The sequence below is a fragment of the Leopardus geoffroyi genome, chromosome B1 (assembly GCF_018350155.1).
Source record: "Leopardus geoffroyi isolate Oge1 chromosome B1, O.geoffroyi_Oge1_pat1.0, whole genome shotgun sequence".
NCBI lineage: Eukaryota > Metazoa > Chordata > Mammalia > Carnivora > Felidae > Leopardus > Leopardus geoffroyi.
The window spans coordinates 71,939,025-72,083,203 of NC_059327.1; the positions used below are offsets into that span (position 1 = coordinate 71,939,025).

The window sequence follows — 144,179 nt, forward strand, 5'->3', positions numbered from 1 at the left end:
TACACGGGTTGTTTTGGAAAGAAATAATAGTAGAGGCTTTTCCCTTATTTGCATAACACCATCACAGGAAGGTCTCCAGACCAAGCCTTTGCAAATCTGAGATGCCTGAGAACAACCCACAGAAGAAACCCTTGGGAATCAGTATCCTGGGAAACCTCAACCACCTAAATCCCCCATGTCTTACTGCTTTAACCACACTTTGCCTAATATATGAATCCTTTAAGGCATATGCCAGTCCTGCTTCAGGCTTTAATATCTTTGATCCATCCCACCTTCTTTCCCAACGGGGGCGCCTTTTCTTGGCAGGCTTCTGAAATCCCATCAGAAATGTCCCTTCTTCAATGGAACCTCTCTCATCTCACTACCTAAATTAGGTCTCCTCTCGTTATTTTTGGTCTAACCACCTGCACCCCTCTCTGTTCCTTTCCTAGCAAAAATGACAGTCTGTAAACATCTTGTTCATTTCCTATTTACTCATGTATTGTCATCACATCTATTAGACTGTAAGCTGCATGGGGGCAGTGATTATGTTCACCTTCATTACTGAATCCCTAATTCCTGGCATAATTTATAGAACATCTAAGAGACACTCTGTAACTATTATTTGAATTTAAAAAAAAAATGAATCAATTAACTGGCTGACTACCATCACCTTCCTTTGGCAGAGAGTTTCCCAGAAGTTCTCTCTGGAATGTTGGCAAAACTTTGGTTCGTCCCTCTTGAAGCACATTGCGAACCGACCTCTGTATATGAGTGATTGTCTCCATGCAAAGACTATCTTAAGTGCTGCCTTCCTGAGCTGCGTACTGTGAGTGGGACGGGTCCATTTAAAAGATTTGGGCATGTGACAGAAATGTAATATTCAATTTTCAAGCAAACTCAAAGAGGTTAATTATCTTTTCCAAGGTCAATGTTCGAATCTGGATTTGTCTGACTTTAAAGCCTGGGCTGCGTCCATGCCAAACAAAAGCCCTGGCTGATGTAATGAGATTGAATTTCTTATCTGCCGACTTCAATCCCAAATGGTATTGTATTCCGCACCTCTGGAAGAGAAAAAAAAAAAAAAAAAAAATGGGAGGAGAATTGTTGCTAGGCAACCAAGGTACCAGGATGTCCTGGTTGCAGCATAATCAGTTGGAATCTGGCAAATCTCCCAGATTAGAATAGCAGGAATAATTCTTTATCTGGCCTCTAATATCCTCTCAGGGTTGCCTTGAATTCCAGTCTCTCATACGAAAATTGTAAACATTGTTTTCAATTTCACATCATCCAAAATGCAATTATGTTCCTCGGGATAATGTAAAACTCTATTGGCTAATGATTTAACCTATTGATGAGTTTCTCCCAAATTATAGTATTATAGCCCTGGGAGAGTTTCTGCGTGAGCCATGATTTTCAAAAAGGAAGTTTTCTTCGTTTTAAGATGATTTTATGTCACTTGAATGAAATCACACATCCAGACAATTCCATGACTATTAAATTCTGTAAATATAACGAGTAATTCTGATTCGTTTCAGCAGTAGATGTAAACTGATAGTCGTTAATCAGTTTCACATTCCCAAGGAAGATACTAGGCCAGCCGTGCAGAACATCCAAAGAGAGGTTCCAAAACTATTGTGTGACACTTAGGCACTCCCTGCAAATACAAAAGGTTTGAAATCAAAGTGGCGAGGAGAGTTCAAGATGGTTAAGCCTCTCCTCGAACCAAGCTGCCCTGCTGCGTGCCCACCCCTCCACACCCCACAGTCACAGTGAAGGGGTGAGAGCCATTTATTCACCTTAAGACTAGTGAGGGGAACTTCAACCGCCCACCAGAACAAGTTGCTGTGGGCCCCCTGCATTTGAAGGACAAAGTGAACCAATAATGGCTTTTACCTGAAAAATCTCAGTTGTTTGGGTGCCTGGGTGGCTCAGTCAGTTAAGTGTCCAACTCTTGACTTTGGCTCAGGTCATGATCTCACGGTTCATGGGATAGAGCCCCACATCGGGCTCCATGCTGACAGTGCAGAGCCTGCTTGGGATTCTCCGTCTCCCTCTCTCTCTGCCCCCTGCCTACTCATGCTGTCTCTCTGTCTCTCTCTCAAAATAAATGAATAAACTTGAAAAGAAAGAAAAATCTCGGTGGTCATAAACTGCCCTAAGCAACCTTAAATCAGAGCTGGGAGTAAATTTTGAAAAGCAACCACACAGGCACTGATTACAGTTCTAAGGTTATGTGTGTCCCATGGATCCGTGGGCCAGACCTGAGAAGGATGAGAAGGGTGCCCGATGCCTCTCGTCAGAGGGCCCCCTGGAGGGGCAGAAAGACCTCCTGAGAAAGATGCTGGAGGTGTTCAAAATTGTGTAGCTGGGGACTAAGAAAGGAGTCATGAATGGCCAGCCGGAAATAGCAGTTCCCAGTCATGGGAGATAGGGCCAATGTCTGTAAGCGCTCTAAGAGGGAAAATGCCAGTATCTGGCTGAGTCAAGAGAGGAGAAGGTACTCTCAGCCCTTTCTACTGTAGGCCTCCAGCTGGAGCAGGGCCAAGCTGGGAGACAGAAGGCCTTTAACTGTTAATCAACACTCCGGCTGAGATTGTTACACTAAACTAGACGTTTTAATTACTAAACAGACTCTGTTTGGGAGTACAAAGTAGCTGAAGGTCTCTTCACTATGACAGTGTCCAGAAGAGGTATGGAGCCTGTCTTAGAGTGCGTGGAGAAGAACCAGCTCCAGAGTGGCATTCCTGAACAATGAGGGGAAATGACATAATGGTTTTCTTTGTTTCTTTCGATCCTACTCCTTCGTGCCCCTGTTTCCCATATCTTCCTAATTGGGAAAGCTCCACTTGGCGTTCCTGGACTTTTTGACATAATTTCAGACACTTGATAAATGAATCCCCTAGTCCACAGAAAATAAACAGTGAGTGGTAGGGAGGGTGATAAAGAGTCACGGTAGAATGAAACACAGTGACAAAAATTAGACATGGTAGACACCACTCAAACTCCGTAGTATTTGTGAGTTTTCATCAAATACAGCAAAGTCTCATTAATGTGAGGTAGCCAAGCAGAACTGACAGGCTGTCTTCCATGTGCCAGGCATCCACTGACACTGACACTGCTTGTGATTCCCTGGACCAGAGCTTCTCCGTGGGGTGCTGCCAATGGGGTACAGCTGGGTCAAGCCAGAGAGGACAGAGGTTGACACACCCTTGCCTCTTCCCCCCTGTAAGCTGCTCGGATATGATCATTTCTACACTTGCCCTGATTTGCAAAATGTTGAGAAGGAGTCCTCTAGGCAATTCTGTGAGCTGGATATGAATATTCCTATTTTATAAAGTAGGAAGTGAAAGCTCATAGAGATGCCCAGTAAATTAGCGCTAAAGAACTCACATTCAATCTAACTTAAACCCTCCACCATATATATTTTTCCAAATTAGCTGCAGATTATGAGGCTGCTTCTTTTCCCTATGATTACAAAGCATGACTTGGAGAATGATATTTCCAGAGTGCAGTATAACACCTTGATTAGAGCTTTTGAGCAATCTAATATTATTTATTTGTATATAACTGATAGGTATATTCACTGTAAATAAGAACTAACACTGTATGTAAGGCATTATTCTAGGTATCTTATATGTGTTCCTTTATTTAATCATAAAAAATCAACGGGAGACACCATTTTTACCTTCATATTACAGAGGAGGAAACTGATACAAGGTGAGTATAAGGAACTCATACGACACAGTAAAGTAAGCAGAATCAGGATGCAGGCTTAGCTGGTCTGACCTCAGAACCGGGGCACCTAACAACAACTGAACACTGCCTTTTTTTACTGGATAAATATTGAATTAATATATAAGTGACAAAAGCCATGGAGAAAAGAGGGTAATTAAAGTTAAAGTCAATGACATATCCGTTATTTTAAGGTTAGTTGGTCACAAATTAGAATTCATATAAAGTAATTTGGGTAAGAAAAACTCTCTAAGGTGGGACAGAGCAGAGCAAGCACCAGGTGGTAGGAAAGCAATATGGACATACTAATGACACTCTTAGACTGTAGAATGAGAGCCACATTTCAAATCCATGCTTACCACTATGTGGTCTTGGACAAATTCTTTCTCAGATTTAAGCTTCACTTCCTTCCTTATAAATCTGGGTGATTGTAATACCCTGGGATCATTGGATGACGTTATGTAGGTAAAGAGCTTAGCACAACATTGCCACATAACAAGCAGTCAATGGTAGTTAACATTATCATATGTCCCAAATAAAAACATGCTATAAATAATAACGGCAGTAGCAATACTTTACTTTTCAAAATATTGAGAAAAGTTGTCACAAAGATTAAGATTATCATCTTAAATTTAACACGGTAAAGCAAAAATATCCAGATCCGAATAACTTTTGCCCTTCCATCCATGGACAATACAGAGCAGAAACCAATTCACTAACCTCTGTAACTTTGAGAAACTGATCATCTTTCTAAGCTGTAGTTTATTTATACATTAAATAAAATAAATACTGTTACCCAGGAATATGAAAATAAAATAATAAGACTGTAAAGCTTATTTTGTAAACTGTAATATATATATATATATATATTATATATACACACATATACAATATACATACATATATACACACAGGTGTAAAGAATTCTTGTTATAGGAAAATGTAGGTCATAATAAGGAGTTTTAGAGGGTCAGTCTTCAACAAGAATACCAGTGCTCAAATTTGAATTTCCAATGTTGTTTACTTTTGTCTCAAAATGACATTTATTTATTTGAGATGATACACTTACCAGACAAACACATGTATGTTTACCACATTTCCAAAATATCAGTACTTGTTATACAGAGATCATATTTTGTTACTCTAGAATCTTAGGTTGAAATGGTGTGGGCTTTAAGAATGATGAGGTTTTTAAATTTATAATTAAGATGATCTCACTGCGTGATTTTAGCATATGATTTCATCTTTCTATGCTTTCTATGTGATGGGGGTTATAAAACTTACTCTTTCCACATTATAAGTATGTTTCAGTGAAATAGTTTGCCTGATCGTATGTTGAACCCTTCAAACTGTTGGTGCTTTTCAATCGTATTGGGCCGTTTTGAGTATTTCCTATGTGTTTGAGAGGAGGGCATTGACCAAATCAGATGGGGAAAGATAGTTATTTCAACTCGACTTATATTCACTCAGCCCTTACAATATGCCTATCAGTGACTCTCCACTCTATTAGTATTTGCTGCTTGTAATTTCTATCTAATACCAGTTTCCTTATCCAACTCTTTTCACTGTAATTATAATATTGGAACTATTTTAGCAAGGCGCCAGGGGTGTGGTTAGAATCTGGAAGATTCCAGATTAATGGTTTATTCACTATGTATGCAGCATCACTTGGGAGATGGGATCTCTGTGGGAAGATGGAAGGAGTAGCAGTAGATGGGTGTCCAAGTTTACAGGCCCAGGGCAAGGGTGAGCTGGTCAATCTCTAATCATGGACTCTGGAAGGGAGGGCAGATTTGAGTGTTTGCCAATTTCTGTTGTGTAAATGCTCCCCCACTTTGGCTGATTTCAAGCTACTAACATAATCTAATTGAACAGGAAGTTGGGAGTCTATGAGCATAAGTAACTCTCTTGAGTCAGTGTGGTCCAGGCTCCCATACAACACTGGATCTGGGGCATGACATGTAGAAGGAAAAAGCACTGTGCTTGTCCTGCCCCCCCCAAAAAAAACACTCGCAAGATTTGCTTTTTAGAAAGAAATGATGAGAACCAAAACCACATTTGTTATCTTTCCATCCCAAAACTAGAGAATTTCTGAGAACAATAATTTGAAGCTTTATTTTCATGGTTTCACCATCTTATTTAGGAAAATCACAGTTATACAAAGTCTCCCATCCCTCTTACAAGATATGTCCTCCTTTATATTCTGGCAATAATGAACTTAATTGCCTTTTTTTTTTTAGCTAGGAATTTCTTTTCTATTTTTCATTTTTTTAATAAGGGTGCAATTGGGCTGTTGCATTTACTTCTTTTTCTGGATGAATGTAATTATTTTGCTCCATATAACATAATATTTCTTTGGTTTTTTAAGTATGAAAAGAGTCAAGAAATTTAAAGCGGCGGCTGAGGTTATTTTTTCTAAATATAAGATTGTTATTCCTTTTTCAAAAATGTTTATTTATTTTGAGAAAGAGAGAGGGAGTATGTGATTAAGAAAGGGCAGAGAGAAAGAGAAAGAGAGACAATCCCAAGCAGGCTCTGCATTGCCAGCACAAAGTCCAATGTGGCTCCAATCTCATGAACCATGAGATCATGACCTGAGCCTAAATCAAGAGTTGGATGCTTAACCGATGGAGCCACCCAGGTGCCCCTAAGAATGTTATTCTTGAATTGTGGTTTATATATACAATGGAATACTACTTGGCAATGAGAAAGAATGAAATATGGCCTTTTGTAGCAATGTGGATGGAACTGGAGAATGTTATGCTAAGTGATATAAGTCACACAGAGAAAGACAGATACCATATGATTTCACTCATATGTGGATCCTGAGAAACTCAACAGAAGACCAGGAGGGGAGGAGAAGGGGGGAAAAAGAAGTTACAGAGCGTGAAAGAGGCAAACCATAAGAGACTCTTAAATACTGAGAATAAACTGAGGGTTGATGGGGGGGAGGGGTGATGGGCATTGAGGAGGGCACCTGTTGGGATGAGCACTGGGTGTTGTATGGAAACCAATCTGACAATAAATTTCATATTAAAAAAAAAAAGAATGTTATTGTTGGATAGTACGGTTCTTACACAGCCAATGAGTTTAGTCACTGTAACATTGTGATGCATATGTTCATAGAACATCCTAGCTGCACTTGTGAGTTTTGGCAGTGAAAAGCAGACACAAATCTCTGAATGGTCATTCCAATCTAGGAGGAAAGATCCAAAGATTAATACCATATGATACCAACGATACGACATATGAAAGACATGGTGGATAAACTGGACTTTTTGAAAATCAAAAACTTCCACTCTGTAAAAGATAATATCAAGAGAACGAGAACAAATCAGAGACTGGGAGAAAATATTTGCAAAAGACCCATCTGATAAAGGGCTGTTTTCTGAAATACACAAAGAACTCTTAAAAGCAACAATGAGAAAACAAGCAACCTAATTTAAAAATGGGCCAAAGATTTGAACAGACACCTTGCCCAACAACAGATACAGATGGCAAATGTGCACATGAAAAGATGCTCCACATCATGTCATCAGGGAAATGGAAGTTAAAACAAAAATGAGATACCATTATATACCTGTTAAAATGGTCAAAATGCAACATGAACTGAACGTACTCCACATGTGACCCAGCAACTGCACTTGTTGTTGTCCGTCCAAAGGAATTGAAAATTGATGTCCACATAAAAACCTGCAGTATAAGCATTAAAAATGTTTCTAGAAGAAACATTTATTCATACTTGCCAAAAGTTGTAAGCACTCAAGATGACCTTTTCTTTCTTTTTTTTTTTTTTTTCAACGTTTATTTATTTTTGGGACAGAGAGAGACAGAGCATGAACAGGGGAGGGGCAGAGAGAGAGGGAGACACAGAATCAGAAACAGGCTCCAGGCTCTGAGCCATCAGCCCAGAGCCTGACACGGGCTCGAACTCAAGGACCGCGAGATCGTGACTTGGCTGAAGTCGGACGCTTAACCGACTGCGCCACCCAGGCGTCCCTGACCTTTTCTTTCTTGATTAACTTCTTTGTTTCAAATTTTTATTTAAATTCTAGTTAGTTAACATATAGTGTAATATTGGCTTCAGGAGTAGAACTTAGTGATTCATCACTTACATATAACACCCAGTGATCATCATAACAAGAGCCCTCCTTAATGCCCATCACCCATTTAGCCCATCCCCTGCCCTCCACTCTCCGTCAACCCTCAGTGTGTTCTCTATAGTTAAGAGTTTTTCATGGTTTGCCTCTCTCTCTCTCTCTGTTTTTTTTTTTTTTTTCCTTCCTATATGTTCATCTGTTCTGTTTTTGTTTTTTTGTTTTTTTCAAGTGGTCCTTTAGTAGGAAAATGGATAAATAAACTGGTGCAGCCAGGCAATGGAATATTATTCAGCATTAAAAAGATCTAAGCTAAAAGCCATGAAAATACATGAAGGAACCCTAAATGCACATTACAAAGGGAAACAAGTCAATCTGAGAAGGCTACATACTGAATGATTTCACTGATACAACATTCTGGAAACAACCAAACTGTAGAGACAAAAATCAATGGTTGCCAGGGAAAGGGGAGAGAAGGAATAAATAGGCAGAATACGGAGGATTTTTAGGGCAGTAAAAATACCCTGTATGATATTTTAATAATGAATACATGGCATTATACATTTGTCCAAACCCATAGAATGTAGAACATCATGAGCAAACCATAAAGTAGACTATGGATTTTAGGTGATTATTATGTGTCAGTGTAGTTTCATCCTTGGTAAAAAATGTACCATTTGATGAGTGATGTTGATAATGTGGGAGGCTGTGCATGAGCGGGGTATCGGAGAAGTCCTGCACCTCCCTCTCAATTTTGTGGTAAACCTGAAAAAATGTTATAAATATTTCTTTTTTTTTCCAAAAAGAGAAAGGAGGGGCTCCTGGGTGACTCAGTCAGTTGAGTGACCGATTTCAGCTCAGGTCATGATCTCATGGTTTGTGGGTTCGAACCCCGTGTCAGGCTCTGTGCTGACAGCTCAGAGCCTGGAGCCTGCTTCAGATTCTGTGTCTCCCCCTCTCTCTGCCCCTCCCCTGCTCATGCTCTCTCACTGTCTCTCAATAATAAATAAAGCATTAAAAAGAATTCAAAAAGAGAAAGGAAAAATAACTAATGCCACAGAAGATCCTAGAACAATGTATTCCCTTCATAATATTATCTTTATCCAGTCAGGTTGCCACTGATAAATCCAATGGAATCATACAATAGCACCAAATTGATACAAACAGCATTCTCCTCCAATGATAAGTTGTTTTGGCAGTTGGTGACAGAGTTGGGGGTCTCCTGACCCATAGTCCAGTGTCGTTATTCTATGGCACAGCCTGTCACCTCAGGCACAGATGTGGATTCTCTCTATAAAAGCTGTGCCAACTAAGATATAACTAGACCTATTCAAGAAGTTGCCACCAGGATCTCAAAAATAGACTGAGTTAGCGGGCTGTTTATCTCTTGCTGTAAACAATGAGTGATTTAGAAGGGCCTGACACCTGAACAAGACACAGTGTGGTTTCCCTTGTTGGCCTGTGTGTTTCTTATGGCCTCCAACTATTATATTTCAGATGCTTGGAACTGACAGAGCCGTGGATGTGCAGTAGGCATTGGAGATGCACAGCATTTTGTGTGAGGGAGAATAATGCCACACTCAGAAGTAGAGATGAGGGGCGCCTGGGTGGCTCAGTCGGTTAAGCGTCCGACTTCAGCTCAGGTCATGATCTCGCGGTCCGTGAGTTCGAGCCCCACGTCGGGCTCTGGGCTGATGGCTCAGAGCCTGGAGCCTGCTTCCGATTCTGTGTCTCCCTCTCTCTCTGCCCCTCCCCCGTTCATGCTCTGTCTCTCTCTGTCTCAAAAATAAATAAAACGTTAAAAAAAAATAATAAAAAAAAAGAAGTAGAGATGACAGATGGTTTTGACTGAGGTAAAAGAAAATAGCTTTATTTTCCATGCTGATACCTATATGACTTCATACACATAAAATGAATTTTAATAACTAGCACAGGTTAAAATAAACAAACAATCCTTCTTTGAATTATTTGGGAATGATCCCCATGGTTCTCAAAAGAAGCACGATGCATCGTCTTCACGAAGAACCAAGTAAAAACTGTTATACAGAGAACGCTGCAAAACAGAAAGAGATAACTTTATATTCACTGAAGCCTGGAAGATTCTTCTATTTCTCCCTTACCCAGTCAGGTTTTTTTCCAGTCCCTGGAGCCCCTAAGAAAAAGAGACCCAGTTTCTCGCCACTTGATCAGTCAATTAATCCATCGGCATTTATTTATGTATTTTAAATAAGTATTTCAAATATTCCACCATTTATGAGGCTGTCAAATAAAATCTTTACCGACTGAAAAACTTTTGTTGCAGAATTATCTTTTTGACAAGAACCCAAAAGGATAAAAAAGCTCACATTCTGCATTCAAGCAATTATGTAACAATACCCTCTGTGACACACACACGCATAAGGAATTAGAGGGAGGTAGACTCTTGGATTGTTAAAAGAAAAGAAAGTGACAATAAAATCAAGGCCTCACCTCAGATCCTGAATCACAATGGGCCACATCTGCAGAAATGACAGAATCTTGACATCTGAAGGAACCGTAAGCGATTTTCTCATGACAGCAGTATAAAATTCTTCTTGAAGACAGCCTGGCAAGATTGCAGGAAAGAATAAAAAAAAAAAAAAAAAAATCACAAATTTGGAAATCCCAAGGTCAAAAGAGCAGAATTTCAATTAATGAAATCATTAAATGTCACTTCATCTTTGGTGGATGGAAATTAGATAAGTTAACAGCATCACGGCATAGCTGTCCTCTCAAAGGTCAGAGGTCCATGGCCGTGCATGGTTACCCAAGACCCTCTCCTAGAGACCCCTCTTCCCAAGATTCACTGTGCTAACATTGTGGGAAACACGTTAACGAAGCTTTCATGTACATGCAGTTTCGCTCTGTGCAATTCAATAGAATGGACACACTTTGAGCAAACAAAAACCTATTAAGAGTTTAAAAATACAGTGTTTTCCTGCATTATCATTTTCTGTCCGACAGGAGCATTATGCTTATCTCCTCTCATATCCCAGACAAATCTGTCAGAAATTCCTGTCCAGAACACATCGGAGTCCAAACCACTCCCGACCACCCTCACTGTTACAATGCTCATTGAAGCCACCAGAATCTCTCATCTGGACAATGACCCCCTAACCCGCCTCTCTGCTTTTACCCCTGGTCTTCCCAACGCAGCAGACAAGCTGATCCTGTGATCCTTTTAAAATCTAAAATGCATTTTTAAAAAGCCAGCAAGTTACATCATGTTACTCCTGTGTTTAAATACTGCGTTGCGCTCTGAGACAAAGCCCATGTCCTCCCGGTGACCTACAATCTGGCTCCTCTCTACCACAGTAGCCCGGTGCAAGCCTCCTCCAGCCTTTGGTCTCTGCTTGGAAGGCTCCGCCCCAGGGAAGGGCGTGGCTAAGTCCCTCCATCAAGAGTCAACTGTCACTTCCTCAACGAGAACTACCCTTCCCACTCCAAATCTCCCCACCCTGCTCTACTTTTTTTCCCTCTCATTTTTAGAGACAAAGTGCACACATGCACAAGTGGAGGTGGGGGGCGGAGAGGGAGAGAGAGAGAGCAGGAAAAAGGAGGGGCAAAGGGAGAGGGAGAGAGAGAATCTCAAGCGGCCCACCACCCTGGGATCACGACCTAAGCTGAATTCAAGAATCAGAGGCTTGGGTGCCTGGATGGTTCAGTTGGTCAGGCGTCTGACCCCTGATTTCGGCTCAGGTCATGGTTTCGTGAGTTTGAGCCCCACATCGGGCTCTGTGCTGACAGTGCAGACCATGCTTGGGATTCCCTCTCTCTCCCTTTCCCTCTGGTCCTCCCCCGTTTGTGCTCTCTCTCCCTCTCTCAAAATAAATAAATTGACTTAAAAAAAGATAAAAAAGAGCCAGAGGCTTAACCAGTTGCTTCTTTTTTTTTTTTTTTTTTTTTTCTTATAGCACTTAGCACCTAGTACTATACTAAACGGCTTGGTTTTTAGTTACTATTAATCGTGTCTCATTGTTATAAGTTCCCTGACGAATGAGGAATGAGGGTCTTTGAGTCGACCACTGCAGTATAACATTCTGCGCACCTAGTTATTTCTCAAAAAAATACCTATTTGTTGAATGAATAAATTCTAGACAGTGGCATAAAAGCTCCAATCACCGGAGTGCTGGGTTGAAATTTACTTGTAAAAAGACTGTGCTTGCTTGGAAGACATAAGAAAGTAGGGCCACACCATAACGACATATGAAATAGTTTGCACATTGAAATAAGTGATTATAAACCATGGCATCAACGTTTTGAACAGATCATCCAAATTAGGATGTGATGAAGAAATCTCACGTTAGGAAATAAGAAATAATTCGTGAATAAGAGTTAAAATGACCAATCTGCTTAGAACGATTTCTTAATGCATTTACATAAAACAAGGATAATGACATTTGAACAGCCAATCTGTTTTGCAAAAAAAAAAAAAAAAAAAAAATGTTCTGCGTATTCCATAGTGCTCCTGTTCCTGGTAGTGTTGTTAGTTTATGGGAAGGCTCTCTTCCAGGCTCATTATATATGTTCTCTAATCTTAAAAAAAAAAAAAAAAAAAAGGTTAGGGGTGCCTGGGTGACTGAGTTGGTTAAGTCTGACTCTTGCTTTCGGCTCAGGTCATGATCCCAGTGTTGTGGGATCAAGCCCCACATCAGGCTCCTCGCTGAGTGTGGAACCTGCTTAAGATTCTCTCTCTCTCCCTCTGCCCTTCCCCTGCTTACACACTCTCTCTGTCTCAAAATAAATAAACAAACAAAAAACAACACTTACTCTTAAAACAAATAAACAAAACAAGGTTAGTATAAGGTCCCTGTTCAACAGAAAGAAAGTTGAGGCTCAGGGACTATTTAAAGTCTTGTTCAAGCTTACTCAGTTCATTTAAGATTCTAGTCATGTGACATCTTTCAAGATGATGCCAAAGTCTAGTTGATGAGTCTATCTTCCATGTTCAAAGAGCTCAACATGCTGGCACAACAGTTTACTCAATGCTTCTGTGACAATTTCCTTATGTTTACCTTTCCCACTCCTTGAAGACATGTCTTTGATTCATATTTGTTTCAGCTTTGTCTACAGCAGTTTGGGCATACTAAGTTAACAAACTAAAGCCATCCTGCAGATATTTTGGTAATAGCATCTGTCATTTTGATGTTCCATGATATGATTCTTTCATTTGCATTTCATAATTTCACGCTGGAAAGGAAAAATTATGAGTCCTAAGATTATGGCAAACCTACTTACATGAGCCATCCTAAGTTCAGAGACATTTAAATATGATTGGTTGGAATCTGTCCTAATTAATTGCCAACATGATCTGGGTACAAGCATTCTTTCAGTGTTTGTGGTATCTTTTCTCCAACTTCTTAGCTCATATCTAAGAAAGTTGTGTTAATACACCCCCAAACCACTCTGGCTTTACAATGATAAAAATAGAGTAAACTAAGCATGTAAAATGAATGGGTTTTAAAAAAAAAAAAACAGTAAATAAAATGCATTTTTTTTATTGGCTTTAACAAAAATTATCTTTAAGGAAACATTGGGCTGCAAACAGAACAGAAACTTAATTTCCAGAAAATCTGGAAGAATATTAACATGACTACCATTGTATGAAACTTGTAGCACATAAGTGTAGAGCTCACTGAATTTTTACAACCTGAACACCTATGTAACTGACAACCAAATAAAGAAACAGAACTGACAGGATGCCAGAAGCCGCCCTTGCTCACCACTCCCTTCCCTTCCAGCCACTACAATACCGCCCCCTCCCCTGATACAAGGGTCATCGTTAGGCTTGGTGAAGTTCTTGATTCTTCATTTCTTTTCAAATTATTATTATTTGTTCAGCTCTATTGAGGTATAATTGACATCTAAAAATTGCATATACTTAGGCTGTCCAAAGTGATGTTTTTTAAGTACATGTCACAACGACTTAACAAATGCATCCATTGTGAAGTGATTACCACAATCAAATTAATGAACACATCTATCAACCTAACACAGTTACCTTTGGTGCCTGTACATATGGTGAGGATACTTAAGATCTCTTGGCAAATTTTAAGCGTACGATACAGTATTGTTTCCTATACTCACCACGCTGTTCATGGTGACTCTGAGCAATATTTTCCCATTGCCCCCAACCCCTGGCAACCACCCTTATACACTCTGGTTTCATGAGCTTGACTGTTTTAAATTGCACGTGTAAGTGAGATCATGCAGTATTTGCCTTTCTGTGTCTGGCTTATTTCACTTAGCATAATGTTCTCCAGGTTCATCCACGTTGTCGCAAATGGATTCTTCACTTTTTTTATGACATTTCTAAACATTTGGAGATGAAATTCATCTTGGAGATTGCCACTCTACAAATGGACAAAAGTTGTCGAGCTGGCACGTCATGGGTTGTCTTGAAAGCAAGACAAAGCAACACACTTTTTTCTTCATTGTCTTCTTGTCTCAACAAGTAGATTCAAGTCCGATAGTTTATGTCTTCATGTTCATCTGAATTTTCTGGAATGCATAGGTTATTTAAAAAGAAGTGAAGGAGAACATGAAGAACTCTCCCTTGATAGTCCCAACGTTTCCAAAAAATAATAATTATTTTAGACATGTAAACATGGCCTTAATCTAGAGAAAGCTTTGCAAGAGAATCTTAAGAACCTTAATCTTAAATATTCAGGGTTCTCATTCTTTCATATTAAATGTCTTATCATTAACAATATTGTGGTTTTATTTTTATATCTAATGGACTGACCTTTTACACAATTTCTTTGGTAATGTTAGTATGAGTAATGTTAAAAATGTCCAAATGAGGTTAATATTTTGGTCAAGGAGGGACATAGTGGTGCATATGCCATGGTCAGAGTTTTCTTAAGGGAAAATCATGCTGGGAAAGCAGTTATGTTGAAACTAATCTGCTTAGTGTCATGAAGAGGAATTTTGTAAGTAGCGACATCTGTTTGACCTATCACATGGAAAATGCAAACATTCTGCCTGTGTAAATTTACAGCAGATTCTGTTTGCTACCAAAACCTCAGTGGCTTTCTCTTAGGCTTACTCAGGAAATAAAGGATATTTATTTTGTATGCTTTTATTTTTCTAAATATAAAATAAGACACATTAATTATAAAACTTTGTAAAGTTGAAAAACAAAAAGAAGAAAAAAATCATCTATAATCCCCCCTTTCACAAATAACTCTTAAAATGTTACTCTATATATTTTATCTTATTCTTGCATGTATGTGTACACGTTTTTTTTTTTTAATTTTTTTTAAATGTTTATTTATTTTTGAGACAGAGAGAGACAGAGCATGAATGGGGGAGGGTCAGAGAGAGAGAGAGAGAGAGGGAGACACAGAATCCGAAACAGGCTCCAGGCTCTGAGCTGTCAGCACAGAGCCCGACGTGGGGCTCCAACCCACGGACCGCGAGATCATGACCTGAGCCGAAGCCGGCCGCTTAACCGACTGAGTCACCCAGGCGCCCCTGTGTACACGTTTTTAACAAGATAGGATAATATTTTGTGTTGTTTTGTAATATGATTTTTATCATTTATTAATGCACTTTAAACATATTATCACATTATTAATTATTTATTTGCAAAATGTGTTTTATTTCCAAGCTGTATTTCAATAAACATACAGGTGAAATTGCTTTTATAAGTTTTTTTGTCTGTTTTATACACAAATATAGACACATATATGTATAAAACATATATATGCACATGTATATATGAGTGTATACGTGAGTAAGCAGATTATTTGTATTATTTGCCTATGTTTCCATTGGTGTGTTTGGTATTTCCATTGGTATATTATTTTCTAAGGAATCAATGTATTAAGAATTTAGTTGTTAGACTTTAATGACTCAAATAATTCCCATTTTAAAATTTCTTTCAGAGTTTGTCCATTTTTTTAAATTTACATTTAGAATTCTTTTCTTTACAGATTCTTTCTTTAGTGTGAGCTTTGGTAATAGATTGCCCATAACGCAATTATGTAAATATTCACCCATATTTTCCTTTACTCCATGCATGATTTAATTTTTTAATAGTCTTTAATCTTTTTCTGCAATAATATAACTTCGGAAGACCTGCAGAAATAACACTTTACCTCAAGATTATTACCTAGTTATAAACATACTTGTTGGATAATTCATTCTTTATCCACTGATTTAGAATGAATTATCATCTACTAAATTCTTTTTTTTTTAATGTTTATTTTAGTTTTGAGAGCGATAGAGTGTGAACGGCAGAAGGACAGAGAGAGGGAGACACAGACTCCGAAGCAGGCTCCAGGCTCTGAGCTGTCAGCACAGAGCCCGACGCAGGGCTCGAACGCACAAACCATAAGATCATGACCTGAGCTGAAGTCTGATGGTTAACCCACTGAGCCACCCAGGTGCCCCTCATCTATTAAATTCTTATAGTTATTTTGATCTATTTCTCAACTTTCTACTCTGGTTCCATTTATGTAATATTTTATCATTGTTATACAAGTTTGTTTAAGCTTTTTGATCTTGATAATGCATTTTAATTTCAAATAAGGCGTATCTCTTTGCTTAATTCATAATAATAACAATAATAATCCACTACATTAATAGTAAAGGAATATTATATCACTATGCATCCATTTATTCCCTCCAAGACTTTGGCTTTTGTTATCATGCATTTTACTTCTACATACGTTATAAAAAAAAACCTTGCAATATATTGTTATTTTTGCTCTAAGCAAGTACCTCTACAGACATATTTACACACACATTTACCATTTCTTCAACTCTTCATCCCTTTGCGTAAATCTAATTCCATCTGGTGTTGTTTTCCTTCTGCCTGAAGGACTTCCTAAATACATCTCAAAAGTCCGCCAGATGGGGCGCCTGGGTGGCGCAGTCGGTTAAGCGTCCGACTTCAGCCAGGTCACGATCTCGCGGTCCGTGAGTTCGAGCCCCGCGTCAGGCTCTGGGCTGATGGCTCAGAGCCTGGAGCCTGTTTCCGATTCTGTGTCTCCCTCTCTCTCTGCCCCTCCCCCGTTCATGCTCTGTCTCACTCTGTCCCAAAAATAAATAAACGTTGAAAAAAAAAAAAATTTAAAAAAAAAAAAGTCCGCCAGTTAAAATTTGTTGAGCTTTTTTTAATATACTAAAAAGTCTTTATTTCACCTTCAATAATGAGAAGGATTTTTTTTCTGTGCATAGAATTCTAAACTGACAATTTTTTTCTTCATCAGCTTTCAGTACTTTAAATGCCGCTCCATTATTTTCCAATTGCATTGCTTTCAACACAAAATGTCCTGTCATTCTTTATTTTTCTGTACTTCTTTTTTTTTTAAGTTTATTTATTTATTCGAGAGAGAGAAAGAGAGAGAGAGAGAGTGTGTGTGTGTGCATATGAGAGCAGGGGAGGGGCAGAGAGAGCGGGAGAGAGAATCCCAAGCAGGCTCTACACTGTCAGCATGGAACCCAATGAAGGGCTCCCATTCACAAACCATAACATCATGACCTGAGCTGAAATCAAGAGTCAGGTGTTTGAGCCACCTAAGCTCCCCACGTTTTTCTGTACTTCTACGTCTTTCTTTCTATGACTTCTCTCAAGGATTTTCTCTTCATCTCTGTTTTCATCATTTTGATTATGATCCTTGCTTTATTTTTCTTATTTTATTAGATCAACTGGAATTTCCATATCAAAATTAATGCATAGTTTTAGTAGAAGGCATTATCACCTTCTTGAGTTTAGTGAGTATGCCAAGGATAATGGCAAGGATTATAATAGTTATCATTATGGTGAAGGCAATGTTACCTCACAACATTGCACTAATCAAACCAAACATAGTATAGCATAGTAAAAAGAACAGGGTTTCAAAGTGAGAATAACATAAGCCTTTATCTTAGTTTTGCTAATATTTTGGAGAGTAAATGAGATGTAATTCTTCACTGCTTTAACCCCAGCGGTGTTGTGTGACTTATTTCTATGAGCTGATACAATCATCACCTTGCAAAGTGCCTTTGTAATGGGCTTAATGTCATGGGCCTCTGTCACTATCATAGAACATATCTCAGTAGCCCCTTCTTTTAAGGAGGCTGAGAGATATATGGAACAGATCTGGACCCACAGACCCTTGGTGTGAGTAGAGCTGCCCCAGTCACTGCATTCTGAAACAAAGCTGCACCAGCCAACTTAGATTTGTGAGAACAGACGCTTGCTGTTTTCTACCACTGAGTTTTGGGATCATTTGTTATATATAGCGTGATAGTAGAAATAGCTAGTAAATACAAGTCACTCCTTCTAATACTTTGTCACTCAGTGTTCCATTTATTCATTAAAAAGAAATTTACTAAGCACCTATTGTATGCTGAAATGATGATAGGTACTAAAGCTGCAATAGCAAACAAGATAGAAACAATACTACTCCCATGATACTTATATTATCTGAGGATGCGAAGAGAAACAAAATCAAACAGAACAAAATAATTTCAAATGATAAGTTTCAACAAGAAAACAAACAGCAAGCTATAATGAGTCACAACATGCAGTTGTTTACTTTCCATAGGGTAGGAAGGAAAGTATTCTGTGAGCCGTAAAAGATGACAAGGAGTTTGCTATATGCTATCATATACTAATTTAGAATTTATTCTGAGTGTAATGAAGAATCATGGGAAGATTTTAACCAGGGAAGTGACATGATATACCTTTCATTTGGAGAAACTTAATTTCTCTCGAAAGAATAGATTAAAAAGGGCAAGAGAGACCAAACAGGACTCTGGACTTGAGGAAAATTGCAGGAACCCTACCTTGGAATTTTCTTTATCTCATCTCTTCCGGAAAAGTGAATCCCTATAGAGCTTCTTGGGTTTGTGTCACAAAGTAGCAAGAGAGATGTCAAGAAGAGAAATGTGGCCCAACATACATTCACCACCCTGTCCAGGGATCAGTAGTCAGTCCATGAAGGGTAGCCCAGGTAGATGACAAGAGGCCTAGCCAAACAACGTCTATAGAAGTTAGAAGGTGCAGGGAGATGCCAAGTAGATAACTCAGGGGAGAAGTTACCACACTTTTCTTTCCCCACCCACCCCAAAAATTATTTCACCACCATATATGAGATAGGAAAAATTGGCCTTGAATGGGAAGTGTCTATTGCTTGGTGTTACAGGCAAAATGAGGAAAGGGAAGTGTAAATGGGGTGTCCAACATCTGCCTACCTCATTTTACATCACCGTTCCACTGAGGCATCTCAGCACACCCCAAAGGTGCCACAGAAGGTGATTTAAACATAACTGTCCTAAGGAATTAGTCCTTGGTAAGGTGCATTTAATGATTTGATGTCTGCACTCTCCGGTCTACTGCTCAGTGAATTCCCGCTTTTCCTCTACGCCTACGTCCAGCCATGTCGGACTGTCTCCAGTCCCTGCAGTGCACTTAGTTACTTGTGTGTCTGTTTCTCTGTCTGTCTCTCTCTCTGCCTCCAAAACAATGCTGTCTTTGGATCTGCTAGCCAAACATTGACTGATTTTGAGAATCTGCCTGACGGTCTTGGATTAGACTGAGTACATGTGTGTAGCATGAATGTTTCTGTGCATAGATGTCCACAAACCAGTTTTATTGTGAACCGACTGAGATCAAGGAGTAAATCTGGGTGTACCTTTTGTCTTTACATCCTGTTGACTAGCACATGATCATTGACATATACTCATAATAGATCACATAGGGGAGTATTAGTTAGCCATTGCTTTATAATTAGCTATCCCATAATATAGCAACTTAAAACAACAAACTACAATTGCGTAAGTGGACTGGGCAGTTGTGCCGATCTGGGTTGGGTTTGGTTCATCGCGGAGGCCTTGCTTATGTGTCAGCCTGTGGTCAGATGTTGGTCCAAGGTAGCTTGAGCTGGAATGACTCATCGCTATTCCTTTAGGCTCTCCTCTAAGAGCAGGATGGGTTGGGCATGCTCGAAAGGTAGCAGTAGTCTTCTGAGAGACTGAGCAGAAGTATGCAGGAAAGCCTTCTGAGCTCGAGGCCCTGAATTGCCACAATGGCCATTCTGCCATATTCTATTGGCCAAAAATCTTTTCAAAGTCCTGATTCATGGAGGAGGAAAATAGACCTCACTTCCCAAAGGGAAGAGTAGCAAAGCCACATAGCAAAGGGAATGGGTATAGGGAGGAATGAAGAATTGTGGCCATTTTTACTATTAATTTATAACAGCTGGGGTTTCATAAATAAAAATGTTGATTGCATTTGACAATTACGTTGATGTACTGTAGAACTACTTGTGCAAGACCTAAGATTGTCCTGAGGAGTGGGTGGGATGCAAATAGGATCCAAGATTTTTTTAATGGGATTTATTTATTTCTAAAGTTTTTTTATCTCTTTTATTTAAGTTGACTCTACACCCAACATGGGACTCAAACTCATGACCCCGAGATGAAGTCATGTGCTCTTCTGACTAAGCCAGCCAGGCACCCCTAAAAATGTAATTCAACCTTAAAGGAAAACAGCAAAGTTTATTGAACAATATCACCCTGGCAGGGTTGTTGGGCTTCACAATGGGATTGGGCATTTTTATAATTTAAAGATGTAATAAATTTAAATGAAAATACTCAGAGAGAGAGGAAAATGGTTGAAAAGGATTAGAAATCAATTCCCCAAGAAAATTTGAATGTTTTTTTGACTTAAGTAGCATTAATTTTAATTAGAGAGAGATACAAACAGATAATATTTATAGGTGGTAGTTCCTACAGGGGCCTTGTGTAGATATCTACAAATGTATATAAATATATATAACATATAAAACACATGTACATGCAGAAATGTATATCCTGTATCATTTTACAAATATAATAGAAAAATAATACATATTTAAGGAAAACATATAGAGAAAATGGGCTCAATGAAAATGTGTTGCTTTCCACAGAATGTCTATTCCCTTGTAATTTCTTACAAAATCTTTTGCACTGTCCTGCAATGTTCTATTTATTTATAATTGTCTTCAGAACAATAGAAGTTTGCCAAACTAAGAACTAGGTATAATTAAAGAGAGATATATCTCTCCTGTGATGTGAATCTCCTGTAGAACCCTACTGATTGTTGCATAACAATTGTTAACATTCTTAATTCCATGAAGAGTATCAAACCATGAGAAACCTCTAGATATGTAGGACAAACTGGCCTTGCCATTCGCCTTGCTGGAATACCAGACAACAATTTTGATGGCTTATGTTCATGCTCCATCAAAATGACACTTCCTGCAAGTGATCTTTTCCTGTGGCTTGAAACCATGTTCCAGCTGCCCAGAACCATCAGTGCAAAGTGCAGATGTTGGGCCCCTTGTTCAAAAAGCAGGAAGAAAGCTTTTGTCTTATTCTGTGGTCCATAGGTCCCTCTCCACCTGCTTTGGTATTTTTGATTTGCTATATGATGTCAAGCTCCCCTGGGCACAGGGATACTCACATGGTAAGTGCAGGCTATTACAGATTCCTGGGGCCCTTGCACACCTGACCTTTGCTGTGTTCAGACTCAGTCCCCTGCCGAGGTGGAAAGCAATAGCAGTTACTGGGGAGTAGGTAGCCAAACACCCTCCCAAGGTGGCAGGAATGCAGCAAGGGGCTAGGGGTGATGGTGACAGTAGGGGCTGGAACCATGCGTACACTGAGGTTTTATGTCTCTGGTAAATGATTCACTCCCATCAGCTGTCACGTAGAAACACAAATTCAAAGAAAATTGTTAAGAATTTCAAGAACATGATAGTAGGGCATTAAACTAAGAGAAACCCTACTTCTGAGTGTGGGGCCTTGCAGTAGAGGTCCTATCACAAGCTCTGTGAAGCTGGCCCTGTTGCTGCAATTGTCCCACTGTAAAGACAAACCTGGACCTTCTGTCTCTGTCCAAGCCCCAGACATTGGTGTCTCGGCCCTGCAGTTTGACAATGCACTCTAACTAACCTTTGATTCTTGGCTACCGCTGCTAGGAATGAGGATGCTCCAGTCCTCCTCCCAACCTCCCCAGGCTGGTATTCTCTAATGTTGGGTTCCTGAGCCCCATCTGTCTGCTGATGGAGGAGACTGGATCTCTGTGTCCTGAATTTCCAGGCATCCTGACCTTGTTCTCAGCTGCTCCTCCATCACTGAACAAAATAAAATTCAGAGACCAGCTGGCTCCGATGTCATGCTTTCTCCTTCAGAGTAACTATACCTAAAATTTCCATGCTCAATGGGACACATCTCCTCTCTGCAGCTGCATTGAGTGAATTACATGGAACAAATAATACGTACTTCTCAAGCAAGCTGATTCCAGCAGAGATCAACTTCCCCATTTTTCATTGAAAGCTTCCCATCATTAAGGCCACCTATGTAGCTTATTCCGTCTCTCTAGGGAAGAAAAACATGACTCTCCAAAACAGTCACATTCTGGAACAGCTGAGACAGTCCTGGAAACTTAGTTCAGCCTGGGCTGGGTGGGCTGCTTTATCTGAGCGGATTTATTCTGCCATTTCCCATGAGATCAGCCATAGTGCTGGGTCCACTCATAATAGCAGAGTTCCAGGGGACAGAACATTGTCATGAACACTGAGTGTTCATGAACACCGAGACCATCCAGCTCTGGAGAGGCCAACTGTAGGGAGCTGTGGGCAGATGCCGGGGCTGAGATTCAGCCAAAGTCACATAGTCCTAGAGACACAGATTACAGAAGAAGTCCTGTCTGCAGCAAGAGATTAGTAGAAATTTATCTCTGTTGCAGGGTCTTTCAACTTCAAGGGATTTTGACATGTCCAACCTTCCATCGTAGCCAGTCACTCTTCCCCTTTAAAACATTGAATCACCTCATGGAGATTTTTGATAATGGCATTCCAAGTTTTACGCCTTGGTTTTGAAGTATAGCACCATTTTTTAATCTTAGAATACAAATAGAAAGAGCTGAATAACGTAAGGGATTGCCACAACTTTTCTTCAGGAAACCATGTCTTTGATTTACTTTTCCACATAGTAAGAACATTATTTTATTATTCATGACATTCACATAAAGGCTACATTTTATTCACTACATAGCATTGTCCCTAATTCTTATCAACAATACACACTCTTTATCAACAACATGTTTGTCTTTCATAGATTATCAAACTACCTCATAGCAAAATGCAATCCAACATTTTCACCCCGGGCTTTTCTAGAGCTTTTGGTTTCACGTCTATCACCCACTTTCCAAAGACCGAAGGCCCCTGGCTCAAAGATACAAGTTTGTGATGAATTCTAACTCCCTTCTAGACATAAAATCTTACATGACCTTGACTGGGGCCATATTATTATTTGAGGTTCCTCAAGGTGACAAAATTGATGCACTTCAGGTGAACATTTTTTATGCAAAATTCTATTTCCCATAATTTCCTAGGGGTTCCATATGCCTTTTGTTTCCAAGTAACACTGCTTGCTTAGTGTTTGGGAAGATGCACAAGCTCCAGTCTTCCAGCAGAATACTGCTCTGTCCCTTTAGGGATCACTGGGGACACTCCTAGCAATGAGAGAGGAAGTAATGATTTTTTTTAATTAATTTGCTCAGGAGAGCAATTATTAGTGTGGGTGAAACCCAATTACAAGTTCATTTTTTTTGGAGATATAAACAGATATGTTTCTGTCATAAGTATAGACACACTAATATAAAAAGGATAAGAAACCCGAAGATCTGAAGGTAGAGAGTGTAGGCATGATAGTGTTGAATGTCACTCATTTGTTCTGAAGATCTATATACTTTTTACCTTTCAGGAAAGTTTAGAACCATCTCTAACAGACTTTTCTTGAGAAAAGCGATCATAATTACATCAGTGTGTAGGGCTGCTGTAACAGAATACCACAAACTCGGTTCCTTAAACAGAAGAGATGTATTGTCTCATAGTTCTGGACGGTTGGTCCTTCCAAGGGTTGTGAAGGAGAATCTGTTCTTTGCCTCTCTCTTGCTTCTGGTGGTTTGCTGGCAATCTCTGACTTTTCTTTGCTTCTGCTGCATCATCTTGATTTCTGCTTTCACCTTTCATGATGTTCTCTCTATGTGCATGTCTGTGTTCCAATTTTCGCCTTTTATAAGGACTGCATTCATATTGGATTGGGGCCCACCCTACTTTGTATAACCTCATCTAGACTAAAACGTCTGCAACAACTCTGTTTCTAAATAAGAGCATATTCCTAGGTACTGGACACTAAGTTTTCAACATATGACTTTGTGAGGGATACAATTCAATCCAAACAATAACCTGTTTGACTCCTCTGCATCCAGGAGAAGATGAATCATTAAAACAGCGGTGTCAGTGGTTTCAGATTCCATTTAGTGGATTTTCCCAGGTTTGCTTATGAATCTACTTTAAATATTTCTCAAGGGACATTAAAACCTTTTGTTCTGTAAAGCCAGGAAACCTCAAAGTGCTCCATCCACAGGGTCATAGTGGTCTCCAGCAAGAGTTGGTGATTGCACTTTTGGGACCAACCCAAGGGGCACTGTTCCGCCAAACAATCTTTGTTTCTTTCTTTTTTGTAATATTGTAAACTTCTCAACCTAGGCACCCAGGGAAATCCAATGTTTTAAATTTACAAGCTTTATATCTTAAGCCTTGCAAATAGAACTGTTCAATTAGAATTTTGTGTGTGCAAACTCTATACCCAATGTGGGACTTGAACTCATGATCCCAAGATCAAGAGTTGTATGCTTCACTGACTGAGCCAGGTGACTCTTCATCTCAACATTGTAAGTTTGAGCTTCACATTGGGTACAGAGGTTACTTTAAAGAATTAAAGATCTTTAAAAAAAAGAACTATTCAACTATTATAAGTGGAATACATGGTGTTCCCCTATTTGTTCTAACAAGATTTCATTTACATAAAATGATAAAAAATTTCTATGCATAATACTGTTCTATTATACCATGTAAATGAAATATTTCCCCAATATGTATTCTTTTATAATCTGAAAATCAAATTGAAAATGGACCTTGCAGGGCTTTGGAACAAAATAAATCATTTGGCAAAATGAAATGGAGAAAGTTTACTTTTAAAGTTAAATACACTCTTTAAAAAAGGATATAAAGAACAAAATACTTTAATCACAGACATTACAACAGCAAAAAAGAGGCATAAAGCTCAGAAGTAAAGAATATCTTGCAATTTTTAAATGTTGCACATTAGGAGAAATGTATTTCATGAGTAAGAATGTCATTAAGTATCACATGCCAATCAATTTCTGTTCACCTTGCTCCTGAAATGACTGTCGACTAGACTTATTTAGTTCCACACTCACTTCTGAAAAGCAAGGTTGATGGGTCAGTTACTGAAATATGTGAGAAGTGGAGCTGGAAGAAGCAAGAGATTGATAAACTGTCAGAATTTTGGCAGTTATATAGCAAGAATGACAAGTCAGGACAGTTGTGAGGCAATGACTGGAAAATGCCCAAAGAAGTAGGTATAGACCTCACCCAAGGAAAGGGTTGTCAGGCTAAATGTCAAGTTTGTGTGTAGTGAGGCAAATTCAGATACCCTCTGGAAAGCTGTTAATATTCAACTAATGTTTCTGGGAGTCTCAGAACCCATATGTTCTCCCTTTTATGTGAAGACCAGTTTTCCAATAGAGAATATTCTTTGAGAAAATGTAGGGGACATCAAGAGCAGCATCCAGGCCCCTGGGTTTTGGGAAGTGGCAGACATGAGTCAATGCCTTTGATCCTCCAAATCAAGGGTTAGACAGTCCTGGATTCCCAGATCTCAGTGAAAGGCGAAGTAGAGACTGGAAAGTCTTGGGAATCACTAATAGGAGTCAGAAATGAGAAAATCATCCATCAGTGACTCAGATAGAAGGAGCACTTCAATGTTTTACAATAGCTTCTTGATGGGACCCCATTCAGGATACGTGGGGCCTAAAGTTTATACAGTCTGGAGAGGTGGTTCTCTTGAAAAAAAAAATCATAAATACAAAACCAGGTATGAATGTAAATACTAATTTTAGAATGACAAAGGAAAAGACAACCAAGTTCCGGAGTCTGGAGAGGTGGCTCTCTTGAAAAAAAATATCATAAATACAAAACCAGGTATGAATGTAAATACTAATTTTAGAATGACAAAGGAAAAGACAACCAAGTTCTGGAGTCTGAGAGATTCATCTTTCTGAAATATTTTAAGCCAATTTACCAAAAAATGTTTTCCTAGTTACACTCCCTGATTGCAGCCTGGGACTTCCTCCCATCTGGAATATGTTTACACCTCACAGCAACTCCCAGATCTCAAGGGTTCCATACAAGGAAGGAAACCTGAAGCTTAATCTTCCTTATCTTCACTAGAAATCCATCTTGTTCTGATTCAACATAATACAGATCTTGAATGATCAGACTTGTATTTAAAAATGGCAGTCAGTGTAGTTCTGAGTCCTATTAACATTGTGGGATTCTAAATCTCAGAAACCAGAAACTTATGGATCATCTGGTCTAAACCGAGTATTTGTCATATAAATGTATTTGTAAACTGAAGCCCAGAGAGTTAGAGAAATACTAAGGATGCCAAGCCAGGCTCCTCGCCTGATGCCCTTTCTATTACAGGCCACTCATTGTCCACTGCTAACCTGCCTTCTTTCGTATCAGAACCAGAGCGTTAGCTTGAAGAATATGTGATTTATTCCATTTTTACTAAACAGCATTCGCTGAGGGTTACCTCAACCTATATTCACAGCTGAATGAAAAGGTTTTGCACTTCCTTCTTCCTAAGCACAATAGTTCAGCTGAGCAGGACAATAAGCTGAGATGACAAATGATTCTAGGTCTGTAAGTCTAGCACCCCAAAATGGAATAATATCTGTTAGTCACTCATAGACCAAATAGTGTTGGATACATTCTTATAAAGTGCTAAAAATGTTGCTTCTATTAATACGAATCCCTACAAATATAAGTATATTGGAGTTATTTGCATGCTATTATTGATATAAGTGTCATCTAAAAGATGTGACCACTGTCACCGTTCTGTGTCTCACTAGACAGCCCGAGTCAGCTTTATGCCGTTACCGTATTATCTTTCTGTTACGGTTTGATTTTCAACGAGGCTCACACTACTGAGTCCCATCTTCAGGTTTAGTAAACAGGATTTATTTTCGAAGCTCTTCAAGTCAAGTGGTTTCACTTCACGCTTGGTTCTGGAAGACCTGTGCCTCATCACTGTCTTCACATCTGCCTTCTATTGACTGTAACAAAGTTGTTTGCTGAGGTCATTTCTCATTTGGCTCATGAATCCTGACCTCTGAAGCAACTTCCTTATACATATTGTCTCAGAAAGAAAGAATTTGACTCAAGTATCTTAATTTGTGGTACTCTGTGCATTTGGAGTATGACTAAGAAACACTACTGCTTTCTAGGCGGGATCACTGGGTCCATGGTGGGTGTCAGCAGAACTGTCTCCCTTCATTATTATTATTATTATTTTTTACTTTGCCCTCTCCAGTCCCTATGAATATGAACCTCAAATGGGCACCTTCTGTAGATCTGAGCCTTTATTCCCAAGTCCATTATCCAGGGTTCAGGAATGAGTCTCCACATCCCAGCACTTCTTACCCTGACACAGGGATTGCTAATTCTTGGATCCTACTCTGAACTTCAGTCCCACATTGATGCCATAATCTGCCTACTTACCTGGTTTGCTAGTGCTGATGAATTTCAATAGGGAGTTAGTGGTGGTCTTATTCTGTGTGTGTGTGTGTGTGTGTGTGTGTGTGTGTGGCTTTGATTTTTTTTTTAAATTTTAATTTATTTTTTTGAGAGAGAGAGTGCAAGCAGGGTAGGTGCAGAGAGAGAAGGGGAAAGAGGCTCTGAAGGGGGCTCCAAGGCACTGACAGCAGTGAGCCTGACGCAGGACTAGAAATCACCAACCATGAACCATGAGATCATGACATGAGCTGAAGTTGGATGCTCAACCGACTGAGCCACCCACGTGCCTCTCTGTGTGTACTGTTCTATTATATGTCTATTATACATTTTTGTGTGTTCTAGTATATGTCTAAATTATCCACCTATATTCGTTCAACAAATATTAAATACTTATTATATGTTAGGCACTTACTAAATATTAGGCAGAAATGATGATATACAAAACATACATCGTATATATGAGACTGAAGTCTAGGCTTTCTTCCTATCTGTCGACTATCAGTATGAACTGTGAATTAACAAACACTTGAAGAAGCATGATATGTCTATATTTCCTATTTTCATAGACACTATGTATTTTGATTGTTTTATGTTCTGATTGGTTTAGGGTTGACAGATGACCTCTTTCATTTAGACTTTCATACTCAAATATTTTAGATCTCTGTAAATTAATTTAAAAAACGTACTGTACATCTGCTCTTGTTTCCATGTGAATTAAAGTGGATCATGGTTCCATGATCTGAAGAATGATTACTTTAGGTGATTTCAAAGACAGAACAGAGTTTACTCAAGTGAAACATTTTTCTAGGGGAGTAGTTACAAATCCTTTTACAGTTTTGAGATTGAGTTTGATAATGGCAGTCTAGAGAAAAATTAATACGGGTAGACTAGTTTATAACAGAAATCAGTTTTCTAAAGGGACTAAGTTGAATTTTCTCAAGAAATGTAAAGTAACCTGTGAATCTTTCACTTTTCTAGAAATAAGACTAGGAAAATTCTATACCAGAAGAATCCTAATACTCAAGCGTCATGGGAATTTTTTAATCTATTTTAATGGAGAAAATGTTACCTATCAGCTTATCACTGCTAACTACCAAGTAAAATAATGCAAAACAAAACAAAACAAAACAAAACAAAAACAAACAAAAAAAAGCAACAACAAAAAAACCAACAACTGTATTCTACTCACTGATATATAAATCAGTACATTCTATAATTTTTTCCAGGTATTAGAAAGTGTTGTCAGGGGCGCCTGGGTGGCTCAACTGGTTAAGTGTCTGACTTCGGCTCAGGTTATGATCTCAAGGTTGGTGAGTTTGAGCCCCACATCGGGCTGGCTGCTGTCAGCACAGAAACTGCTTCAGATCCTCTATCCCCCTCCCCTCCCCCTCATGCTCTCTCTCTCTCAAAAATGAATAAATATTTCAAAAAAAAAGAAAAAAATGTTGTCAGAATTGTGCAGCAATTTTTGAATAAACTCAATGGTATGATTAAAACAATGTGCAGCTTATATTTACAACAGTTTGCAACCAGAAAGGATTATTTTTGTTATATACCTTTGGAGCCCTTTTGAAGTTTGTTTCAGGTGCCTACTCTGCTCTCAGTTTGCTTCTTCACAGGTCAAGTATAGCACTGGGCCTCAGCTGTCCTTTTAGCCTGTTTGGACAATGTGGATAGTCATCGGTGCCTAAAGCTGAGTTATTCAGAATGACTCTCTCAGGAACTGGATTAAGACACAGAGAAGCTTAGCATTAGTCAGTGGTGGTCCTTGGAAATAGGAAAGTCCAGAGACTGGAGAACAGGGGAGGTCACTTGGGGCTGTACTGGTGAAAGAACCCAGAAGGATAGTCTGCAGAGAAATGCATAGTGACAGGGATGAGGGGCAGAAAAAGGATGTGCTTTGGCTCTTAATGAATTATCTCCATACCTTGCCCTTGAGTTCTGGGAGTTTCAGCCAGCACCATCCCACAACCTATTGACTCTTGATGGTAAGTAAATCCCCCTTTGTATAACAGGAGTGAGTGTGTTTCTGTTTCTTGCAAATACGCCTCAGTTAGCTTTTTTGATAAATGATCACATCCTCTTTAGCTCATCAAAGAGCTTAACAAAAAATTCAAAGTTAGGGTGATTGGAATATGAAAATTGCTATTAAATTTTCCTTAGTACCGGCATATTTTGGAGGGATTATTAGAGTACTATTAAATGAATAGGTACTTACGTACATTTTATGATGTATGAGGGTACTCGAAAAAAATCTTCAAAGTTCTCGTGCTGTGTGTGGTGTATGAGAGCATCAGGGGCGATATATGGTTCTTCTTCCTCTCAACTGCCTGTCTCAAGTGCACCCTCATCAATGTCTTTTTCAGAGCAGCTGGACGAGCAACTGGGACACAAGGAGATTAGTGAATATTCGTGCATTTTAGCTGCTGCCAAGGTGAATCTTTCCAAATCCTGATTATGTTTATTTAAGTGAAACATCTGCCAGTAAAAACGAGACATGTTTATGGGTAACAGCAGTCCTATGGCTTCTGTTTTCTGAATAATGATAATACTGACACTGGCTGGACAGCCTCGTCCTTGGGGATTTTCTTTTGTTTTTATTATTATTACTAAGTAATACACTCTTTAGAGTGAACTTCTTGTGCCACTGCGATTGCTAGCAGCTACCGCAATAAAAGAGTTGTTTGTGGCCTTTCCTGTTGAAAAATGGCTGACGGGGGAAGGGAAGCACTCAGGAAGCAACTGAGTTTGTGAACATAAACAAAGGGGGACGTTTCTTTCCAGAGTTTAGACACTAACCAGTGATGAACCAGCTGAGAACTGTGAGAACACAGTACATTCTCACAGATACGAGTGGCCCAAGTGTGAATTGTTCTGGGTTCCCCCCTGCCAGGATTCTGGGAATAGGAATAAATACGAAGTTGTCTACTATCTGGGGATAAAATTACAGAAGATAATGTAGTCTATGTAAATAATAGTAGAAGTAATAATAGAATTACAGAAGATGATAAAGTCTATGTAAATAAATAGACTTAAATTGCATTTCCTGAGTATAAATATTTCCATTATCCTACCCGTGACTTTATTTGAAAACAAAACAAAAAAATGGACTATTAGAAAACCATCAAACTTGAGACCACATTGAACAAATCCTTCAGGGTGAAGTGAAGAATGGTTTCTCTAGGGCTAAGACGGACCAGGCATAGTCCCTGGACTCATGGATGTTCAGACTAGTAGAAGTGGCAGGAAGGCAGGCATATATGTACTTGCTTGTACCATGTACTGACTGGATGGGGATCATAAGGCTGGCAGTGAGGTTACAGTAGCAAATGTAGCAACATATCCCTGCTTTTGTGGACTGCATTCATTTCCTAGGGCTGCCCTAACCAAGTACCACAAATCACATGACATAAAACAACAGATGTTCCTTCTCTCACAGTATGGAGGCTAGGAGCTGGAAGTCGAGATGTGGGCAAGGTCATGCTGTCTCCAAAGCATCCAGTGGGGAATTCTTGTCTAAGTAGGTTCTGGTGGCCCTCGGGCATTCCTTGACTGTAGTAGTTAACAACTCCAATCTCTGTTTCTGTCTTCAATGGCTGTCTTCCCTCTGTGTCTGTCTTCACTTCATCTTTTTGTTGTTGTTGTTTATTTATTTATTTTAAGAGTGAGAGAGAGAGAGAGAGAGAGAGAGAGAGCACGTGAGCACAGGTGAGGGAGGGGCAGAGAGAGAGGGAGAGAGAAAATTCCAAGCAGACTCTGCAAGATCAGTACAGAGCCCGATGCAGGGCTCAAACTCAGGAACCGTGAGATCATGACCTGAGCTTATCTGACTGAGCCACTCAGGCCCCCCCCCCTCTTTATCTCATCCTCTTATAAGGATCCTGTCATGTTGAATGAGGGGCCCACCCTACTCCAATATAACCTCATCTTAACTAATTATATCAGCAATATAACCTATTTCCAAATAAGGTTACATTCTGAGATACTGAGGATTAAGTCTTAAATATGTCTTTTTTGGAGACAAGATTTAATCCATAACATGGAGCATCCTAGGGAATCATAAAAGTGAAACAATCACTACTCTAGAAAATCATGAGATATAAAGATAAAGGAAGAACTGATAAAGAATTGCTGACCCATTTGAGCCTGAGACAGACGAAGATGATGAAGAGGTTTATTATCCTAGTTCTCTGGTTCATTACCATCTTCAAACCAACCTTGTTCTAAACTGAGAATACTACTCTCATCTCCCTCACCAAACACTTCTGCAAACTAAACACTGTAGGTGCAGTTTTTCACCTGGAATCTACTGTGACAGGACCTGGATTCCCTGCCACCTACTATCAGACATCCCACATCAGAGAATTCACCTTGGCGACCCCTTGGCAAATCTCTGTCACCAGGATTCCCTAGTTGGCTACTTTAATAAGGACAGAACTAAAATCCAAGTCATAACTATGCTCAGACCTCATTTTAAAGTGCTGAAATCACATTACTCCAAAATTCATTTCTTGGTCCTCTGTCCCTATGTGAAAATCTTTCAAAAATCTTCCTCTGATGGTGCCCCCATGTTCCTTCTGCAGCCTTTCCCCATATGTGTGGGTCAGCCAATGCTTGGCCTCGCCTTCTACCATTGAGTCCCAATTACGACATAGTGATGAATGGAAGAAAACAAGCATGGGGCGCCTGGGTGACTCAGTCACTTTAAGCGTCTGACTCCTGATCTCAGCTCAGGTCATAATCTCCCAGTTTGTGAGTTTGAACCCCGCATTGGGCTCTACACTGGTGGTGCAGAGCCTGTTTGGGATTCTGTCTCTCCTTTTCTTGTTCCTTCCCCACTTGTGCTCTTTCTCTAAAATAAATAAATAAATAAACTTAAAAAAATAATACAAGGAGGTTGGCAAGAGTAGCAAGAGGATATATGCTACTATTACCTGGGGAACAATGGATAGCGTCTAGAATACATGAGGAATAGTGAGCCTGCAGTATGATTATTATACTAAACACAGACTGGACTGAAGGAAGTCGGCTCCATAAAGAATCTGGGGCTTGAAGGTGTTGCAAGCCATTCATATTATCAAAATGAATCAATCTAAGGTTACTTATGAAGGTTTCAAGTATATAGAAGCCAAACCAAGAAAATTGTTTGCAGAGTATACAAGCATAGTTTTATCTTTCCCATTGTTAAAGGAAAATACCCTAACACAAAATAGATTATTTGCAGTTTTTCAGAACAACAAGCGAGTTTATTTTGAAAATGGAACACACTATTGATTTTCCAGCACTTTATCTAGACAGCATTTTCAGGGAAAGGAGTATACATTGACATTCACAATGGCCCATTCAATACAAACCTTGTCCCAGAACAGGTATTTCCAGTGGTGCACTTGCATGAATAAATACAATAACTACTGCTTGAAAGAATGACACATTGTGTGAGCAGAGATTTCAATAGCACCAAAGGAGTTCAAAGTCACTATGACATTACTAGGCACAAAGAATAGGCTTGGCCAAAGGCACCTCTGTGGTTTGGTCAAGGAGCTTGTGATTATTTCCTGAGGTGTTTACCCATCAAACTTCTGGTTCTTATTTTGAAAGACTGAAAAACACACACCCTGGGGCACCTGGGTGGCTCAGTTGGTTAGGGGTCAGACTCTTGATGTTTTGGCTAGGTCATTGTCTCACTGTTCATTGAGTTCAAGCCCCAAGTCAGGCTCTGCACTGGTGGCACAGAGCCTGTTTGGGATTCTCTCTCTCCTCTCTCTCTGCCCCTACCCCACTCATGTTCTCTCTCTCTCTCTCTCTGTCTCTCAAAATAAATGAACACACACACCTCTGTCTCTCAAAATAAATGAACACACACACACACACACACACACACACACACCCCTTATCCTGTTACATTCTTCTAAAAAGTTCTAACCTTTTTTGTTTGTGAAAACAGTACAATCTCCCCACTCCAGAACATCTATTATTTTCCTAAATAAAGGAAAGTACTCAATAGAACTAGTTCTCTTTGATTCAGCTTGTTTATAAGGTTTTTCTTTCCTGCTTTAATTTTGAAACATTAAATTACTGTACAAAATGACAGATAGAATCTGGTCTGTTGTTTTATGTGGATATCTTCCAGATTAGAGAATATTTATAGAAGTTTTTGTAATAAAACGTGTCTTCTGGAATTGTACTTCCTAGTAAGAGCTGCATTTTACCCAACCACTTCCCTATTCTTTTACTACTAATAAAAATATACTGACTATGATCAGAGAATTTTTTCCTGCAAATTGACCAAAAATTGCAAAAGTTCTCTTAATTTGGGTGTTCAAAAAGTCTTTCTGGAAAAAATAAATTTCAAGAACTATGAGAGATATAATGAACACACACACACACACAAAAAAAAAAACTTTGGAGAGTAGTTAGGAAAAATTATTCCAGGTATAAGGAAAAGCTTGGAGGTCTGCATGATTCATGAAGGCAACAATAAATAAATCCACCTAAGATACAGGCAGAATGCTAAGAAGAATCTCAAAAGTAAGGACATTCTTATTAGAGCCTAAAATTAGTAGCTGACATTTACTGAGGGGTCACTATATGCCAAGTCCTGTGCATGAATTATTTGATGTAACTTCCCTCCAGTTTTATAAAGTAGACACTATGATTGTGCTTATTTCATAGCTATTAAATTGAGGAATAGAGTAATTTGCCTCAATGACCACAGCTTATAAACCAAGGCTCTATGGCCGCCCACAGGGCAGCTGTGCCACAAGGCCAGCTGGCAAAAGGAGGTCCAGACCCAGATTAGAAGAACTGTGATACTGTTGAAAATGTTTGCAGTTTTCGGTTTGTGGGGAAACTGACCAGTTCACACAGATATTAATAGTTTATTTTCCCTTGGAGAAAATCAGAGGTAACACAATTAGATACAATGGTCATTACTTTGGTTTCTTTCTAAACGTAACTTGTCCCTATAAGACGTATAAGAAAGCTTGTAAATAGAATTCTTTTTTTTTTTTCTATGTTTTTCCCTTTCTCACCTGCCCCTAAGGTGCAGAAAGTGGATGGAGTTAATGGTACTTTACCACTCAGGGCGCTTTGGCATCATTGGTCTTCGTAAAGCCCTTCTGTTTTTCTCTTCATCCCATCCTCACTCTCATTGTACTACAAATGTGTTCAATGACCACCCCAGGTTCTAGACATATCCTGATGAGTTGTGTGGAATTTTTTCTGACTGAATCCGTCACTGGGTAGACGGATAATAATAAATAATAATAAAGCTGAGTAAGGCTGAATGGAGCTCCAGAATGAACTCACACTGTCTTCTCACCAAGCCTGCATGAGGATTCCCATTTTTTTCTGTCCTCGTCAAATTTTGCTGTTTTTGTACTTTCCACATTGGTCTCATTTGAAGAGCCCTAAAGAATCTTGTCACTGTTCTCATTACTAGTGTGAGCATTTTTCTTGTCATACACTTGGCCATTCAAGCTTCCCTTTTGGAACTGTCTACATAGTGAACTTACTTATTTTCCTAGGGGGTGTCTTCTTTTACTCAGTGAGATATTTCCCAACTCTGACATCATAAATATATTCTCCTTTATTTTCGTCTAGTATCTGTTCATTTTAACTGCCAAATTGAGGACTTAAATTCATCTGGAGATTATTTTTTGTTTACATGTTCCACAATTTTATTTTACTCCATATAATGAAGCCTCATGAAATTACCTACCAAATATTCTTTCATTGTTATTGTTGATGATGACAATAGAGATTGAATCCACCTTTATTATGTACCAAATTTCCAAACAAACTAGACTCTGGTGTTTGTATTGCATTTCACTGGTCATTTTGCTCGTAGGCTAGAAACATGCTATATTATTTTATTTTAACTTCATTACAATGGAATTATGGAAAGTCTTCATACATGTTAGGGTGAGTCTCCTTTGCTCTTCTTATTCTTAATCTTTATTATTCATACAGTCTTGTATTTCCATATAATTTTTAAATTTAATTTTGGTCAATCCTTTAAAAAATTCTGCTGACATACTTCCAAAAAATGCACTGAATTTATAACCTGATTTGAGAAGAATGGCATCTTTACAATGTTAGATTATGCCAAGCATGAACAACGTTTAGGTTTATTTAGGATTTTTTTGTGTGTGTCTTTTGATAAAGTTTTTCATATAGATTTTGCTATTTGCTTATTATATATTGTAACATACAACAGAGAAGAGTGCACATGCTGTGGGAATAGCTCCATGAATTATCAAAGTGATCCCATCCATGTAATTGCCACCTACATAAAAAATAGGAAAATTTATCAGCACCCCAGGAGTTTCCCTTATTCCTGTTCCCAAGAAAATTTCCTTCTCCTCAAAGTAAATGCTATTTTGATATCTAATATTCTGGTTTAGCTTTTCTAATTTTTAGGTTCTATATAAGTGGAATCGTACAGAATAGTGTTTTCTGTGTCTTATCACTTACCATTAAGTTGGTGAAATTCATCTATGGTGTTTTATACAATAGTAGTTAACGGCTATAATTTTGCCCAATTTTTTTGCCTTTCTCTCTCTCTTTTTTTTTTTTTTTTTTTTTTTTTTTTTTTTTTAGTTTTTAATATTAATTCCAGTATAGTTTACCTAGAGTGTTCTATTAGTTTCAGGTATACAATATAGTGATTCAACAATTCTATACATTATTCAGTGCTCATCATAAGTGTACTCTTCACCCCCTATACCTATTTCACCCACCCTGCTACCCACCTCCCCTCTGATATGCTTCATTTTAAACTTTTTTTTTTTTTTAGAGAAAAAGATCATGCAAGTGGGGGAGAGGTGTAGAGGGAGAGAGAGAGAATCTTAAGCAGGCTTCATGCTCAGTGCAGAACCTAACATGGAGCTCGATCTCACGAGCATGAGATCATGACCTGAACTGAAATCAAGATTTGGATGCTCAGTGGACTGAGCCAGCTAGGCATCCCATGATAATGCTTCATTTTAAACAAGTACCCTGTGTTAAAATAATTTTTTTCAACAAAACATTTTTACTTGACTTAGAATACATGGCTCTAAAAGATATATATAAAACATTTCATCCAAGAAATATAGATTACACATTGTCTTCAAGTACATGCAGAAGAATTCCCTGGTTAAATTGCATTAAAAAAAAAGACATGACAAATATCACAAATTTATGAGGACTGAAATCATATCAAGTATATTTTCCAACCACAATGCTACAAAACTAAAGATCAACAATATAACAAAGCTGGAAAACATATAATGTAAATATTAAATATTTAATATGTAAATATTAAACACACTACTGCACAAGCAATGGGCCAAAAAGAAATCAAATGGCAAGTCAAATTATGTCTCAAAAGAAAAGAAAAAGAAAACACGATATTCCAAAACCTATGGGATGCAGAGCAAAAGCAAATGTTAGAATGAATTTGTGCTATAAATGCTTGTATTAAGAAAAAAAATTCAAATACACAACTTGATATTATACCACAAGGAATTAGAAAAAGAAGAAACTTAGCTGTAATTTAGTAGAAGCAGGAGATGACAAAGACAAATCAGAAATAAACTAGAGACCAGAATAAACAATAACATAACACTGAAAGTAATGACCAGTTTTTGCAAAAAAATAAACAAAATTGGCAATGCTTTAGCTACATTAACTAAGAAAAAAAGAGAGAGAGACAACTCAAAAGCCAAAATGAGAAATGAAAGAGACAACAATACAACAGATAACCACAGAAATATATAGTGTGATAACAGAGTACTATAAAGAATTATATATTAACAAATCAGATAACCTATTTAAAAAAAACAGATAATTCCTAACAATGCTTGTAACCAAGATTGAATCATGAATCCTGAGTCCAAGAAATAGGAAGTCTTCTTATGCCAATAATAAGAGTGAAAGTTGAATTAGGAATCAAAACAGTTTTGCCCATATTTATTTATGCACTTGGAAATTTGGGTTATTTCCAGTGTGGGCTGTTATAAAAAAAAAAAAAATCTACTATGAACATACATTTTGGCAGATACCTACCAAGGAGTGAAATTGCTGGGATGTAAGTATTCATATGTTCAGCTTTAGTCAATAGTGCCATGAGATTTTCCCAAGTAATTGTAACAATTTACTTTCCTACCACCGGCAAAAAATTCCATTTACTCCATCTTCTCAACTCAGGGTACAGCCTGCCTTTCTTTTTTGTTGTGTCCTTAGTGCATCACAATGGGAGGAACATGGTGTTGTTTTGTCCCCTTAATTAAGCATGTTAACTTTGTTGACTTGATTAATGTGGTATCTGCCACTTTACATTTAAGAGTTTTCCTTTGTAATTAATAAGTAACTTGGGGGAGATAATCTGAACCTGTGTAAATACTTTGTTCCTCTTCTGCCTTTCACCCACTGATGATATTCTAACTATATTTTTCTCCTTCCTCTCTCTCTACCGATACGGATATAGATGATATAGATTTAGATAGAGATGATATAGATATAGATATAGATATAGATATAGATATAGATAGAGAGACATAGATATATCAGGCTTTGTGTTGTAAAGTAGCCTCTGTCCTTTTAGAACATACCTTAAAAAGTTCAGTCATCTGAAATATGCTATAACTTGTTTCATGGCTCAGCATGTGATCTATCTTGGTGAACACTCTATGTGTGCTTGAACTTTATACAATGAATATTTATGTTTTGATAGAGTAGTATTTTGAAGATTTTATTCATAATTTTTAAATTGGAATGAAAGAAGGCCCAAATTCAAACCTGAAAGGTAATTTAGACTCCTGGAAATATATAATTTAATTATTGGAAATGTGCTCTATTATTTTTAATAAATTAAAATGAAATTCTCCTCAAGGTCTAAGTGAGTAAAGTACTTTTCTTTTATCTTCTAGCACGTTAAGAACTTAGAGGCACCTGGGTGGCTCAGTCTGTTGAGTGTCCGACTTTGACTCAGGTCATCATGATTTCACGGTTTGGTTTGTGAGTTTGAGTCCCGCGACCAGCTCTACATTGACAGCATGGAGTCTGCTTTGGATTCTCTGTCTCCCTCACTCTCTGACTCTCTCTCTCTCATAAAAAATATAAATAAATAAATAAATAAATAAATAAATAAATAAATAAATAAACAAACCCTTATAATAGAACCACAACACAGGAGCTGCTGGGTCCATTTTGTGATCCTTCACTCACCAGAAACATCTTCTATCTCGGTGTGTGTCATGAAAGGTCATCTACAATTATGGAGTCTCTCCTCACTTGCCTTTCTGCCTTTTCACCATACTGTGGTATTCCTCACTTTTTATGTTTATAGTATTCCTACAATGTTTTTGTTAAAACTACATATTCTTGGTACCTGCTTTCATATATTCTGATTCTTCAGATTTGGGGTAGGGCCCAGGAATTAGCATTAAAAACAAAAAAAATCCAAGCATATTTGAATACAGGTGGTTGGGGTCTACATTTGAGAATACTGCCTGTATAATGTCTTCACTCATCCTGATGTTTAGGCAGATATTGATGAATCTACCCTTTTTCAATCCTTTGTCTTTTGGCACCAAAGGGCATAAGAAGTGGGCTCCTGGAATATAAATAAGTACATTGACTCACAATAGCAACAACAGGTGTTTTATTGTAGCCCCAAATCTTTTTATTTTAAGTTTATTCATTGTCACAAAAACACACATAGACCAATGCGATAGAATAGAGACTCCAGAATTGGACCCACAAACGTATGGCCAACTAATCTTTGACAAAGCAGGAAAGAATATCTAAGGGAAAAAAAGACAGTCTCTTTAACAAATGGTGCTAGAAGAACTGGACAGTGACATGCATAAAAATGAAACTAGACCGGGGCGCCTGGGTGGCGCAGTCGGTTAAGCGTCCGACTTCAGCCAGGTCACGATCTCGCGGTCCGGGAGTTCGAGCCCCGTGTCAGGCTCTGGGCTGATGGCTCAGAGCCTGGAGCCTGTTTCCGATTCTGTGTCTCCCTCTCTCTCTGCCCCTCCCCCGTTCATGCTCTGTCTCTCTCTGTCCCAAAAATAAATAAACGTTGAAAAAAAAATTAAAAAAAAAAAAAAAGAAAAGAAACTAGACCACTTTCTTACACCATTCACAAAAATAAACTCAAAATGGATGAAGTACCTGAATGTGAGACAGGAAACCATCAAAACCCTAGAGGAGAAAGCAGGAAAAAACCTCTCTGACTTCAGCTGCAGCAATTTCTTACTTGACACATATCCAAAGGCAAGGGAATTAAAAGCAAAAATGAACTATTGGGACCTCATAAAGATAAAAAGTTCCTGCACTGCAAAGGAAACAATCAACAAAACTAAAAGGCAACCAACAGAATGGGGAAAGATATTTGCAAATGACATATCAGGCAAAAGGCTAGTATCCAACATCTATAAAGAACTCACCAAACTCCACACCCAAAAAACAAATAATCCAGTGAAGAAATGGGCAGAAAACATGAATAGACACTTTTCTAAAGAAGACATCTAGATGCCCAACAGGCACATGAAAAGATGCTCAACGTCACTCCTCATCAGGGAAATACAAATCATAACCACACTGAGATACCACCTCATGTTGGTCTGAGTGGCTAAAATGAACAAATGAGGAGACTATAGATGCTGGAGAGGATGTGGAGAAACAGGAACCCTCTTGCACTGTTGGGAATGCAAACTGCTGCATCAGCCCTGGAAAACATGTAGAGGTTCCTCAGAAAATTAAAAATAGATCTACCTTATGAACCAGCAATAACACTGCTAGGAATTTACTCAAGGGATAGAGGAGTGCTGATGCATAAGGGCACTTGTACCCCAATGTTTATAGCAGCACTTTCAACAATAGCCAAATTATGGAAAGAGCCTAAATGTCCATCAACTGATGAATGGCTAAAGAAATTGTGGTTTATATACACAATGGAATACTATGGCAGTGAGAAAGAATGAAATCTGGCCATTTGTAGCAACATGGATGGAACTGGAGGGTATCATGCTAAATGAAATAAGTCAGGCAGAGAAAGACAGATACCATATGTTTTCACTCATATGTGGATCCTGAGGAACTTAGCACAAGACCATGGAGGAGGGGAAGGGGGAGAATAAAAGTTACAGAGAGGGAAGGAGGCAAAACATAAGAGACTCTTAAATACTGAGAACAAACTGAGGGTTGATGGAGAGTGAGGGAGAGAGGAAAGTGGGTGATGGACATTGAGGAGGGCACCTGTTGGGATGAGCACTGGGTGTTGTATGGAAACCAATTTGACAATCAACTGTATAAAAATAAATTTTAAAAAAAGTTTATTTATCTTGAAAGAGGATGAGAGCATGTGCAAATGGGGGAGGGCAGAGAGAGGGAGAAAGAAAGAATCCTAAGCAGCCCCACACCGTGAGTGCAAAGCCAGACACGGGGCTCAATCTCACAAACTGAGATATCATGACCTAAGCCAAAACCAAGAGTCGGACGCTTAACTGACTGAGCCACCCAGGCACTCTTGTAATCCCTAAACTTAAGTTTTGAATATAAATTCACAAAGGCATTTTTCTTGATTTAAGCTTAAATACAATAAAAGGCTAGACTATCTAACAATCAGAAATTGCAAAGCATATCATTCACAAAGTAATAAATTATCTACACAGAAGGAAGATCTACTAGATAAAAATATAGAGTATTCTCAACCTAGATACCCTATTACATGGTGCTAATCATTCCTATTGCTGAGTATATAGTATAAACAATAGAAAGCCAGGACTCTGTGTTTCCCCTATGAAGCATCCTCTCTGTGGTGGAAAGTTAGTAGAGCCAATGTGAAGGCATCTACTCTCTGCCAGGGATGTTAATATTCTCATATATGCCAACTAAGGAAAGTTAAATCACTGCTTTTTAGTTCTTCATAAAGTTTTTAATTCTTCACCCATCTCTTTCAGTTGCTGTGAAAATGTGCATTTCTGTGATAAATTGCACAGGTCTTTGAAGAGCTCTACTTTCCAGCACAGCATAGTATTAATAGCTCTATTTTAATTGGATAGAACTTTCATTTTCATGTTTTTTTTTTTTTTTTGAGAAAACCAATCTGTGCTAGTTGTGGAAACAATTATCCAACATTCAGCTTAAAACATCTATTAGAACAATCTCTTGGGAAAGTCAAAAGCCAGGCAGGATTAGTTCTCCAAGAGGGAGGACAGTTGTTTACTCTCAAATGTCATGCAATCCAGCAAATCTGTAAGGTTTATTTTTAGCATAAATTTAGCTATTTCATTTTCCCCTACAACTGAGTGAGAACATTAAAATGATTAACATGGTCCTAAATCACTGAACAACCTCATGTTAGAAAGACAGGAATTAGACAATGTACATAAGGAAATTGAGAAGGGCTGTGAAATTCTAATTTTCACCTCATTTTTCTTGTAATATTTTTCAAAAATTTTTTCTCTAATATTTTATGTGATCCAATAGTAAAAAATAGAATAGACAGTTTCAAAGAAGAGTAAAATTGACACTGTCTTTAGAGAAATCATTCTGAAGACTTTGGTGTCTTTTTAAATTCCTTATTATAAAATAATAACTGCAAATTTAACAACAATAATAATTATACTAATAAGCTCCTGCTTAAGTTCCAAGATCACTGAAACAGGAAGGCAAAATAGTTAAAGAGACTCTCTTTGAAAATACGTCTTCTTAGGTAACTGACGTACAGAAGGCCAGTTAACCTCTGGGGATATGGTTTTCTTAACTTTATTGAATTTAATGTCATTATAGATGTATTCATAAATAAAGAAACAGAAATAATATTCAAACATATTTTTAAAATGACAAAACACAATCTATTACAGTAAGGAAATTAGTGTTCTGTTAATAGATAGCTTGATTTCTAGGCCTAAATAATTAGATTCTCAAGTAAATCGGTAGTTTCTATGAGCTTCATCAAAAATGAAAAGAATTGGACTGAATCAAGTGTTCTTTACCTGGGTTATGATTTGTGACCTCAGAGGAAGAAAGCAAGCCTAACACAATATGAAAATATTTGAAGAGGGCCCACAGCTTTCTGTTTGAATTCTCAAAACAGTCCAAGGCTAGGAACACACTAGAAAATCCCCATGTCCCAGTTGCTCTGAAATCCTAAGCTTTGTATGACTTTCAATTCCATTTGGGTTCTGATTAAGGAAGATTCCCTTTTTTGGTGAACTTATAGTCCAAGTGATTATATATTATAAAATCTAAATTGCCCTTTGTCCATCAGAAATATTTTCTTATAAATAAAAATATAGAATGATTAGCCTTCATCAGCATAATATTCTGCAAATTAATTGTCATGAAGTTCCTGAAACATTTTTGTTGTGTACAAAGATGGCCCAAGTTAATTACAAATTCCATTTACAAGGAGAAATAATGTCCATAAAAAGAAAAAGAAAAGTTGTTTTTATATGTAATAGGATTTGTCTTGAAGAACAGATGGAAAGTAACCCAGAAGCAGGTGGGTTATGTACACATTAGTTATGTAAGAAGATGCAAAAGCTTTGGCTTAATGAGAAAGTCATCTTCAGTTAAGAGCGTGGGAAGACATTTTTCCATTGAAACAAAGGCATAATGATGAAATACTAAAGCTGTCAAAATAGAAGTTGCTTTAGCAACTGTGTTGAGTTTTTGTCTTGGTGTCTAAAGAAGGGAAAACTGCAGAGATGGAGCAGGTACAAAATAAGGTGAACCTGAGCTGGGTATTGACAGAATGGGGTAATGCGTTGACATCTGGTGGAACATGTTTCTGGCTTAGTCAGTTTTATTCTCCTAAATCTCTCTTCTCCTTGTGAATTGTCTCATGTGACAACATGCAGACCTTAGACATATAATAAACTCAGCCACTGATTTTTAATTCCCAGAATATAAAGACTTTTGTTTGGACATCCTGGGGCTAATCTGTGGTGAGATTCCTAGGAAATTGCTTGAGTTCTTTAGACTCTTAAAAGCATACATTACTTATGTGAGTTTTTTTTTTTCTTTTCCTAGTCTGTTTTAATACTTTTGACTTTGGAACTGCATGCATGTTAAGTAGAGATGGTATAGGAGAAAACAATGGAAGGATATTCCTTCTGGCTGGATTTGAATTATGAATGAACTAGAGGTGTGTTGTAAGTGTCTCACATCAAACAGGATGAAACACAGTCTATTGACTATTGATAAGAATGCATATGCTTTAATATGAATTCAAGTGTTTTCCAGAAAAAGGAAAAAAAATCCCTAAAGTGATGTTGGAAGAAGATGCTAACACTAGAAGGTACAGAGGCTGGGCTAGAAGTGATTGAGAGCTTTTAGAAGTGCATTCATTCACTTTCTCCCTGTGCTATGCATTGGAAATTCAGATAAGAAAGCAAAGTTGCTGCCCCAAGGAGCTATCAGTTTTGGGATTAAGAAAGGTATAAAGATTTCATTCTTTTTCATTGACGAGAAAGAAGATGTGGTTTATATATACGATGGAATACTACTCGGCAATGAGAAAGAATGAAATATTGCCATTTGCAACAATGTGGATGGAACTGGAGGGTATTATGCTAAGTGAAATAGGCCTGTCAGAAAAAGACAGAAATTATGTTTTCACTCATATGTGGAATTTGAGAAACTTAACAGAAGACCATAGGAGAAGGGAAGGAAAAATAAGTTACAAACAGAGAGGGAGGCAAACCATGAAAGATTCTTATAATACAGAAAACAAACTGGGGGTTGATAAGGGTGGAAAGTTGGGGGGTGGGGAAAATGGCACAGGGGCACTGAGGAGGGCACTTGGTGGGATGAGCCCTAGGTGTTGTATGTAAGTGATGAATCACGGGAATCTACTCCTGAAGCCAAGACCACATTGTAAACACTATATGTTAGCTAATGGGACAGTAATTTAAAAAGAAGAAGAAGGAGAGGGAGAAGGAGAAGGAGAAGAAAGAAGAAGAAGAAGAAGAAGAAGAAGAAGAAGAAGAAGAAGAAGAAAGAAAGAAAGAAAGAAAGGTGGAAAGAACAGAAATAAAATTGGGATGGCAAATTTTCAGAATGCAATGACTGAGAGTAGAAGTAGCCTACAGAAGACTGGTTAGAATGTTATGTTTTTTAAAAAAAAACAGAGAAAAGTAATAGTAAAATTATTGGTGGAAAGATCTCAGGACTCTCTCTTAGACTCTCTCCTTAGTGACTACTGAAGTGACTGTGGAGAGTGGTTTTGCTGTGAACTTAAGGGGCTGCCCTGGGTTTCAAGACACTGATAGAACTTTATTCTTCTGGAGCCTTGAAGAAAACAGAAAGAAAAATTGAGTCTTGCACCATAGGGTGAAAAGTTCAAATGAACTAGCTAAAAAAAATGAAGTCAAGGAGTCAACAATTGGAAGTAGAGGGAAAGGGAGCCTAGAAGAGCTTCTTTAACATATGTAAACCTTTTAAGCTGAGGCAGTAACCGGAGTCTTTGTACCTATCATTCAACTCTTGCGTATGAATTATATCCTGAGAATCCCTGCCTCTGAGGTAAAAATAGTCACGCAGGTGAACAGGCAGGACCTGCACCATACCTCATAGTGCCTAGTGAGGGAGGGATACCATCAGAGAAGAGAAAGGAGACAGACTACTGACATCTGGGCCCTCATACCGAAGGGACAAATATACTGTAACCCTGACATGTTAGCACTCAATAAATGTCACAGTAATGGAATAAGGAAAGAGAGGTACAGATGTCCAGTTTTCCAAAGGAAAAGTATTCAAGAGCTAAGTTGCAAGAACTCAGAGGAAATTTCTTTGGGAATTTATATAGGGACATTGGTTGGAGACAACTGAAGATCAAGGTTATAAGGCTCCAAACTCTAGAAAACAGAAAAGTTAAGCTGTGATTTATTTTCTGTGTAAGAGAGTAGGTTTGGAGGATACCACAGATTACCTTCAGGAAGATTTAAAGTTCTTTGTTTTCCACTTCACCCTTCGACAATTTTTGGAACAGTTTCCCCTTTCAGAGGTAGTAGTCTTTGTTGTTGTTGTTGTTGTTGTTATTTTTTTAAAAATCATTTTTTATTTCATATTTTTGAAAGAGTGAGTGGGGAAGAGGCAGAGAGAAGGGAGGGGATAGAGGATCTGAAGCAGGCTCTGTGCTGACAGCAGAGAGCCCAATGCGAGGCTGGAACTCATGAACCATGAGATCACGACCTGGGCTGAAGTTGGACACTTAACTTATTAGCCACTCAGGCACTGCGATAGGTAGCAGTCTTATTTATTCCTGGATTCTCAGTGGAAAATAAATGTCACTAGTAGACAGGGTGAAGGAAGACACATATGGCTTCTTGATCACTACACTATGACATTACTGATCTTGCAGTAGTCGCTTGTTGTTGATTATCTAGCTTTATCCCTTACCTCCTCAAATCCATGTCTTTATCCCCTGATGATCTTATCCTCATTATGAATTTATCCCCTTCATACTTAACCAGATAGCCAGCATGTGGAAAGGAATTTATTCTATGTAATTTAAAATGGGGAATCAGAACCATTCTGTGGAGGTTTCCAGGGAACAATTTAAGATAAATAAAAGTAAGAAGTCTCTAGGAAGTCTTCAAGTTTTATGGAGTTGTAACGACTTGGCTGGTGAAATAGTGAATTCGGTACCACCAATGTTATTCACAATGAGGCTGGATGGCCCCTTAGCAGGAAGTAAGGGAGAAATTTCTTGCATTGAATAGGAAAGTTGTTAGATGACATCTTTGGCTTTACTTCCTTAATAGGAGCTAGATGGTGGAGCCCCGGGGGAACAGAGAGAAAGAGGCAAAGCTCTTTAAGCTGTGGTGTAAACTCATTGCTCACACCAAGTATGTAAACAAACCCACACAATGTTTATAAACAAAGTAATTTGGAATTCAAGAAAGTTGTCCAAATTTCATGAACCGGACAGTTAAGCTCAAGAGCTCAATTTACAAAGCCAAGAAAGATTTAAAAAAAAAAAAATCAAACAAGTCCAAACACAGGAGGGAATAAAAAAAAAAAAGAAAAGCTGGCATTGTCATTTGCAGAATTCTAAGAAAGGGACAGTCCACACACACACACACACACACACACACACACATACATACATAAATAAATAAATAAATAAATAAATAAATAAATAAACATAAAAATATTTTTCTTAAAGCAAGTCTCTGGCTTGCCTCTGATTTATGTGAGAAAGGAAGAATAGGGATCAGGGCCAGGATTGGTGATTACTGTACCTATAGTGGTGAGTGAAAACAAAAGCTGGGGTCTGAATGTTGAGAAGAGGTGGCCACGTGAAAGTCTAAAAATGGAGCATTTCCAGAAGAAGACATGGTGAGAGTAGAGTCCTAAAGTTGAGAACAAGCTTGATGGGTTCTGGCAACCAAAAAGAAGGTCAGAGGGGCTGGAGTGTAGTGAATAGGGGGAAAATGGAGGCAGATAGTTTGAAGAGATAGGCAGGGACCTCGTCGTGTAGGGTTTTGTAGAGTTTATTTAAAAATTTGGAGTTTATCTTGTTCCTAAAGAACACCACAAACTTTTTGGCCTAAGTAACTAGCAGTGAGGGGAAAACAATATTCATGGTATGAGACACATACTCTTTACCTCAGACCATCATGGAAGACAGACAGAGAAAGTTGAAACAAGGGCCTTAATCATATTTCTAGGAATGAATGCCATTAGGGTTTTGAAATGCAGGACCTGCATTCATCTTGGTTATGGGAAAGAGCTCCAGTCTTCAGGAAGGCCTAGCCATGAATATAAGGCAGCAATGAAATCTTCGGTCTGAGGGAAGTTGGAGAAGTACTTCAGATCCAGAGTGGTTAATGGGAGGTTGTAAATTTTAGGAATAGGGGATATTGGTGGCATATAATACCATGAGTAAGTCAATGTGAGAAGATAGAATGAGCCCAAATGCAAAAAAAAAAAAAAAAAAAAAAAAAAAAAAAAAATGGCCCCTTGGTGGCTAACTTTGAAATCCAGGATCCTGGGTCAGATCTATCATGAAAGAGAAGAAACTGAGGAGAGGACAGCTGACTAGCCAATGATATTTTGAAGTCCTCACAAGTTTGCGGTGCTCATGGTTCTTTATGGAGCTGCCTATGTCCGCCAGTAAGTGTGACAAGTGAAGGCTCCAGGTAGGAAAATCTTTGAGGCTTGGGAAGCTATAAACAGAGACATTCAACAGGGCAGATAAGAAAGTTGCACTATAACGTTTTGTTTTAAGGAAATGGAACCTACTCAAACCACTATATTCATAAGTCATACAACCAAATGAATGTTTCTCCAAAAGAATCTTGGGAGCCAGACACCAATTCCAAAAATGCTTTTATTTCTTATGGAAACTTCAGAGCTCTTTTACAAAACATGTCCATCTGCATACCTGCATGAATATACATTTCTTTCTTTAGTAACATTTCTCTTTCTCTGATCTATGACTGAAGGCTGGTTCTCAAGCCAAACCTACTTAAAAGAATAAATATGTGACATCATTTGTGATTTTTCAAAAAAAAAATGTTCTTTTAAGTTTTAAGGCATTTTCAAAATTGTTTTGAGCATGACACTGTCATAAAACATGGGATTCCAAAGTAACTACAGGATTATTTTGCCTTTATCCATAATGAGTTCTTAAAAGTTCATCTGAAAAATTCAGTATGCAAAAGTCAAACCATAAACAGTCTCATATAAGCTGGCTTGAAGATGATGTTTTAAAATGTATTTAAGTACTGCATAGTTATACATATTTCTTTCTTTCATAATTAATGGCATGGATCTAATGGGTAGACAAAGCAAAGGATTTGCTCCTGTCTAGAATTGTCTCAATTGTATTAAGTTTTATCGCTTGTATCACGCTTTTGTTTATTCATGTTTTAGTCTTTTTTGAATAAAGAAGGCAAAAAGCAATCAAATGTTTAAATAATTGCATAAACACTGCTGTACAGGTAAAGATAGCAGATATTAATTAGCACAGTAAGTTTGGAAAGAAAATGTCCAGAGCTAGTCCATTAATACCAATTATTGTTCCCACCCTCATGGTCCAGAATAACTGCTGACACTGAACTACCATGTCTGAGTTATAGACCTGACAGAAAAGATAAGAGAAATAAAGAGGTGTCCGTTCTAGAAGTAGACCCTCTATACGCAGATTTTCCAGAAATCTGGAATCCTGTATGTCTACTTATATCTCACCGGCTGGAATTTAGTCATATTATCACAAGCTAGCAAGGAGCCCAGTTAAAACTTGATTTCTAATACTATGGAGATAAATGCGGGGCTGTGGATATCAGAAAGCCATCGAGGAGTCTCTGCCAAGATTGATTTAATTTCCTTAAAGTACTGCTTATGCTGAACTGTCCACCTTCAGTTTCCTTCCATCATCTAGATGGGACCAATCATTTTCTCCATTACGTGGCTACTCATTCTCTCACTTTTGAATGAAACCTGAGTACAGTTTAGGACACCAACATTTAATTTGCAAAATTATTATATTTGAAGCCTGATTCTTAAGTAACTATCAATTATTTGAATGAACAGATTCTAGCTGTTTTCTTACTAAAGAACTTCTTTGTATAATATAACCAAACATCTAGCTCACTAGAGAGAACACCATAGGGAATGTAATTGAAAATGATATTTTAAAGCTAAAATTGGTTAAATCTCAATCAGACTAGTTTGTTGTTTTAGTTCTGTTTAACATATGCTTGCATTGGAGAAATTAAAATATATATATATTTATACGAGTAAAAATTGGTTAAAATGACTTGAGAAACACAAACTCTCTTTCTTTGTGGCTTTATCCAGCAAAGATGCTTTTTGGAGAATTTGTCTGACTAATAGTATTCCAAATGCACATCTTGGCTATTGTGAATAATGCTGTAAGGAACGTGGACTGCACATATCTCTCCCAGATCCTGATTTTGGATAAATACAAATACATAGAATTGCTCAATCATATGGTGGTTTTATATTCTAGTATTTTTTTTTTTTTTTTGAGAAAGCTCTATACTACTTTCAATAGCACTGCACTGTTTTACATTCCCACCAACAGTGTTCCGATTTCCTCACATCCTTACCAATACTTGTTAACTTTTCTTTTTTGTTTGTTTGGTAATGATCTTTCTAACAGGTGCAAAATGGTATCTCATTGCGGTTTTAAGTGCATTTTCTCGATGATTAATGATGTTGAGCATCTTTCATATACCTATTGGCCATTTGTATATCTTCTTGGAAGAAATATTTATTCAAGTTCTTCGTGCAATTTTAAAATGGGGTCATTTGGTTTCCTATTTGTTAGTTTGTTTATTACTATTGGGTGGTAGAAGTTCCTTAAATATTTTGGAGATTAACCTCTTATCAAATATATTGTTTGGGCATATTTTCTCCCATTTTGTAGATTTCCTTTGTTGTGTGGAAGCTTTTTAATTCGGTATAGTCCCACTGATCTATTTTTGCTATGTTATTTTTACCTATTCTCTTGGTGTCATATGCATAGAAACATTGCCAAGACCAATGTCATAAAGCTTTCCCCCTATGTTTTATTCTATGAGTTTTATAATTTCAGGTATTAATATTAAATCTTTAATGTATTTAGAGTTGATTTTTGTGTATGAGTTAAGATAAAGTTCCAGTTCTACTTTTTTGGCATGTGGATATCTTGCCTTCTTAACACTATCGGTTGAAGAGATCATCCTATTTCCACTGAGTACTTTTGTCAAAGATCAATTGACCATATACGCATGGGTTTATTTCCAGGACCGTCCATTCTTCCGCAGAGTTATTCACAATAGCTGTGATGTGGACATAATCTAAATGTTCATCAACAGATGAAAAGATAAAGAAAATATGATACACACACACACAGGAATATTATTTGGCCATAGAAAAGAAGGAAATCCTGCCATATGCAACAACATACAAAAACTTGAGGGCATTATGCAAAGTGCAATAAGCCATTCACAGAAGGACACATACTGCATAATTCCACTTATATGAGCTATCTAAAATAGTCGAAGTCCTAGAAGTAGAAGGTAAAATGGTGGTTGCCAAGCCCTGGGGAAAGAGGAAAATGAGGAGTTGCTTTTCAATGGGTATAAAGTTTTAGTCATATAAGATATAAATAAGTTTTAGAGATCTGCTGTACAACATTGTGATTATGTTAACTATACTGTACCTTTGGGGCACCTGGGTGGCTCAGTCGGTTGAGCGTCTGACTTCGGCTCAGGTCATGATCTCCCGGTCTGTGAGTTCGAGCCCCGCGTCGGGGTCTGTGCTGACAGCTCGGAGCCTGGAGCCTGCTTCACATTCTGTGTCTCCCTTCTCTCTGCCCCTTCCCCCACTCATGCTCGCTTGCTCGCTCTCTCTCTCTCTGTTAAAAATAAAAGACATTAAAAAAATTTAAAAAACAATACTGTACTGTGTACTTAAAAATTTGTTAGGGGAGTAGATTTCACAGTAAAAAATAAAAAGGAAATAGATGGGGCACCTGAGTGACTCAGTTGGTTTAGCGGCCAGCTTCCGTTCAGGTCATGATCTCGTGGTTCACACGAGAACCACGCTCAAGCCCCACATCAGGCTCTGTGCTGATAGCTCAGAGCCTGGAGGCTGCTTCAGATTCTTTGTCTCCCTCTCTCTCTGCTCCTTTCCCGCTCACACTTTGTCTCTCTTTCTCTCAAGAATAAACATTAAAAAGAACTTAAAACAATAAACATTAAAAAAATTAAAAAATTAAAAAAGAAATAAATAAAAAAGAAATAGAAAATGCACGTTAGTATTTGAATTCAGAACTTACTGAGATTAATTTCTAATCATTGTATGTTACTTCCAAAGAGCCAACTACCTATAAATATGAGAAATATTTACATTTAAATATGTGTTGTGAATTTAAGTTCCCTTCAGAAGTCACACCTTCAAAAGTGTCTTTCTAAATTTTTTTTTTCAACGTTTATTTATTTATTTTTGGGACAGAGAGAGACAGAGCATGAACGGGGGAGGGGCAGAGAGAGAAGGAGGCACAGAATCGGAAACAGGCTCCAGGCTCTGAGCCATCAGCCCAGAGCCTGACGCGGGGCTCGAACTCACGGACCGCGAGATCGTGACCTGGCTGAAGTCGGACGCTTAACCGACTGCCCCACCCAGGCGCCCCAAAAGTGTCTTTCTAAATAGGCAATCATAATAACTTAATATGATAATGGAAAACATCAAACAAAACAGATATTAGAGCAATTAGAAAATAATGAAATAATCTTGTTTTTTAAGTTAATAAAATTTAGGCAAAATAAAATATAAACGTACATTAAAGTTTATATACACTTTCTGATTGTAAAAATAATGCTGTTTGCTAAAACTATGCAAACTATGACAGGGTAAAGGAAGCTTTATCTAAAATTTTAGCTGCTTGAAACCGGGACATAGGTTTCTATCCCTAAAATTTTCCCTTTGGTTCAGGTTTTAAGTCTCCTTGTACCTAAAGAAAATTAGCAAAAGGAAAGTATTTGGGATTGAGTACTGAATTGTGTTTTCTGTAGACTTCTAATGCCAATGTGAATACAAAATGCTAATGTGTAATGTCTGGCAATAAATGAAATTAGCGAAGCTCCCATGGGAAAAATAACCTCACTCACATAATATCATGCATTGTAAGGAATCATTAGAAAAGAATTGGTATTTGTCTCAAGAATTTTTCCTTAATCACATAAAAAAAGTACTGAAATATAAAAGTGCTATGTCACATGCAAAATTTAACAGCAAATTACATCTAGCAGAAATAAATTACATTTCTAATCATCAAAAAATGATAAAAGAAAAATAACAGAATAGAAGTATGATTTGAATGATTTCTCATTTAATATCCTCTTTAACGTTTCTAGCTGTGTTCTTGGGCAAGTTGTTGAGCCTGTCTGCTTCCTCACCTACAAAGTGGGGAAAATATAAGCCTTGCTGACAGGACCGTTGGGTAGACTAAGTTTACACATTAAAAGAACCTAGAGTGATAAATGACTCACGGTAAGTGCTCAGTGAATATTAATTATAGTTATTATTATTTTTTAAATCTTATTTTCCAAAGAATTTTCCCTGACTGTGTAGTAATTGCCTCACAGCCCTTCTCTATACAACTACCTTTTGCCGAAAATAGATTATTTACAAGAATCCAGCTTTCGTGGTAGCAATTATCATTAGTATGCAAACAAGACATCTCTGTACCAGGCCATTCTCCACCACTGTGTGTGTGTGTGTGTGTGTGTGTGTTCAGAATTTTTTAATGTTTAGTTTTGAGACAGAGAGAGAGGGAGGGAGGTGAGGAGGAGAAGAAGAGACAGAGGGAAACAGAACCTGAAGCAGGCTCAGTGCTGACATCAGAGATTCTGATGCAGGGCTCGAACTCATGAACCACGAGATCATGACCTGAGCGGGTGTCTGATGCTTAACTAACTGAGCCACCCAGACGCGTCTGATTTTTTCTGTTTATTGATTGAAGTGTAATTAACATTCAATGTTATATTAGTTTCAAGTAGACAACATAGGGACTCAGCAAGTCTATACATTATTCAATACTCACCTCACAGTAGTTGCCATCTGACACCATACAACGTTCTTACAATATTATTGACTATATTTGCTAAGTTATAATTTTCATCTCCATAACTTATTTATTTTATGACTCAAAGTTTACGCCTCTTAATCCCCTCTATTTCACCCATTCCGCCACCCACCTCCCCTCTGGCAACCACAAGTTTGTTCTCCGTATTTAAGGGTGTTTGCTTTGTGTGTGTGCTGTTGTAACAGTAAGTCCTACTGCTATTCGATCACTAGGACAGAGCTCTGGTGAAGAGGGAGCTGAGGCAAAACGAAACACAACAAGACACTGCATTCCCTCATAGGATTGCATGATTTCTCCACAGTGAGTGGGGAGTAAATCTCTGGATTAAGTGAACAACAAAAAAAATACTGACGTTTTCTTTTTTCGATTAGCCTTTTCTGTAGCATTGTTTTTCACTCTCTTACATAAATTGTGCCAGTATTTAACTTGTGTATGGTATGTTGGAGTCAAAGTTGTTCATTTTTTGTTCGTACAGAAAGCACTTCATAAGATCATAGTCTCTGAACCAGACTGTCTAACTTCAAATCTCTGCCACTCACCAGCTGTTTAACTCCAGGTAAAATACTTATAATCTGTGGGTGTTGGTTTTCTCATCTGTAAAATGAAGATGAGAACAGTCCCTGCTCCACAAGGCTGTAGCGAGGATTAGATAAGTTCCTATATGTAAGGCACTTAAAATAGTGCCCAGGCCTCATAATGCTCAACAAACATTATTACTACTGTCAGTGCTATAGCTGTTCTACCACCTAGCTTGTCTATATAAAATAGCTTGCGAATTTTGGAATATTTTACTTTATTTTCAAGCCAACGCAATTTTTGTTATTGTCTTCACAGCACTTAAATTTATCACTTACATGAGCAACCACTTAATATCAGTCTCTAGAAGTTTCTTTACACTAAGGAGGCTATTGTTCGATTCTAGGAAGCTGCTAACTCTGTGCCCTCTCCAGCTTGCAAGGAAGGTGAGCAGACCTCTGCTCCCTTCCCAGAGCCCCACACCCCATTCAGAATCCAGAGTAAAACAGAGAATGGCCTGACACTTAACTGCAGAGAACAAGCTGTAATGGTTGGTGGTACTAGGTAGGGAAATAATTACACGCGATTTTGATGCTAATATTATCCCCACAGAAAAATCGTGTTAAATTGTGATTATTATCTTCCTTAGGGGGATCACGTAAGTTCATTCTTTGAGGGCTGACTAGACCATTCTTCTAAGTTTTACATTTATATATTTAACTTTCAACTGGTCATCTCCATTTAGGTATCCAACAGACATTTCACTTTCAATGTGTTGCAAATTACCTCATCATCATCATCTCTGAAAATACCTTATGGGCGCTCAGCCGAGTTTGTAGACTATGAATTTGCAACAAGCTATTAAGCAGAGCCATGGGCTTTTTAAAAAATTTGTTCTGTTCAAAAAATATAGATTCTGATATTTGGCCATGGGTTTTATGTGTTTTATGATACGATGCAGAAATTGATCCATTAATGAACAGAAAAATACAGTGTGGAAATCTAAGTGGTAAGAAACCTAGCACCCAGAAATCAATAGTTCATAGTTAAAGTGAAGTCAGATTTACATGTTAATGACACCTGGTAAAACTTTTATTGGTTTATCTGTTCAATAAGGAAGGTCATGTGAAAAAGACAGTTGCCAGAATACTGAGTTTATACTTCATAAACTTTTTTGTATATCCTTTGGTCTTTCCTTTGTTCTTTGATGGTGTAAATTACCAAGAAGCTAAAACAAAACAAAACAAAACAAAACAAAACAAAAACTTTAAATAACACTTTAAAATTTCAATTAATTACCATGTAAAAGACCAAAAAGTCTGATATTTTCTAGTAACACAAGGGCAGTTAAGTTAAAAAAAAAATAGTAATGCCGAAAGTCCATGTTGTAGATGAGAAATTTGGGCCAACCGTAGCTTTTCATTTACTGGGACGAAGACAAAACTTACTGTGATAGTTAATTTTACGTGTCCAACTTGATAGGGCTAAGAGATGCCCAGATAGGTGGTAAAACATTGTTTCTGGGTATGTCTGTGAGGATGTGTCCAGAAGAAATCTCCATCACCAATATAAGTGGGCATCATTTGATCCACTGAAGGCTTAAATAGAAGAAGAAGGGCAAATTTGTTCTCTCTGTTTGAGCTGAGATATATATGTTCCTCTGCCCTTGGACATTGGTGTCCCTGGTTTCCAGGCCTTTGGACTTTGGACTGAATTGTACCACTGTTTTACCTGCTACTCCAACTTTTAGACAGCAAATCTTGGGGCTTTTCTGCCTCCATAATCACACAGGCTAATTCTTATAATAAATCTCATATTATCTCTTTCTCTCTCTCTCTCTCTCTGTATGTATGTATGTGTCTGTGTATGTATTTCCTATTGGTTCTGTTTCTCTGGAGAACTCTAATACATATAGTGAGCCCGATTTATTATTGTTATTGCTTTCATATTAACCATTTATAACTAGAGACAAAGCAATATTTTAACATGTTATCTTTGCCATTTTAAAGTTAGTAAATGAGCTTTATTATGCATTTAAGAAGTTGACAACAGTAATAGACCAAGTCCCTCTTTTCTTTCTTTCTTTTTTTTTTTTTTTTAAGTATCAGCAGTGGGTGTAAGGTGCAGCTTTGATGGGTGGGCAGAGTTGCTCCCCCTGGTCTTATCTTATATGGGAGGACATAAGGAAACTCAAGTGCTCCATATTTCTAATCATATTCTCATATTTACAAAAGAGTAGCTTTTGTAAAAATACAATAAAATAAATGTAAGATACATGTAAAAATAAATTAAAATAAATTTAATTTTAAAATGAATGTAGATGTGCTTAGTGGCAAGAAGAGTTTTGTCTGTTATGTGTGGTGTGTGTTTAACCTCTCTACTAATGTGAGAGCTGGACAGTCAATCCAGCTCTCCTGTACCATTTCCTTTACAGATGGGAAAAAAAATTCATGTTAATTTAAGAGAATTTAGCATTATTGTTTAGAGTGAAATAGAACCCTCAAAGTTTTTAGTAGCTTTTTTTTTTTTTATCATGACTCCTTCTATGAGGCAATCAAATCATCATCAACAACATGTCTCCAATGAGGAAACCAGATCAAAGAGGTCAGATAATTCCTCCTCAGTCACATAACTCTGAAGCAGAGCATTGGATCAAGATCAGAAAACCTGGCTCCAAGTCTTTCCATATCTTCCACACAAGCGTCTTGTGTTTTGGAAGCAACAACATTTGACCTCATATGAATCACCACCAAAATGCTTAAAACCTGGAGGAAGATAAGGGCTAGCAAAATTTACATAAATCATAGCCCAGAAAAATAGCCATAGTTTTGTCAAGCTATCAAATACTTGACCGCTCTTTCTTTCCTGCTGGAGTTTACTTTTGGGTTACGAGTAAAGATTCTAAAGTGATTATTTAGATTTTGCCTGCTGGAGTTTGCTTTTGGGTTAAGAGTAAAGATTCTAAAGTGATTATACGCATAAAACCTTGTTCTTACTCAGAACTAGTGTCAATAGAATCATTCCAAAAATTCTAGTCAGTGCAATTCTAGTTGAGAACCAAGGATACCTAAAGGTGTGAAGTATTCTAGTTGGGTTCAGTGCTACAGGCTTGAGGTAAATTCACATCCTAGCTCCACCAGAAGATGACCCTCGTTTAGAATTAGTTATGCTCCCCACTGCAATTTCAAGGTCTACTGCAATTCCTGACATGATCATTCTAAGTGAATACTCTGCTCCTGAAGCAGGCCAAGCCTGGGAATGCAGTTCTTGGGGAAATATTCCCTACTTTCCATATCACATCCTGACATCAAGACTTATGGGGGAGGTAAGTCCACTTTAAGACCCTCTTGGTGTTTAGGTCCATATCCAACTAGCCTGGATGTCTGAGTAATCTAATTGTGTAATGATCCTGCAGAGCAAGCAGCCAGCCAGTACACCTCAGGGGTATGCCACAGCAAACATTTGTTTTGGTTATGTGTCTATAGGTTGTCTGGATAGTTCTAAGGATTTAAACTAGATTCCACAAAGTTCACTCATTTATCTGTGGTTGGTTGCAGGGCGTTCTTACCTAATGAGGGTCTGAGATATCTGACCAGTTCTCATCTTCCAGCAAGCTAGTCTGAGGATATTTTTTCTGGCAGGAACCGAAAAGAGAGAGAATGAGAGAAGGAGGAAGTGGAGTGATGTCTGGAGGCTTAACCTCGACACTGGCGCACTGTCACTTCTGCCACATTCAACTGGCCAAAGCAAATCGTAAGTTCGGGCCAGATTTAAGATGTATAGAAATATTTTTCTTTTATGATTGGAAAAGCTGAAAAATCACATTGCAAAGAATATGGATGCAGCAGGGAGTGGGGGTGGAGTGGGGAACTGAGGCCATTTTTACGATCAGTATAGGACGTCTGGGAACCTGAAACCTAGCATGTAACACACGTTTCTTCTAAGAGTGAGTCCTGGCTGCAAAGCTGGCTTTCCGTGCTATTCCCCAGTAGACCAAGAGTAGTGATACGCTCTCTAATTTCCTTTCCATCTCATGGTGCCCACCACATTCTCTCATCCTTGGCCTTTCTCCCTGGCATATTTACCTAGAGATGTTTCCTGCTTACAAGGGCAAAATTAACACCCATAATAAGAAAGAGGCACAGGCACTGTTTTATCTGAATGGGTACTTAGCAGCCAAAACAGGCACTGATGCTGACAGCCAGCGCGGCTTTGTGGTTGAACAAAGCTCTCCATTTCCCATGAGAGAAACTTGCCGGAACTTCTGTCTTAGACCCAAATTCACCACGCCTCTGAAATATCTCAGGTAGAGTTTCTTCTAATTCTAAGATATACTCTAGGTAGTCCATTGGTAATGTGAAATTCAGCACAAAACTCTCTATCTGTGTATGTGCATTCTTCTGAAGAGAAGATCTATAATTTCCTCCAGATCCTTAAAAAAAAGAGTCCATGACTCAGAAAAGTTAAGAACTGCTACTTATTTGGGTTAAACTAATAAATAAATCAGCACACAAGAATGCCACAGAACAGAGCAGATGTCACTGTCCAACAGAGCACTTTTATATCCCCAACAGGATATATAATTGATGTAGTTTAGGGGCATTTTAAGGACTGAAGGGAGCAGCCTCAAGGCAGGTAAATTTGTAAGACTGGATCTCGCACTTCTGAAGGGCTGCTTAACCCGGAGAGTTCCAGAATCCTGAAAAGTATCCCCAACCAGAATATGTTTCAAATGATTTCAATCTAACAGAAATTTGATGATATATAACGGCAATGCCACCCTCCCATCCCAGAGTTTTATTTGTCACTGAGCAGGAGGGCACTGAGAACATCATAGAGAAAAGAAAGAACCCTGAAAAAACTGGAATCTGCTAATCAGGTAACCACCATCACTTCTGTTCCATATGGAGAACTTCAACAATGATTACGATCGCTGTCACCGCAATCACGTGCATCCATGGTCCTCCTGTCTTCTATTAATCATATAATAACAAAGGAAATGATTGGGATTTTTGTGAAGAATGTTATTTACTTCTTAGTCAAGAATGACTCCTTTCTTCTGGAAACCTGGAGTAGACAAGTCTGTTTGGGCTGAGATCAGAGCATATACACTGCTGCCTGGTCCTGCTTTTGGAATAAAGACAGAAAACACAGTGAGGGAAGAAGCATTTTTTGGTGATGAAAAACATTAGCAGAAGGATAGAAGTGCCTTGAAAATTAGTCTGAGGGGGCGCCTGGGTGGCGCAGTCGGTTAAGCGTCCGACTTCAGCCAGGTCACGATCTCGCGGTCCGTGAGTTCGAGCCCCGCGTCAGGCTCTGGGCTGAAGGCTCAGAGCCTGGAACCTGTTTCCGATTCTGTGTCTCCCTCTCTGTCTGCCTCTCCCCCGTTCATGCTCTGTCTCTCTCTGTCCCCCCAAAAAATAAATAAACGTTGAAAAAAAAAATTTAAAAAAAAAAAAAAAAAGAAAATTAGTCTGAGAACTTACAGTCATAAGTAAGTAGAGTTTACAAAACGTCACTTGGCACCAGCGTCTAACTTATCTCTCAAGACTCAGAAAGAAGGGACTTTTAGCATATTCTTGACCTTTTCTTAGAAACCTCACTGAGGGGCAATCGTGGGCTCTGCCATTTCAGGACATTAACTAAACAGTATAAACATCCCGGTGGGCAACTCTTCTCTCTTCTTCACCCCCACAAACGGTACCAGAAAGAGCCAGGGTCATTTCTATTTCCCAAGGAGGGTTGCATCAATGACTGGTTCATGCCCACTGTCATCACACACAGCCACTGTCCTTACTAATAACCCCTTTGATAAATCTTATTGTTTTCCTCCCTCCACGTAGAGGGTCTTTTATTTCTATGAAATACTTTAAAAGAGTCTCCAAGTCATTTCAATATTAGTAGACCTCTAGGTCAGATGGAATCTCTTTTTAATTTTTAAAGGAATTGATTTCTTTTTTTTTTTTTTTAATTTTTTTTTCAACGTTTATTTATTTTTGGGACAGAGAGAGACAAGCATGAACGGGGGAGGGGCTGAGAGAGAGGGAGACACAGAATCAGAAACAGGCTCCAGGCTCTGAGCCATCAGCCCAGAGCCCGACGCGGGGCTCGAACTCACGGACCGCGAGATCGTGACCTGGCTGTTAACTGACTGCACCACCCAGGCGCCCCTAAAGGAATTGATTTCTTAATTTTCTTCACGTCACCAGAAGCAAAATCCAATGAACAAGTGACAATAACAAAACGGATATAAACTTCTAACAAAAGTGGACCAGATGCTATTGCGACCTTAAACTGAGTGTTCACTAACATTATCGTAAGACTGCAAACATTTTTCTACAAGTAAACAAATCTGGTTCATCTATCTGTCTGAGTGGGTGGGAGGTGGGGAATAGCAGGAGAGAGTACTGGGAAAATGCTTGAACCTAGAAAGGAAAGATGAAAATTTGCAAATACTGCAATGCACACAGGACACCGTCAGGTGCTTTCTATGTGTGATTTTATTTTCTGCTCACAGAAAAGCCATTTTACAGAGAGAAAATGTAAGTTCCGAGAACTTAAAACAACCTGCCCAGAGTCTCCCCTGATGGGTTTTGAAGTAACGATTTAAACCCAGGGATGGTTGAATACACAAACAGCACAAAACCTCTGCTTTCACACAGTAGCTTTTGAATCCTCAGGCAAAAGCAGAGGAAACTAACTAAATCAAGACTACAGGTAAGATTCTTTAATTAACGTCACTAAAATACATACAACCTTTCAAAAATGCTGAAAGCGGGATCTGAAAAACAAAAACGAGACTTTTCCCTGGGGTCTGCCTGAATCCCAGAGGATTTGGGTTTTTTTTCTGTACTTTTTCCTCTGTGAAGGACAAATTGCCAGGAAGCCAGCATTTACATCTTATTTTGAATCCATCCACAACAGCTTGTCTTTTTACACTTCTGTCCTTGAGAATGTTCTTCAAGCCCCAGCATCTTTTTCAAAGTCTGTCTCTTAATTTGTAGCTCAAATGCAGAAGCAGAATTTACCCTTGAGAAAACATTTGGAGCCATCTCTTAATATAGGGCATGAGTCAGAATCCAGCAGAGCCAACCCATGATTCTATAGTATACAATTCACTTTTTGGCATCAGACCAGCAAGACAGATGCATAAAAATAATAAGAAATAATAATTCTTCTAAAATCCTGTAACACTGAAAGAGGAAAGACCACTTAAAAATTCATATTATGTTTATAGGCATCAATGGATTCAACTCACCACTGTACTGGGAACCTTTAGTATTTCTCCAAACATTTTCAATAATTAAATCATATTTTTTTTCATGTTGCCTAACATTTGCTGGCACCAACAGCGCGCTAATCTCCATGGAGGGCCAAAGAAATCAAGATAATGATCTCCTACTGCCAATCCACAGGAAGGTTTGCAAGTTTTACTGTAGCGTATTGTACGATGTCAATTGCAGATTCGCCATTACCAAACAGACAGCTTGAAGTGATAACTGTAACAAAGAAGATGAATTTAGGAAGAAACGTGTGGATGAATACATAGCCCTGAATCTAGCCCACGACAACTTCGGCACAAACACAGAGTGGGGAAAAGTAGTCTAAGAGTAGGGCTTGTGACAAAGAATTGAAGGCATTTTATTGTAGGTTTAAATTAAGTTACTGTAAGGAGGAAGCTCTCAGACAAGCAAATGCTATTTTGAGTTTTATCAATAAATGGATAGACTTAAAATAAGTGACAGTTCTACCTATTGTTGAGCGACTCACCTGCTAAACGGGCTGTTCTCTGGAAGGAGACAGTGACAGTTTGGAAAATTCCCAAATGGGGAATGAAGAAAGGAAATAAGAATGCTTTCATTTAATTTATGTGAGTGGATTTCACATGAAAATAGAGGATCACTGTCTTCAAACGTTTCACAGGAGGTCATCCAGAAAGGGGACTAAAATGATATTCCTTGGCTTTGGCAAGCAAAACAAGGCCCTGAACACAGAAATTATAGCCAGGGTCATTTTGACTTAAAATAAGGAAAAGTTTCTAACATCAGTCATACAAGTGATCAAATTGTCCCCAAAGTACTGAGTAGTGTCTTTGGTGTCTGGGGCTAAAGAGGGAGATATGGTAAGAAAGGGTAAGGATGCCATGTCCAGTGAGAAGTTGCTTCCAAATGACTTCTGTGTTCCTACACTGTGTAGAGAACTGACCTAGGTATCTTTATAAAAATAAGCTAAAGGGAGAAAATGATAAATTTTTTTTTTTTTTACAAATGTAACTTAATCTGTATGGGAATTGACCCTCAGTCAAAATACAAATATCCTATGACAGATGTCTTCGCGGTATTCTGAAAGCTCTCTTTGGTTCCGTGTTTATTTGCTTATCGCTTAATGTATTTTGATGTTCTTTTTGAAGATAATTCTGAAACTACAAAGTGAAGTTCTGCCTCACTCTTTCCTTTGCCTTGGTAAAATTCTCTAGTGGTGGTGGGTAGGGTTAGTTGAACAACCATGATCTCTCTTTGGATACATACACACCCAACCCTTTGTAAATTAGTAATCCCAAATCACTCTGGACTTTTCTCTTTGTCTAGTCTTCTATAATATCTACAAGTTAACGCTATCAAATCCACACAAGTCTAGGTAATGGGGCTGATTCTCTGGGGATAGAGATTATGGGTATCCTTTCCTCTTCCCTCAAAAGCTAATTAATACCAACACAGTGCCATCAAAATGTAGTTCTAAAGTAAATCATGCAATTCTGGATTACTTAAAGTTTAATATGGGTGTATCCACTCTGTGAGCTACAAATAATAAAAAACCTCTATGTTACAGAGCATAGGTACCTTCATGAAAAGAGGCATGATTATAAACAACATCAGTTGAAAAATATACCTGAGTATGTTCTGAGACATTTAGAGACAACGACAGAGGAAATGGTGGTTTTCCACAATTCCCTTTTGCACTTCCCTAAGATTGAAGAATGTAAGTATATGCCTGCCCATTATTGAGACTTCCAGAATGCATTTATTTTCCTAGGACTACAGCCTCCTTGTGCCATTCTTACTATATATTCTTAAGTATTATCAGTCTTCCCTTTCTTTCCTCTTTTCCTTTCTTCTCCTTTTCCCTCTACCTGTCCTTCCTTCACCCGCCGTTTCCTTCAGTGATAATCAAAAGCTATTTCTCTGGCTTTTTAGGCAATCTGTGTAGAAAAATAAGAGAGCTAGGGCCACTTATTTCTCCAAAACAAGTGACATTCAAAGGTCTTAGAGAAGTTGTTGAAATATATATATATATATATATACACACACATATATATACATATGTATACATATATATACATATATATATATTCCAATTATTCCAATAATTCACATACACATATTTTAACTAAAACTGGTATGAAAATTAATGAATACTGTTTGTGCAAAACAGTATGTGCTTTCACCAGGCTAGGAAGCATTGTTTATTTATTTATCTATTTTTTTATCATGAAAATGGAGCCCGGGGCTCCTGGGTGGCTCTGTCTGTTAAGCCACCAACTTCAGCTCAGGTCCTGATCTCACTGTTCCTGGGTTTGAGCCCCATATTGGGGCTCTGCATTAACAGCATGGAGCCTGCTTGGGATTCTTTCTCTCTCTCTCTCTCTCTCGGCCCCTCCCCAACACGCACTTTCTCTCTCTCAAAATAAATAAATAAACTTAAAAAAGAAAGAAGAAAGAAAGAGAAAGAAAGAAAGAAAGAAAGAAAGAAAGAAAGAAAGAAAGAGCAGTTCCCAGCTCTCCAAACCCTCCAGCCCCAGGGGTACACGGCACCGCTTATCACAATGCTAGCTGTAGACATTAGATTACCAGCTGAGGCAGCATGGCCTGTGGATCATAGCCTTCTCCCTGTCAATTCGAGTATTGAAATAACCTCTGAGGACAGTAAGTTTCAAAAATGAAGTCAGTGACAAAGGAAAGGAACTGTACTCAGAAAAGCTACCATCTGAAAAATTAAATTCTCCTGGGAACAAGTTAGAGAAACCTTCCCCGAGATTAAAAATAATAATAATAAACAAGGAACCAACAAATTAGTTTCAAGACAACTGACACTTAATCATTCTTATAGGTTTCACAAATGCTAGGCTGAGAGTAAAAGCTTATAATTTTGGTACCAGCTCTCCACAGGAGAGACTAAACACAATTACAAATGATAAAAACTATATACACGGAATCCATTTCTTTGTTTAAAAATATGTGTATTCAAAGTAGTGGGAAAGCTAGCAAGAGAGAAATAGTCTGTCTAGAAAGCCTCCCAGAAGAATGTAAGCAGTGCAGAAAGAGAGCTACTTACAAATCAAATTTAGAACTTAAAGGTATCTTAAAATTATTTAATCCACACTTTTATTTTTCAGATATGGAATTAAAGAGAGGTTTAAAAAAAAAAAGGTTGCAAAATTCACTCAGGGAAACACCACACCGACACTCGGATTTCTTGAGGACTTATTCAGAGTTGTCTCTATCCAACAAACATTCTATTCTGTAAGCACTTACTCAGGCCCTAACACATAGATGATGGTTGTTGACTTTGGGTACCACATAAAGATAAATATTCATCCAAACTGCTTATGATATAGGAGGAGGTATACAATATAAAGAGATTTTTCTAACACAGAATATAAAGAGCTATGTGCCATAAAGGAAAAACAATTTGAGTTCTACTTTATTAAACACGGCCTTTGAGAACTAGCAAATACTCAGCAAGTTTATAAACAAAGACCATGACCCGACAAATTTGTTGTTGTTGATGATGATACTATTAAAATATAAAGAAATGGGGGCGCCTGGGTGGCTTGGTCGGTTAAGCGTCCGATTTCGGCTCAGGTCATGATCTCACAGCCCGTGAGTGCTGACCGCTCAGAGCCTGGAGCCTGTTTCGGATTCTGTGTCTCCCTCTCTCTCTGCCCCTCCCCTGTTCATGCTTTGTCTCTCTCTGTCTCAAAAATAAATAAACGTTTTAAAAAAATTAAAAAAAATAAAAATAAAAAAATAAAATATAAAGAAATCAATATTCTATGGTTCTGTGAAAGCTACTTTTGAATACAATTATTGGGCCATAGTGTTTCCTTAACCTTTAAAAATTATTTGTTTTTCTTTTATCTTACTTATTGACCTCTCGATACATTAATGTTCTGATTATGAACAAATTTACAGAATGATTTTTATTTTTCTAGATATTGTTCTGATACAGCCCCATTGAAAAGTGATTCTGATACAACAATTATGAGACTCCTAAAATGATGCAGTGCTATTGAAGGCCAAGCACAGTGCAGTATATTACTTTCAACTAAAAATTAGTTAAGTTAGTCATATACATTAAGGATATATTGCCTTTGAAATGAATCTATGCATGTTTTATTTGCATATAAGTTTTACTCGGATTTGGCTCTTACATTGTCCATGAAAGTCTTTTCTGGGGGAGGAAAATCAAACTGTGACCTTGATAAAGACAATGAAGACAGTTGAGTGTATGGCAAGAAGTTTAGGAATTATTTGGAATGATCACTTAATTGTTTTCCTTTGTTATCGAAAAGAAACAATGGAGATAGGAAATCTCCATAGTTTCATTACAATATAAATTCCTTTGACAATAAATAAATCCCATATTTCATTTTGTGAACATTTCAAAAAATATAAGAGAAAATTAGTTCCTCATTTCTTTCTCTTCCTGTTATCAACAACATGTTTCTTCCTCTTTTTCTTCCTGATTGTCACAAATTATCACCGTCAAGTTTTCCTAAAAGCTCAAGCCCCTAGAAAATCCTGGAAGCTGTTTGTTGCAAAGCGTTTTCCTAAAATAAATCCTTTTCACAAATGAGCTTTATAGATGAAAACAATTCTTGATTACATAAGTGAAGACAACCGTTATGTCCCCTATTATATGGAATGGCAAGCCATTCCAGGATATTTATAAAATCCTACTAATGCAAAATCTGAAAACCACACAAAACAACAACAACAATAAAGAAATAAGAAACAACAACAAAAAATAACTAAAAGCAACTTAAAAATAAATACCGATATAAGATCTTTCTTTCAGTTTTTTAATTATTTTTTTTAAATTACTTTTATTTTTCAGAGATAGAGATATAGAATGTGAGCCAGGGAGGGGCAGGGAGAGAGGGAGACACAGAACTTAAAGCAGACTCCGGGCTCTGAGCTGTCAGCACAGAGCAAGGTGTGGTGCTTCAACTCGGGAATCGTGAGATCATGACCTGAACTGAAGTCAGATGCTTAACCCACTGAGCCACCCTGGCGCCCCAAAATATCTTTCTTTTAAATTGAGTTTTCTCTTGTCCTTCCCACAAACCGTAACTGATTTAGGGAAAAAAACCACCAATCTAATTTTTCAAAGTAGGGTAGAAGCCACCAGAAACTTTCTGGTTGCTGTCTGTAGGTTAAGGGCCAAAAGCCTATTTTAAGACTCTACGTTTTGCAGTTTCTGTGAAACTATCTGGGATTCTGCAGCCTGAATTAATAAGACTAGATAAATAGCAAATATAAAACAGATGCTTCCAAAATATGTCTGAGAGAAGCTTAATGGTATTTTTTTCCAGTTTTAATGAGAAATGATTGACATACAACACTGTGTAACTTTAAGATGTGTAGTGGGATCGTGTGATTTACATATATTGTAAAATGATTACCACAATAGGTTCAGCTAACATCCATCACCTCTGCATGTATCATTACTATGTTGACATCACTCCCTAATGGCGCTTTTTTAATGGTACCAATGATGGTACTTGACCTTTTCCAGTTTAGTATACTGAGTGTTATTATACTCTATGAATCATAAACATGGAGAAACAATTTCATCTCCCTTAATTCCCGGGTTAGTATTCTAGGGCTGCCAGAACAAAGTACCACAAACTGGGTAGCTTAAGCAACAGAAATTTATGGCCACAGAGTTCTAGAGGCTAGAAGTTCAAGATCAGATGTCAGCAGGGCTGGTCCCTTGTAAGGAAAAATTTGTTCTGTGTCTCTTGCCTAACTTGTGGTGGTGTGCTGGCAATCTTTGACTTTCTTTGGCTTGTACAAGCATCATCCAGATTTCTGCCTTCATATTCACATGAACTTCTTGTGTGCGTGTCTCGGTCCAAATTTATCTATTTAATAAGGACGCAGTCATATTGGATTAGGGGTCCTTGCTACTCAAGTAGGACTTCATTTTTACTTTACGAATTACATTTTTAAAAGACCTAGCTATTTCCAAATCAGGTTACATTTAAGCTACTGAGGTTTGGGACTTCAATACATAAATGTGGGGCAGGGGGGCACAGTTCAATCCATAATAATTCCCAATAGACAAGGAGAGAAACATGAAAACTAATACTGTAACATAAAAATAATAGTTTGCAATTTAATTTCAGCTGAAATTCCAGTCGGGTGATCATGTTTGCAATGTAGAAGACAAAATAATGAGATGTACTCTTTCATCTAAAGAAACTTAGGTTTTGATATTGATTGTATGCAATTGATTAGATGGTTAAATAAATGGTTAATAAATCTGTTTGCAGATTTCTCTATATTTTGGGAGGTGCTTAGGTGGTTTGGTTGATTGAGCATCTGACTCTTGATTTTGGCTCAGGTCATGATCCCAGGGTTGTGGGATGGAACCCTGTCGGGGGCTCCACACTGGGCATAGAGCCTGCTTAAGTCTCTCTGTCTCTCTGTCTCTCTGTCTCTCTGTCTCTCTCTCTCTCTCTCTCTCTCTCTCTCTCTCTCGGCGCCTGGGTGGCTCAGTCAGTTAAGTGTCCGACTTTGGCTCAGGTCATGATCTCGTGATTCCTGAGTTAAAGCCCCACATCAGGTTTTGTGCTGACAACTCAGAGCCTTGAGTCTGCTTGGGATTCTCTCTCTCCCTCTCTCTCCCTCTCTCTGTGTCCCTTCCCCCCCGCCTCTCTGTCTCTCTCAAAGTAAGTAAATAAGAATGTATAAATAAATAAATAAATAGATAGATAAATAAATAAATAAACATTAAATAAAGATTCTCTATCTCCCTCTGACCTTCCTCTGCTCACACACACTCTGTCTCTCAAAAATTCAATTAATTTAAAAAATTAAAAAATATATTTTTTAAATTTGCAGATAAATTTTTTTCAAAAACTTTTTCTCTTCTTTCAATCTTATTCTTTTCTCTCTTTTTTAAAATTAGATATTATTTAGCTAATTATAATACAGTTTTAATGCCAGTGATATTCATAATGCGTTCGGTGCAGTTAGGTCTCGATTTGTTATTGTGTTCTTAGTAAAAGCAGAAATTCATTTTTTTGTAACATGTATGTTTTGCCAAAGTTTACTTATCAAATTAAAAATCAGCACCCAGTACAATTTAAAAATATGCATATGAACTAAATATACTTTGGGAAATCCCTTCTTAAAGGATCCAATTGCTTATAAGGAGTTTACTGCAGTATTATTTATAATAGCAAAAATCTGGAAGATGTGAATTGCCACTTAAAAACGACTTCTTAGATAAAGGTATATTCACTCTATGTAATATTACAGTTATTACAGATAAAGATTTATATCCACATTTGTTGATGGAGGAGTGATGCTCAATGTATATTTTAAAGTTAAAAAAGAAAAAACAAGAAAATTTCCAAGAAATGTGTATCATATGATGCTACTTTTACTTTAAAATGTATGTATGCATATGCTCTCAGATTCTTACTTTATTTAGTGGGCTAAAATTCATTCTTCTCAATAAGGTCAAGATGGTTACTAGGGTTTTTCACATCTCCTATATCCTTAGCGATTTCCTACTGATATATTTTTAGTTCAATTTTCTTTTAATTAGTGAGGAAGGAGCATAAAATATTCAAAAAATGTTTGCAGGTTTCTCTATTTCTCTCTTTGTTTGGTCTACTTTGCTTTTGTGTTTTGAAGTTCTTTTATTAGGAGCATACGTATCTATAACAGTTATGTCTTCTTGACAAACTACACTTTTATCACTGAAATTTTCTTATTTATCTCTTATAAGTCTTTGTCTTGATTTTTCTGATATTAATAATAAGATTCCGCTTTCTTATGCTTACTGTTCCATGGCATATATTTTCCATTCCTTTCTTTTAAACTGTTTTTTTAATATACAAAGTTTATCATTTGTGATAACATAAAGTTGAGTGTTGCTTTGTATCCAGTCCAATAATCTTGCTTTTTAATTGTCAGATTTATTCTATGTACATTTAATGTACTTATTCATTAGTTAGAATTCAGTTTACCATTTTGCTATTTGTGGCCTAGGTGTTCTATTTGGTTTTTGTTCCTGTGTTCTTCCTTTCTTGCTGGTTTTGAGTTAACCAAATATTTTTGTATTCTAATTTAATTCTTTGACTGGCCTTTAGCAAAAATTAATAGTAGTTTTTACAGTTAACATCATACTACTTCATAAAAAATATAAAAATATTGAACCAGTGTAACTCCATTTACATGTTTCCAATTTGCATGCTATTATTGTCATATATGACTCACCTGCATATTATAAATCCCACCAGTGTTGTACATTTTTATTTTTATTTTTATAGTAAGTTAATTTTTTTAAAAAGTTATAAAGTATAAGAGATATTTGTGTATGCATATATTTTTACCATTGCAGTGCTCTTAATTTCTTCTTGTCGATTTAAATATCCTGTGAGTATCATATTTTCTTTTGAGACTGAAAAACTTGCTGCAGCATTTCTTGTGCTTTTACTTCTATGAAAATGACCATTGGTGGGGCGCCTGGGTGGCGCAGTCGGTTAAGCGCCCGACTTCAGCCAGGTCACGATCTCGCGGTCCGTGAGTTCGAGCCCCGTGTCAGGCTCTGGGCTGATGGCTCAGAGCCTGGAGCCTGTTTCCGATTCTGTGTCTCCCTCTCTCTCTGCCCCTCCCCCGTTCATGCTCTGTCTCTCTCTGTCCCAAAAATAAATAAACGTTGGGAAAAAAAAATTTAAAAAAAAAAATGACCATTGGTCACACTCTGTTCATAATTTTAGTATTTTTCCTTTCTTTTCTTCAGCTTGGATTAATCTCTATTCATTTATCTTAAGTTCATTGGTCCTTTTTTATGCTCTCTTCCATCCTATCCAGAAAATGTTTTATTTGAACATTGCAATATTCAGTTCTAGAATTTCGATTAGGTCATTCTTTATATTTTCCATTTTTCGGATGATATTTTATACCTGTTAATTCATTACAATTATAATCATATTCTTCTTTTTTGTGCTTGATCATATTTACAATAGTCATAGTAGTCTTTTCTGCTAAGTCAACATCTAAATTGCCTCAATGTTAAATTCTATTTACTATTTCTCTTGAATATGGTTATCATTTTCCTGTTCCTTTGTACGTCTGGTAATACTTTATTTTATACTGAATATTTTGGATGACATGCAATAGAGAATCTAGGTTCAATTTTCCTCTGATGAATGTTGATTTTTGTTATAGGAGGCAGTTAACTCTGCTGTATTCAAGGAAATATTTGAGTGCAGTTTATACATTGCTATCTCCTTTCTCAGATTTCCTCTCTCTATTTTCAGCTATTTTGACATTCCTGCACTCAGCCCTCTGGATCCTAAAACCAGTAGGAGTATAGCTTTCTAATTGAGCTGTAGCCACCCAATGCCATAGGAACTAAAGTATCATTAAATAAAAAAGCAAATAAATGAAAAACTCACCTAGTCTTTCCTTTTTCAAGGCTTGAATCATTTTGTCCAGTTTCTATCTGCTTTTAGTTTCCCTCCAGTGCTTAAAAGATAATTGTTGTTTTTTAAAAATATCTTGTTGATAGTTTATAATTATGAATTTTTGGAGATTAATCTTATATAATCTATCATTAAGAGAACTTGGATTTCATGTATTCATTTTAAATTAAAAAGAAACAGATAAATAATGATGTTTAACAAAATTTGAAAATACATAGTTTAAAAATATTTGATTGCATTGAGCCTGTCTTGCTTTTTGTGTTTTTTATTTTTTGCCTTTTGGTTTTTTGTTTTTGTTTTTGAAGTATAATTGACATATAAAATTGTATTAGTTTTAGGCCATATTTATGGCCTAAAACTAATATATATATTATATATATATATATATATATATATATATATATATATATATAATATATATATATGTAAGGCATACACACACACACACACACACACACACACACACACACACACATGTATCTTGTCTCTGGTGAAGCAGGGGCTTAAATCACTCTAAGCATTTAAATTAATCTTACTGAGCTAGAATTCCTTGAGTAACAACAAATCTTTTTCTTCACTTTATATGGGGAACAAATTCAATATAAATGTTATTCTTTATTCCTCTAAACAAAATCATAAACCAACAGCATATCAAAACATATCCCACTGGGAAACCGGAACTTCTCAGGCATTGTGTGTGAGTTCAAAACTGGTGAAAATCTTCCGAAAGGCAATCTGGCAGTGCTTGGTCAAATTAAGAATGCATGTACCCAGTGATCTAGCCTACTGATTCACAGATGTATAAATCCGTAGAAATTCTCAAAAAGACTCATGACTGTTGTGGTCACTGACCTGGTAGTTGAGAGATAAAGCATTGCTGAGAATACACAAGCACTGTTCATGGTGGTAGAGTTTTAGATGTAAACAAAGTGCTCATTACTAAATGAAGTAAGGTAAATGTGGTAGACATACATTATGATTTACAGATATTGGTTAGAACCAGTAAATCTGATGTACATACATAAAAATGCATAGATATTTTAAACATAGAGTTGAATGAAGAACAGATGAAAGTGAGATAGATACCTCTTGGGCAATAATATTTATATAAAATAAATACTTGATAAATCAAATTAAATTAATAAAATATATTGCCAGATAGGCACAAAACAAAGATTATTTTTAAACAATACATATGTATTTAAAGGCATGTATATCGGACCAGAAGAGTATGTATCTATGGAGAATGGAAATGGAACTGAGACCTTGGATGAAGAATGGACCAAGAGGAATGAATTGGCTTCACAAGGACCAATGATAACAATAGTGTAACAAACAGAAGAGTAGGTTCACTTACCTCTGCCATTAAATGTATTCAAAGGGATCCTTTTTTTTTTAAGTTTATTTATTTGTTTTGAGAGAGAGAGAGTTCAAGCATGGGAGGGACAGAGAGAGGGGGAGAAAGAAAGAATCCCAAGCAGGCTCCACACTGTCACTTTGGAGCTCAATGTGGGGCTAAAATTCACAAACTGTGAGATCATGACCTGAGCCGAAATCAAGAGTCAGATGCTTAACTGACTGAACCACCCAGGTTCCCCTGCCACTAAATATATTTTAGAAAAGAAAATAACTCCCATTTGAGCAAAAACAAACAAAAAAGGATAATTTCTTGTACATTTTAGCTTTTAAATTTTTTCTGATGTGCAATTTGCAATGCACTACTGAAAGTAAATTGAATGCTGAGTAATAGGAAATGGTTAAATAAATTATAAGAATATTTAGTCATTAAAATCACATGACATTAAAGATTTAATTAAAGAGACAGTTATTACATTGAATAAAGAAATTCATGCAAAACAGTAGGAATATTACAATTCTAATTTTGTTGGAAATGTACATATAAATAAAAAGAGAATGAAAAGATTCCCCCCAAAATATTTACAGTAGTATTACTTTTTTCTTTGTGGTTTTCTGTATTTCAATGCATAGTGAAATTTCTCTAAAAATCTTTTTCAAATTATTCTTATTAATCATTTGTATTATATCTTCTTTGAGATGTTCTTATCTTCTTTCAATTTTTTTACAGAGATATTTGTCCTTTTCTAATAACTTTACAGCTGTTCTTTATGAATTCTTGGGACTAATGTTTTGTGGATTATGTGTGGCAAATATTTCCTCTTAGCCCTTGATTCCTCCATTGTACGCATTTTCATAGTGTTTTCTACTATATATAAAATTTTTTTAGTTTATTTATTTATTTTTAAGGCAGAGGGATGGAGACAGAGAAAGAGAGAGAATCCCAAGCAGACTCTACACTCAGCATGGAGCCTAACACAGGGCTCAATGCCATGAACTATGAGATCATGACCTGAGCTGAGATCAAGAATCAGATGCTCAACCGACTGAGCCAGCCAGACTCCTCTGCTTATTAGTTGTACTTCATTCTCTTTTGCTTCCTGGTTAAGTAATTTACTTACAACTACAGGGGCACAAGGATACAATTTATTTTGGGTGTATAGATAGCTTTTTCACATTTAGGTACAATTGACTTATTTTGGTTTGCTTGTTTTTTAATGGTCTGAATTCATGGTCTAATATTATTTTCTGCATGAACAACCAGTGGTCCCAGCATGCAACAGTCCATTCGTTACACAGTTGGTAATGTCACTTTTTTCATGTATGAAATTTTTATAAATGCCTATGTGGTCTGTTTTTAGAAGGCTTATCCTTTCTATTGATTTATCCTTATACTAATAACACATTATTTCAATCACTAGAGCCTTTGTAACAGGTCTTACTATCTTTTGGAGCAAGCACCTCCATTCATCTTTTTAAATTTTTTTTTCAACGTTTATTTATTTATTTTTGGGACAGAGAGAGACAGAGCATGAACGGGGGAGGGGCAGAGAGAGAGGGAGACACAGAATCGGAAACAGGCTCCAGGCTCTGAGCCATCAGCCCAGAGCCTGACGCGGGGCTCGAACTCACGGACCGCGAGATCGTGACCTGGCTGAAGTCGGACGCTTAACCGACTGCGCCACCCAGGCGCCCCCTCCATTCATCTTTTAAAGAATTGTGTCATGTATTTTTAGGTATTTTTGTCTAATATACATTTTAGCTTAAACAGTATTTTTTAATGAAAAACCACTTATTTAGAGGTTTTATTGAAACTTCATTCAGTGTTTAAATTAATTTGAGATGGGGGTGCCTGGGTGGCTCAGTTGGTTGAGCATCGGACTTCCGCTCAGGTCATGATCTCTCTGTGAGTTCAAGCCCCGTGTCAGCCTCTGTGCTGACAGCTCGGAGCCTGGGCCCTGCTTCAGATTCTGTGTCTCCCTCCCTCTCTGCCCCTCACCCACTCATGCTCTGTCTCTCTCTGTCAAAAATAAATGCACATTAAAAAATTTTTAAATTAATTTGAGGTAGACCAGATATCTGTGATTTTCAGATTAACTGCCTATGAATACGGTATGCCTGCCCATTCATTCAGGTGTCATTTATGTCCACAACTATGTTTTTTAACGTTTATTTATTTTTTAGAGACAGAGAGAGAGAGAGAGGCAGGGAGGGGAGAGGGGAAGAGAGAGAGAGAGAGAGAGAGAGAGAGAGAGAGACACAGAATCCAAAGCAGGCTCCAGGCTCTGAGCTGTCAGTACAGAGCCCAACATGGGGCTCAAACCCAGGAACCTTGAGATCATGACCTAAGCCAAAGTCAGACGCTTAACCAACTGAGCCACCCAGGCGCCCCTCCCACAACTATTTTTTTTGAATCTCCCGATATCTAACAGATGTATTCTTAGACACCTTATTATGCGGCATAATTAATGAAATAATTTTTTCCCTAACATTATCTTAGGGTATGGGAAGATACAGAGTTTTCTATATTTTCTTGAATCTATTGATTCTGCTGAAGTTTGTCATTAAATAGGGGAGTTTCTATGTATATAGTCATATTTGCTACTATTAAAATGAATGTTTTCTTTCTTTTAAAAGACTCCATTTCTGGTAGCATTAAAAATGCTCACTCTGAACCCAACTGTCTGGGTTTGTTTCCAAATTTGCCACTTTCGAGTTGTGTGAATGTGGGAAATTTATATAACTCCCTCATGCTCCAGCTTTCTCATCTACAAGATGAAGAATATAATAACACCTATCTCCTGGATTGTGATGTGGAATATATAAGTTAATATATGTAAAAATCTTAGAAAAGAGCCTGATACATGTTAAGCACTAAAATAAAATTTATTGTTACTGAGTTGGCTTGGAAACTTAAAATAATGGTGAACAGAGGTTCTGTAGTAGCAGAATACTTGTCTTTGATCTGATTTTAACATATTTTAATGGCTTATAAAATTTCACTATTAAGATTTTATTGTCTTCTTTTTTCATAGATGTCTGGCAAATTGCAAAAATGTCTATTAATTCTCCACCCTTTGTGACTTTGAAGTTCCTTCCATCAGGATATGGAATTGATATCCTTACCTGTTAAATCTGGACAGGTCTAGGGGTGCCTGGGTGGCTCAGTTGGTGAAGTGTCCCACTTCAGCTCAGGTCATGATCTCAAGGTTCATGGGTTCAAGTCCCACATCAGGCTCCGTGCTGACAGCTCAGAGCCTTGAGCTTGCTTTGGATTCTGTGTCTCCCTCTCTCTTTCTGCTTTTCCCCTGCTTGTGCACTCTCTCCCTCTCTCAAAAATAAAGAAATAACTTTATAAACAGGCATCGTGATTTGCCTTGAAAAACAGAATGGCATGCTTCTATTATCTCTTACAACTCTGCCAGCTGTCAGGTGAACAACCTCGAGTTAGTTTGCTGTAAGATAAGCGATCGGTTGTATGGACTGGAGACAAGGCTTCCAGGCTGAGGCCACCATAAACCAACTAACCTGACAGCTGACTGCAGATGCATAAGCAGGCCCAGCCCAAACCCGAACACTCACCAGCTGTGCTCTGCCAGATTTGTAACACAAAGAATTGTGAGGTAGGGCTGGCCAAAGGTCTTCTGTGCCCACTTAATGCTTCACATGCCCAACCATGTGGCCGGGATCTCAATAGGTTCAGAACCCATAGCTCTCTCTCCCAAGCAACTTGAGCTTGCGTGACTTCGAATGAATGAATGAATGAATGAATGAAATACATAACTAAATAAATTTAATTCTATGTAAACAGATGACTATTGGAGTAAGCCACTATTTTTTGTACCTAATTGACACAATATTCTTAATTTTATCTCTTAACATTTTTATCATAAAGATTCCAGCATAGGATAAGTGTAAATATCCATTATAAAACACTCTGCTTCAAAGATTATCAATATTATGTCATTTCTGTTTCATCTACCCAATTTTCCTGGCAAATTTTTAATGGAATCTTTTAAAACAACATTTTAAAGTAAATTCCAGACAAGCTACCATTTCAATTGTATATATCTCTCTATATTTTATATCATTTACCAATAGAGATTTAAACAAGTTTACTATACCCCTACCTCATTCAGCAACATTAATAATAAATTCTTGGTATTATCTTGTACTTACTTAATGTTTAATCTTTCTTGACTGACCCATAAAATATATTTTAAAGATATTTGTGCAAATTGGAATCCAACTAAGTTTTACAAATTGTACTTGGTTATCTCTTAAGACTCTCTTTCTTTCTCTCTCTCTCTTAAGACTCCTTTAATCTTAACAGTGGCCCCAACTTTTTAAACATGCAAATACTGTTGATGAAACTGGGTCGCTTGTTATGTAGAATATCCCGCATTCTAGAACTGGCAGATTGTATTTTTATGGTGTCATTTAATATGTTTCTCTATTTTTTGCATTTCCTGTAACTCTTTTCATAATATTGAACTCAATTTTTAACCATCTTCTGTAAGAGCATCATTGAACATTTAATTATACTTGAAGAAAATGTTTTCGTAAGTATTCAAAGAAAGCACAGCTGTTTTTTTTCATATTCTCTAGACTTTTTTTCAGCTAAACATTCCATGCATGTCTTTCTAGAACTTATTATATAAAAGAAGATAACTTGAGAGTGACCTCAAATTGTGGGAAATAATGTTTTAAAAATAAGTTGACTTATCACTTCAACTAGAATACTCCATTTACATTGGCCAAGAATACTTTTGATAACACTCACTTAAAACAGAGAAAAACTCTACTTAAGGAAAGGAAAATAAAAGTTCACTATATTACAATGAAATTTTTGATAATATGGACATGTATTTTTTTTGAGTTAACTGTCAAAGATGTTAGCCCAAAGTTAAAATGTGGTTACCATACAAAATCAAACCATTTCATTTGTTTATAAATTAAATTCTTCCTTTCCAAAAACCTGTAAGAATTAAGAAGATTTTCATCAGGTGATAGATTTCCATATAGTTATTTGGTAGAAGAGAAGAAAAGCCCTGAAGAAAATTTTACAATAGTTTATCATGTATTTTGCCAGAGTAAAATTATACAGGACAACTCATTGAAGTGGGCCAAAATCACATTTTGTGGCTGTTATTCTGGCCGGAGTTGTCCCAGAATAGGGAACACATAGGGTTTTGTGATAAACGTTTATGTAATTTCTGACACTGGAGACCAAAAAATGGTATAGAAGCCAAGAGAAAAGTTTTGTTTGGTTAGTGCTGACTTGGGCACTTAAAATCCACACATATCCTTACAAATGTTTATGCATAGAACACACACACACACACACACACACACACACACACTCTTTGGCTGTTTGCTTTCAGACAACATTGCTAAGTAGATATGCTTTGTAATGAATACACTAAATGATTGTGAGTTAGTTAGATGGCTTATTTCATATTCACCTTGAAATACATTAAATCTCAGACATATATGATTTTAATGAGTTTCAGCGTATCTCCTGTATAGTCCAGGATCCTAAACTGCAGAGGTGTTTTTATTCCACGTGTGATATGGCCTGAAAAAAAATGCTGCTTGCCCATCGATTCTTCCATATGCACACAGGAAAGAAACATGCAACTGACTGAGCATTTCCACTAGCTTTTCTCAGAAATTATAGACCTTAACATGTCTATGATCTAATTACTTTGTTGGCTTTTCTGGGTACTACTATAGACATTTGTTTTTTTAAGAAAAACATAATGGAAAAAATTTCATGCAGTCACTGGAAATAAAAAAATTAAGAAACGTTGTGATTTTTATATTTTTCACCCATCTTTTGACATTACCTACCTTGTTTTATTGTCTGCTTTTAAATAATAATGTAAACAGATTTCAAATCAATACATGAAAACAATTTTAGTAAAATGACATCTTCAGGTCATTATGAAAATCAGAATTTTGCAAGGAAAATTATTGGTTTTTCTCCAAGTTCATATGGAAATTTAAGACTTAAAATAATTTTTTACAGGTACTCTTCTCTAGACATATCCACTCATAGCAGCCTAGAAATTATATGATGTTTTGGAGGGTAGGACAAATACTACATTTCATGTAGTAAAAAATCAATAAAATAATTATAAAATAATTATGTAAAATGTGTTTACTTTGGGATAGCAAATATGTTTGCTTTGAAGATTACAGAAACTTCCAAGTGAGTAAAAATTAAGCTTGTTTTAATAGTCTAAACTTCTGTCAGAATCAAGTAATCTGAAAACACTGAATCTCTATTCATTAATCTTATGTGTGAACAGTATGCCAGGACACCAATCTGCTAAAAGGATTCTTTTTGTATTCAGGAAATAGTGCATGAAAGGTAGTCAAATAGACTATATGCTTCCATTGGCCTGAAAAAGGTACTGTAGTTTGGGGCACAGGAGTTGTTTTTTTCTTGTGTTTTCTTCTGATTGGCAGCATGAAAAAGGGGGTTAAGAGTCAGATGGGGATGTCGGATTCACCTTTGCAACTTCCTTCTGAAAAATGTCAGAAGTTGCTTTACTTCTCTGGATCTGTTTCTTCATGGGTAAGTTTAAGGAGTAACCAACTTACCTATATTATTAATATTCTATGATTTTAAGAAATGACCACTGCGTTAAGGGAAATCTTCCTTTTATGTATGAAAAATCACTATCTCTTAGATTATGTATGAGAAAGAATTATGCCCTTCTCAACTATTAATCTTCATATATTGAGCAACTACTTTGCAAACTATTGCCCTGGATGTCCTTAAAATTGGAGCTACAACTCTAAAAGAACATTTTGTCATTTATTGTTATCATTATTTTATCTCAGCAAAAACTAGTTAGATGAGTTGTTCTTAAAGATATTTAAAAATTGACTAAAAATTTACCTTTCAACTAGTGGTGCTAGTATATAACTTAAATAGCCATATGAAAGTAACTCAAACAATTAAAAACAAGAAAAAAGAGAAAGAAAACACTTCATTTAAATAGAACAAGATCCCTCATGTAGGAAGAGGATAGAGATTTTGAGGTTACTACAAGTGTATTAAACACCAAATGTCTTTTCATTTACACCTGGTAAATAATTTCAGCATGTTATGTTTGGTTTTAGCCTTTTAAAATATAAATAAGCAAAACTAATGGCAAAAAGCGGATGGAAAATAAATACAGAATACATAAAATAAAAATACATACTTCTCCATCAAAATAAGTGCCTCCTTAAGTCTTTTAAGCTTCCAGTATTAACTTATAGCATATCATATTTCTCTAGGTATACATATTTTCTTATATAAAAACATACACATAGATACATTAATTTTTATGGTTCTATAGTTTTTAAAATAATTATCAAGGCTATGTATGTGCTGATTTTATTTTATTGTTTAGAGCTTATTTATTTATTTTGGGAGAGAGAAAGAGGGAGCAGGGGAGGGGCAGAAAGAGAGAGGGAGAGAAAGAAAATCCAACACAGACTCTGTGTTGTCATTGCAGAGCCCAACAGGAAGATAGAACTTTAGGTCATGACCTCAGCAGAAACCAAGAGTTGGAAGCTTAAGTGACTGGGCCACCCAGATGCCCCCCCCCCATTTTTTTAAGTTTACTCATTTATTTTGAGACAGCGTGTGTGTGTGTGTGTGTGTGTGTGTGTGTGTGTGTGTGTGTGATTAGGGGAGAGGCAGAGAGGAGCAGGAGAGAGAAGCACCTGTTTTTAAAGTTGAACTCCTACCCAGAATACAGTTTATGCATTGGTTGGTATATAGCTCTAGAATAAATTGCTAAAGTTGAAATTGTTAAAGAATATGTGGATTTTAATGTAATTTTGCCAGACTGCTCTCCAAAATTGTACTCCCGCCAGCAGAAGGAAATCCTAATTTCATCACATTCCCACCAACACTGTGCGTTATGTATCTTTTATTCTAATTTGGTTACTCAAATCTGATGTCACAACTTTAATCCTGATAATACACACACTTGAAAAAAATCCTGCTAGCCTTTTATCTTTTTATGCCATTTAAAAAGCGAATTTATTTCTTTGACCAGTTGGGTCTATACTGTAAACAATAAAATGCCTAAATTTATTATACTGTAAATATAAACTTTTCTTATTTTTTTCTGTATTTCTGTCACAAGTGTGGTATTTAACATAATAAAAACTTATGTTTCTTTTCTATGCTATGTTATAATTTACATAATTATTTGAATAAGGAATTTGACATTGTGGGTTTCCATTTTTAATATGTTAATTTGTATTTTGGCAAAATAATTTAAGTTAAATTATAACTTCTTACTTGCACATAAGTATAAACCATATTGATTATTTCATGGAATATGTACTTTATTTAATTCATCTCATTAATGGAAAAGAGTAAATCAAATTTTTTAATACCTTTCTTTTTTTTTCTCTTTTTCTTACTTATTGTTTTTATACACACTCACACACATACACTTTACACTGGGTCAAGAATGAAAAATGAACATTATCATGCACATAACTTTATCTGTAATTATTTCCTTAGAATAGATTTCCATAAGTAGTATTATCATGTCAATTATTTTCTTCTTTATTGCATTTGGTAAATATTGCAATGTTGATTTCCCAAAAGCAGTTATCCCAACTATATACAATTAATTTAAGAAAATAGAGCTATTATTAATGACTAGAATTGGCTATTTATTCTGTATTTGCCTTACTTAAGTGACAAAAATGCTCCCACATTTATGTTTTTATTTGTATGGCTTTTATGACTAGAACCATGGTACTAGTAAATAATGTTTGTTTAATAAGATTACGTATCCTTAATGAATACCTAAATATGATTATTTATTCATACTTTAAAATTTTCTTCTACAGTTTTATATTTTAAATACATTAACTCTTCAGTGTACGATACTTTCCCATTCTTTTGTTTTCTTTTTTGTTTTAGGATATGCTTGATTAGGGGATTTTTGACACATACTTTTTCAGTTCTGAAGGAGCCAAGTCTTTTCTTTTGTGATTATAGCAGTTATATCTACGCTTACACAGGTAAGGCTTGGCAATTAACTAGTTCTAGTATCTTCTGGACTTTCTTGGTATGCTGTTTTAGAAAACAAATTACAAAAGCGATCAATTCAATAAGAAGAATATTTTGGGTTCCTGGTCTGAATTCCAGTGTGTGTGTATATTGGGGGAGAAGGGTTCCACACAACACCAAGCCATTCTTGGCTACTAACAAGGTGTCTGAGAACTCAACTCAATTCTGACACTATCTACCTAGAGAAAGCATGAGATTCCACAGATTGAGGGCTCAGTCTCAAAAACTGTCCCCAACCATTATAGACTCTAATCACAACTCCAGGCTGTTACCTGTGCTTTTGATGACCAGCTACAAATCGGAGGTTCCAATGGCCCCCACCTCCAACTCAGGATTGTAATTCCAAGTCCAGGTAGCTACCTATACTTCTGATCAATTGGCTATAAATTATAGGTTCCCATGACCTCTTTCTTGAGTTTGATTAATTTGCTAGAGCAGCTCAGAGAACCCAGGAAAGCATTTTATTTACTAAATTATTGGTTATCATAAAAGGATATAACTCAGGAAAAGAGCCAGATGGAAAAAGATGCATAGGGCAAGGTATGAGGAAAGCACATGGAGCTTCCATGCTCTATCCTGAGGTACCACTCTCCCCAGTTTTGGCATTACATAGGCGCAATGGATTAACTCATTGCACACTGGTGATTGATTCAACTTCTTGACCCTTTCTCTTCCTCAGAGGTGTGGGTGTAGGACTGAAAGTTCCAACTCTATAATCACATGGTTAGCTCCACTGGCAAAAAGCCCTATCCTTAGGTGCTCTCAAAAATCAGTTCATTACTATAACAAAAATATCTTTATCATTCTTATCACTTAGGAAATTATAAGGGTTTTAGGAACTCTGTGGCAGAAATGGGATGAAGGCCAAAGATTCTCTAAATAACACAATCTGCTTTTATAGACATTATTTTAAAAAGCTATTTAAAATAAATATCTAGCAATTTGTGTGGGTGTAATAAGGTGGATACTTTCTTTTTTTTTTTTTAATTTTTAATGTTTATTTATTTTTGAGAGAGAGAGAGAGAGAGAGAGATTGAAGGCGGGGGAAGAGAGAGAAGGAGACAAAGAATCCGAAGCAGGCTCTAGGCTCTGAGCTGTCAGCATAGAGCCTGATGCAGGGCTCGAACTCACAGACCATGAGATCATGACTTGAGCCAAAGTCAGATGCTCAGCCAGTTGAGCCACCCAGGCACTCCTATTCAGTAATTCTTAAATTGTAGGTCAAATTGGCAACAGACACAGGTTTAGAAAGATTTTCCATAAATTTTTCACTTACATGTAAACAATTCTAAAAAAATGAGAATATTTCATCCTTTTTATTTCTTAATTTTAATACAATACCTTTTTTTGGTTTAAAGTAATACATCCTGCTTTAGTTTCCTATTAAAAATTGCCACTTGGGCACCTGGGTGGTTTAGTCAGTTGTGTCTGATTCTTGGTTTCAGCTCAGGTCATGATCTCATGGTCATGAGATTGAGCCCCACATCGGGGTCTGCACTTGGTGGGGAGCCAGCTTGGGATTCTCTCTCTCCCCTTCTCTCTGCCCCTCTTTCATGCACACACATGCTCTCTCTCAAAATAAATAAATAAAACTTAAAAAAAAAAAACTTGCCACAAATTTGGTTGCCTATAACAACATACATTTATTCTCCTATAGTTCTGAAGGTCAAAAGTCAAAGATGAGTCTGAGGGACTGAAAGTCAAGGTGACGACAGCACTGTTACTTTCTGGAGAATCCTGGGAAGAATCTGTTCTTTGCTTTTTCCAGCTTCTGGAGGTTGCCTTCCACACTCTTTGGCTCCTGGTTGCCTCCCTTCAATCTTTGCTTCTGTCTTCACAACACCTTCTTCCCTGGCTGATTTCCCTCTCATAAAGGCCACCATGATTATATCTGACCTACCCAGATAATTCAGGATAATCTTAATTTAGATTATCCAAGATTACATCTATACAGACATTTTGCCATATTAGGCAACATTCATCCCCCCTAGGGATTAGGATGTGGAAATATTTAGGAGACCATTATTCAGCCTACCACACCAAAGAAAGCAACTCTTTACATAGAATCATGACATTATTTCAGTTAAACCTATGGAAACAAAGAGTTTTGTTGTATTTGTGTAGTGATTGATCAACCTTATTAAAAAGAAAAATTAGAAGCAAAAAAGAGGCAAAAGATATAAACTAAAATTATTATATTCTTTATTTTTCTATGCTTTCCCAAGACTATACATGCATCCCTTTTTTTAGTAACACCTCTATATTTGCATCCTTTACACTCTATCATTCAATAAAGGCTACCACTGAAGATACCCCCTAAAGAATCAATATGGATGTGAACTCAATCCAATTTTTTCAGGATACTAAAGAAAAAAAATGTAGTTACACATATTTAAATATTCCTCAATGATATCTCAGAACAACATTGATTTATTCAATTTATTTATAAGAATATTTAAGGAGGAGCACCATGGGCAAAATGAAGAAGGTTGTTCTTGGCTCCATTTGCTTTTGCAAATTCATCAGAATCACTGCTTGATCTAATCCCCTGTAATGATATCCTTGGGGTTTGTAAAATTGTAGTTCAGATTTAATGAGTTTACATTTCATAGAATCATTTATTTTCTGTCAACCTTTATCTCCATTCTCCCCACCTACCACTAAGATGTCCTTTGTAAGATATCTAGTCCTTACTTTGTCATTTAAATCATTTTAGCAACCTCATTAACCATAAATCCTTACATGCATATTTCTATTGTCTTTTGCACTTCTGTGCTTATGAAATATTTTTCCAGCTGAAAGTAATGAAATGTCTAACCATCTTATTGTGTCATATTTTGTATTTTGTTCCAATATAACCATCTATTGCTAAACCAGCATAATTAAGTAATAGTGCAGTAAAATGGAATCCAGTCAACAAAATTTCCTACTAAGTGCTAAGTACTGTTCCAGATGGTGGGGAGCAAGATACATGTAAACTCCGTCCCATTTTGTGAGTTAACATTTTCAGTGAGGATAGCAATTATATTCTTGCTGTTAAGTATTATCCCCTCTTGAGGAGGAGGCCTTCTGAGGCCCTCTTGAGGCATGAAGTGTTTTGTTTTATTTTGTTTTGTTCCCCCAACCCCCTCCACTTGATTCTCATTGGGACTTTCAGATGATTATTCTTCCCTTTGCTGTAAACCACCCCCCTTCCCCCCACCCCCCACCACCAATCCCTCACCAAGGCTGTTATCTGTGGAAACTCCATGACAAAGCCCATATATCTCAAATATTTGTTCCTGGTTTCCTAATCCCATCTGAGTCTTAGCTACTGATTTACACATAGATACTTCTTCCAATTCCCTGGACTCTCAGGTCTTAAAACCCTTATCCTCTGAGGACCTTGTCTTCCATCTGTCTCAACCACTCTACCTGTGTGATTACCAAAAAACACAACCCTTCTGTAATTTCAATCCCCTTTACCAACTCTTTTAATACCACTTTCTTTCCTGCCTGCACATTCTCTTTGGTTCTCTTGCTTCAGCATTCCTCTAAACCTACTGAAATTTCCAATTCTATGATCTTATCTCTTTTCATATATATGTGTGTGTGTGTGTGTGTGTGTTTTGCTCCTTATCTAGCTTAAATTCCATGGTCCTTACAACACTCCCATGAAATCATCCTCAGCTCTCATGCTTTTCTCTTACTTGGCAAATCACAACCTGATTAATCCAACTCTCCACCTATTCCACACCTACACCAGAGCACTTGAACATGGTGGATTATAAGTATGAAAGCACTGGGGCGCCTGGGTGGCTCAGTCTGTTAAGCTTCTGACTTCAGCTTAGGTCATGATCTCGCGTTTCAGGAGTTCAAGCCCCATGTCGGTCTCTGTGCTCTCAGCTCAGAGCCTGGAGCCTGTTTCAGATTCATTGTCTCCCTCACTCTCTGCCCCTCCTCTGCTTGCACTCTGTCTGTCTCTGTCTCTCAGTAATAAATTAAAAGAAAAAAAACTTCAAAAAAAAAAAAAAAAAAAAAGTATGAAAGCACACTGCCATGGACCTGAAAGGAGCCATCAGCTGCCTGGTGCTCACCTCTGCCGTTCATTCTCTCCATACCTCTTCTCTTCCAACTTCCAATACTCCCTCTTTCATTATTGCTCTCAGGTGAGGAACTTCTTCCTTTATAATGGAGAAAATGGAAGCTATCGGAAAAGAATTTCTAGATTCCCTTTCTATATCTCCAACTTACTGGCATTTGCACTCATGAACTCTGCTTTTAGTGAGCTATCTGTATTTTTATCTCACGCTGACTCCTCTACGTGTGCCTTAGATCTTATTCAGCAGCAATTCTTCCCTCTATTTCCTAAGTCACCAAATTTTCTCCCTCAACTGGATTATTTCCAACATCATACAAGCATCTAGCCCTTTGCCTCATTAAAAAAAAAAACAAAAACAAAAGCAAAAACAGGGGCTCCTGGGTGACTCGGTTGATTAAACGTCTTACTCGATTTCGTCTCAGGTCATGATCTCTCGCTTGGTGAGATCCAGCCCCGCATCAGAGCCTGCTTGGGATTTTCCCTCTCCATCTCTTTCTTTCCCTCCCACTCTCTCACTCTTTGAAAATAAACTTAAAAACAAGACAGTAGGGGCGCCTGGGTGGCGCAGTCGGTTAAGCGTCCGACTTCAGCCAGGTCACGATCTCGCGGTCCGTGAGTTCGAGCCCCGCGTCAGGCTCTGGGCTGATGGCTCAGAGCCTGGAGCCTGTTTCCGATTCTGTGTCTCCCTCTCTCTCTGCCCCTCCCCCGTTCATGCTCTGTCTCTCTCTGTCCCAAAAATAAATAAACGTTGAAAAAAAAAATTAAAAAAACAAAACAAAAAAAAAAAACAAGACAGTAAAAACTTTTGATCCCACCTTCCCCACCAACCACCATTCATTTTTTTCTATTCCCCTTTGTGCCAAAACTTCTCAAAAAAGAATTTATATTGGAAATGTCTAGTTTCTTTCCCTGAATTTTTTAAATAAAAAAAAATATTTTTTAAGCAACTTGAAGTCATTTGTGTGATATTAAAAACCATGTAGGACTAAATGTTGGGGGAAAAAAAAATAATTGGAACATTGATAGCAATTCCTGAATTACCCAGATGGTGATATTGTGACTTCTACAAAGATAGAAGAAAATTAGAAGTATTATTTCCTTGTAATATTTGAAATAAAATGACCATACAAATAGGACTGAGAGGCACTGATGCTCTCATGCATTAATGATAATTGCGTTTATCTTATTTTTGATTTTGTACTTATACAGGGCTATACTTAATCTGGTCTCTCAACATCCATCAAGATGTAATCTATACTTTAGGGACATACTTTTATTAATGTAACAGTCAAGAGTAACCATTAATCCAATAGAAAACTCTACTTTTTATAATGAAATTGAAATTTGTTCAATTTTGAACTGAGTTGTATTTAGATTTGTATGGAGAATAAGCAAATTCGTTTCCTGAGATAAGTATTTCAAAACCAGTTTCTAGCCGCAGGTTAAAAGCTTTTAATACAAAACGTTAAAAGGTCTATTCGTGAGAACATTTCCTGCTATGTTTGATTGCATTTCAAGGTAAATGAGAAGTGAAGTCTGAAGCCACATTCTGAAACCATTTAGCCTTTCCAGTCATGCCCAGTGACGCCAAACTTGAATGTTTTGAGGAAAGTGAGTGCTCCCAGTGCCAACACTAGGGAAATATTTGCACAGTTCTCCTTCGGTGCATATCAATTTGAGTGCTGCTTTTATTTACTCTTCATAAAGCATTAGATTAAAAAATTAGTTCCAGAACGGATGGCATTTCTAAATATTCAGTTAAACTATAAACCACCTAGTGTTCAGTCATAATACCTAGGTCAGTTTACTTCCCTTAAGTACAAGTCGAGAACTGATGATTTCATGGAAATAAATTCTGAAAGAAGTGTGTTCACATAAACAGGAATTAAATGCTAGATGTAGAGATTGTACACTCCTTTGTCTTTATACTTACTGAGCAAAGGATTTATCAGTAAAAGGAATACATCATCTTCATTATTTCTATATTAAAAATATTTAATTATGTTGCTTCCAGTTATTTACTGTTTAATAAACTATAGTTCTGCTCTTGTGTGGTCAGTTCATGGTGGAAAAAGAAAGTAATTATGGTAGCATATTTGAATAACACCATCTGCTTTTTAAAATTTGCCTTTGCCCTATACAAAGTGTACACAAAATCTGATTAGAGCTTTTACTAAAGAACATCATTAAGAATGGAGAGAAGCAGTGGAGGAGAATGAGAACAGTGGTAATTCTAAGGCTAATTAATCTGTTTTATGAAGACAGGACCAGACTGAAATACTGTGTCAGTGAAAGAAAAGGGGGGAATTCAAGATGACATCATAGTTTCTAGCTTGGGTGACTAGATAGATGGTAGAGCCATCAAAAAAGATAATAAAGAAAGAGAAGCTGGTTTTGGGGGAAAACCCATGAATTCACTTTTGGATAAGTTTCACTTAAAGTGTCCCCAAAATTTAGACTGACACATTTTTTAAGAGAATGGTCACAATGTAAATTCTGGAGTCATAAGAATATGGTTGATAGGCGAAGCCCTGTGGTAATACCTGAATGAGCGAAAGGAATCTGCCTGAGGAGAGCGTCTTAGAACATATGAATCTTGAAGAAACAGGCAGAAGAAAACTAGCCAGGATAAGAGACAATATGAAGACCAGAGAGGTAGTGGGGGTCTGTGACATAAAATGATGAACTTAGAGAGTTCTTCAGATGGGGCTTGGAGGTGAGGTTTGTGGGGACTCATTTCCACGACCATTCAACCATTCAAATGGCTGCATAAACCATTCAAATGGCTTCCCCTTCCTCTCTTTCTGCTCATGAAACTTATCTATCCTGCCTGGTACTCGCCTTCCTTCTCCCAAGCTCAGAGTACTCTCACCCCACAGCTTTCTACACACCTAAAAGCATTTTATCCAAAAGTATCCTTCTGGCAGCTTACCATTCTTAAGTATTGCTTAAAATTTCAATCTTAAAAAATAAAAATGGCAATCTTATCCCCTCCTCCTATTTCTAACTCTCCCTATTCCATGCTATTTTTTTCCATGATACGTAACCATGCTCTAGGATACCATAAAATTTATTTTATTTTATTTTATTTTGGTATGCTTACTATTAAGTGCTTTCCCCCACAAAAGTAGGACTTTTAATATTCTTTTTTTCAATGATGTATTTCAAGTGTCTGGAGTAGTCCTGAGTACATATCAGGTGCTTGTTGAATTAATGAATAAAGGCACATTTCTTCTACAGTCATTTCTAGTAGTGGTTGCTTTTCTCTCTTACCACAAGACTCCTTGTTCCTCATTGTCTCTTCCAGACCCTTCTCTTTGCTTGACTATGCAATCAGTAGTGTTGGATTCCATATAATCAAAGCCCAGTCCCTCCATATCTTCCTGTTACCATCATCTATCTGCTTCACTCCCAGGGAACTCACCCTTCCCCACACTTCCCCATAAGTCTGTCCTTCCAGGTTTCAGTTATTGGATCACTGTCAGTCTCCTCAACCCTATATACTTGGCAATTTCTGTTTGCTCCCCAGATCCACTTCCCATTCTTCTCCACTTTGCTCTGTGTCCTATGTGGATTGCATCAAAAATCTCCCTTGACTGCCGGCTTCCTCATGGTTGGGCGAATAGGAGTGATTATAGGACACTAGAGGGCAGGAGGAGAGTGAAGAATCCCCTCCCACCCAGTAATGGAGGGTTGGCTTGCAGTCTTTTCAGATGACCAGCTCCATGTCACTTCTTATCTAGGTTCCAGCTTCCTCTTCTTCACCCTTAAGGTTTAGGATTGTTAACCCATTGGTAATCACAGGGTACTGTATGGCTATTCCATGTGGGATCCTTAAACCTGGATCCCCATCTGTAGTCGTTTTATCAAACTTTTCTCAAATTGCTCAGTTTGAATATGCCATTGGTTTTCTGCTAGATTCCCTGACAGATGTCACCTCCTATTTTTCTACCTTATTTTTTCTGGTATTCATAGTATTCACTTTCAGAAAATTTCCCCTGATTGCAATCTTTAGTCCATTGCTCTTACTATCTTTCACCGTCCTTCATTCTCCTTATGTCCTCTCTTCCCTCCATATTCAGCTCACATCTCATCATCAATCCTGATAATCCCACTCTTGATTCCATTCTCATCTCACTCTAGCTGAGTTGTACTGGCATAGTGAAAATACACTCATTAAATCAGCTTTCTGTCTATTCTGTGCCTGCACCCAAGCAGGTGAATATAGCAGAAAGAGCACGTATAATCATGCTGAATTCATAATCACTACCCAAAACCACACCCTTAACAGCACCTGGCAGTCATACTGTACTCCCCCATTCATTCCCTTCCTCTTATCTCTTCTAGATAAGATTTTTTTACTTCTCCCTTCTCTTCTCAAGCTGCCAAAATCTCCTCTCTAATCTTCTTTCTCAACTGATGACTGTTTCTTTTTTCACTAAGGAACTTGTAGCAATCAGAAGAGCTCTGATCATCATATGTATCCTTCTATTATGTTTTGTGCTGCATTTTCTAACTTCTCTTCTGCTCCTATAGATGAATTATCTAGCTAAAGCTGACCCTTCCATTTGTCCATTACATTCCTTTTTCTATTTCTTATTCTCCCCACTCTTTGTGTATTACTATTTCCTATACAAATAATTATTCTCCTGACTATACAAAAATGTGGTTATTTCCCCCATCTAAAACAAATAAAATCTTATTTGAATCCATTTCCCCATCCAGCTACCTGCCCATTTCTCACTTTTTCTTACAGCAAAATTTCTTGATAAAGTTTGCAATAGTTACTGGCTCCGATTCCCCTCTCCCTATTGTGTCCTGAACCTGTGTCAACTGTGTTTTTGCCCTCTACTAATCCACAAACAATGATCAAGTCACCAGTAATCTCCACATTGCTAAATCCTATGGTCAACTCTCAGTCCTTATCATAGTTGATCCATCCAGCTTGTGGCGCAGTGAGTATTTCTCTTCCTTGAGATGCTTTTTCACTTGGCTTCCAGGACATCATACTCTCCTGGTTTTGCAGCTACGTATCTGGCTGCTCCTTCTCATGCTCCTTTGGTAGTTCCTTTTCATTTGCCCAACCCTGAAATTTGGGAGTTCTTTTAAATTTAGTTCTTTTTTCTGGTACTATGTTCTTCTTTTGTTTTATTCGTGCATTATAAGTGTTTTAATATTTATGTTAATTATTAAATTTAATTTATATAATTAATAATACAATAATTTAATATATTAAAATAATTTTAATATAATTATAATATTAAATTGTAGGAAATTGTTTTTAGTATCAGTATTTGACAATAACCTCAGTTGAAAACATTTGACCAGTTTCTTTCAACATCTTAGATGTTTGATTTCTTTCTAAATTTTTTTTCAGCTTTATTGAGGTCTAAATGACAAATAAAATTACAATATATTTAAAGTATACAACATGAAGATTTGATATAAATATACATTGTGAAAGTATTTCCAGAATCAAGTTAATTAGCATGTCCATCACCTCACATATTTACTTTGGTTTTTTGGTAAGAACATTTAAGTTTCTCAATCATACAATAAAGTATTATCAACTATAGTCACCAGCTCAGACATTAGACCCTCAGACCTTATTAATTTTATAACTGAAAGTTTGTCTGTGTTCACCAGTGTCTTCCTATTCCTCCCCCCACCCCCAGATGCTGGCAACCATCATTCTACTCTGTGTAAGTTTGATTTTTATATTTTTAAAGACTGCATGTAAGTCATATTATGCAGTATTTTTCTTTCTCTGTCTAGCTTATTAACTTCACATAATGTTCTCCAGTTCCATCCATACTGTTGCAAATGACAGGATTTCCTTATTCTATACCTTGGCTATTATGAATAATGCTATAGTGAACATGATAAGATAGATATCTCTTTAAGATGGTAATTTCATTTTCTTTGGATATCTACCCAAAAGTGGAATTGCTGGTCATACTGTAGTTCTATTTTTAGGTTTTTGAGAAAACTTCCATATTATTTTCTACAGTGGCTGCATCAGTTTGCATTCCTACATACAGTGTGCAAGGGTTCTCTTTTCTTCTATACCTTCATCAGCATTTGTAATATCTTATCTTTTTTTTAATATTAAACACCCTAACAGGTGTGCAGTGATACCTCATTATGGTTTTGATTTGCATTTCCTATATAATTAGTGATGTTGAACACTTTTTTATGTATCTGTTGGGTATTTGGGTGTCTTCTTTGGAAAAAAAGTCTATTCAGTTCCTCTGCCCATTTTTTTTTTAATTAAAAAAAATTTTTTTAACGTTTATTTATTTTTGGGAGAGACAGAGCATGAGTGGGGTTGGAACAGAAAGAGAGGGAGACACAGAATCTGAAGCAGGCTTCAGGCTCTGAGCTGTCAGCACAGAGCCCAATGTTGGGCTCGAACTCATAAACTGTGAGATCATGACCTGAGCTGAAGCTGGATGCTTAGCTTAACTGATTGAGCCATGCAAGCGTCCCTGCCCATTTTTTAATTGGATTACTTTGGTGTTTTTGCTATTGAGTTGTATGAGTTCCTTGACTATGTTGGATATTAACATCTTGTTAGATATGTTGTTTGCAAATAAATACTTGATCCTATTGTTTAGCTTGTCTTTTTATTTTGGTGATGGCTTCCTTTGCTGTGTAGCTGTTTTAAATGTGATGTAGTCTCATTTGTTTATTTTCTTTTTGTTGCCTTTGCCCGTGTCACCTTATTAAAAAAATTGTTGCCAAGAGCAATGTCAAAGAGCTTACTCTCCATGTTTTCTTCTAGGATTTTTATGGCTCAGGTCTTACATTAAGTCTTTAATCTGTATTGGGTTGTTTTTTTGTGTATGGTGTAAAATGGGTAATCCTGTTCCATTCTGTTGCATGTGGTTGTCCAGTTTCCCTATATCATTTACTGAAGAAACTATTCTTTCCCCATTATATATTCTGGGCTCCTTTGCCAAAAATTAATTGCTCATATATGCATGAATTTATTTTGGGCTTTCTATTCCATTCTTTATCTACGTGTCTCTTCATATGCCAAACACCATTATTTTTTTTTTTTCATTACCATAGCTTTGTAATATAGTTGGAAATCAGGAAGAGTGATGTCTCCACCTATGTTCTTCTTTCTCAAGAAGCATTGTTTTGTCTATTTCTGTGAAAAAATGCCATTGGAATTTTGATAGCAATTGCATTGAATCTGTTGATCATTCTGGGTAGTATGGGCATTGTAACAATATTATTTCTTCCAATCCATGGGCACGAGATCGCTTTTCATTTATTCGTGTCTTCTTCAATAACTTTCATCAATGTTTTATAGGTTTCAGTGTACAAATCATTTACCTCCCTGTTTAAATTTACCCTTTCGTGTTTTATTCTTTTCTTAATTTTGTAATGAGGATTAATCTCTTAATTTCTCTTTTTAATTGTTTATTGTTAGTGTATAGAAACACAACTGATTTTTGTACTTCTATTTGTACTCATGTCCCATACTCCCCTAATCTCATAGCTTTAAATGGTAATTACTGTCAAATGTATATTTCCAATCTGGACCTCTTCCTTGAAACCCAGACCTATTTATCTAACTTTCTACTCTCTACTTTTCCCCTGTAATATTCAACAGGCAAGTGAAACTTCATGGGAAGAATACTAGAGAATGCAAGGAGAAAGCATTAAAAAATAAATCTTTAGATTTATTTACAGCTGGGATTTTCTATTGCAAAGTCATACAAAAAAAAAAAATCTGCCCATCTACTCAGAAACAATTATTTTACATTTAGTCCTCATTCTCCTAAAATGGGTTGAAATGATTATGTGTTACTCATGAGAACCAAGGCTCAGAATGGCTAAGCAGATTGAGATCACAAAGCTAATGAGCACCAGAGCTGGGCTTGAACCCAAATCATCAAAATCCACTCCACCAAGCTGTTCCAGTGTGTAGATTTCTGAATCAACCCAGATAACATACTCTAATCAAGATCTTGATGCTGAAAAGAAGCAAGGGTTTCCAGAATGAAGTTAGGACAGCTGTAATAAATTGTTTTAAGGATCTTAAAAATGTGTTTGTGTTATTTGAGTTTTTTTCATTATCCACATCCCAAGAGAAATACTTGATTCATTAATTTTGGAATTTATCTCTGAAAAACTGTATTTTGAGTATTGTTTAAAGTTTATCACTTATAAATCACTCCCATTAAAAATTACATTCCTTGGATATTTATCAATGGCCTTAATTTCCCTTCAACTGTATTTTAAGGCTTACTTCAATCACAACCAAATAACAAAAATCCATCCATGCATGGAAATTTTTAGTAATATATCGAGTACCTAGTCAAAGAAGGAAAGGGAGTTTTGTGGAAATCTTTTCTCTATATTCTACAAATACAATTGATTCATCTCTTAAGAGAAACAAGAGACACTTCTTGAGGTATGTAACCCTTTTCGGGGCGCCTGGGTGGCTCAGTCCGTTGCATCCGACTTCGGCTGAGGTCATGATCTCACAGTTTGTGGGTTCGAGCCCCACATCAGGCTCTGTGCTGACCGCTTGCTCAGAACCTGGAGCCTGCTTCAGATTCTGTGTCTCCTTCTCTCTCTGCCCCTTCCCCGCTCACACTTTGTCTCACTCTGTTTCTCAAAAATATATAAATGTAAAAAAAAATTAAAAAAAAAGAAATATGTAACACTTTTCAAAAAAAAAATAATTACATGATAGAATATGGCAGGATTGTTGACCCAGGGATCTTTCCTCAAAATTAATCATTTTGATTTTATCATGTCACATAAATATGAGCAAATGTTTCTAGCATTACTTGAACCCAAGCTGCCATCAGTTCTCACCTGTCAAGGTGGGAAAACAGAAACCACTTGAGGCCTTTCACATGTAGTCTGTGGTTACCTGTGTAACAGAAGACCTGAGAAACCAAACAAGAAAAAGCCAGGCAACTCCAAGGTTAACAGCATCAGGGAGCATCCACCATCCCCAAAAGATGAATGGCAGGATGTGGGTTACCAGAGTCTCGAGGCTAGGGTTGTCTGGTAGGGTCTGAGACCATGGTGGGGTCTACGTGTCAGGAACACAGACCCCACCAAGAGGAGACTTCTGACTGGGACTGGAGCCAGAATGAGCTGGATGAGTGAGAGGGGTGTATGGTAGGAAGAGTGATGCCCCCCTATGAATGTCTACAACTCAGTCCCCAGAACCTGTGCATATGTTACTTGACACATCAAAAAGGACTCCACAGACACGATTGAATTAAGGATCTTGAGATGGGGAGATTACCCTGAATTATCTAGATGGTCCAATGCAATCACAAAGGTCCTTATAAGTAAAAGAGACAGGACAGTCAGTGATGCGAGCACAGAAGACAGAGAGATATATTTAAAGATGCTACTCTTCTGGCTTTGAAGTTGAGGAAAGGGTCACAATCCAAGGAACACAGGTGACTTCTTCCAGCCAGAAAAATCAAAGAAACAAATTCTTCCTTAAACACTCCAGAAAAAAACACAGTCTTGCTAACACCTGATTTTAGGCCACTGAGACTTTCTTCAGACTCCTGTAAGATAATAAAATTATGTTGTTTTAAGCAATTAAATAGACACTAATGTATTGTAGCAGCAAATAGAAAACTAATACAGGATGAAAATAGCCAGATTTCTACCAATCTCTTACTCTCCAGTCTTCTACCAGTAGCTCAAAATGGTAAATGCCACCAAAAAGGCAGAGAAGCAATAGTTCTCTGCTAGACGGGGGAGAGATGGGAACAAGGCAGGGATCTTCCTTCATCCATTCCTAACCCCTACAAACCATTTTCTTCTTCTGGCCACTATATTTTAAAGTATGGGGTGTATTTGGTTCTCTGACACTCCTATATTCTTACTCTATACTCTCCTTATTTCTTCAAATTCCATTAAGCAGCAAGTGATCACAAACATAGATCTTTTTCCCTGACCTCTCCATTAAGCTCCAGACCAGTATACTAACTGCCTGTCCGAAATTCATCACTTAAATGTTTCAAGGTTAACTCAGAATCGACGTGTCAAAAATGAACCTCTAATGTTACCCCAAATCTGCTTCTGTGTTCGGCCTATAAGGGATTATATATAAGGATTTGGATAAGGCAAGTTTGAAGGTTTATATACTGTTTCATGTCTTTCATCCTTCTCTCCAATCCTGTTCCTTGTTCAGGATTCCCTCCTCCATGAATTCAACTGTGCAAGGAAGAAACAAGAGAATCCTTCCTGGCCCTTGTCCAATTCCTCACCATCCCCATCTTGCATCCCCAGTCTGCTTGGCAGTCAGACTGATCTTTCCAGAATGCAAATGTGTCAAGACATGAGCTCTTCAATGGTTACCCAACACTTTTAGGACAAGCAGTCATATTCCCAAAGCTGGTCCTAAGACTGTGCATGAACTGGCTCTACCTGGATCCTGAGCCTCGTTTCAAACCCCATTCCCTCTTGCACTCTGCCTAATTACCACACTGGCCTTCTGTCTCTTCAAAAGGCCAAGTCATCTTCTTGTACAGAAGGTTTATATATGCCTATCTAGTCATCTCAGGCTGCAGGATTGTTGTAACTAACAGAGATTGTGGCATAAACAGCAAAAATTTATTTTCTCACAGTTTTGGAGGCTAACCCTCCAGCATGGAAGGTTCCTGCTGAGGTCCCTCTTCATGACTAACTTCTTTTTTGTGTGCATGCAGGGAGAGAAAAAGAAAGAAAAGTCTCCCATGTTTCTTCCCCTAAGGGCACCAATCTTATCATGGGAGCTCCATCCACATGACCTCATCTAAAACTGATTTCCCAGAAAGCCATATCTCCAAATAGCATCACGGTGGAGATTAGGGTATCAGCATATGGATGGGGAAGAGAAGTAGTGGGTACACAATTCAGCCTGTAATAATGCCTGTGTCTTGAACACACTGCACACCTCCTTGTAGCTGGGCTGTAATGAATGTTTTCCAAGGCAGCCTCGTAGGACCCCTTCCTACGAATATAACCAATCTTACTATAACACAAATTATCATGTCTCTTTCTTCATAATAAACTTTAAAGGTGAAATTTTACATTTATTTAGGTGGTTGCCTAAATAACACATCATCTCCCATATTCTGTTGTTGTCTCTGTGGAGGAAGAGACATTATTTTTTTCTGCTTACCTCTGTATCTTCACTGTCGAAAACAGTGCCTGATGTATAGTAAGTATTCAAGGCACATATGCCAGATGAACTAATGAATGGGCAAGCTAGTTCCAAATTTCATTTCACCACCTGTACGACCTTGCACAGGTTACTTAATGTCTATGATCCTCAATATTCTCATCTTTAAATTTTTTTTTTTTCAGCGTTTATTTATTTTTGGGACAGAGAGAGACAGAGAATGAACGGGGGAGGGGCAGAGAGAGAGGGAGACACAGAATCAGAAACAGGCTCCAGGCTCTGAGCCATCAGCCCAGAGCCTGACGCGGGGCTCGAACTCACGGACCGCGAGATCGTGACCTGGCTGAAGTCGGACGCTTAACCGACTGCGCCACCCAGGCGCCCCAATATTCTCATCTTTAACATAAGAATAACACCTACCTCCAGCAGTGGATCTAAAACATCTGGTGCAGTGTGCAGCCAGCATTAAGTGTCAGTAAGTGTGGATGATGAAAGATTTTACCACATAGTTTAAATGCCCTCATAAGTGTTCAAAAATGAGAAAGATCCTCTCTTTGATGAAACTTTGGTCAGCCTCCTCTGAGCCCTGCTTTTACTTCTGTCTCTGTTCCTGTGGAATCCAGTCTTAGCAAGAATCCCAAGTCCATTTAGTCGGGATCCTCCAGCTTTGGTATCTGACGCCCTCCATACGTAACTGAATTCCTCCTTCCCCATCCTGGATATCTTATCACCCTGGCTTGTCTTCTGCAAGAATCTTATCAAGTCTCTTTAGCCAGAACCCTCCCCGCCCCCGCCAAGCCTTGATGCTTCCTCTTCTTAACTGCTCATCCACTGACTCCCACCTTGCTCCTTGGCTATACATCCCTGCTTTTCCTTATTCAGACTTGAGCCTGAGTTCTCTCCCCAAATCCCTAGTGTAGGAATCCTCTTGAATAAAATCTTCCTTACTATCTTCAATAAGGGTCATGGAAAATGTTTCTTTAACAAAACTACTTGAAATAAAATACATTTAGTGTATTCATTGTTATCTAGACCCAAGTGAGAGCCTTATGTCATTGAGAAATAAGGAGAATAGGCAATCTCTTTAAGAGAACAGAAAAGTATCATAAAATCTGAAAAACTCAAGATATAATGATTCTAGTAAGATTGATGAAATATTACAGGCAAAAATATTACCCTTTTTTTAATACATTTGGGAATAAATTACTGGGAGACAAAATTGTCATATATGAGAATATAGTAGTAACCAAACTGTAATTCCCATAACTCTGTGGCACCTCTGAGTTCAATTTAATGCCCTTTGGGTCCCAGGAGAAAAGGCCTGTCATGGAGAGGAAAACTGCTGTTATTTGCCCATATCAGAAAGATTATTACTAGAGGATCAGAATAAAAGATCAAAGCTATTTCATGCCACTTGCATCTGCACTTGAGGGCAGGTTCAGACAATAGAGCAGAAATTCTAAGACCATACTATGCTCTTTTGAGGGCATAATTATTCTTTTTTTAAAGGGGGGAATAAACAAGTCAGTAAACCAAGATATAAGATCCTTGCCTATCATCTGAGCAAAAACACAGTAAAATGTAGCCAAATACAATGACGTTTACTTAACAGAAAGTATGGATGACTTTACTCTGCATAATGTATCAAAGAGCTAAAATCAAGGTCACTAAAATTTTAAGTTTTAATTATATATCACATGGGGTTCAGATTAATAATATTCAAAGTCTATTAATCATGAGTCTGGCCTTTAGTGATCAGAAATGTACAAATTGGGTATAACCTCTATAATGGAAGCAATTTTAGCTCCACCATGTTCGGAAGCAATATCTGACTCCCAGGGGAGTTCTCTCTCTGTTTTCCCTTTGTGTATTTAGCATTCTTGCATTTCTTTGTAGTTATTTCCTTATTGTTCATCTCTCTCAAGCTAGGCTAGGAATCTTCTACATATAAGAACATGGTATTATTTTGGCAACCTTAAGATCTAACACCTGAGTGTCATAAAAGAACAGACTTACTATACATTGAAAAATGAGAAAACTTAATATTTTCAGTAACAGTAGTCACCATAAGCAATATTTACAATTGTAAAACATTAAATTTAACCTAACAGTTGATAGTCATGTGCATGCTTATGAACTGATCACTACAGAGGGTAAAAAAAGATATGCAAAAAGACATCTTTTTACTTTCAGTTAATCTACAGTGTAACATGTGTGAGATGAATTATCAAAAAAATGAAATTAGTGTCATTCAAAAAATATCAACAAATGTGTGGATTCAAAGGAGAGATCGCTTATGCAGTAGTCTGAATAACAGCCACCCAAAGATCTCAGATACTTATCCCTGAAATATGTAAATTTTGCCTTATAAAGATAAAGGACCTTTGCAGATATGATTAATTATCTTGATTTGGGGAGATTCTACTGGATTCAGCAGGTAGGCTCTCAATCCAGTCACAAGTGTTACCAGAAAGAAGCAGAGGGAGGTTACCCAGACAGAAGAGAAGGTGATAAGAAGACCAACAGGGAAAAACTTAAAGATGGTGGCCTTCTCGAACCAGCCAACACCTTACTTTGAGCCTATTTCCTACTAGGGATCAACCATGAGCTCTCAGATATGTGAGAATTATTCCACCAAGGTGGAGGTTTCCGTCAACCACCTGGTCAACATGCATATGCAGGCCTCCTACATCAACCTCTCTGGGCTTCTATCTCCACCTTGATGACATGTTTCTGGAAGAAAGTGATACTTCCTCCAGGAGAAACACCACATCCCTGAGCTTCCCTTGAATATGCAAAACCAGAGAGGCAGCCTCACCCTCTTCCAGGATGTGAAGAAGCTTCTCAACATGAATGAGGTAAAACCCTGGATGCTATGGAAGCCACCTTGGTTCTGGAAAAGAACTTGAACCAGGCCTTTTTGGATCTACATGCACCTGGGTTCTGCCAGTGCAGACCCCCATCTGTGTGGTTTTCTGGAGAGTCAGATCCTAGACGAGGAGGTGAAAGTCATCCAGAGGATGGCGACCACCCAACTAACTGCAGACTGGCTGAACCCCAGTCTGGACTAGACTAGTATCTCTTCCCAAGGCTCACTCTCAAGCATGACTAGGACTTTCTGAAGCCCAGCAGCCTCTGAGGGACCCCTCTGGCATCCCTCTAGTGCCAGGGCTTGTGCCTGAGCCTCTCCCTGCAGTCACTCAACAGCTTTTTAACCACCCAGGAGCCCTCTCCCAAGCCAAGAACCAAATGGAAGCAATAAAGCTTTTTGCAGCAAACAAAACAAAACAAAGATAGCGGCCTTGAAGATTGAGGTGATGCTGCCACAAGTCAAACAATGCCAGGAGCCACCAGAAGCTCAAACAAAAACAAAAACAAAAACAAAAATGAAAAAAAACCAAGGGACAGGTTCTACCCTCTGCCTCTGGGAGCATGGCCCTGCTGACACCAATTTCACCCCTCTGACCAGAACTATGGGAAGATATATTTCTTTTGTTTTAAGCCACCAAGTTTCAGTAACTTGTCAGAGAAGTCATGGGAAACTAATATAGGCTTTAAGTAAGCAATAGTGGAAAACAGGAAAGACACATCTGAAGAGTAATGTAATATTTATAAGGAAATGGAGGCTGACAGGGGAGGACTGAGGGTGGAGGAGAGTGTCGTAGGCAGTCAGTAACATGAGCAGAATTCAGTCACAGTGAAATTTCATATTCATTATGTCAATTAATTCCAGGAAAGTGATGTTAATAGACAAACTAAGACCAGAGATAAATTCTACTCCCAGTGAACTAAAGCCAGCAAGCCATAAAACTCATATTTAGTGGCATACTTTCCATGTATCAAGCACGGTTCTAAATACATGTATAAGTATTTGTCTTGGTCCGTTTGAGCTGCTGCAACAAAGTACCATACGCTGTGTGGCTTATAAACATCTAATATTTTTTTTTTTCTCGAAAGTATAGAGCCAGCATGGTCCAATTCTGGTGAGATCCCTCTTTAAGGGTGCAGACTCTCAGCTTTTTGTATCCTCACATGACAGAAAACAAAGAGGAAGCAAATTGTCCTGTGACTCTAATATGGGTACTAATTCCATTCATGAGGGCTCATTCTCATGATCTCAGCTAATGTCAATCACCTCCCAAGAGCCCCATCTCCTAATACTATAGCATTGGAGGATAGGATTTCAACATATGAACTTTGTGGAGACCCAGACATTGAGTCCACAACATTAGTTTATATAAAAAATCACAACGTCTCTAGTATTATTCCTACTGACATATAAGGAAACTGAGGCATAGACATGTTGAAAGCAACTTGGCCAAGATGACACGGAGAATATGTGAGGAAGCTCATAGGTTCCTCACCACTGTCTGTCACTGCTACTCTGGCCAAGTAGCTTAGTTTGGTTTTAAGGGAATAGAAGGAATAATGAGGATCAGGGTAAAAATAATCTGACAGTTCATTTTAAGGATAGTAATTCTAATAGTACTTATTCTACTCTCAATCTAACTTGTCCTCTATTAAATTATTTGAAATTAAAACGTATTCGTATATTCAACTCAATTATTTTTCTTTACTGTTTTCTTTCCAGGATCAGGAAAAAAATACATGCAAATTACTATAATTTATTTATAATTGGAGCATGAAAAACAAGCCAATACTCCATATCAATAGCCTCATTTAAGAAAAATTCTCTCCAATGTCATCCTGAGTTTTATTTCATTGGGGATTTTTTTTGTTCAGAAGAACAGGCATTTTGATGAATAAGAGCATTTAGTATTTGTATGGAATGTGTCAATTTTCAACAAGAAATTAAATTACCATTTTTAAAGGAGGCTTAGTTCCTATAATAACATGTTTAGGTATGTTATCACCAAAGAACTTCTCAGAATGTTATGAGAAATTCCAGTTTGGAGGAGCTGATGACTGGATCTGAAGAGACCTACGACTTGCCCATTTGGGTTTGTGTTTTTCTTTTTCTTTTTTCTTTTTTTTTTTTTTTTCAACGTTTATTTTATTGTTGGGACAGAGAGAGACAGAGCATGAACGGGGGAGGGGCAGAGAGAGAGGGAGACACAGAATCGGAAACAGGCTCCAGGCTCTGAGCCATCAGCCCAGAGCCTGACGCGGGGCTCGAACTCACGGACTGCGAGATCGTGACCTGGCTGAAGTTGGACGCTTAACCGACTGCGCCACCCAGGCGCCCCTGGTTTGTGTTTTTCTAACCACCATAAGTCTTCTTTCTCTTTCTTACATATGTTTCATTTCTGACTGGCCAAAATGAATGACTATTTTCAATAATCATTTGTGTGAATTGTTGACTTGCAAAAGAAGTTAAATGTGGAAGGACCAAAGTAGGTCAGCTTTCACAGGGTGATTGATCCCTTGATGGAGATAATGATTCAGAAGATGGTTCTAAGCTTTGCACCCAAGAAACATCGAGGTAGCTCAGTCAGTTGAGCAGCCGACTCTTGATTTCTGCTCAGAACATGGTTTCAGGGTCATGGAATTGAGCCCTGTGTCTAGCTCCATGCTGAACATGGAGCAGCTTAAGATTCTTTCTCGCTCTCTCTCTCTCTCTTTAAAAAAAAAAAAAAGTGAGAAAAAATATAGCTTTAAATTATCGTTTACATTTACAGTTATGTTTCTTAAAGAAAGATTGATCATATAGTTTGGTGCAGACACATGTTAAGAAAGCTTTGCTGTCTAATACCATAGATTATGACAGTCATATATGTACAGCTTGGGAAATGGATACATCTTTTTTGCTTAATTAATTGCAATCAACCCTACAAGGTCTTTTGAGAACCATTCAAGAAGAATGTTGACTGTATGTTTAAAGCCTGGACTTTGGGGTCATCTCTGGCCCCAATATACCTAATAGTGCATGGCTTTGAGAGGTGTGTTACCTCTGAGTCTTAGCTTGCACATCAATAAAGTTGAAATGTTGGGATTATTTTCAGGATTAAATTCTATCATACGTAGATTACACTGAAACTGACACAGAAAAGTTCATTAACTGCTCAATTATTTTTATCAATTGCAGTAATTTGTTAATGTTAGGTCTTTAGCCCCAAAGCATACATACCTACTTACACACATACATATGTATGTTCACAAACACACTTAGAAACACACAACACGCTAAGCAGCCACATCACAAATGTAAATAGACCCTCTTGTAACTCAGTGAGAACATAAGTAATATTTAGCTTCAGGACATAGCCAAAACTACAAGAAATATCCTTATCCCACTCCTTACTTATGAAGCGGGGTCAAGAGAATTCATGTCAACATAATTAACAATATGTGTCACCACCTATTAGACTCAACATACAGCCCTGTGGCTATTGGCAACAGCAGCGACACAGAAAAGGCAGCTAGTGGCAATGACCTGTCACTCTCTATTATTATTAAGAGAACAAAATAGAATCTCTCTCTGACTATAAAGTACTTTCCCAGTTTAAATTTAGCACAATGCTCTTTTTGATTATGAAGTTTTGCATTCTGATGATTTTAAATCACATGGACTGATTCTGTATCATGAGCAGTAGGTTTACTAAGACAGCCAAGAGAAAAACTTTCAAATAGATATGTATTCCCTCTGGTACTTTGTCCTCTCCTGAGAGCAAAATGGAGCTAAATAAAACCCAGGACATGTGAAAAGTGAAAATATGTTATCACCATTTCAAGTTCAAGAACTTAGGCTGTTTTTATAGAAAGGCAGAGCAACACATCAGGATGGAATTAGCCATCATCTTTTGGAAGAGCTGTTAGGCAGATAAGTGTCAGTTTAGAGCAGTGCTGTATGCCCCGCTAAGAGAGTGCAATAAAATACATTGGCAATCCCTTTATGTCTTAAATAAAGTTTCAGGGACTAAAAGTCACTCATTAAAGCATGCTTTTATTTTTATCCCTCTGGTACTGAATTTTCACACTGTGTGCCAACACATTGTTTCCACACTACGTGTAACACAACCTAAAGAAATTTATTGGCTAAAATTAAGAACCATGTCCATCCGAGACATCTTAGCAGGAATCCCACTCACCATTGCTTCCTTATTTTGCTGCCTTGTATATTCATTTAAAAAGCCCTGCAAGCTTCAATCCTGAATTGAGCTTATCATCTGAGTATTCTGCTGGTATATTCCAACTAGCCTGCAAGGCTGGAGAAAATCACACAAGAGTAGAGATGCGAGCCCATGTAGAGTCATGGTGTCCTGCCCCATGTGGGTCCTTGGTGCCACCCAACAACCCTTTGTGTCCTAGTCGATGTGATTTCCCAGTGCCTTCAGCAGCTATCTCCAAACTTTGACTTCAGTGTCCGAATCTACTACCTTATCACCTTCCTCTCACTAACAGTTTTATTTCCTATATCATTTCATTTTCACTTCATTCATTACAATTTCTTTTTCCCAAGTTTATTTATTTATTTTGAGAGAGAGTAGGGGAGGGGCAGAAAGAGAGGGAGAGACAGAACCCAAAGCAACCTCTGCCCTGTCAGCATGGAGCCCGATGTGGGGCTCAAACTTATAAACCATGAGATCATGATCTAAACTGAAACAGACACTGAACCAACTGAGCCACCCAGGCTCCCCAAGCAATTTCTTTATCACAGAAAAAGAACCCTTCACAGGAGGTCTCCCTTGAATGTTTTGCTACATACTCTGCATAAACTTCCTGTTCTTCTGACTTTCCTTCCTCTCAGTAAAGGAAGAGGCATCACTTCGTACCCAAATTAAACCTATCCACCCTTCTTCTCCCATGTCTTTAGGACTTCAATTCATTATATATCATCTCTCCCTCCATATCTTTAGAATCGCTCTTACTTTCCTAGTATAATTATGATAAAGGTTTCTCAATTCAAAACAAAAATTTCATCTCTCTCATGACTCAACATCCCTGTGTAGTCATTGCCTTATCATCTGCTGTTGGAGCAGGGGTATCCTTTTCCATCCAACCATTGCTCAGTCCATTGCCATCAGGCTACTGTCACCACCATTTCTTTCCAACTGCTCTTTGTAAAGTCAACAATGGCATCCTTGATGTGTTATCTAATGAATTCTTTTCAGTCCTTATCTTAATTTTTTTGTGGATGTTTGAACTTTTAAATTCTCTCTTTCTTCAGCCTTGGTGATTCCTCCCGTACTCTTTTGCTTCTCCCCTCTGTCTCTCTGGCCACTCTTTCTTCTATTCATCTCCAAATCATATTTCCCATCACTAGCCTGAAGGCCTGTGACATCTCCACACCCAGTTCTTATTGCTTCACACAAAAAGACAATGCAAAGTTGTCAACAGCCCTGACCTCTTGCCTGAATTCCAAATCGACTTATCTTGTAGCTAAGTCTTCCTCAGTTCCCCAGGGGTTTATAGCCTAATCAAAGTCAACGTGCTTAATATTGAACTTACTGACTGTTCCTCTTAATTACATTCCTTCTCTAAGTTCCCCACACAGCATCTAACCACTTACTTAAGCCACGTACTTGTGGGTCATTCTAGAGTTCTTTGTGTTGTTCGTCCCTCTCACCTAATCAATCACCAGCTCTTACAAATTTACCTTCTAAAGGTCTTGGGTTTGTGAATTTCCCGTTTATCTTAACTGCCATTGCTTTTTTATTTGACATATATATATCACCATACCTCCCAGATTTAAAAAGACGAGAAAGAAGAAAGGACAGAAGGGGGTAAGGGACGGAGGAAGAAAGACACTTTCCTTTACCAATTACAATCATCTATGTTCCTTAGTCCAGATCCTTATCAAATGTTATTACATCCTTATTGCTGCCAAAGATAGTTATATAAAATATAAACATGATTATAATACAACCCAGATTAAAGTATTTCAGTGTATTCCCATTTGATTAGGGTTGTCCAAACTACTTTAACAACTAAGCCAAGTGGTAATGACCCAAACACTGGAAATGTAATAGTTTTTAGATTGAGTGGTAACCTGGCAGTGACCAGGTTGATCGAGCCTCTGGCACCTTCAGCATGTGGCATCCAAGGTTATCCAGAATCTCATCATCCCAGTGTGCTGGAAAGAGAAAAGAGAATGGGGGCAGCCATAGGGGAAGCACCTATGGCTGCTCACTTTTCACTCACTGCAGCTCGGTCATATTGGTTACACCCTGTTCTGAGAGAGGCTGAAATATAGTCAAGCTATGACTCAGGAAGAAAAAAGAGATTTGGGTTGAGAACTATGTCTTTGCCTTATTTCCCCATGGATCCAAATTAACTTCAAATTCCTTTGCTTACCATACTAAGTCTCTCTACTTTCCATGTCACCTGGCACTAACTTCTTCTCTACGTTGATCCATCAATCTATGCTTTTGCCATAACCAACTTACTTTTCTCAAACTTTTGCTCAACTAGACCTTCATGGAATCCATGGTGATGTTTCCCTCTGTCTCAGTCACCAGTTTCTCTACGCCTCCTTCTTTTCCTTTACTAAACTCTCATCTTTATTACCCATTTCAGACCACTTTTCATGACACTAATTGGATGTGCGTAACCTCTGGCTGTGTTCCCATAGCACCCTGTACAGAGCACTGAACAAAATGATATAAAGGGCATCTGGGTGGCTCTGTAGGTTAAGCATTCAACTTAGGCTCAGGTCATGATCTTGCAGTTCGTGAATTCAAGCCACATGTCAGGCTCTGTGCTGACAGCTCAGAGCCTGGAGCCTGCTTCAGATTCCGCATTTCTCTCTCTTTGCCCCTCTCCCACTTGCACTCTCTCTCTCTCTCTGAAAAATAAATAAACATTAAAAAATAATTTTTTAAAAATGATATAAGACTTAGTTCACTTGTCCGTTTTCCCCATTGACTATAAACTCTGATGGTGCCTATTCATGGCAATAATTAAGATAATGTTTCTTTTAATACATTCAAAATTATCCCTCTGCTTCTTCTAAAACTAAATTAGACTCATTTTTTATTCCAAAATATTTCAATATTAAAAACAAATTTGATATTACAAAATTTTTAGATTTTTTCATTTGTCAGTTAAGTGTTTCAGAAATTATTCTCTGGCAGTGTCTGTGAAAATGCATTTCTTGAGCTCACTTATAACCAGTTTTATAAAAATTAACAACTCAGAGCCCATGTGCTATTGTCTAATTAAGTATATCATAGGAATCAGAAATATCCACATATATGCACACAACCACACCTGCAGGTGTGTATATACTTGATTAGGAGTATTTTATATTCACATCTGCATAAACAAGACAAATCAAATTGTTTTGGAGCATCTGCTATTTGATAGACCTCATATGTTATTGTGCAAAGAAAACTTTGATTAGAATGCAAATAAAATCGATTTTAAAACAGTTTTTCCTTGATTCTATGTAAGTCAAGAAATAGGTAAATTTTTAAACACCTGTCTATATTAAGAGATGATAATATTTTAATTGGAAAGTAATTTACTAAGTGTATGAAAATTTACTCAAATACAATTTTATTGTAATCATAATAAAGGATTGAGAAGAGCTGAATTACATGTCTGTTTTATTAACTAGTTTATGGACTATATGATATTGGGCAATTAGAAACCATAATTTTTGATATTCTCATCTGTTAGTTGGAGATTTACCACACTCACAGAGTTAAACGATCAACCCTAGAGAGAGACTCTGTGAAAAAAGAAAGTATTATTTTCAAAAAGTTATCTTTTCAAAAGCTTACCCAATGACATAATAATCAGAATTTGTGGCCAACTAGCCTTGAGTCCTAGACCAGGTTATACTTGAACTTCAGAAGACCATTTTACCAATTTACGAATGAATAAACTTCTCAATAAAGGAAGATCTCCATGTATGTGGAGTTTGTATGTGAGTGTGTGTGTAACTTTTTGTGTATATACACATACATATGCATACTGTGGTGTGGGGAAGTCAGTGGAGGGACGGGTTCTCTCTGGTAGGGAAGAACATGAACATTACTGATAATGTTTATAATTGCCAGCACACAGTGATAAATGCCACTGTGACTTTTATTGATGTTATTAGTTTTAATTCTGTAATGACAACATGTCCCTAAATAGCCTGCATCCAGGGCGAACAGATCTCACTGCGCCCACTATTTGTTACACATAATACATGTGTATTTATTCACCAATAAGCAGTATCATCAACAGACAGCGTTCTCACATCAGAACACTGCTATCAAAGAGATACCTATGTCATTAACTTTCAGTGAGGCAGGGCAACTGTTTATGCCAAGCTATCTAAAACTCTGAAATATATATCTAATATGCCTTCAAATACGTATTAAAGAAAGCTGTCTGCTGGATAAGGGCTCAATTAAAGCTATTTTTTAAAGCTACAAAAAATTCACAAACTACTGCATTCCCGCGTCCTCCTTCCCTACAAATAGACGCCTGTTTGCCTTGACATCATTCTTCCTCTCCATAATAATTGTAGAAACAGCTACATGAGAAATGCCTGGTGACTTCTCATTCCTTTTAGGAACTATGTTTGCTATCTGAATGGCAACAAATGCCCGTTCTGTTTTCATCCCTTGCTGTTCTGTTCCGTGACGGGAGTGGAGTGCGCCCATCATCACAAACAGGATTTCTCCAGGCTCTGCTCGTCCAACTTTCACTGTAAGAAGCTAAGTGTTAAGGCTTGGCTTTTTTTTTTTTTTTTTTTTTGCCTGTTTGCACATATGCTTCTCTCTCTCTCCTGTGGAGAGGTTAAGCCCCTTGATCTCTATCCTTCCTCAGCAGGATCACTTTTTATCTGCTCTGCTCCCCCATGAGGATAGTGGCTGCCTTTTCTGTTATTGATAAATTAATTAGCAACCTTGGAAGCCTAGACGGTTTGGATGGATTCTAAAATCCTCTCTCTTGATGACTTTCACTAAGTAGAATATGTTTATCCATTTCACAGGACCTATATTTTTAGATCAATGACCTTTGGGTGTGTGATTCATTCTGATTTCATTTTTTCCCAGCGGGTGCAGTTTCACATATGTCTATTTAAAAATAATAAAGCAAGCAATGTTTTAAATGGAATATAATCTATTCTACACCTGTTTCCTTAGACTATTTTGATAGAAGTGAATGGTTTCTATGATAAATTGTACGTTTATAAACAATATACCGCTAAAAGATTTATATATTTCTCATTAAGGTATCATATGAATATTTTAATTTTAAAACCAGTTAATTGAATACAATCTTTTGCAAAACAGCCATATACTCAAAACAAGGTATTTTTAGTTGAAATGACAGAAATATTTTCTAAGTATAATTTATTTGGGCAAGGATTATTTTGTAGAGCTTTATCTAGTTTTCTTGTTTCTTATGTAATGAGAAATACACCCAGATAGAAATAACTCTTTCACATAAAAATTGTGTAACACAATCTGCTTACATGATTTTGTCCATTTTGGTCACCAGAATCTTGGTTGTATATAGATCTTGATATCTCTATGTAACAATAAAAAAAAAAAGGTAACATTTACCTGGAGACAAGGTCAAAACTATAAAAGACAATCTCTTGGACATGACTCATTTAGAACCCAGAAATATAATTATAAAATTTACTATAAATATTTTCATACAGTATACAGTGAACACATTTCCTCTTTGTTCTCATTCAATTTCCTGTTAGATTGACTTTGTGTAGAAGAAACAAGCCACTTCCCTTTGTACCTGAAAGATCCACTTGTTCTTCCCATCTGTAGATGAAATTTCCAACCAAGGTACCTAATACTTTTGGGTCACTATTAGATTGGGATACTATATAAGTTATCATTCAAACCATGTCACTGATGAAAGAGAAAAGGATGGTTATTATCTACATAAAAGCATAAGGTAAAAATCACGGCTGTCCTATGCAAATCAGGATGTAGAGTCACATGACTTTTTCCATTCACCATTATAGAAAATCTCATTTTTTGCCCAATTACTTTTCTTCCCTCTACCAACTCAAACCTGCTTCAGGAAATCTACAGAGGAAAGAGCATGGGTGCCTTTTTTTTTTTTTTTTTTTCCTTTTCTACCTTATCCCCTACTTATGCAATGCTGTTTTGGTACATTCTTTTTTTTTTTTTTTAATTTTTTTTTCAACGTTTATTTATTTTTGGGACAGAGAGAGACAGAGCATGAACGGGGGAGGGGCAGAGAGAGAGGGAGACACAGAATCGGAAACAGGCTCCAGGCTCTGAGCCATCAGCCCAGAGCCTGACGCGGGGCTCGAACTCACGGACCTTGAGATCGTGACCTGGCTGAAGTCGGACGCTTAACCAACTGCGCCACCCAGGCGCCCCTGTTTTGGTACATTCTAAGATGAGGTATAGAAAAAAGACAGGAAAGATAAGGGGGAAAATGTCTTACCTGGTTAGTATGGTTGTGGTATGGTGTTGATACTCTTTAGATAAAGCAGAGGCCCAAAGCAGACTTTGTTGATTTCATACTGGGGACTTAAGACTGTAGTTCTAGAGTGGCAGGTCTAAAGTGTTTCCTCCATCATGGCATTTTTGACTCTCCACCCAGCACTTGAGCTTCTGGTATTTCTTCCCTTTGTGGGATCCATCATACCTTTAGATGGTCCTCTTAGGCAGGGTAACTTCCAAACAGTCCCAGCCTACAAAGCCCACAGTTGATCCATAGCAAACATGCATTTTCACACTGTGATGGGTAGAATTTGGCCTGCATTTCATACAATATCTTTTTGTACTTCCAGCTCTGGAAAGCCTCTTATGTTGAATTTCTTTTAGCAAAAACAGCCCAGCCTGCATCTCCCTGGCCTTAAGGAATGCATCCCCAAACCTCTAAAAGGTAGTCTTGAAACTTCTTTCTGTCATTTGGCACATGTGAGAGTGAAGCATTCTACCATCTTTCTCTATCGGGAGTCATGGTGGTGGGCAGGGCAAGTCCATAGCACATCAGCAACTCTCTCCAAAATAATCTTCGCTGACATCACTGGCCTCTTTATCTCTGTTATATAGGCTGGGGGTGAGGATTAGCTGATATCAGCAGGGTTGGTTTCACTATTTCATAGTCCGTCTGGTATAAGTGATCCAGCCCTTTGCTTTGGGTTGTGGAAGTGTGTGCCATTAACTGTTTACTTGTCGTTCTCAGCTTTTAGGTTCACCCAGTCTATAATATTTTGATAGAGCAGCTTGAGCAGACTAATATAGCATTACTATATCTTACGGCCTGAGTCCCAGAAACACATATCAAAGACCTACAGAAAACACTCAAATAGCAAGAAACTTACAGGACATATTTTCACTTATGAAAATGACATGTCTTAAATTTATGTACATATAGTGTCTAGTTCATTAACTGCCATATAGTAGGTGCCCAGCAAATGATAACTTAAAACCCAAGAATGCAATGTAATTGCAATGTGATTGATCTGATTATCTCTCATCTAACTTTCTAGGACTGAAATGGCCCTATTCTCATCCCCATTGCTCATATGTAATTACTTCCTGCTTAGGAGTTCTTCCTGTGAGCTTTAAGAAGTTGTATATGTATTGTACAAAGGGCAGCTTCGACGCAATTTTTCTTAATGCAAACATGTCTGTCTAAATCATATTCCAAAGGTATCTGCTTGGGTGATATTGTAACACTCTTGGTCTATACTAAATCTTTTGTTTTATATCTGTGTTCTTCATTAACAGTGTTTTATCAGCAACAGCGGTTTTCAACATTTTGGAGTCAGAGGATCCCACGAGATGTTAATTAAAGCTTTAAATTTATTCAATAGAAGATGCGCGTTTACACAACACAGTATTTTGGCTATCATTTCAAAAAGTTCTGACGCCCAATAGTTGGAGATCCCAGGTTACAAACTCCCCAGATCCCTAAGAACAGGGTTTCTGCATGGGGTAGAATATGAGGATGGGGGTGTTTAGGATTATTTCACAGTCCTTCAGAGGGATGAGAAATTTTTTGCTTAGAATTTAAATGGAAAATGGATTCCCCCTGGGAAAAACGTGTGCTCTTCGTGAAACTTTTCTTTTTTAAACATTGCCTGATCCCTCCTCTTTCCCATTGTCTTAGCCGCCCCCCCCCCACCATTATTATCCTCTTCATTTTAAACAAGCACTAGAAGCTCAATAAGGGTCTTGGTGTTTATTTGCTTTTTGACAAGATTGCAGCATATGTACATGCTGAATTTCCCCTCAGAAATCTACTGTTCACTTTGCGATCATCAATGTCTAGCCGAACAGAGATATTACCCCATCCACAGCCCTTTGCCCTTTTCTGATCAGAAAGAGCTGTAAACACTAACATGGAGAGCTTCAGAGTAGCTCATGTTACCTAAACGACTGCATTAAAAATGGCTGAGAGCCACAGGGGGAGGGAAGTGCACCCGAGGGCTCGTGGCAGGACTATCTTCTGTGAATGGTATTCACGCATCTCTTAGTAATCTCTGCTAAGTGTCTCGGCCAAGTACTTGAGACCTTGCTCCCCTACTTTTGGGGCCTGTTTGGGACTGATGAAACAGCTTTCAAACACTAAGCAGAATGTCAAGCATCAGAGAACTTCTAACTTTCTTCAGAGGAGTTAACATTATTCTCATGTCAAAGACCTTTAACAGGTGTGTTGTTTTGCTTTCCTGAAGGGAGTGGTTTTGGCCCTGGAATTATATCCTCTCATAATTGTGTCCTAAGCAGCGTATATATTTATGACAACCATTTAAAAAAAAAAAAAGATATTTCTATTCTCTGGCTTTTGGTTTCTTCTGACCAGCTTTAGGCCAAAGATGGCGGAGAACATTTCTAGGTCTAGGTCTTGGTAAAATTGAAAGGTAAACGTACTCTATTTAGTCCTCATTACTCTTCTTTCAAGCTACTTCTTCTAATTATGCCGTGGCACATTCCAAACATGATTCCCAGTCACATAAACCTAGAAGCTGTCTGACAAGCTGATTGTGCCATTGTGGTCTCTGGATTTTATTTGACTGTAAGCCTCTTGAGGGAAGACACCATATCTTTTTTTAAGTCTAATTTTTTAAGTCTAATTATGCCGTGGCACATTCCAAACATGATTCCCAGTAACATAAACCTAGAAGCTGTCTGACAAGCTGATTCTCTAGCCATTGTGGTCTCTGGATTTTATTAGACTGTAAGCCTCTTGAGGGAAGACACCATATCTTTTTTTAAGTCTATATTTGATCTCCATTGTCTAAAGAGTAATTATCCCAAAGTAAGTGGGCAGTAAATATTTAAATGAATGAATAAAAGAAGATAAACATTTTACAGTTCATTTTAATGTTTTTCTTCAAGTTCATTAAAATACTTGAGAATTCTGTAAACCCTAAACAATACTATTATTGACTGGAAGAACAGTCTTGAACATAGCAGCATCATATTCCAATTCTTGCAGAAATTAACACACCTTCACTAATATTAATTATAGACATGCATAATTATTGGCAATACTGTTGAGGTATTCAGGTAACTAAACTTGAAAAGAACCTGTAGTCAGAGTAGGTTTTTCTATTTATCATCTTCGTCCTTGACAACAAAGCAAGTGTGTTCACCAAGATCCTCATAGCTTTAAAATTCCGATTTTAAAAGGCAGAAATAAACACGTTAATAACTTGCACTCAAAGCCTCTCTATAACTCTATCTTTAGCAAGAACTCTGTGGGAGGAAATTGTCTCATAAAAAGTCTTATTTGTCATTTGGATAATTGATCCCTCCACAATGGGGTCCAAATACACTGACTTTATTGAACTCCACTTTGGAGAAAAAGTGTTACTGCTCTATTCCAATGTATGAAGAGTACATCAGAGATCACAGAGCTCTGAAGATAGAATTCTTGTAGGGAACAGAATGAGCCTGCCGGTCACTAAAAATAGCCAAGAATATTTATTAAAAAATAAATAAATAAGTGTTGGCCATGTAAGTAATACAAATAATCTTAGACAAAATGTGTTGGTTTTTATCCTACGATAATATTGAGTTTCTATGGGTATTTGTGTGTTGGCAAGGGAAGGTAGGAGGAGCAGAACTACAGTTATTTTTATATAGTTATGCCCACAATAGTTCCAAGTGATTTATCAGATGCAATATAAGAGGATCATTTAACTATCTGAAAGTTCCAGAATTCTTTTTTAAGCTTTTCAAAACAACTGAGTTTTGAGGACATATGATAAAGTGTTGGTGAATTTTTAGGATACACACCACATATACCACCTCCCCTCACCATTGTGCACAGACACACACACACACACACACACACACACACACGCACACACACCATACAGGATTTTTCATTTTCAAAGTAAATCTGTATTCTTTTTTTTTTAATTTTTTGATGTTTATTTATTTTTGAGAGAGAGAGTGTGTGTGAGCAGGGGAGGGGCAGAGAGAGAGAGGGAGACAGAATCCGAAGCAGGTGCCAGGCTCTGAGCTGTCAGCACAGAGCCCCATGAAGGGCTTGTACTCACGAGCCTTGAGATCATGATCTGAGCCGAAGTCGGATACTTAACCGACTGAGTCACCCGGGCGCCCCAAAGTAAATCTGTACTCTGAATTAAATTATTGTATAGCCAACATTAATGAAATTTAAAAAATGATTGCCAAAGATACACAATGTGCCGTGGTACCCACTCATTTCCCTGATGGTCACGGTCAGTGGCCTGTGTGGAAGAGTCGCTGCATGGCCACAGAAATACCGGGAGAGCCACTTCTGAAGTTTATTTTCCCATTTGTGGCATTGCAGGTATTCCATTGTGTTCACTTCTTCCTATGATCAATTACATGCCTCTGAGAATTCCTTCTAGGGTAAGCATCCAATATATGACCAGAAGACAGCAAAAATAAGAGTGATTCATATAGAAAGGAAACTTAAACTGTAGTGATTGGCCTTATTTTCATGAAATGAGCTTCTTTCTCAGCACACTAAATATTCTTAGTGATAAAGACTGCATAACTTTGAATTAGTAAAGATGCTTTACGTGACACACATGGCTTCTGCAGAGAACGTACACCTTAGTCTCAACCATGTCATGGAAAGAAAATATGGAAAGAAATGAAAAAGTTAAGAGTCAGACCAAAAGCTGCATGAGTTAGCCATTGATGGGAACTCACAGTGACTTTCCACAGCCTGTGAAGTTCACCGGTGGCAACAGACCTGCACACACGCAGATACGCATCAATCCATTGAGCGATTTGTCACTCTTCACAATCGAGGGGGCCTCTTCTGTTTCTATATTTGATCAGCAAAGGTCATCCTGCACTTACTCATCCTTTCAAGTTAACAATAGCTCTGGAACTTACGCTGTGCTACCAGTAATTGTGTATAATTCTACCCACAAGAAATCGTGTGAAAGATGAAGTCATTAAACGGAGATGAGATGAGATGAAGGTCAACCCCATCCTAATGTTAAACAGCAAAATGACGATTTTAAAACAGAAGTTCTGTTCGAGCTCTACAGAACAATAGGAATAAACAAGGGTCAGGGAAATTGAGTTCTAGCTTGAGATGTGCCAACGTGTCACAGGACTTTAAAGGAGTCACACAGCATTTCCGGGTCTTAGTTTCCTTACTGACATAGCCAGTGAGTGGGATTGCATATCCTAATCTCTTTCCATATGTAGCATTCCTTTTTTGTAAATATAAGTCCAGTTCTAGCTTTTATGTCATCTCGTTCTGGAAGCTACAAAGAAGGACAGGTAAATCCTGCTAGTCCTGTACCCATCTGAGGCTTACCTCAGGGAGGTGGAGTTTTCTGCTGCAAAAAATCATTTTATGCTTCTGCAGAAAAAAGATGTTTTGGAGAGGCATTAAACTGTTCCTTAATGGAAACAACTTCCCTCATGTTCCCAGTGATAATATTGGAAAGACCACTAAAATTCTCTCCTCTGGGTTAAAAAAATGAGGAAGGCAGTAAAGTGCAAATATTATCTGGGAGAATAAATATGTTAGAGCAAATTCTTTTTATGATTTTTTATCTCAGCGTTGTTATACTCTAAAATATGTTTGAGGACCACAAAGATTAAAAAAATTTTTTTTACTGTTTGTTTATTTTTGAGAGAGAGAAAGACAGTGAGAGCGTGAGCAGGGGAGGGGAAGGAAGAGAGGGAGACACAGAATCCAAAGCAGGTTCCAGGCTCTGAGTTGTCAGCACAGAGCCTGATGCGGGGTTCAAACCCACGAACAGTGAAATCATGACCTGAGCCGAAGTCAGATGCTCAACCGACTGAGCCACCCAGGTCCCCCAAGACATTTTTAAGCGTAGGATATAAACATAGAGCATTAGAAATGAAAACAGAGAAATTTTAAACATATTTATTAATGTGTTTTAAAATGATAACAAACCTGTTAGATATTAACACGAGTTGCATATTTTATGAAAAGGTAACTGTATTTTTCCAAATAAAAATTTTGTGAGAAAGGTGTCACTTTACATTTTGTAACTGTCTCGTGTCTGCTGAATAGATTGCAGCTGTTTTCGCTGATTTACTGTTTACTTTTGATCTGTTTTAATGTGTTGTTTTGATGGAAGTATTTGAGGAAAACTGAACTCTCAGATAGAGTTGGAAAAGGGAGGAGTATTTTAGTAGTCCTTTCAAATAATTGCGGATATGCTTTTTGATACGACACCAAAACTTCACAACTTGTTGGGGTTTTTTTAAATTTTTATTTTAGAGAGAGAGAAAGCATGAGTGGGGGCAGAAGGAGGGACAGAGAGAATCTTAAGCAGACCCCACGCTCAGTGACGAGTCCAATGTGGGGGCTCGATCCCACCACCCTGGGATCATGACCTGAGACGAAATCAAGAGTTGGATGCACAACCAACTGAGCCACCCAGGCGTCCCAACAGCTTGTTTTTTTTTTTTTTTTTTATGATTAGCTGCAATACAGAATCTGAAGCCATACTAATCACGTTTTGCATTGTGATACATTGCAATCCATTGTTCTATCTTGCATTTTGAACAGGTCTTCTCCCATGTTTTATTTTGTAACACCATATACTGATCATTTGACAAATGCTGGTTTGCTAAGTGTAAAGATCTTCCAAATTGAATACACAAGACCAGAACACCATATTCGCTAATATCACCATTAGTCTCATCAGGAAAGTCTTAAGTATTAGGAAGCCAGCAGGCTTGCAGTGCTGAGACAAGTTTTCACAAGCTCCAATCTTTGCTTGACAGCTTGAATTTTATCATTTACAACAATAACTATTTGGCTCACTCTGTTCATTTTCACAAAAATATTCCAAGTGTGAATCACCATAGTTTGTCAGATATGTGTTCAAGCAAAAATGTGGTTCTAATAAAAAATCAACTCGTTGAGCTCACAGCTTAATCACACAAGAGCTTGTACTAAAGACAACCATTCTTTGGAATGCAGCCGCAGTTCTCTATGCAAACGTCTCATTTTGTCTCACAGGATGTTAAAAGAGTTGCCCTCAAGGATTGAAATTTAATGAAATAAATACTTATTGCTTCATCAAAGGCATTCTTAGGTGAAAGTGACTTTAAGAAAAACAGCCAGTTTGTGGCAGTAAAATGTACAGAGACCTAGTAGTTTTCATGTCACTGCTTTGATTTAGACAAAGATGTCAACAGCTTTACCTATCATGGCTTTTACATCATTACTCAGATGAAACAATGAAAGGTAAAACAATAAAATGAAATAAAATGAAATGAAATAAAGCAAAATAAAATAAAATAAAATAAAATAAAATAAAATAATAAGATATAAAGAGTTTTAACCTTACAGATCTCTTAAAATGATCTCACAGACCTATGATCCTAGATTTCTGTGGTCAAAGTTTGAGAACTACTCCACAAGATTAATACTCTCAGATTACCCTGAGCACAAGAGGTCCTTCCTGGTTGGACCTCCTGGAGCCCTTAGCAGAAAATATTTGACAGATGGAGGCCAAGAAATTAGCAAAAGGGAGAAGCTGTTGCAGAAAAGGGCAGTGGACAGTCTTAAAAGAAAAGCGTTTCATATTTAATGTCTTCCATAGCTGAGTTTGGGCATGACCCACTCTCCAGATCTTAAAGATTATGCTTAAAGTAAATTTTGTCATTTGACATATGGATGCTTCATACATACCTCCTGTTGGTTAAAAGAACGTGTTTATGGTAAAATCATTCCAATGATCCATTCTGTTTCTGTTACTGTTTCAGTAATTGAGCTAAATATGGTTTATGTTTTAATCAATATTTCCATTCTGCTGGTCTTTGAGTTCTATAGAGAAGGAAACCTCAACCGAGGGAAGATTGAGCTCTTTTTGGTAAAGGACAGTAGTGTCTTGGATAATCAGTCAACTATTGACTGTTGACTGTCACTAATCAGTCAACTATTCTTATGAAATAAAATGATATCAATGGAATAGATATTTCAATACTTATGATGAGTTGGTTTTCCAACGAATGGCTGATAACTTGATTTTTGTCTCCTATTTGGCCTTCTTCCCTCAGGTTCTTACTTCCAATCCATTCTGATGTTGCAACTTCTTGAAAACCAGAAAAACCACCTAATTAGCTCCGCATTTATTTCAATTAAAATTTTAATTTTGAGGTAATTTTAGATTCACATGCAATTTTAAGAAATAATACACTCCTGTTCTTCTTCTTTTTTTCTCCCCTGCAGCCACTTCCAACAAAAGCTGGTGAATCTTCTCACCCACAAAGCATTGAAACCTCACTCCGTAGCCACGATGTCACGAAATTGACAGCAATGGGATTTGAATCCACGTCTGCAGGGCATGACAGATTAGCGATCCATCAGCTTAACCATGCCACCACCTCATCACCTATAAGAAATAATACAGAGAGATCCTGTGTATTCTGTATCTAATGTCCGCCAATGAGAAAACTACGGCAATGCAAAAATATAACACAATGCAATATCACAAACAGCATACTGGTATTGATAATCAAGATACTGAAGGGTTTCATCACCACAAGCATGTCTCACGTTGCATTTAATAGCCACATACACTTTTTTTTTTTAAGGATTTTATTTTCAAGTAATGGGTACACCCAATGTGGGGCTCAAACAACCCCGAGATCAAGAGTTGCATGCTCTACCGACTGAGCCAGCCAGGCACCCCACCACATACACTTTCCTTTACTCCCACCCTCTCCTTAACACTTGGTAACTGCTTGGTAACCACTCATTTGTTCTATATTTCTATAGTTTTATCATTTCAGCAATGATATTTAAATGGAATTACACAGGTTGTAACCTTTGGGGATTGGCTTTTTTCACTCACAGTAAGTCTCTCGAGATCCATCCACGTTGGTTGTTCTACGTATCAGTAGTTCTTTCGCTTTTATTGCTGAGTCATATTCCAAGGTACAGACGTACCAGTTTGTTTAACCATTCACCAGTTGAAGGACATCTGGATTGTTTCTCGTGATTAGTGACTTCAAATAAAGCTACTAGTCTGTGTACAGATTTTTTGGTAAATATAAGTTTTCATTTCTCTGGAATAAATGCTCAAGAATCCAGGTTTCTCACTCAGTTCCTGTTGACTCCCAAGTTTGGAGAGGGGGTGGGAGTTGGTCCTTAACTGCTGGTTAGGGGTGGGAGTTCTGGTTCCCCACTGGGGCTCCACTGGTAACTCTCTGCCTGGGACTGATAGGAAAGCCTTGTTAACGTTCCCTGTGCAACCTCTACTACTAACTATGCTAACACCACTAACTACCAACGCTACTAACATTGTGTAGACTCATTACCACTCAGTAGGATGAAAGCCCAAGGTCTCTACTTACCCTACAAGGGAGATAGGGCGTGTTGTCACAATCTGGCGAGGGTGGAAGTCTAGGATCCCCACCTGGCCATTGCTGGCATGGATGGGGTTAGAGCCACAGTTTTTTCCTGTGTGATTGGTTGAAGTAGTTATTTGTTATTGTCTAAAGGTTTTCTGTCTTGCTTAGCTTATCCTCTTGTGGTCGGTCTTTTGGCTAGAGAGAGAAAAGCAGGTTATCATCAGAGGTGTTTAGTTTGGTTTTCTTCTGTGTCTCTTAGAGTTTCTGGATTGCTGGCTTCTTAAGTCTGGGATATATGAGGCAAAAATAAAACTGAAGTAACTCATCACCATGTTGGTCCTTTGATCCTGAGGTTTCTAGCTGGTCTGCCTTCCTCTCTCCACCTTTCAGCGTCTTCTTACATTTCCCGTATATGTACATGTACACATTTTGCTTAACGGGAAAAATCAAAAATAAAAATACGTCTACTCCATTTTTCTGGGAGCAGAAGACCACCTCCATTATTTCAAGGGATACAGCTCACCCCACCCCTCCCCCCCACCCCGCCACCATTCTGTCTGGCATTTAAGCATGGCTCAGTACACCTATTCATCTTCTCATTGTTCTGCTGGAGAATTTTTCATTATTCATAGAAATAATTAATAATTCTGAGGTGCCTGGGTGGCTCAGTGGGTTAAGTGTCCAACTCTTGTTTTCTGCTCAAGTCATGATCTCATGATTCATGAGTTCGAGCTCCCCATCGGGCTCCGTGCTGATACTGAGGAGCCTGCTTGGGATTCTCTGTCTCCCTCTCTCTGCCCTTCCCCCACTTGCACTGTCTCTGACTCTCTCGAGATAAATTAATGAATTAAAATAATAATAATTCCTATTTTGATTTTTTTTTTTGCTTTTTTGAGCCTCGTATGTGAAATCCTTTTGCTGCTCCTTATGTCTGTATTGAAGCACACTTTCTCAGCATGTACTTCACCTCCTTTAAGAAGTCACCCCAGCTATACCACCCCACCTTGACTTCCCACTGTTCTTATAATAGTTGTTATCTGGGAGTGCCTGGGTGGCTCAGTCGGTTAAGTCGGTACTGACAGCTCAGAGCCTGGAGCCTGCTTTGGATTCTGTGTCTCCCTCTCTCTCTGTGCATCCCAAACTTGTGCTCTACGTCTCTCTCTCTCTCTCAAAAATAAATAAACATTAAAAAAGTAATAAAAAATACAGTTGTTATCTGTACTATTAATTTTGTTCCTTATTACTTATCTTGTTATCCAGTGGCCTTGTGCTATTTGGTGACTTCTGTTATTTAATTACTTTCCCACCACCTTCTTGACCTCAAATATAGAGATTCTGTTTTAAGGTCTTTTGGGTTATTTTTTTACTGAAAATACTTTTAAAACTTCCTGTTTGCTTTCAAATGGTGTAGTAGTTTCTGAACTACTGTAAATATTCTTTTGCATATAAAAAAGCTTCTTAAAAATAAACCTGAAATTTTCAGGACAGGATTAGCATAGGGCACAGAACTTCCCAATACATTTGAACACACACAAAAAATCTAGTAATCACTGTCTTTTAGTTAATGCTTGCATTGGATAGATGAGAATCAGAAGCTTTGGACAGAATCAACTAGAAAGGAAAAGGATTAGGCATTATCACCAGCTATAAGTTACAGGGCCCATATGTTATCACCTTAACCAAACCAATAACGAGTGATTGAAATGTATAATCAAGGCTCTTATTGGAGCATATTATTAGCTTCTCTCTATATAAAATTCCTGGTAACGGCTTTGCAATTATTAAGCTGCTTCTTATATTTGCTGCTTATATTTACTGATGATTTATTATTTATTATTTAAAACTTCATGTTCTTGCCCATCTTTTATAATTTTCAACATTCTTCCAGGTTGTAGTAATAAGACCATGTAAGGATTACTTACTTTTATCTAGCAGAAAATTTGCACCAATGAAGACAGAAACCAGATTGATTTATAAAGCTGGATCTCCGACTTTGATGAGAATTTTTGAAGGGGAAAGAAAAAAATGGCTTGAGGAACAAAAAGTATTTTGCATCTCAAGAGCAAATACAGCTTTCAGGCTCAATTTGCTCTAAAGTATTAGCTGCCTTTCCGGAAAGTCATGTGCAAAGCAAATATATATCAAAACATATTTTCCACTGAAGAATTATAAGTTTTAGAGTCTTAATACTGAAAAAAAATCTGAAGTTATAAAACTGTTTTCAAACAAATATAGTTTTGGACATCTACTACATACTGTTTAGGTTGGGAGGAGATCATAATGAAAATTTTAGAATAGTCCTCAAAAACAGCAATTAAGAATCCTTTGCATTTCTGTAGTGCTTTATAATTAACAAGGATCATCTATATACATTACTTCATCAATGTGATTCTTCAAAAAATTCTGTATATTGAGCAACGCAGTTCTCATTTTAGGGGCCTCTGCCTTTACTTTGAAAATCACTTTCTTTGCTAACCAGTGGATTTTCTATGCATTCTAAATCCTCATTCCGTGTGCGGTGACTTCATCATGTGTACCATCGATCCTTGTGATATTTGCACATTCATTTTAAGCAAACACACTAAAAGGTATCACACAATTAGTTTCCACCCCATCAGGCATTTTTCCCTAGTTCAACAGTGAGTGATTAAGAAATGCAGTGCTGCTGTTGTTCCGGGTCCTCACCTGACCTCAATTACCGAATGAAGGCAGGAGGCCTCTAATCTTCTCGTTTTCTGATGCCACGTGGTGAGCAATCTCTTTAGATTCTAAAGTCTAGAGCATACAACTCCTGCTTAGAAGACTGTTACTCGTCTGCGTCGGAATGTAAATAAGCATTAAGTGTATGTGTGTTTCATTAAACAATTGCAGGGTAAATATAGCTCCTCACTGAGATTTTAAATCTCTTTCCATATATTTTTTAGAAGTCCTCTTCATGTTTCAGCGAAATGGTTATATACGAAAAGGTACATCTGTATAATCTGTGTACCTAGATCATCAAAAACATTCAATGAATTTGCTTGTTGCAGACTTACCCCAAATCGGGCTTCTCCTCTCCTTCCTGAGCACCCCACTGGATGACGTTTCCCTGCCTCGCTTCAACGTAGTTATGGAATACGACTGACCCAACAGAATGTGAACCAAAGTGAAAAGCATCACTGCCCAAGCTAGCCCCCAGAATCCTCCCCTGCACCAGTTTCCCCCCCCACCACCAACTGTCTGGAATATTGATGACCCCACAATTACCTTAGAAGCCATACCGAGGATGGCAGAATATCCATTACCCTACATCCCTGAAAGACTATGGAGAAGGGCTCCCCACCAACCTGTTCACCTATTCTGTAGCATTATATGAGCAAAGCACATTTGCATTGTGTTTGAATTTTATGCATTTTGCATCCACTTATTACAGTTGGGGGCGAAGCCAGGTTTTGTCAAACTTACGCACTCACAATTTGAGAGGTTGTCTTCAAGAAAAACAATACAAATTACAAATACAAAATTCACACAAGTAAACATTTAGAATGAGACTTTTAAAATCCCAATAAATGATAGAAACCTTATAAATTTAGGTCCCTTTTTTCTGAGACATGCTTAGGCAATTGCCAGGATTTCTTACGCAAAAATGCTTCCCGGTTACGGCTTGGGTTATCCTTCATACCTAGAACACCTGAAACTCCCAGAAACCCTCAGCACCCACAGAGGTTTGGGCGAGGGAGGGGCTCCAGAGCTTAAGTTTCATTAGCTCTACAGTGAACCTGCCTTTGGTGACATCAGTTAGCCTCTCCTCATACCAGAATACAAGCCTTCTTCAGGTCCTACAGTGAGGCACAATGACTAGAGAGCACAAAGCCCAGTGGTGATACAAGTAATACCCTCTTGAGAAAGAGGGACAAAATTGTTCCACTGATTTGCTCTAGGCCTCAGAGATGAAGCAATTTTGCAAAGCTTCCTCAAGTTTTTAGTAACTGGTATTTCTTGAAAATACAATTTACTTCAAAGGTATTGTTTCTGCTCCTCTTATCTATGGACAAGATATGGCTATATCACACATACTTAGTTTGCCTACAAAACCCTTTGACAGTTTGACTTTTTTCAGTAAGTGCCAATATAACCTTTAGTTAAATGAACGGATGGCATGAAAATTCCTATGTTATAGAGTCGTGTTATCTTTAATTGCCCAGACCTTAAGGCTATTCATTTCTAAAAGTTATTTTAAGATCTAAAAGATTTTTTGTAATGTTTATTTATTTTTTGAGAGAGAGAGAAGGAGAGAGAGACTGGGGGAGGTGCAGAGACAGAGGGAGACACAGATTCTGAAGCAGGCTCCAGGCTCTGAGCTGTCAGCACAGAGCCTGACGCGGAGTTTGAACTCACAAACCATGAGATCATGACCTGAGCCGAAATCAGACATTTAACTGACTGAGAACCAGGTGCCCCTATTTTAAGATTTTTAAAAATAACATAATATCAATGAAAATCACGTGATCTACAATATCCATATTATAATAATAATCCAACAATGCCTCACAGCATTTACACAGAAAGTATCCCGAGGGGTTAGATGGGTCTTGGCAGTGAACCTAGTCTGGTTCCCCTCCCTATCCTCATCCCTCTACCCCTCTCAGTCCTCTGGCTGAGTCCCTCTTCCTCAGGGTCAGCTCACTAATGCAGCACAGCAAATAGTCACACACCTAAGAATCTTTCTCAGTCATGTAATGCTCTTGACCCATTCTAAAATCTAGGAGAAGGAAGCTAACCATGGCCTCAGTCAATATCAGGAAGACTCCCAAATCTTCCCCCTCTTGCCTCCACAGTGAGACTTGACAAGAAAATAAATCTCCCAGTCAAGGCATTTCCTCCGAATCCAGCACCCTCTCCTCTGCCATTAGTCCTAAATGCTACTCTCCTTCTACTCTCAAACTAACTAGAACTCTGTGTCCTGAGAGCCGTCTTTCCATTTATCATATGCTAGAAACAGGAGACAAAGAGGGAATGATAAAATAACACAATCTGCTTTCTCTTCAGTGACTTTTTCCCTAGAAACGGTTCATTAGTCAGAGAAACAACTTACAAATATCATACTGAGGTTTTGCATGCGTAACAATCTCGAGAGCTGCAGCATTGAGCCATATCACCCCCTAGAGATTGTTTGTGGGCACTGAGCGCACTCGCTGTGTTGCTGAAATAGAAGGTTCTCTGTGTTTCAGACACATTGAATGAAACATTTGCTGAGGCACGTCTCTTGAATTGGAAGATTCCATGTCTTGTTTTCAAATCTTGTTGGGATGACAAAAGGGGAAAGCACGGGAATTCCTGATATTTGTTGGGTGGATGACAGGTTTCCTCTTAAAATTTGCAAATACGCAAATATGTTTAGATGCAAATGTGTTTAGGTTGTGGTAATAAGTTTATGAAATATTTCACATAATACCTGGCCACATAGGTGCTTAGAATATATTGAAAGGAAGGAAGGAAAGAAGAAAGAGAGCAAAGGAGGAAGGAGGGGAAGAAGGAAAGGTGAGAGAGAGGACAGAGGGAAGAGGGAGGGAGGGAGGAAAGAAGGAAGAAGAGGGACAATTACAGTATGAATGGTCAGTCCGAGATGCACGACATGGATCTTGTGGGGGCAGGCAGAGAAGGGGACTTATTCCAGGTACGGAGTTAGACTCCGCCTTGCCAACACCCTTCTCGGCCTGCTTCCTCAGTAGCCCTGTGTCACTTCAGCATCTCTCCAGGTTTGCGAGTTCTGGGAAAGAGATGACTGTATTATAAAGGAAAGAACTGTATCTAAGAGCTGGTGGAAGAAAAGCAGGAGTTCCTCTGTAAGACAGAGAGAGAAACCCCTAGAGGGCTTATCAAAAGGGCAGGCAGTCAGTGGGAGGTGGGGTCATCCCCACAAGGACGGCTAAGCTGTGGATACCACAGCAGAGGAAGTAAAAAGCTTCAGACAGACTCTCACATTTATATTTATGGGTGGGTGAGTCCTCTCCCCAGTAACTGCAGACAGAATAAGTACTAAGGAATGGAGAAGATTCCAGAAAAAGAAAGACTAGGTTTTCTGCATCCCAAGTACGTAGTGGCTCAGAGTACCTCTAGATCTGGAGTTCCACTATAAATATGACATATTTACTCTCAGTAGCAAGTGAAGCAAGAGGAATTTGAATTCACAAGTAGTGCTTCGTATGTTATTTTCTTTCTAACTTTCTGTGTATTTTAGTATAATAAAAAAGTTTTGGGGCGCCTGGGTGGCTTGGGCGGTTAAGTGTCCGACTTCGGCTCAGGTCATGATCTCACGGTCCGTGAGTTCGAGCCCCGCGTCGGGCTCTGGGCTGACAGCTCAGAGTCTGGAGCCTGTTTCAGATTCTGTGTCTCCCTCTCTCTCTGCCTCTCCCTGTTCATGCTCTGTCTCTCTCTGTCTCAAAAATAAATAAACGTTAAAAAAAAAATTTTTTTTAAAGTCTTGCTCTCCTTTAATGCTATTTAAACTTTCAGAAAAATCTCAACACAAAGCAATAATTATAAAAGGAAAATATTGTTTTAATATTAAAGAAATATTTTCTTTTTACTTCAATCAAGATAATAGCTGAGTCACAAATTTGAGTCTGTTGTTTATTATAATATTTTCAATTCTAAGTAAATTTGAAGATAGGACACACTTTTACCATCTAGCTTGTTGCACTGTTATATTTTCACAGCCAAAAGTACAGAGAAATGAGATTTACAAACGAGTGTTGGTAACAGTGGGAAAATTTAGTGTGAAACATGCTCACATATTTTAGAAAAAAACTGAGATAGATTTTACTCTAAAATTTTCTAAAATGTTTTCTGAAAGTTACTTTCATTATCAAAAATTTTATTACATTATAAGCACTTCTTTTAAAGGTCTTCCCACAAAAAAGTGGGTGCTTAAAAAGGAGGTTCATAAGCCTCTAATTAGTATCTTTTATTTATAAAATAGCTTAATTTAACTTTAATAATCTTAAATAACTTCAATTCACATGTAATTATTTCCTTAGAAATTATTTTCTTTATTTTTTTAATGTTTATTTACTTTTGAGAGAGAGAGACAGACAGCGAGGAGCCCAATGTGGGGCTTGAACTCAGGAACAATGAACCATGAACTGTGAGATCATGACCTGAGCTGAATCAAGAGTCAGAAGCTTAACTGACTGAGCCACCCAGGTACCCCTGCCACTGATCTTGTTAACTGCATAGCTCTCCCCAAATATTTTCCTACCTTATCAGCTGCATATTTTCACTACCTAAACTGTTGTCAAGATAGTTTTTTTGTAGCTCATAATTTTAAAAATAAGCAGTTCCTTTTTCATTCAGTGTATGAGAATGTAACGTTGCATATGGCTTTTTAAACAACATATGTTTCCTCTAATGCCAACAATTCTGCCTTTACAATTCTGATGAGGTCTTATAACATTGCCTCCTGGGAGATAATCACTAGACTAATAGCCTCCAAACAGTGAAGTTACCCAATAGTGTGTCATGTATTAAATCCCCCCAATAACCACACAGATCTGCATTCAAGATAGCTGTCCTTTGCCTTTCTTACTTCCAAGTCTTGGTCAGTCTCGTAAACTATATATTAAAAACTCATTGTGAATCGGATGTAACTTATATTATACCCACATTACCCAAGTTCTTATACAATAAAGTTTCTCTTTGGAAATCCTTGCCAAAATCAGGAAAACTCTTCTTTTTACCAGTCTTTAGTAATCATAGCCTCTTTTCAAAGGCAAAAAAAATAATCAGAGCTCAAAGAGATAGAAATCAATCATAGTGTGATTTTTTAAATTTCTACTAAATTCTACAGTTCATGTGGTAATGATGTGTCACCCACACTAACCTCTTGACCAGCTTCTGGTGAGACTTCTTCATTTAATGTATAAATTCTGAGCAAATGGGGTACTCTTATCTTAGACAAAGTGGAAGAAAAGAAAGGCATGTCTATGGCCAAATTCCATTGATAGCACGTGGTGACACTTCCTCAAAGTGAAGCAGAAACTTGAGCCCTTGCCCCTCATTATAACCTCCCAGGATGGAATCTGATTATAACCCATCTTATATTCTTGGGGCATTTAATGACAATTTTCTTCTATTAAAAATGTTAATAAGTAATTATCATGCATTTTATTTTACAGGGAAGAAAAGTATTAAAAATTCTCAGTTTATTTCAAACTTCTATGTCTTTCCCTTATAAATTGGACATATTTCCTCAATGGAATATAACCTGAATGCCTTGTATGCCATTCTTGAGAAACAGTAGTAATCCATCCCTCCCAGATGGGACAAGTATTGTCACATGGCAAACATTCAACAGTCTGATTCTGTAAAACATATTTATTCAAAGAGCTCCTGGATCAGTGAGCTAAATCTCTCCCAAATCCACCCACACTCATACCTTTAGTATTTCACAATTTCTACCAAATGGTCATTCTCTCCTCCTACCAAACTTAAGCTTAGTTGGAAAATCTTACAGAATGGCTTTACTTCCCACGTTAAAACATTCCTATGTCTAAGATATGCTTTATCTTCATCATTTTTATATGCAGCAAAGGAAAATGAAATTCCATACAACTTTAATTCACATAAAATAGAATCTTGCTCGATGATGTGATATAGACTTTAAGAGTTGCCTTTTTTTTTTTTTTTACTTAATTTGCACTGGCTCTTTTACTCAGGAAAATACTGGATTTGCGAACTTCATCAGACACTCAAAACCAATTTTATATCTGAGTGGAATGGATAAGTATGGTCATAGTCTACACACAGAATCACATTAGCCCTGGGAAGAGAGAGTGACAGAGAAGGAACCCAAAGTTGAGAGAGATATAATGAATCTGATCACTACATTTCCTACCATTTATCCCATTTGCACAAATTCAAAAACTTTACCATATAATTTAATCCCTATGGAACTGAGTAATATGATCTTTGAACCATAATAAGATAATCCAAAAGGAACCAATGTGTACGTCCAAAAACTGAAATCACCTCTTCATATCTTTTTAAAAACAAAAGATATCTGTCTTTTATTTATTCTGTGCATACTTACTCAGAGATTATTATGTCCTAGGTAGTGTTCTAGCCCTTGGGATACATTAAGGAGAATAAAAGAAGAAAAGGATTTCTGTCTTTGTTGGAGGGAGACAGAAACTTAGCAAATATCTAATAAATACATAAATTATATAGTATATACGAAGATGAAATTCTTATGGAAAAAAGGCAGAACACTGTTAGAGGAATGAGATCTGCCAATGGGTAGGTGTCTATCAGCAATCTGAAATGAGATAACCAGGGCAAACTTTGTTGGGTAGATGACAGTGGTGTGACGACATGAAAGCAGTGAGGCAAACCACGTGGCTCTTAAGGAGGGTCATTTCAAAGAGAATAAATAGCAAGGGCCAGGACCCCATGGAAGTAAGATGGCTCGACACACTCAGGAAATACAAGGAGGTCAGCATGTCGGAGAAGGGTGAAAGGGAAGGTCAATTAGAAGGCAGATGCAAAGATCCCGGTGAGATATGATGGTTGCTTGGACTGCGGTGGAAGCAGTGGAAAAGGTGAAACATCTCCAGATTCTGAAAGTACGTTGAAAGTGGAGTCGATAGAATTTCTCAACAAAAATCATTTCAGTGTTCACCATCAATATGTCAGTATTTATCATCAACACGTTCAAAGGAAAGGAAAGAGAAAGAGAATGTGCGATTTACTGAATGCCTGTGATAAGCCAGGTGCTGTGCTGAGTTCTGTCCCAGATACCCCAGCAGCAAGCTAGAAGAAAAATGTCACCAGCACATGTCTCTGTGAACTAACACTGAGTTTCTGAGTCCTCTCTTGAATATTCTGCTATTTTACATTCCTTTTCTAAATGACTAAAAGGTAAAAGATCCTAAATGGATGAATGCTAAACGGATTATGTTGTTGTTTTGAACAGGCTTCTAAAAAGCTTAGTTGTCAGAGAATCCTCAAATCAGTGAAAAAACAATCTATACAATAAGAAACACTTATCTGAAAAAAACAAACAAACAAAAAAACAAAACATTTCCCAAAAGACACTTAGAAGTGAACAAGAGGCCAGGAAGAAAACCTCAAAATAGAAAATTCCTGGGAAGGCAAAGCTGCCCAACAAAATCCTTGTTTGTAACAAAGAAGGGGGGGCAGTGAAATGTTACTTATAATTGCAAGTCAGAGTTACATGGAAAGTCCTCCCATCTCTTATTCACATAACCTGTTAGCCCAGACCTGAAATCATGGTTCTGTGTCCCCTACTGAACCCAAAAACCTGGAAGCCCTAGAATATTTAGTACTTAGCTTTCCCGAGGGGGGTGAGGTTTATTTAGAACAAATATTTTGCTGATATTAGATAGTGCTTATGCACTATGTACCAGGCACCTGTTAGCTTGTGCAATCATCACAAGCATATGAGGTGATTATCTTCAGTCTCCACACTTTATAATGAAGAAACTCAAGTCAGAGGGCTTAGGTCATGTGTCTGATACTGCGTAGCCAGAAGTGGAGGGCCCTGAGTTCCAACACAGAAGAGAAAGAGGGGTTTGGATCACCTCTCTGAGAAATGATGGTTTTTGTGTAATAGTGAGATCACTGTATGCAAGGCTTATAAGATAATACTATATTTTATTTTATTTTTTTTTTAAAGTTTTATTTATTTTTGAGAGAGATACAGAGTGTGAGCAGGGGAGGAGCAGAGAGAGAGGGAGACACAGAATCCGAAGCAGGCTCCAGGCCCTGAGCTGTCAGCACAGAACCCGATGCGGGGCTCGAACTCACAAACCCTGAGATCATGACCTGAGCTGAAGTCAGTCGCTCAACCAACTGAGCCACCCAGGCGCCCCGATAATACTATATTTTAGGCAGAAAACCTATCAGCTGTTCCTTAATATTTTCCTCCATTGTGATGAGGAATTAAGCTCCAAATAATCTGACTACTCCCTAAAGCATTTTCTTTTTGCTGACTGGACTTCACCGTGCCCTTCCCCCATGCCTACATCTTGCCCATAGGCGTTGACTCCGACCCCAAATGCCATTCCCTCACTCCCTGGCTATTTGAAACTCATACACCTTGTGAACATTCTGGTTCATACCACCCTTTCCTAAGGAGCTCATCTTTCCACTCCATCTTTCCAGTCCTTTGTTTTCAGACTGCCGATTCTGGGTCAGTCATACTACTTGTATTGCTGTTGAGGTATTCATTGTAAGTGTAGCTGGGATAATGGTTACAGGTAAAAATGGGGTATAGCAAGATGCACGGGTAATTCCCTGTAGCTGAATGCTGTACTGTTGATGGTTTTCCATTTCCTCTCAATAGCAAAACAAAACAAAAATCACTTAATCTTGCAAATTTAAAAGCCTGTCAATTCCGTGTTTAAAAAAAAAAAAAAAAAACACTTTTTTTTTTCTGTAACTTTTCAGTGGTCAGTGAAGAATTCCTTCCCTTCACTTCCACCCTCTTCCCTTCTGTCTGGGTAACTTCAGCTTTAGTGGGGGCTCAGGTAGCATCACAGAAATCAAGGTGTGGGGGGAGGGGGGCGGGCTGCCTGGGTGGTTCATTGGTTAAGTGGCTAATTCTTGATCTTGGCTCAGGCTCAGGTCATGATCTCGAGGTTTGTGAGATCGAGCCCCACATCAGGCTCTGCGCTGACAGCACGGAGTCGGCTTGGGATTTTCTCTCTCCCTCTCACTCTGCCCGCCCCCCCCCCCCCCCCCGGCTCGTGTGCATGTTCTCTCTCCTTCTCTCTTTCTCTTTTAAAATAAATAAACATTTTTAAAAAGGTAAAAGAAATCAAGGTAGGGAAGGGATGCAGAAGAGAGGGGCTCTTTAGGTCTGTGACCCTCCTCTGTTCTCCCAGGTTTCTGCAGTGATGTGTTGGGTCAGCCACTTCTTACCATTGGCCTTTCCCAAGACAACATGGGTAGCTGACATCCAGAGTCCTTTGTTTTCAGTGGACATATCCAGGTCCTCCTCATTCAAGTGGCAAAGACTTGTTCACTTTTCTGTCGCTCTCTCTTTCTCATTTCTAGGCCCTTTTGGAAAACTCTTGCCAAATTCCAAAATTCACTGGTTTGGGGAGAGTAGGAAGCCTCCTCAGTCTCCTTTTATACCCAATCTCCTCCCTTGTTCCTTTTCTTAACTCCCTTGCTGATCCATACTCTGGCTCCATGCTGAGCTTCTCTGTAAGGGATCCAGCGCCCTTAGACCACAGCCTGAGAAAAAAAGACACAAATCCTCTACGCCCTGGGATCCCCCTTAAAAAATGTCTGCTGCCCTATCATTTCCCTCCAAGGCATGGAATGCAGCCTGAAAAGAAGCAGTGGGAGGAATTCCTCATTAATCTCTAATTACTTTTTCTCCTTCCTCTTAACCAAGCTCCCTTCCTGCCTCCTAGGTCTTTTCTGTTAATGTGTCTAGAATCAAAATGTCTTCCTTTGTCCTCTGTTCTTTTCTACTGTGTAGTTACTGACTAAACCCACTCTCCAAATCCTTCAGACTTTGCTCTTAATAATCAATACTAAGATTTTCAAGTTCAAAATTGTTCTTTTGTTCTTTATACATGAAGTAGCAAACCTACACCTGAAGGCAGTACTTACAGAAAGCCATTAATGAAGCCTGAAAGATAAGGGAAGGGGAAGTAGGGAAAGGCATTGAAAACCGCATGATTTAAAATCAAAATTTTACTCCACTACGGTCTTTATTCACTAACTAAATAGAAGTTCCCCATAAGCATTGATTGATGCATCTTACATATTTCCAGAGTCTGGCACTTAATAGTATTGCTGACTTGTTGAATGGAGAAACAAAGCCAAAGTAAGAAAAATAAGTATCCAAAAATATGTAAAACTGTTTTACGCACGTTGGACAAAGGACAATTAACAATAATAATGGTGATAAAAATAACAGCTAGGGCTATGAACCAGGTGCTATTCTAGTGTTTTGCATATATTTATTTATTTAATCTTGGAAACTCCTCTATGAGTTAGGTACCATGATGAGGCCCACAAAGGTGAAGCGATTTGCCCAAAGTCAAATACCAGAAATCCAGGAAGCTGAGTCCCAACTCAGGTAACCTGGTCCCATCATCTGAACTGTTAGCAACTCTGCCAGTGCCACCTCTCGGTATGATTCCTTTTATGGATACGCCAGTCGAAGCTTGCAAATTTATGTCAAACCATTCGATGTGTGCTACACAATCTCCTCTCTGCCTTCAACCACTTTGAATATGAAACTATATTCTCATGCTTTCCTTGAAACTCTACCCCTGAAAATACGAGATGTTAAGATCTTGTTTCTTCCTGGGGCTCCTGGGTGGCCCAGGCGGTTAAGTGTCCGACTTCGGCTCAGGTCACGATCCCACCATTAATGGGTTCGAGCCCCACGTCCGGCTCTGTAATGACAGCTCAGAGCCTGGAGCCTGCTTCAGATTCTGTGTCTCCCTCTCTCTCTGCCCCTCCCCTGCTTGCCCTCTGTCTCTATCTCTCTCTGTCTCTCTCTCTCAAATACATAAACATTTTTTAAAATACTGTTTCTTCCTATTTTTGCATATAGTTTCCTCCTTTAAAGAAAGAAATCCACATAGTGGACTTTCAGTATTTTTTTTTTTTTTTAATGAATATGTTGTTTATTCTCATTTCTTAGATGCTGGCTTAGGGAACTTTCTAACTCATACCTTCATGCCAATTATCCTAACTGTGCTTTTTCATTCAGGTTTATTTCCTTCTCTTAGGGCACTTTATAGGATAATTTTCCAGGCTGCCATCAACCATGGCAAAGCCTCCTTTTACTTTACTAATGATCTGTAGAGATGTGTTGTTTGAGTCAAGTTGATGTTATTGTTAGCTGAATGGATTTTTCTCTTTTATGCTTCCAAAATTTCATGTAACTACCCTTACAACATCTGAAATAGCTTAAAAAATTTCTTCTATCTCTGCTAAAACCCTAAGTCTCCACGTGTCAAAACTATTGTATGGGGCGCCTGGGTGGCGCAGTCGGTTAAGCGTCCGACTTCAGCCAGGTCACGATCTCGCGGTCCGTGAGTTCGAGCCCCGCGTCGGGCTCTGGGCTGATGGCTCAGAGCCTGGAGCCTGCTTCTGATTCTGTGTCTCCCTCTCTCTCTGCCCCTCCCCCGTTCATGCTCTGTCTCTCTCTGTCCCCCCAAAAATAAATAAACGTTGAAAAAAAAATTAAAAAAAAAAAAAAACTATTGTATGAACATTTCTGTGACAGGCAAGAATATGGCAAAGCTTCACAAACAAACTCAGTATCCCTGCCCTCCACCATATGCTATGTAGTTATTCTGATCCTGTGTAATACATTTCCTTAATGTGGGTCAAAAGCTATCCAATGACAGGAACCAGGACTGCTCAAACTTAAGCCAATATTATAAATTACGTGGATGCTCAGTAAACACTAATTAAAGACAATGATGTTGATAGCACATTGGTTCCAATTGGCTTTAAATTAACTGATAAATGGAAGGTTATTTCCTCCTCTGATTACACTAAATCAAGGAAATCATGGCTGTAAACAAACACAAGAATATATATTCTGTTTTTCATAACACAAAATTTTGAACAGACTGTAATTTTTACTAATCTTCATCATTTTCAATTGTGTTTACTTCTCTGATTATTTAGAAAGAAACTCTCAATTGCATATTCATGGTCATAAACATTACTTGCTAATTTTTGATTTATGAAACAAAACATGTTAGTTTTAATATTAAAATCTCGATAGGTTTCCAAATGTGAGTGATAGAGTTATATTACCATATCAATTTTGAGATGAAATTCTTCAACAGAAGTAGTGAGAAAATAATCTCACTTTGCTTTACTTCTTCTAGCTCAAAATGGAGAAAGCAACCAACCAAATTTGTCTACGATACCTATAAATTAGAAATTAAACAAACCTGGGGAGCCTGGGTCACTCAGTCGGTGAAACGTCTGACTTCGGCTCAGATCATCTCATGGTTCACAAATTCGAGCCCTGCGTCTGGCTCTGTGCTGACAACTCAGAGCCTGGATCCTGCTTTGGATTCTGTGTCTCCCTCTCTCTCTGCCCCTCCCTGACTTGTACTCTCTCTCTCTTTCAAACATAAATAAAAAAAAAAATTAAAAATAAACAAATAAATAAACATTAAAAAAAAGAATTAAATTAAACAAATCTATTGCCTGGCACTTTTAAGTAAAATGTAATTGCAAAAATCTATAGTTATGTTAATTGTTTCTCCTACAAATAATTAATAATAAATATACATTGATTTGAAATAAATACACAAGTAAGGCACAAGCACACAAACACATAAAAAATTAGCAGCTATCCTTCCAGGTAAATTACTACAGCATTTTATTGTCAGTGTCAGGTTTACCAAATTAAATTGCTTGCAAACTACCTAAAACACTGCAGATAAACTCTAGCAGTCAGCAAGCTCCATCTATGCCCACAGAATTTCCAATTAGCTTTTTAGAGATTTACTTTCTGAATGGAGCAGACCACTATTCTAAACCTTTGGAGAATTATCCAATCTGAAAAAAAATAAATAAATACAAAAACAGAGAAAAGAGGCACGCCTAGGTGACTCTGTCAATTAAGCATCCGACTTCGGCTCAGGTCATGATATGGCAGTTCATGAGATTGAGCCCTGTGTAGGGCTCTGTGCTGACAGCTCAGATTCTGTGTCTCCCTCTCTCTCTGCCCTTCCCCCATTCTGGCTCTGTCTTTCTCTCTCAAAAATAAATAAACATTAATTTAAAAAAAAAATTGAGAAAAGAGCAATAGACCCATAAACAAATTAAAAAGAAACACATAAAATGCTAATTAATGTTTTCACAGTGATATGAAAAGCTGTATCAGTCAAAAAACAAGGGCAATACAAGTAAGCAGAAATAAACATAAAGATTGACTGGCAGAGAGAGAGATATTAGGCAATCTTTTAAGAATAAGATAGAGGGGCACCTGAGTGGCTCAGTCGGTTAAGCGTCAGACTTTGGCTCAGGTCACGATCTCGCGGTCCGTGAGTTTGAGCCCCACGTCAGGCTCTGTGCTGACTGCTCAGAGCCTGGAGCCTGCTTCAGATTCTGTGTCTCCCTCTCTCTCTGACCCTCCCCCATTCATGCTCTGTCTCTCTCTGTCTCAAAAATAAATAAACGTTAAAAAAATTAAAAAAAAAATAAGATAGAAAAGCAAGTAATGGTTGATTATGAACAAGAGGGGTGAGGGAAGAGCTGAAAGGTTAACAATGCCCAGCTTCTAAACACAGAAGTTTCTAGAAAGAAAGAATGGAAGATGAAAAGAGGACATTGTCAAAAGCATAATAAGATAGATTTTCAAAACTGAAGGAGAGCAGGCCAAATTTTAAGACCAAAGAATGAAATTATACACACTTCAATGCACACCACTGTAAATTTCAGAATACTAGAAATAAATCTATCATTTCTAAAATCTTTCAGAAAAAGAAAATAAAAAAAAAAGAGAAGTTACAATTCTCAACAACAAAATCAGGTAACAAAAGACATAAATACAAATTCCTTTAAATACAAAAATATTTGTACTGTGTCTTATTTAAAAATCATAATGTAGGTGTATCTTACTGAATTGTGAGACTTTTTTTATATACAAGGATGAAAAAAATTTATACCATGCCCCTCATCTTAAGAAGTTCTTGGAGGTGACATCAATAAGATGGCAAGACAGGGACCTCTGGACCATTTATTCTTCCTCCCACGGATGTACCAATTTAACACCAATACATGGATCAATTCTATTTGTGAGAAATCCAGAAACTAGCAGAGAGTCTTCTGCATGTTTTACACGTGGTCACGTGTAAAACCAGCCACATCAAAACTGGAAAGAAGGGGCGCCTGGGTGGCTCAGTTGGTTAAGCGTCCGACTTCAGCTCAGGTCACGATCTCGCAGTCCGTGAGTTTGAGCCCCTCGTCGGGCTCTGGGCTGATGGCTCAGAGCCTGGAGCCTGCTTCCGATTCTGTGTCTCCCTCTCTCTCTGCCCCTCCCCCGTTCATGCTCTGTCTCTCTCTGTCTCAAAAATAAATAAAATGTTAAAAAAAAAAAATTAAAAAAAAAAAACTGGAAAGAAAATTAGAGACATCCTTTTGCAATAATCCCCAGGCTTGGCCCAGTGCCATACGACTGGGAGGAAACCTCCAGCTCTCAGCTTCTCCCTGAAAAGGGAAAGAGTTGGACTATACATCTAACTTTCAACTTTTCCAGGTGCTACTCCAGGGGGTGGCTTTTGTGTCACCTGTCTAGGAGCACTGACTGGGCCTACCATATGCCAGATCCCTGGAGACTACGGAGATAAAGCCAGCAGTTTGAAATAGTGTGTGGCCCTCACGACAGCTTGTCCCAGTGCAAGCAGGTTCAATGAAGACCGAGTAGGAATATCTATGTAATTTCCCAGCTTCTCCTTGGAAAAGAAAAAAATTGGTCCACATGTCAACTGTTGCAACTTTTCCAGGAGTTGCTCAAGGGGAGCATTTTGTCTTACCTACCTTGGGTGTTGTTGGGAGCTGGCATGCTATACAGACCTAGGGGCTCCTAAGAAAAAAGGCAGGCAGATTGTACTACCAAAAGGTTTAAGAGGTCCACAAAAACTCTGGCTACACTGTCTGGTGAAGGTCTTATCCTGTATGAGACCAATCCATACATGTTTATAGCAGTTTTATCCATAATCTCCAAAACCTGGAAGCAACCAAGATGGGATAAATAAACTATGACACATGCAGCCACTGCAGTATTATTCAGCCCTAAAAATAAAAGAGCTATCAAGCTATGGAAAGACATACAAAAACCCTAAATGCATACCACTAAGTGAAAGAAGCCTATCTGATAAGGCTGACTACTAAATGATTCCAACTACGTAACATGGTGGAAAAGGCAAAATAAAAACTATGGAGACAATAAAAAGATCAATAGTTGCCAGGGTTTAGGGAGAAGAGGATGGAGAGGTATGGCACAGAGGATTTTTAGAGTAGTGAAAATACTCTGTATAATACTATAACAATGAATGAATACATACATGTCATTATACAGTTGCCCAAATCCATAGAATGTATAGCACAAAGAGTGAACCCTAATGTAAACTATGGGCTTTGTGTGGTTGTGATGTGTAAATCTAGGTTAATCGATTGTTACAAACTAGCACTCTGGTGGGGGATACTGATAATGGGGGGTTCTGTGCACCTGTAGCGGGAAAAGCGTGTATGAGAAATCTCTGTACCTGCCTCTTAATTTTACTGTGAACCTAAAACTGCTCTAAAAAATAGTTTGTTTATTTTAATGGAGAGATAAAGACTTCCCCAGGCAAACAAAAGCTGAAAAAGTTTACCACCAGATCTGCCTTATGGAAATGCTAATGGGAGTTCTTCAGTTTGGAACAAAAGTAACATGATAGCACAAGAATGTATAAAACTTGTTGGTAAAGGTGTATATACATAAACAAATACAGAATATTCTATTAATGTAATGGTGGAGGATAAATTACTTTTAATTCTTGTATGAACTTTAAAAGACAAAGTATTAAAAATAACCATCACTAAAATATACATCAATAGATACACAATACAAATAAACTTAAATTGTGACATCAATAACAAAGTGGGAGGGGCACCTGGGTGGCTCAGTTGGCCAAGCTGCTGATTTCTGCTCAGGTCACGATCTTGCAGTTCTTGATTTCCAGCCCCTCGTTGGGCTCTGTGCTGACCGCTCAGAGCCTGGAGCCTGCTTCTGATTCTGTGTTTCCCTTTCTCTCTGCCCCTCCCCTGCTCCCCACCTCCAAAAAATAAATAAATAAATAAATAAACATTAAAAAAAATGTTTTTTTTTTAAATAACAAAGTGGGAGGGAGAGTAAAAGTGTAGAATTTTTATATGCTATTGAAGTTAGGTTGTTATCAGCTTAAGATAGACTATTATAACTGTAAGATATTATGATGTATGCCCCATGGTAACCAGAAAAAAAAAACAACAAAAAACTACAAGACAAACAGAAAACAACAAAATGATGAGAGTAAATTTTTCCATATCAATAATTTATTTAAATGTAAATGGATTAAATCCCCCAGCTAAATGACAGAGTGGTTGCGTAGATTAAAAAAAAAAAAATTCAAGTACTGTATATGCCATCTATTAAAGACTCACTTTGATCTAAGGACATACATACGCTGAAAGTAAAAAGATGGAAAAAGATACCCTATGAAAATGGCAATCAAAATGGAGCAGAAGTGACTATACTCATATCAAACAAAATAGACTTAAAGTCAAAAACTGTCATAAAAACAAAGAAGGACATTGTATAATGACAAAAGCTCAATTCATCAGAAAAATGTTACAATTTTAAGTGTATTTGCACCTAACATCAGAGTACTTAATGCAAACATTGACAGAATTGAAGAGAGAAATAGACGGCAATATAGTAAAATTAGGAGACTTTAATACTCTACTTTCAATAATGGATAAAACAACTGGAGAGAAAATCAACAAAGAAACAGCAGACTTGAACAGCACTATAGACTAAGTAGACATAAAAGACATTTACAGAACATTCCACTCAACAGCAGCAGAACATATTCAAGAGTATAAAGAACATTCTCCAGGATAGATCACATGTTAGAAAAAAGACAAGTATTAGCAAATTTAATCATAATGGAAAGAAACTGTAAATCAATAACAGAAGAAAAACTGGGTAATTCACACATGTGTGAAAAATAACACATTTTCACCAATCAATGGGTCAAAGAAAAAATATCAAAAGAGAAATTTAAAAATATCTTGAGGCCAATGAAAACAAAAACACAAAATACCAAGACTTAAAGAATGCAGCAGGGGCGCCTGGGTGGCGCAGTCGGTTAAGCGTCCGACTTCAGCCAGGTCACGATCTCGCAGTCCGTGAGTTCGAGCCCCGCGTCGGGCTCTGGGCTGATGGCTCAGAGCCTGGAGCCTGTTTCCGATTCTGTGTCTCCCTCTCTCTCTGCCCCTTCCCCGTTCATGCTCTGTCTCTCTCTGTCCCAAAAATAAATAAACGTTGGAAAAAAAAAATTAAAAAAAAAAACAAAAAGAATGCAGCAAAAGCAGACTAAGAGGAAAATTTATAACAATAAATACATACATTAAAAAAGAACAAAGATTGGGGCGCCTGGGTGGCGCAGTCGGTTGGGTGTCCGACTTCAGCCAGGTCACGATCTCGCGGTCCGTGGGTTCGAGCCCCGCGTCGGGCTCTGGGCTGATGGCTCAGAGCCTGGAGCCTGTTTCCGATTCTGTGTCTCCCTCTCTCTCTGACCCTCCCCCATTCATGCTCTATCTCTCTCTGTCCCAAAAATAAATAAACGTTGAAAAAAAAATTAAAAAAAAAAAAGAACAAAGATCGCAAATAAACAACCTAACTTGGCATCTCAAAAAACTAGTAAAAGAACAAATTCAGTCCAATGTTACAAGGAAGGAAACAATAAATGTTAGAGGAGAAATCAATTAAATACAAAATAGAAAAACAGTAGGAAAAAAATTACCAAAACTAAGAGTTGGGATTTTGAAAAGATAAAATTGACAACTTTCAACTAGACTAAGAAAAAAGACAAAATATATATATATATATAAATAAAATCAGAAATTAAAGAGGACTCATTACAACTGATACCTTAGAAATAAAAAGGATCATAAGAAATTATAATGAACAATTATATAGCAAGAAACTGGATAACTTAGAAGAAATAGATAAATTCCTGAAAACATACAACGTATAGGACTCAATCATGAAGACATAGTAAGTCTGAACACACTTATATCTACAAAGGAGACTCAATCATAGCCAAAATTGTCCCAATAAAGAAAAGTCAAGGACAAGATGGTTTCACGATGGATCCTCCCAAACACTTAAAGGAATAATTAATTAATTTCAATTATTATCATACTCTTCCAAAAGATGGAGAAAGAACACTTCCAAACTCTTTCTATGAAGCCAGCATTATGCTGATATCAAAGTTAGACAAAGACACTACAAAAACAAAACAAAACAAATAAACAAACAAACAAAAAACTACAGACTGATGTCCTTGATAAACATAGCTGCAAAAATCCTCAACAAAATACTAGCAAACCAAATCAAAATCACATTAAAAAGATCATTAAATAAACCAAATAGGATTTATCCTTGGGCTGCAAGAATGATTCAACATATGCAAATCAAAATGTGACACAGTACATTAGCAGAATGAAAGATAAAAATCACATGATCATCTCAATAGATGGAGAAAAAGTATTTGGTAAAATGTATTACCTATTTATGGAAACCTTTCAACAATAAGAGAAAGTGAAAAACTTATACCCTGAGCACCACAAATTATTGATGAAAGAAATGTAGAAAGACACAAAAAACTGGAAGGATACCTATATTCAAGAATTAAAAATTTTCACATTGTTAAAATGTCTATAGGATACAAAATGATCTACAGAGTCAATGCAATATCGAAATCTCAAAGGTATTTTTCTGTAGAAATAGGAAAAACTATTCTAAAATTCATGTGGAATCACAAAAGATAGCCAAACCAACCTTAAGAAAGAAGAATAAAGCTAGAGGCATCACACTTCCTGATTTCATAAATTATTCAGCTACAGTAATTAAAATATTATAATTCTGGTGTAAAGGCAGAAATATAGTCCAACGGAACAGATTCGAGTCCAGAAATAAATCCATGTGTGCGCAGTCAATGGATGTTCAACAAGAGTATTAAGAATACACAATGGAGTGGGGCGCCTGGGTGGCGCAGTCGGTTAAGCGTCCGACTTCAGCCAGGTCATGATCTCGCGGTCCGTGAGTTCGAGCCCCGCGTCGGGCTCTGGGCTGATGGCTCAGAGCCTGGAGCCTGTTTCTGATTCTGTGTCTCCCTCTCTCTCTGCCCCTCCCCTGTTCATGCTCTGTCTCTCTCTGTCCCAAAAATAAATAAACGTTGAAAAAAAAATTTAAAAAAAAAAAAAAAAAAAAAAAAAGAATACACAATGGAGAAAGGATAGCCTCTTCAACAAGTGGTGGTGGGAAAAGTGGATAGCCACATCCAAAGAACACAACTGAATCTTTATTTATACCATACATAACAATCACCTCTAAATGGATTAAAGACTTAAATATAAGACCTGAAACTGTAAAACTTCTAGAAGAAAACATAGGAAAAAATCTTTATGACATTAGTCTTGGCAATGATTCCATGGACATGACACCAAAAACTGACAAAATCCAAATCCAAACGTGACAACTTTATATGTGTGGCAGGATGCCAGTGAGGTAAACTGTATCTGTTTTGCCAGGAAGTACACAAATAGATGTTTAAAATTATAAATCAAGTACAGTAGTTGAATTATATTTTTTAGAGATGACTTTTATGGGAAATCATTACAAATCAACCCTCAGTTAAACATTGTGGACTTTAGAAAGGCTGAGGGCCAGGAGTGGTAGATTGGAAGAATGAGGGAATCATTTCATTTTAGTAGAAGCTTTTCAGTACTATTTTATTTTTATAGTATATATTAGTTACTTTGATTTAAAAACTGAGGTCAAAAAAAAAGGGGGGCATGGGCTTTTTATTGGAAAATACTGTCTAAAGGCGCACTGTTTCCTACTTTAAATTTTCTATTGTCCTCAGAGGCTCCTGTGTGGCTCAGTCAGTTAAGCGTCCAACTCCAGCTCAGGTCGTGATCTCACACTCCGTGAGTTCAAGCCCCACGTTGGGCTCTGTGCTGACAGCTCGGAGCCTGGAGCCTGCTTCAGATTCTGTGTCTCCCTCTCTCTCTGCCCCTCCCCTGCTCACGCTCTGTCTCTCTGTGTCTGAAAAATAAATAAAACATCTCAAAATAAATAAATAATAAATTTTCTATTGTCCAGGTTATACTTCGAAGAGCAGAAGTTCTGTTGTTTCCAGCTGAAAATTACCAGGACTTTTACAGAGAAGAGTAAATGTCTGAGCAATTATTAAGTAAAATGAAGAGAATGTTTCTGACAATACGAAGAGCTGCCTACAGAAGAACATGAAGAGCTATTCAGGAACCAGATTAATGTCCAAAAAAAGGCATAAGAATATAAAAAAATCTCCTAAGAGTACCTCTAATACCCATACTAAAGGCCTGAGTATAATCCAGTATTAAAAGAATAGACACTGTAAGAGTTGCTCCTGTAAGTATGCAGTTTTGGAATAGATGCAAAATCCTGAGAGATGTTTAAATCTTCAGAATCTCACCATCTTCCAGGAAAAAAGAAATGGGTTTAGAATCAAAGGTAAAATCTTCGGAATTAGGTAAATTTTCTGAGTATAGCTAGAAAACATCTACAAATATATGTCATTTTTAATCTTTAAAGAAGCCAGAGAGAGCAATGGGAAAAATTAAATTGAAAGCATGGGGTTCAACCTGGAAACGCAAGTTGGGCATACTTGAGTGACTCTAAGTATAACAAGCTAATTTGGTGTTCCTTATATAAATAACTTCAAGCAAATTGCAGAGCTTGAAAAGGAAATCAAGCTTCAGAGCTGCAAAATCTCACATCAAAACCACAAATGTTTTAAGTAGATTTGCCTAAGAGCATGCATGTAGATAAAATATTTAATGTTTATGTATTCATAAGCTGTACACTATAAGGAACTGCTTAAAGTGAAGTTATAAAATATATATTAATGAATGAAATGCAATTTTTAGAAAATGTTGCCACTTCTACATTCTTCTTATTGTATTTTCTTTTACAGAATAATTAGATGAGGTTTTTCAAATCTTTTACCATATGCCTCCTATGCCACTACTTTTTGCCTTGGCCTTTTAGCTTGTATCTATTGTGATTACTTTTACATAAAAAATTTCTCTTAGGTAGCACTTTAAAAGACCCCTAGGGGTGCCTAGGTGGTTCAATCAGTTAAGTGCCCGACTCTTCATTTTGGCTCGGATCATGATCTCATGGTTCATGAGATGGAGCCCTGCATCGGGCTCTGTGCTGACAGCATGGAGCCTACTTGGGATTCTCTCTCTCTCCCTCTCTCTCTGCCCCTCCCCTGTGCTCGCTCGCGCGCTCCCTCTCACATTTCTCAAAATAAATAAATAAACTTAAAAAAAAGACTCCTAAATTCAAAAGATACTTAGCATTTAATGAAATAATATTAAATTAATAATAAAAATAATAAAGAGGTTTGGGTGGTTTACTTCCATAGAAGGTATTTTATGACCAAGAGTCATAAAGTTAATAATAGGTAAAAGTGGACAAATACGTTACGAGTCTTTTGGTATCTAAATTCTTCCCAGCATGATCGTGCTAACTTACCGAACCAATCAGGTCAGGGTTGTCTTCATAGAAGTGAAAATTTGGGCCTTGGAGATACACATTAGTAAAAGCAAGAATAAGAGCCAAAAGGTCAGAAAAACCAGCTGGGTCATAATAACATAAGCCATTAGAGTATAGATTGGCCAACTCCATTTAAGAAAGTGTCTTTTGTCACTTTTTCTAGAAGCAGTCTCCAAAACAACTCTGTGTACAAGTCCTTGCTAAGGAATTACTCAGAGTAGAAACTGAGTGAGACATGCAGGAAGCTGGGCAGAAGAAAGAACCAGAAGCAAGAATGTGAACTCAGGCAAAGTCCCAAGTAGGCTTGCCCAGGACCAAAGGCAGTTCCTAGACACAGGGTTTTCAGTGCTAACATTGAAAACATCAGCAAACTGGGATGAATTGGTCCCCCTGCCTCAGACTGCTCTTGCAGGGGAACTTGGGAGTATAGATTAGACCTCAGACTCATCTGATGTTAGTCAAGGGAGGTATGGCTCTCCTAATCACAGGCCAGTTGGTCACTTTTTAAGGGATAACTTGAAAGAACGTGTATTTCTGGGGACTTTGGGCTTCTAGCATCTGACCATAGAAGGAGCCAGTTGCTCAAAATAGTCACCTGAGAAATAATTGCAAGTTCTGGCTGTTAGATGTGAAAAATCTTCCAGAGGAGGTGAAGGTGACACACAAAACAAGGGAATCTAGGTGGATCAATTCCCTAAGAGACAAGCAGAAAATCTACCCCCAGAGCTATTTGACCTAAAAGAGTTTTCTAGTTATAAAAATAGATTCCAGTAATAGATTCAAGTAAGATCTCACTGTTCCTAGATTCCCAAGAGACTGTGTTCCAAACATGCTTGCCTTCTTTATTTTCATATGTATTTTTCTCTTAACACAACAGAAGAAATGGTGAGATCTATCTATCTATCTATCTATCTATCTGTCTAATCTGATGGAATATTATTTAGCCACAAAAAAAACAAAATTGCCATTTGCAACAACATAAATAGACCTCAAGAGCATTATGTTAAGTGAAATAAGTCAGAGAAAGATAAATACCATATGATCGCTTTTATATGTGGAATCTAAATAAATAAATAAATAAATAACCAAGCTCATAGATACAG

At 37.7% G+C, this 144,179-nt stretch overlaps 1 long non-coding RNA gene across 2 annotated transcripts; it reads right to left on the minus strand.

The window, feature by feature from the left end:
• Positions 1–9,650: 9,650 nt before the first annotated feature.
• Positions 9,651–11,150, minus strand: LOC123582910. Of its 2 annotated transcripts, XR_006704644.1 has the most exons (3): positions 11,122–11,150; positions 10,281–10,395; positions 9,651–9,864 (listed from the first exon to the last, which is right to left on the minus strand). It is a non-coding gene; the product is annotated as an uncharacterized LOC123582910 (long non-coding RNA). The 2 variants fall into 2 exon arrangements; XR_006704642.1 differs by lacking the exon at positions 11,122–11,150 and having other exon boundaries at positions 10,281–11,115.
• Between the last annotated feature and the right edge of the window lie 133,029 nt (positions 11,151–144,179).